The sequence below is a fragment of the Dipteris shenzhenensis genome, chromosome 14 (assembly GCF_047967505.1).
Source record: "Dipteris shenzhenensis isolate YYH24624 ecotype China chromosome 14, Dip_SZ_1.0, whole genome shotgun sequence".
In the NCBI taxonomy this organism is placed as follows: Eukaryota; Viridiplantae; Streptophyta; class Polypodiopsida; order Gleicheniales; family Dipteridaceae; genus Dipteris; species Dipteris shenzhenensis.
The window spans coordinates 11,343,809-11,487,987 of NC_141609.1; the positions used below are offsets into that span (position 1 = coordinate 11,343,809).

Sequence of the window (144,179 nt, forward strand, 5' to 3'; positions counted from 1 at the left end):
GCTATTGAAAATCCAGGAGTCCTTGGTTGGGCTTACATGGTATAGGTCTCCACATAGGAGAACATCGACGCCCCCGAAAGGTTGGTCATGGTTGTGCTTGATTTCACTCATGCAGGGGTCTGTGGTAATGAAGGTATTGATGCCAACCAGGGAAATTTCATCAATGACCAACATTTCCTAGACTATTTCATGGCCGCGCACGTTCTTACAAACTCCCTGAACATACAAGCTACCAAAGGATCGCGAAGTAGGAGTTGACAAACCAGGACAGACGCCTTGCAACCTGCGTAGAAGTCAGGTTCTATCGTCCACATGGGTTCGAATGCAAAAAGGGCAACTTAGAGGGAGAACTATACAAGCTAGGGACGCGCTCACTGATACGAACATCCACTTTCTTCATCACTTTATCGACAGCGGTACGGTTGTGGAGCCCTCTCCTGCAATGTCTTGCTGACTTGCAACAACTTATCCTTCAAGACCTATTTAAGAATGGCATACGCAACATGAGACAACCCCATCACTACAGCTAGGTACTACGTTCACAAATTCAAGGCCCTCAAGAATTTACTCAAGTAAGGCTTGCAGGTTCAGTGTCCCGAAGCCGCCCATGATTGAAACAATGATTTTGTACCCTCTTCCAGAGGACAGTGGAATGAAAGCAGCGAAAGCTAACATGAAGAAGATTAACAACCTAATGCTGGAGGAGGGCTCGCTATTGGAAGTCCACTACCTGTTGTGCTCTGTATATGCCATGCATGAGCGTGTCTGTCGCGACATTGTTCTCTTGGTAGGTTTGTTCTCCCGTGGTTGTTGTGCTTTCAGAAGCCTTTGCGTCACTTTGCATGTTCTCTATATGCTCTCTCCAAACAAGATTTATATGTAGTCCACTCTCTCTGTATATAGCGGTGTCTGTATGAGTTCGTGCATTGCTTGCATGGGTTTGGTAGGCCGCACAACACCACTCATGTAGTTGTGCGTGTATTCCAACTTGCGCTTAATCGCAACCAGGACTATCGCATTGTCTGCTAGGAACTCGGTGATACTTGTTGTGCCCTATCCACATATAGGCCCTTGTAGGCACATATAGGTTGTCCCACATATAGGCACGTACAGGACTATCGCGTGTAGGCCCTTTTCCCCCAGTCCACATATAGTGGGGCAATGAAAGGGGGGCAAGCCCAGTCATTCATTAATATGTTGTTGTGATTTGCAGCTACATGGCCACTGCCGATTGCAACCTGATGAATGATTGATTCACCGTCATGCAACACAAGAGTGAAAGATGTACTAATCGCCTCAGACAAGTGTAGCAAGCAATCGTGGACAAGAGACCTGGATGTGGAGGACCCTTGCAAAAGGTACATAACCTCAGGATAACCTCCTCCTTTGTTGGTGCAACAATTTCCTCGTACTGTGGCATAGGCCTCAGCTAGCACCAAGGGGATGTGGCTTTGCAAGTTGTTGTGGAGATGTGACCGTGTAAGATGCCCAGGAAATATTTGTACAAATGTTTCCCATTAAGCGCTATGACATAGTCCAGTATGTCTGATTTTTTTTGCTTGCAAACAATAAGGGTTCCATCGCATATGATACTATCGGATGTTGTCCTGATGCCACCATGTATCATTTCCTTGCAAACACTTTCCATGGGCCTAGCTAAAAATTTAATCGAATTCTAGGTGCATGGCGTGGAAATACAAGACAAACATATTATTGTTGGAAGCATCTAGAGCTTATTGGTGTGCTCGGATTTGTATGTAACATAAAAATAGGGGTTTTTTCTTTTATGCCAAGGAGGTGGTAAGGGGGGGACTATATGTCTTGTAAAAAAAAAGTCGCAGAAGCAGGGTGAAGTTTTGAAAGTAATGGCATAACCATGTGGCACAAGACATTTTATTTCCTCCCCAACGTATTTACAAGATTGTACCAGCTCAACAACAACTATGTACAAAGATTGAACGCATGTTTATGTAGAGCAAGGACATGTCGAGCACCGAGACTGCCTATGCATCCCGCACAAACGCAGTGACAAACCCAAAGCTGTTGATTGTGAATTGGCCTGAAGGATGACGGTCCATTAGCAAATTTCATGTCGGGACCATGCTTCGGCTATGGTACTCCATGAATGATCGACACAGGCTTGAAACGTCTTCTATAGTGGAGCCACAAAGCTTTACATCAACCTCGAAACCATCGCGTAGCACAATTCAGCCCTTCAACGAGGCAAGTGTGAAGATGTCCTGTGTGCCCGCGCAAGAGTAGCAAAATGGTTTGGCTGGGTCATGACTTACACAGGATCCTGAGCACTTGCCACATTGGAATTCAACGAGAGGTCCATTCAGCTCAGTGAATTGCAAAACTCCATTGACCTGTCCACATGTAGTGACCACAATTAGAGACTATAGTTGTGCATGTACATACATGAGAATAGATACGTGCAATCAAACTCAGAACAGTTTCACCTGCTGATTGTAGCCAAGGTTAGACACTTGATGTGCAAATGCCTCTTGTAAGGTGTATCAAAGCCTTCCTTTCGGCACATCTGCAAGAATGGTAAAGTCAAATACAGCCAATGAATGATAGCCACGCATGTATGAAATGTTTTGTGTGATGTACATGACAATAGATTCCTCGTTGAACTCTTGGATGATATGCATTAAAGTTGGCATCTGATCATTAACGAATGACAACAGTGTGAATGTGGAAAAAGCATGTTAGCAATTGATTGCAAAAAAAGGGGCGGTGGGACTGCATTCATAGACAATTAAAGACGTACTATTGCATGGTCTTTCAGGTTTGGTCCATCTACAATAATAATCTGGTTAGAGTGAAGGCCCTCAAGGTCAACCTTCACCACCACGAAAGCAATCATCTTCATTATAGTTGTGAAGGGAACCTTTCTTGTTTGCATTTTCTACGAAACCCATGGGACATAGGAACTGATTGTGGTGTCCGAAACAAATGAGGAAGTACCATCAAAAGGCTCCCCTTTAATGACAGTGGTAGTTGCATCAATGTGTAGGGAGACCAAGGATGTCCCGCCTTCATCTAGTGACTTTGCAACTATAGCTGGGCCCTCTATTCTGTAGAAGCCATCTACCTCTAGAACATCCTTCAATTGGGACACATATATGTGTGGAACATGAAGGGTTACCATTTGCCAGCAGTCATCACGATCGGTTAGATCAACTCACATATATGTTTCATAGGGAGCGTCTTGGGCCTTGAACGTGCCATACTTCGATAGCACTCTTCCCTCGAATGTGAACCGGTAATCGATGTACTCAGAAAGGGCGTTGACCTTCACTATGGGCAATGCATTTGAATTTGATGGCTTGGCAACATTGGGAATGAGGGCATTGCACGGTGCATGGATGCTAGGGGGGAGTCTTGAGACACTAGATTGTCGTGCACAGTAATCTGCTCCTTCTTCATGATTGCGTTGCCTACAACTATGACCAAGAGAAAGGGGCTTCAGGGAGCTTCCAAGGCACTATTATTAAGGGGAGGTCAACAAGAAAATTTTTCATACCTTGACATAGGTGCACGGGTTACATGTGATGCTCATAATTAGTGCTGGACACGTTGCATTGCCTATGGAATTCAAATTTGGTGGCTAAGGTTTTAATTCCTCATCTGATTGTTTTTATGGCTTCCATAAAGAGAATATTTTTCAAAGACATACCTGACTATTGCTTTTGAAAATATGAGGGAATGTTTAGTAAGTGGGTATCTAAGAAACTACCTCTTACTAAAAGACTAATAGTTGCCAAACATACTATGCCGTTATTTCTAGTGTATGTGCTATCATTCCTTCCTTTCGTAGGTAGTGCACTTAAGGTAATTCCTCATGTGATTGTTTTTGTGGCTTCTATAAAGGGAATCTTTTTCAAAGACATACCTTACTACTGCTTTTGAAAATATGAGGGAATGTTTAGTAAGTGGGCATCTAAGAAGCTATCTCTTGCTAAAAGACTAATAGTTGCCAAACATAGTATCCCATTATTTCAAGTGCATGTGCGATCATTCCTTGCATTTGGAATTGTCAAGAACGCAGAGTTTTAGTAGATTACATATATCTGGAAAATCGTCTTGTATGGTGAGTGGTGCACATGGAAATTTCCCTTGAATGTGGCAATTTGTCAGCAAACATTCAGGTGCAGTGATTGAGACCTTTATAAGCTTTAACACTTGAATATTGTTAACGGAGCATGAATTCAAAACATGAAAGGGAAGCGGACTAACTTTGGCAATGTGTTTTATAACAAGCAAACTCCCTCGTTTATTTTTTTGGTTGGAAATATGCACATCAACGATACAATGATGGTATCCTTGATCCAGCGAAGGGAGGGAGTGTTTATTAAATTGCAAGGATGACGGAGTTATATGCAAGTAACCCTCGTTCAGTCTCTACACGATGACACTTGAGTTAGACATAGTTGTGGGTGGTTTCTTCTTTAGACACCTAATATAAATATTCATAGCGCACTTCATCATGCCTTTTATGTGCTCGTCCTTAGTAGCTTCCGAACTGCAAAAAAAAGGGCCGCTATGATCATTCAAGTCTCTTTCTAAAATGAAACTAAATAGATTGCTACACCTTACCCTCAGTGTATGCCTTCTTAGCCATAGCCTCGAAGCCTCTCCTCAGCGATGACTTCTTCTTCTTTTTCATGCCAACCAATTTGTTGAAAGAAGCACCCTTCTCAGAAACAGTCTTCACGTCGAGCAAGTCCACTCGCACATCTATGGTAGTGCATGGCAAAGAAGAAGTAATCATGCATGTAGCAGCGCAATTGACTAGAACTCCTGCTTCGCAACGATCAAGGTTAGGAAGAGTGACTTCAATGAAACGAACTGCTATTGCAATGGAGACAGACTCATCAGTACCTATGTCTACTTCAGTGCCCATGCTAGCCTTGTGAACCTCTGATGAATTGCCATTGTTAATGTAGCAGGACCCTCCGTTCGTGTCGTATTTCTTCAGCTCTAGACATGCAAAGGAAAAATAGAGTGTCTCAATGGAACTTGAATTGAGAATTGTGAATCACTAATTTATTCGTGGAACAGAGCCTGCTTATACACAACGATAGTAAACTATACAGGAGCTACCTTGGAGATGACGTATATCTGCGACTGCTTCTTTTATGTCGATAGAAAAGAAAGCGTATGCTTCCTTATCATGTTACACCTAAGATTTATTATTACTCCTCATGGTATGAGTCCGGGGTGTACGCATGCTCTTGCTGCAAAGAGCTAATCTCAGACACGTTGAAAGGATTTCAACAATAGTGTGGAAATTGCTCGAAAACATTGGACGGGTCACATCTGTATTTGATAGGTTTTGCTATTTCTCAACGTCAGTCAAAGATGACGCGTTATCCCCTTGTTAGACTCGTATGCGTACTACAAGAGATCTTAGATAGGCGCCATTGTTCCAAAGGTGAGTTTTCCATTTTCCCCATGATGTGCTGATCCGTTTTCCACTCTATGCTAATTCTACCAAATGAATTCAAACCAAGACAGTCTTTGCCAAGTCACGACGAAGATCGAGTGTTGTCAATTCTAGGATTGCTAGAAGTGGACATGCCTCAATTGAGAGTCAACAAATTGCTAAATGAGCAGCTTTAACTTCAACGTTAGCGCACACACATGAAAAGAGAAGGTCGCATCGCCTTTAACCATGATGGTATACGCATGCAGACAAAGTCTATGAAAAGAGAACGACCAACTTTGCTATTCGCTAGTTTGACAGAACAAATAACATTATGAGTAGTTTAGGTACCTCTACCAAACATTCCACTCTCGGTATCCATAAACTCCACGGCTCCCTCCGCTCTAGACATTCGCAAGGTCAAAGATACGCACCACAGAATCAAAGACTGAACAAAATTTGCAACTACAAATGGAGAGGATGGATGACAGCTATATACCTCTACCCACCTCCACGCATGGCTATATACCTCTACCCGCCTCCATGTACGCATAGTCCAACTAACAGTTCCCCAAAATGGACCGACAGTCCACTGTGCCACAATGGATGCTCTCAAAAAAGGACACTCACTTCTCGTAGACACGTGGCTTGGTCTTTCGCCCCCTGCTAATACCACAATGCCACTTAATAAACCCTCAATAAAATAATGCGGTCCGTGAATTTCAATTCTTAGGCTTACTATGACCTACCCCCTACCAAGGCTAAACATTCACGATAGAGAATCCAAAGAGGCATTGGAGGTTCCAAGTTGCTATGTAAAAGAATAATCTCGAGCAAGACAACGATTTGTCTTTGATATAAATCGATCGTTTGGAATTTTAGTCATGCCTGCCCTTTTTCCTTACTTTTGCTAGTCAAGATGCTTAAATCCAAAGACTACAGGATAGAAGACTTGCCAACATGTACAAAGTTCATAGAAAAGTAAACAATTTGGATGTTGATAGATCACAACACAAAGCTTTAGTGGATAATCCCTTCCATAATCTTAAATTCTGTCCCTTTGAACTTGGAGAGATCAGAGGAAAGATCCCTGCACCAGTCCATGTAATGTCAATTTTGCCTCATCATCAACATAGATCTCCATGGGCTATAAATGGAAACAATGCTGGGTTTTGCAAATTTCTCTCGGCATCGATTGGCCCAACAATGTAGTGATATATCTTGCTTGTTCGCTAGCATGATTAACTTTGTCTCTTGAGCGCTTAATGTTGTTGCAACCCTTGATTGACATGAGTAGTCAGAATCTAGCTTCCATCATCCCCATCTCTTCTCCCACTAGGTCATGTACGCTCCTGGCAGCCCTACGTGCAAACCTGCCTGCACTGAATGATATCCTTTGAGGCTGCATTTTTAAAGCATAAAATACACAACGTCACAATAAATTTGGAGGTGATTCCACTTGTCTTCTCGTTTTCCACCTAGTTCAAAGATTTGACATACGACCTACTTCTGTAGGATGAGCAAAATGCCTACCACCACCGCTGTTTGAGCAAAACATTTGACATACTAAGAACGATATCTAGCAGTTTGCACAGCTGGGCTTGTTATTTTGTGAATGATTACAAATTCGTGAGATGACTGCCTTTTGTGTTGAAAAGTCAAAAGTGTCAGGCAGCATGCGTTGTTTCTCTCCTGAAGCTTTTGAGTTGTCAAAAACATTGTCTTCATCTATCGATAATTTTGTGGAATCACCCTCCTCCTTCACACTTACATAGCCGAAATTTTGACTCAAAAACTCCCCAACTCTAGCAGGCATCATTTCCACTTGTAAATCCATCTGCGCTTCAGCTCGTGCTTTATCCCCATCTTTCAGACAAGTCCAGTATAGAAGAGAATATATTAGGTAACAAAAGACGTAATGAATTTTGAATGCCGTGTACACAGCCCTTGCTAAAGCTGTTGCATTATTCCTGTTTGCAGCCATTGCTGCTACCTAGGAGTATGGAGAAACATAGCCATAGACATGTTCAAAGTCGAATGAGGTATCTATAAACAAACAAAGGACGGGTCATTGTTTGCTTGGGTATAATCATTTTTGGTGAGGTTCAGGGACTTTTTTGTATATAGGTATCTTGCATGACCCATAATTTATGCATTGCTCAATGAAATTTGGCAAACTTTGTCTTCAAGTTGTAGTGCATATTCCAAACTTGAACATGAGAGCAAAAAATTATCGAATAAGGATTTGGAACGAGACCGTTAAAGCATTACAAGTGCTATGTTGCATGTGAAGCATGCATCCTGAAGACTATAGGATATAGCAATTTATTCAAAAACATCAAAATTTTATTCTATACATACATACAACCATGTAATCATTCAAAAGTACACTATGTGAGCTTCTCCTCAACCCAAGGACATACCTAAATGAGAACATTAGGCATGGGTTAACGGGCCTCCAATGTTGTGCTAAAGTGATGCATACCCATTTGAGGGCACGCTCTATAACTTTTTTTGTATTTGTTTAAAACCAAAAGGGATTGAAAAATTGGAATCCAAACTAGTGGGACTGCTGGTGGTCTTAAAACATTGGTAGTTGTTGGTATTGGTATCTAGATTCACCCTAAATGGAAGAAGTTGAAAAAGTGCAATTTGTGCATGTGCAAATATCTTTTAATAAATCCAACACTATCTATAATTTTGAATTGTTTCTTTTTCCATACACTTGCTTGCTATATGGCTCGGGTATGGCTCATAAGCATGCCAAAGGTCATTGTATTTCATAAGACATAGCATCAAACCTGATAGCAGTCCCTTTGGCCTATTTGAGTTTTGAAGCATTTTAGGCCACATTGCACTTGTTTGGGATATCCAATTATGCTGACATGTATCACTGAAGGGGGAAAAACCGGCGGCTGAAAATTTCACTACTCTTGCGAATTTTGAATTTTGACACCTCCCTCCCATCAAATCTTGGAAAATTAAGCACAACTTGCTCCCGCCTCCTGCAACCCGCACACACCTCGACGTGACCTTGCACAAACTTTGGTTTGCCATTGTCTTCTTTCGGGTAAGTTGTCTTCTATTCTTTGCTTGCCTCACCAGCTAGGTTCTCTAGGTCTATTCTAGACTAATCGTGGCCATGGTGTCAATGGCAACATGCAGCTCGCCATGGCTTGCAAGAGAAGCAAATAGAGGCTATGAGATAGGAAAGCTGAAAAGTCAGGTCAAGGTACAAGGAACAGATTGTGGGTCGAGGAAAGTGCTGGCACAGTATTGAAATGGCAATGGAAGACACTTTTGCAACATCTGCAAAGGGAGAAACAATGAGAAGAAAGAAGACTCCTTGCAGAGTAGCAGCAAGAAGCAGTTGCAGATGCACGCATTCTATCATTGCCATCGGAGCCAACAACACGAGCTGTGGTGTCACAATTGGTGGGAGCATTCGAGGTAGCAACATCAGGCCATTCAGATGATTACCACTCTCGAGTCTTCACAAGATTCAGCTTGCACCCTAAACTTTGTAGAGTAACAACCCTACCAACACCTCAGGAATGCATGCCCAAGAGGTAATGCTCTCTAACCTGAGAAATGGCCTACAAAAAGCGAAAGGGGTACACAACTTAGATCAACTAGCTACAAAGAGGGCGACATTAGCTATGTTGGTGTCCTCTAAAATAAAGGAGAAATGGCTTGGGCGCACAATGTCGAAGATGTTTTCAATCAAAAGGACCAACGTGGCTCCGATTCTTGAACATAGAGCAGAAGCAATGCACAATCATCCCGATCCGAGAAGTCTATGGGCTTCAACAAAACGCAAGAGGGATCTAAGAGAAACCTATGAAAGATAATTAAATAGGTTTGAGGTACTGCCTTGAGTTGTTGATGTACAATTTATAGCTAAAAGACAAGTGGTTAGGGCTACATGCTTTCATCCACTTTTGTATACGAATTAGTATCATGTTTTATGAAAAGTTTTTTGTGGGTTGGCAATTTGGCCTCTTCATTGTCTTGTAGTAACTAAATTATTTTAAAACTTTGCGTTCTCTATTTCAAAATTTAATTGATTGCCTCGGGTTTTCTGTGGCTCGCTTACCACGGCTCACTTTTTGGTAATCCTCGTCAAACGCCCAACATCATGCCTCACACACTTGTAACCTAACCACTGGGCCCTCTCACAACTTGGTGACCCTACTTGTAGATATCATATATATCGTTAACCCCAAGGTCCTTTCCATGCAAAAGGAGCTTAGCCACATCACCATGCCATCATTTATGTCACACTCATGCAAAGCTTCACATTAACAGAAAGCCGACCTACACAAACAATTGGAGGGAAGAGAGAGTCGTCCGATTAAACTATGGACAAGTCATCCACAGAGTACATGTGCTTGTAGCACAATGCACACACAATGTCAACTCCTCCTCTTGCACCAACAGATTCACGGATTGCCATGGAGTCAAGAAAAAGCCATCCTTCTTCTCTCCCTATGGGTGCATCGGTTGAAAGCCACGTCCCATCGCTTGGCTTTCATCGCCTCACGTCTTTTAGACGTCTAGTAGTCTCTGTGCATTGAAGTGCCGGTGGTATCATTTCCTCATTGAAATGCTCTGCCAATAGATCAGCTTGCCACCATCTGCCTTCGTCTCATGGTCATATATCCTCTGCTGTCAAGCCTGGTTGTCCTTGGTCAGACTTGGCACGCTCCCTTGCTCCATGTGGCGTTGTTTGATTCGTCAATCCACCGGTCCACGTAGGTTGTCAAGGAGCCATTGGATGTGAATGAGACATCCATGATCTCCTTTGGCTCTAGCCATTGATCTCCACATTTCAATCATGATGCAAATCCGCCCCATGGTCTCGAGGCGCCAAGCGTCGCCCAACGAACTGGTCCAGGATCTCCCTTGGAGGCTGCACGCTCCACCCACGAGGTCCTTCATTATTGCACCATGGCCCTTGCATGTTGTGCCTGCCGTCAAAGGTTGTCGATGGCTCTGCTCAGACCACGTGGCATCGACACCATAGGTGTGGATCTTTTCGCATCCCCCTAAGTCTCCACAAGACTCTATGTCCCCTGCTGGCTGCGTCGTATAAATCGCTAGGTGGTAACACTTGCGCCACATGTCTGATTGCAGTTGGGATCCAAGACCCTGTGTGCCTGTCAGAGGTGGCGAATATGTCACATGGAATCCATATGGCTTGATGAGCTAGTGTGGATGCTGCTGAGTTGGTCGAGAAAGAGAGGGTGAGGTGGATCCTGAGGCTATGGAAACCCTTTTCAATGATTGGACACCGTTACACCCCCCACTCCCCCTTCCTCCATGTAACGGTTGACAAGGGATCCTCTAGCCTCAACATCCGCATCACCCTCTCCTTCTCGTCTAACTCAGTAGCCTCACCTGCTCATCGTGCCATGTGGAGGCCACGTGGCATATCTAACACCTCTGACTAGCACACAGGGTCCCAGGCCAATCAAACATGTGGCACAAGTGATGTCACATGGCGGTCCAAACAAAGCAATAGCAAGGGACAGGCCCAAAAGTCTATAGGAGACCTAGGGGGACATGCAGACATCCACACATATGACATCGACACTACATGGTTTGAGCAAAGTTGCCAACAACCTCTGACGACAGGCACATCATGGAAGGGCCACAATGCAATAATGAAGCACCTCGTGGGTGGAGCATGCGGCCTCCGAGAGAGATCTTGCACCAGTTCATTGGGCAATGCGTGGTGCCTTAGGACCATGTGGCAGATCCGCATTATTGCAATTTGAATGTGGAAATTGGCGGCTAGAGCTAGAGGAGATTGTGGATGTCTCGTTCACATCTAACGACTCCTCGAAGGTCTATGCAGACCGGTGGATCGACAAATTAAAGAATGCCACATGGAGCGGGGGAGTGCGCCAAGTTTGACCAAGGCCAATAGGGCTTGACCGTAGAGGATGGCAGAGAATTTTGACAAGGAAACGATACCAATGGCACTTCGGTGCATAGAGACTACTAGTCTAACCGGACCTAAGGTGAGGAAATCCAAGCAAGGGGGTGTGACATTTGATTGATGCACCCACCATAGGGAGAGATGACAAATAACTTCTTCTCAACTCCATGGCGACCCGTGAGTCTATGGGTGCAGGAGGAGGAGTCGACAGTGTGTGTGTGTTGTGTTGTGAGCACATGTACTCGGTGGACAACTTGTCCACGGTTTAATCGGGTTACTCTCTCTTCCCTCCAATTGTCTTTATGGTCGGCTTTATATTAATGTGAAGCTTTACATGAGTGTAGTGTAAATGATGGCGGGGTGATGTGTGTTAATGTGACAAAGCAAAACGAGTGTTGTCTGTCTTCTATGTGATGGGGTTGGATGAGCACGAGTTAGTTCGGTTAAAAAGAGGACGGGTTAGGTTAGTTGAGGACGCTTTGGTTGGATTAAGCATATGTGGCTCTGAAACCGACCAAATCGTGTGTTAGAGTAGTTATAGTTAGTCTGCTACAGACTACACCAAACTAGGTTAGCCTCTAAGACGAGAGCGCCGGCCTTACTGGTTGGTCGTTTGCCCTTAGTTCTTCATTTAACCGGACCAAGACCCTTAGGGTAGTCACAGTTGGACCAGCTGGTTAGTCTAACGTGCATACGCAAATGAGGCCAGAAGTAGTTATAAGATTCAACAAATCGAGCCGAGCCATGCACTGAGGTTGAGTGGGATGACCCATAGGGATGCCTACAAAAGTGGTTATCGATAATCAAATAAGCTATTCACTCGGCTGACGTGGGTTCGACTCTCATCGAGAACACAATATTCAAAAATTTTGGACTTTTTCTCTTGTTTTGGACTTTTTTCCCAAATCAATCACCTCCACTTGATATTGACCTACTAGACTCAAAAAAGGGTGTTTTTACAACACTATATATATCTATCTCTACAAATTATGATATGTGGAAGCAAAGCTGCAGGTATAATGAGTGGGAAAGTGAATGTGAGGGGGCCACATGTGACACACCCTTAATATGTGGCCACATAGGGCTTGATCCTTACATGTCCACCTAATGCTTGAGCCTTCTATTACTAGCTAATTTTTAGTTATTTTTTAAATTCATAATTAATTCTTTAATTATTAATTTCTATTATTTTTTATTATTTTATTAATTATTAATTAATTTTTATTACTAATCCTTATCTATTACTAAATAATTTTTTATTAATTGTAAACTTATTCATTTTTATTACTTTTTGTTAATTCTTTAATTATTAATTACTTTTATTACTAACTAGTTTTTTGATTAATTAATAATTAATTTCTTAATTTAAACTTAATTATTAATAGATATAATTCAAGAGTTGTTCATATCAACATAGAGGTGGTGTAAAGATACACCGTTTTGGAAAATGATGTATAAGATCACCGAGAGGGGACCCCACATAGGGACATATATGCTCTTATGCTTCGGAATCTCTTTCTAAGTCATCAGACTCTGTTATCGTATCTTTAATTGGATCAAGTCTACCCAAACACTGTTTAATATGTGCGAGGCTGCTGTCAGGGATCATGATATTTTTTTCCACATCATACCCATGCTTCTTTTTAAGATTTCGAGTCATTGATTTGCAACAATGGATGATGCTACTCACCTCCACTTCAGCCAAGCCCTCTTTATTTGGAACCCATTCCCGTTTCTTTTCCAAACAACCCTCATAAAGCTGTTTCATGGTATACCTCTTTGGGAGATTTTTTAATGGTTTGGGTTCATACCATAATGCTGTGAATGTGCTAAGGATTCCCATTTCATCCCTTGCTATCCGAGCAAACTTTGCAACCCAAATTGGTCCCCCTTGATCATCCAACTCTGATTCTGGATTTGGATTTGCTACACAAACGGCAACAAAAAGTCCCTCTTGGATTGCATCGGATGGTACAAACTCTGGAAATGGCTTATCACCCTTCCTACCACAAAATTTACGAGGCAAAAGGCATTGTTCAGCTTCTTCCATATCTTCGGCTATAGTGGACTCTCTAGCAAATGCTAAATATTCTCTTGACTCAATTTGTTGCAGCCAAAATAGATCTGAGTATTCTATGCTCGGTAAATTTTCTTGTTCTTTTAGATATTTAAGAAGACATTCATTTTCCGTGATTATCTCCATATTTTTCTCAAACTGCTCTAGGTATTTTTGCATCATCCTCCTAACGTGAGAAATGAATGCTTGCAAGCCTGTAATTTCATCCATGTCAAGTGCTTTGTTTTTTGTCAGAACTAATGTAGTCTCCTCCAAGAAGATTATTTGTTCTAGTAATGCGTATGGCGCACTCCATAAATGATCTGTGTCCACTGAGTAGTACTTCCACTGCATCACTGGAGTGTTGTCATGCATGCTAAACCGGAAGTAGTGTGGATTTGTGTGTCCACATAGTGCATCATCTCCTCGTTTTAAATGAGGCTCTATGAATGCTCTCCACTCTACCATCCTCTCCAAGATAGCCAATTCTGACTCTTCCTTTCGAGAACCTTTGATTTTCTCCCCAATTCAATGTTTCATGTCATCCATTGTCAAAACATCCCTGGACTTCAACTCTCCAGAGATAACGCTTAATTTTTTATCTATGTCTTCGTGTGTATGGCTGACAAGAAGAAAATTGACTTCCACTTGTTCAAATATTTTCAAACCAACTAGCATAGAGCAAAAAGCAAAAATGTATCTATTCTTATTTTCTCTCCAGCAATTATTAGCCTATATACCCAAGACGCGAGGTAAACGTCCACGTGCATCCTTGACCTTTTGTATTCCTTTCATGATGGATGTTGCTACTTGGTTACTATCATGTTCATGCAAGCAATCAATCCATAGATCACAAAAGAGTCGGAATCCGTGTACTAATACTCCACACAAGTGTGTTTTAAATCCGCATTTACCCTCCAATGGAGGTGGGGTGTGTCTGAATGTAGGCAAAGTTGTTGTATTCTGATCCATTCCATCAATGGTGATGCACATAGACTTCCTGATATCTGAAATAGCTTTCTCTATCCAAGAAGCATACACCATTCTAGCATCTTGCACATGACACAAATGGATTTCTCTCCATCTTATATATTTTCCTCGACATTTCTCGCATTTACTATGCTCAATGGCATTTTTCAATTCATCTTATGTTTTGCATTTTGACATTCTCTGCTTTGATGGAGTCTTCACATTGCAATATTGCCCACACCAAATTTTATAAAAAGTAGCTCTAGAAATTTCTCTCTCTTCTCAGTCTTGTAATGTTCTATTAACAAACTTTAGCACAACCTTCTTTGTCATTTCTAGAGGAAGATGACGTTGGCACATGATACTTCCATCTGGCATTGTTTGTGGAAGATGAGGTTGTGGCAATGCATTGTCTTCAAGGATTTGCTTTAAAGTTGCGGCTGCATTCAAGGTGTTTCTTTGTCCTTTTAACTTGCACACATTTCCATGAACTCTATGAATCACCTTATCTTTGACCTCTGCCCATATGCCCCAGTAGGTACCATGTGATAATCCACTTAACAACTGGTATCCTTGGTTACATATGACTAGTCCATTAACCATCGACATCATTTGAGATTTGCATAGCATTGTCTTTAAGACGTCATCATGTTGTCGAAGGAAGCAAGAAAACTCTTAGAGAAGATGATTATGTCTATTTGGCCTTGTCTTGCTCCAAATACCTACACGTATAGCCTCACAATCTTCCTTTGTAACTCTTCTAAGGCAAAGTTTCTTGTATATTCTGTTCGGATAGCATTAAATGCCTCTTGGGTCCTGGAATTGGTGCCATGATTCGTCGCCTCTTAACACTTACATACTTTCTTTTTGAGCCTAGCAGCTTTCTTTTCCTATTCGACATGACATTGTTGTCCATTTCAGATTGCATATCTCTTGCATCTTCATTCGTATGTGACAATATTGTAGAGACTATAATGAGGATCAGTTATCAGCTCTTATGAGCGTCGCCTTATTCATGAATTTGTTAGGCTTCAACTCCCAAAACGCACAAACAATATGGGCATCGCTAAGTCAATAATAAATCACCACCCCTGACATTTGCAAGGAGGATCGGGTCCCAATGGACGTTGTGTCGTGTCGCATGTCCACATTTTTACTCATTCACTTGTTTCCTTTAAAAAGTTGATAAAATCCTGGGATTCAGGTTCAATTTTAAGTTCATAGTAATGTGCTCCTACGATGGAAAGGCTCCCTGCCGCGCAACCTAGTTCTTTAGGTTCGGGCGTGTGGTGTGAACAGCCGTGAGTCGACAAGTGTCTGTGGGAGTTTTTGAAAGTTTGAATGACCACCTGGATGATTGGGAGTTTCCCGCCAAAAGACACCGCATCACTGCAGATTTGAGCTCTACTCGATGCAATCAATCTCTTGATCAATTGCTTGATGCAATCGATCGATTTCTTGTTGGATTCATAGCGACGGATTGCCTTCTCCCCATCCTGCAATCTAACTGCATCAAAGCAGATTTCTTCAAACATGGTGCGAGGCAAGAAAGATGTGGAAGTCGCAAAGGCTGGATTTAAGGATGCTGTCGACAGAGGAGACCGCGACGAGCAGGCCCGATGGGCGAATCAGGTCGGCCATGCATGTAAAGAGAGAGGGCAGTACGTCGAAGCTTTGAAATGGTTTCGGAAGGACTACGAAATCTCTACACGGCGAATGAACGTTGACGCTTCCCCGCCGAGTAATCTCATGCCCACTTGCCAATCGATTGGAGAAATCTATTTGCGGCTCTTGGATTTCGAACAGGCCCTTATCTATCAGGTGAAAGAATCTCTAAGAGGATTCAACCCATTCCAATCTCGTATATGTGTTTGTAGCGCACGACTTGACGCCTCCATTTTTAAAAAAAATGCAGAGAAAGCACTTGCAGCTAGCTGAAGAAACCGATAACCTCGTCGAGCAACAAAGAGCGAGCACGCAGCTTGGTCGTACTTATGTTGAGATGTATGAGCAAAAAGACGACTTTTCTGCCCTCCGTCATGCTAAGGAGTATTTAAAATTATCGATAGACCTTGCCAGGACGCTGAAGGAGAACCCTCCAAGCAGGGATTCTCCATCTTTTGTGAAAGAACTCGTTGATTCTTACAACAACATGGGCTTGTTGATGATGGTGACCGACGATCCTAGGCAAGCTATCGATCTATTTCAACAGGGTTTAAAAATTTGCAATGAAGAGGAGCTTCGTGAAGACGATGACGCTCGCTCGAGAATACATCACAACCTTGGACGCTTATACTGCGAACAAAGACAGTGGGAAAAAGCCAAGTACCACACACAGACAGACATAACTATCTGCCAGAAGATACCACATCCGCAGGGTGAGGCAAAAGGTTTCATTAATTTGGGGGAGATACATTTTAAATGCCAAAAGTACGAAGAAGCTACTCGTTTCTTTGAACGGGCTCTGCAGGTAGCTCAGCCATTGGAAGATGAAGACAATCTCATATCAACAGCACAAAAAAATCTGGACGTTGTCTGCCAGGCACAAGAACAGATGAGTAAGCTAACAGCTGGGGAGCAACAGCTTAGGAAATTGCAAAGGAAGAAATTAAATGAAAAAGGTGTTAGGGCCTGCAATCAAAGTGAAGAGTATAAGCTTCTCAATGAGCTTATAGAGCTGGCAGGATACCTCCAAGCATGGGAGAAGGTAATCAATCCAAAGTTCCCCTGCCTGTCATGCAGATCTCTTTTTGTTTTGGTCAAGTCTTTTTCTTGTATAGCAAATTCTTTCTCTACAAAGTATAATTTAAATGCTTGATGTGATAAGTTTGTTTGGTTGAGGAGAGTGAAAGCAGCCAAGTGGCATAGAAGAACAGCCAGCATGGCAGTAAACATAAAACATTACAACACCTAAGATGAGAACGCTCTAGGACCTGATGTTTGGACACGTACTTCAGATAGAGTTTTGAACCTAGAGTGTGCTGGACTAGCCTGATGTAGCCCGTCATGCGGACAAAAAGGAGGTGGGTTTTCCTAGAACTGAGGGGATGTAAGGACACCCAACTTGAGCAACTGCATCTCAATAAAGGACTTGGTCAGGGGTCCGTAAATGGAGATCTTGAATAGGAATAGAGCGCTTGAATAGAAATACCAATTGCTATCATACTGACATTTGCACACTGAATGGAAACACCTCATAGGCTATGGCAAGAGAATTCAGAAGTATACAATAGAGCTCTTGCAAAACTAAATTGTCACACACACATGCATCCTTTCCATGATGATGTGGCATGCTACCTTAGGCTTCACAAGGGGCAATGGCTAGATACCAGCACATTTTGGGGACAACTACCGTACATGTTGGGATGAGGAACAAACACTTGACGCGGAGGCCGGTCAAGGGCATGCATGCAATAGAAGTAGGCATCGTCTTAGTTGGATTACAATAGATAATTGAAGTAGGTGATGCCGGGGAGTCCCTGAAGCCAGTGTGTACGGATCAAGATGTAAATGGGCTATTACAACATGAGATAGAGTGTGTTGTTTTATACTCAAGTGACATAGAAAGTGTTAACGCTCATTTTTCCTTTTATTTTCTGTGTAGATTTTTGGTCTCTAGTGTTGGAATATGAAGCCAAAGTGAGTAAAAAATGTCTGTTCTAGGTGGTGTTTTATAGTCTAGTGAGTCCTAGACGTGCCACGTGTCATATTGGGAGATATCCCATAGACATTGTGACTTTCTAGAGTCTAGTGTCACACTAAATAGTGTTGTACTTGTCTATTGTCTATTACAACAGTCAACATCAAGCTATCAATACATTGTGAGTATTTTGGTTATTGCCTTGCACTTGTACTTTCTTTCCTTTCCATTTTGCCTTTCATTATGCTTTTGATATTTCCATTCCGTTCCTAGCTAGCTTCCATGTCTCTTCATATGGTATCAGAGCCTTCCTTCCTAGCTCTTTTCTTCCTCCTTGCTTCTCCATGAGGTAGAGGGTGGCCGAAAAGAGAAGCTGCCCTCTCTTCTCTTGGAGGAGCTTCCCTTTCCTACTTCTCTCCATTGAAAAGCTCAAGTTGGAGAAGACAACGTTGAAGGAGAATCCCAATGTTGATGAAGCCTTCAATGGAGAGGAGTAGGGAAGGGGAGCTCCTCCAAGAGAAGAGAGGGCAGCTTCTCTTTCTTTCAGCTATAAAGACGTCTTAGAGTGGTGCTGTTTTTGTTGCTCTCTCTATGACCTGCGGATGATGTGACGCTTCTATTTGGATCTGGAAGCAGAATCATGATTTTGTGTCTTTAGGAAAGTTGTAGAGGACCTTGAGTACTACAATTTTTATTTTTACATCATTGCAATCCGGGTTTTCTATGAAAAGATATAGCTCTTGTAAAAAGTGATGAAAATTATTCTTGCATGCGGATTTTGTTCGAGTTTATGGGATGATAGTTTTCAGTCTATTGTCACTATCTTAATCTCCACCTCCATCTTTTGCTGCTTCAGTTGGTGCCCACGAAGCTAATCTGTAGCTGTCCACGCAGCTTCTCCTGTTGTCTATGTAGCTATCCTTTTTGCTTGCCATTTAGCTGCCCACGTTGCTTCTAGCTGCCCACGCAATTGCTCCTGCTCACACTTCTCTTGTTGCCCACGAAGCTCTATCTTCTTGCCATTCGAGCTGTCACATTGCACACCTCATCCGCCTTCTATAACGGTGTGTAGACTCCACACTAATTTGCAGCAAGAAGATAAAGAAAAATGATCTTGATATGAGGTACGGTTACTTCTCGGCTTCCCCGATTACTTCTTTGATTGCCCGTGGTGCTAGGCTTGCACAATGAGTGACTCTACTAGTCCTTGTGGCACCTTCGGCCTCTACATCGATTTTTAGGTGACTCTCCATCTTCTATCTTGAGTCATGCCATGACCGCTCCATGTAGCTACCCCATGGACTTCACCTACGCATATTTTGGGACATCCATGCCTAGTGCTTCATCGACATTGTCATCGACTCGCAGGATGTGCACACGTGCAGTGGCTACTTGGAGGACATCTCTTACTCCTAAGAGATCTATTTTTATTATTCCTACAGCTTGATGTATTTTGGGGTCCTCTGCTTTGGGTAGTTCCCCTAAAATGATATGTAACTGAGTGTTTGGTTGTCATTGAGTCTAAAGGTCCTCTGCCTTGGATAGTCCTTCTAAAAAGATGTATTGGTTTTCCTATTTTGGTGGGTGGCTTCCTAACATGTCTTGCTATGAAGCCAAGGGGGGAATGTACTGTGGGAGCCATGTATTGGCATTGATAGGTCTATTTGTTTATCAGGCCTGGCTTGAGAGTTCCAGGATGTTGGTGCATTGGTCTTCTAGACCTTTGAGTTGATCATGCATCCATGCATGATGAGCCTTTGAGCCATGCTAGATGAGCTTTCTATGTTATGCTCACTAGCCTTTGAGCCATGCTCACTTGCCTCTGAGATTATGTGGGAGCCATGTCAAGTTCTAGATCGGCATGCACAGTTTTGATGACCGTCATTGTCATGTTCTATTATTGGTTCTATTCAAGTAGTCTCTCACCTTGCCTTCATGGAGGGGTGTTGGAATATGAAGCCAAAGTGAGTCAAAAATGTCTGTTCTAGGTGGTCTAGGTGGTGTTTTATAGTCTAGTTAGTCCTAGACGTGCCACATGTCATATTGGGAGATATCCCATAGACATTGTGACTTTCTAGAGTCTAGTGTCGCACTATATAGTGTTGTACTTGTCTATTGTCTATTACAACAGTCAACATCAAGCTATCAATACATTGTGAGTATTTTGGTTATTGCCTTGTACTTGTACTTTCTTTTCCTTCCATTTTGCCTTTCATTATGCTTTCCATACTTTCATTCCGTAGCTTCCATGTCTCTCTTCATTTAGAACAACAAAAAATCTAAATTTGTATGATTGGACTTATTCTAGTCTTACAAAGGCATATACACTTATCCACCCAAGTCAATTGAGTGCTGTAAGTAACACAATTGTTTTGTAGTCACTCTAGTAAGCCAATATCAATTTCTATTTCCATCATCTTATGTTGGAAAATGGCGGTGAACACACAAAGATGGTATCAACTCTATTCCAAAAGTGTGTGTTGCTCGGAGAAAACCCAAAATGAGGATGTGTATCTTCTACATACGTACTCTGGCTCTAATACTAACCCTAGGGAAAAACCTCTAACTAGTTGGAAAAATTGCCCAACATATAGGTTCATACCACAATACTCATAATTTTTGCAAATCCCCTTGTGGTGATATTGTGAACATGGATCAATCACCAAATGGACTTTAGCTCAAAGCTTGCTGCAAGCTTTAAACTTTTCCTTGAGCAGTGCCTTAGGTGAAAGTTTTGCCATCCTCTGATGTGTAGGACAATAGATCAAGCTAACCTCTCCTACATGCAATCTCTGTCCAACAGCCATTTGGAAGACACGAGTCAGTACCATCTATTGACTATAGAATAATATTTTCATCTTCTTTCATAGGATCAGTGGAATTGTTGGCACAGGATATAGTTTTGCCAATAGGAAATAAAAAAATTGGTGTTTCTTGGAAGTGATGTGCCTTGATGCACCACTGTTAAAATATCAAACTGTATTTGCAGTATCGCTCACACTGCGTGACTTGTCCTCTCAACAACTCTTCAACCATTGCCAGAATTTGAAGCATTAGAAATCAAAACTAACATTCTAGTTTCCTTCTTACTCTCTTTTCATAAATCTTTTCCTGCATTCATGGATATAATGACTTGGCTCCTTACAATAGTGGCATCTTCCTTTCTTCTTTGCTTTGCTTGCTTCATCCTTTTGCTTGTTATATAATTGTTCAAAAGCAGCTTTAAACTGCGCACTACCTTTAGGCTCGCCTTTACTCCTCTTGCAGATTGCAAGTGCTTGAGCACTGGCACGAGATGAGGAAGATTTATTCTTCCTTGTTTGCTCCTCTTGCAATAACAAACCCACAAGCTCCTCAAAATTGAAGAGGCTGAGCATTGCCTCTCAAAGACAGCGAGAGAGAAGTATGGAAGCTCAAGTAGGACTCAGACAGTGATTGCAATGTCTTGGAGGTCAAGTCTTTTTCATCTCGTGGCTTGTCAATATTGAGAAGTTATTCTGTAAGATTCTAGATCGTAGTCAGATGCTTTGACATACTGTCTCCCTATCATACATATTCAAGCTCTCAAGCTCCTTGGGAAATGATATCCTTGTCTCATTCTTATCTTGCGACATTGCTTGCAAAAAATGCCATGCACATAAAGAAGTCTTGCACGACTTCGTGTGAGGAATAATAAACCTCTTGATTGACAAAGAAATCAAGGCTAGAGCTTGTGCATCACAAGCATCCCATCTTCTTTGTTTAGCTGTAGCAGGCTACGCAATTGCCATTGCTGCAGGTGTAGGTCCAGTCGTTGTGTAGCTTGGTTTTTACGAGGTGTGATTGGGGCATTGAGAGCAGGATTTGTGGGACGGGGTTTACCCTCTTTTACAAGGCCCCATAAGCCTTTGGCAAGTTTTTAACCATGAAACTCCATAAGGAGTAATTGATCCTATCCAACTTGTCTTTTGAGACAAAGCTCCACCAAATAAGTTGTCATTTTGAGCCATTGCTACACAATTATTCGCAAAATTCACTTATTTTGAATGGTTTCCGCACCAACAAAATACAATGACCCCACAAGCCAATGCTTGGCTAAATAGGTGCGAATTGAATGTGTAAAGAATTATCTCCTTGATATGAGAGCAAACAAAACTAGAAAAGGAGAGCAAAAGTTCCAAAGAGAATGCAACTTCTGTATCACAACCTGCTCCTAACTAAGCATAAAGGGCGTATACTTAAAAATCATTGCGTAGATTTTGGTCATCAGCAGTCAACCATTGCAAATCATCAGGAACCGCCGTGTAACCATTGGGCAACCGCTATGGAATCACTGTGAATCATTGGAGTTGTTCGAGTCAATGGACAACCGCTGTGCTGGTCAATGGTCAACCACCTTGAAACCACTAGACAACCATCAAGAAACCATTATGAACCTATTATGTGCCCACAATCGTTAAAAAATAATAATTGGACCATTTTTTCAAAAATTTAGGTTACCCCAAAGTGAAACGACTTCACATAGAAGTCTCAAAACTGCATAGACACTAATGCACAGTTATAGAATAGGTCGTGCCCTTCAATTTGAGTGGTGGAATGAACTCGGTTTGATTTTTTGATCAAAAGTTACAGCACTTTGAAGTTTGTGGCTGTGATATTCTATGCATATGTGATTTAGTCTGTTGAAGTAGAGACTTCGGGAATGATTTACTCCAGCTTATACAAGGGAAAACGGCCTCAAAAGGCCGGGCCTATGTAGAGAAGCAAATGATCTCTGAAGGGCTAGAAACTCTCTAAAAAATGCCCATACTAATAGCAAAGATGAGTAGAGTTTGAAGATGACCTAATTGGAAATAAGTCTAGTCATTCAAACTGAAATGTCTTCTTGCAACCAAGTGTTGGCAAGCATGTAGACCCAAGCACAAGACTGTAGACTTCGAAGCAAAAAGTTGGGACCTAATGCTTTGATACCAAATGTTAGAAAATAGTGGTGAACATAGAGAGAGAGAGATTGTATCAACTCTATTCCAAAAGTGTGTTGCTTTAAAAGACCAAAATGAGGATATATATCCTCTACATAGGTACTCTAATTATAATAACCCTAGGGGGAAGAACCTCGTAATGGGAGGGGAAGAGTGATCCAAGGGTAGGTTCACATCACGCTACTCATAATTCAACACTTTTCCCCCCAAAAAAAAGATTCATATTAAGTATGAATGAAACTTCAAAAGCAAGGCTCAAGAGAGAAGTACATCATGCAATGAATGAAAGAACAAAATACAAATCAAGCTCTTGTAGTGAAAGAGTTGGAAAATAACCAAGGTTGAGATTGATAGTGACACCTCAACCTTGTGGGAGTTTTCGAGAAGGAAGGGGAGCCGCTCCACTCCCTCAAGAAAACTTTCCTCCTAGTAGAGGTTGCTCATGAAGGTCCCTGTATAGTCCCCCAAATGGCTGTCAAAGTGTGTACTGTGTTCTGTCCAGATACTAGCTCAATGTATGAGCTGGGCGCACCTGGAAACCATCCAAAGCCTCTGTACACCTAGATCTCCAAATATGCCACGTTGCTATGCTTGCTAGAATCTCCCACAAAGTATTCACAAAAGCATGTGTAGGTATGTGCAAAGAGCTAGGAACATTGTCCAAAGAGCATGACTCAACAACATGTCATTCAATCAGAAGAGCCTAAGAAGAGTCATATCTCTTGTAAAATACTTGAGGCTTTGAAAGAGAGAGCCATGCTATCGAGCTCCAAATCGAAAGAAGGGGAGGCTCTTCTCTTGGTGCCCTACATCGATCCATTCCCACTCCTTGGGGTCCCATTGCAAATACTTTATGAGCACACCTTCATAAAGCCAAAGTCTCCATGATTCCAAGGGAATGTGACATGGGTCAGGGTCTAAGTAGCATCTTGGCTCCAAAAAACACCGTTCCACATGATCTGCGACCTTGATAGACTGAAAAGCAATATGCAAAAGAATATCATCTATCCACCAAGAAAGCCTGTCCCCAGAGTGAACATCAAAGACCAAGGCATCCCCGTCTAGTCCTTGTAATCCCACAACTTGAAGTGGAACCCCTAATCTGGAAAAGGCTCGTAGCCATGTGTCAGCCTATTTGTACTCCTAGAGGCATCGTTGAATAGATTGATCAAATGATAAGCATCATGGACAAGAGGGATTAGCTTCAAAAATACTCCTCCATTGATTTATTACAAAAATACTCCTCCATGGACAAGAGGGATTAGCTTCAAAAATACTCCTCCATTGATTTATTACAATCCCTTCATGAATAGAAAGTTGGAAGAAGAGAGTAGCTTTTCTATTCGTGAGGGATTTCGAGAGCCTCCTTCAAAACGATCTTTGTATCTTCAAGTTGATTTGATAGCTCTTCCAATAGTGAGCTCTAGAAGGCCTCCAATCTTTGGCAATAATTTGGCATTATTGATGATGAATTGAAAGAAGGGAACCCTTTGAGTGGTTGTCTGTTCTACGGTGCACTTTGACTCACTTGGATCCCATTGAAAATATTTTATAGAAACAACCCCCGTAAGCCAAAGAATCCAAGTGCCAAGTGGGATATCCTCTGGGCTAGGGTCTACATAGCGGCTAGAAGCAAAATAACACTACTTAATAAATACCCACTACTTTGACTAGCCCCAAGTCCACATCATAATCAAAAGACTCGACAAATTTGCCTCTAGATTGCACATTGAAGATCATAGTGTCGTCATCTTTGTGCCACAAGAGAATTGAAGAGGGATGTTGAGAAAGCACCCATCCCACTTGATAAATCTATGTTGTCTCCCACTTGAGCAATCCTCCTAGCACTTCCCATGAATTGATTAGTCAAATGATGTTCGTGTTCTTCAAGAAGGTCCTTGGAACCTTTCAGAGCCTCTCTTTCATCTGGACAATGCATATATCTTAAGGCACCACGAGGCCTATCAAGCTCATCCAAGATAGAATTATTTCACATAGTTGATTGCGTATCAATCTCATCATAATGGGGGGAATTATTTATAATGAGTTTTTAAAGCTTTGCCAAGCTTTGACAATAGTAGCCATAACTAGTGTGGAAGGCATCATGATGTTTGTAGAAGTAAAGACCCATCTAATGCTGTCCATCCAATCACCGGTGGAATAGGGATTGCAAGACCCAATGAATTCAAAGGAAAAATCTTTTTGATATGAGGATCAATTTTGTTTGGCCCCCTCTCTTGGGTCGCAAGAATCAAGATCTCCCGAGCCTTTGTACTCTCACATGTGTGGGCCCATCAAAGTCACTCCAAAGAAAGTTCATGATTAGCCTCTTAAGTTGTGAAATGCAGTCCCCTAGAGCGGTACCAACAAGAGCAAACAAATCGAGTAGTGGCCAGCAATATCTAGTTGATAGCTATCGCTCTAAAGGTGAGATCTAGCTTTGTTGAAATCCAAAAAAATGAGTTTGCTATTGATACTCTTCAACAGGGCAGCCTAGCAGCAGCCCAAAGGGGCTTGGCTAGGGCCCTTATATAGGGCTGGTTGAGCCAGCCAACCAGGCTGACCAGCAGGTCGGCCGGTTAGGGTTGGGCCAACCAACCAAGTCGGCCAGAGGAGATAGGTTCATCCCCCTGTTGGGTCGGCCATTTCTCAGGGCCCTTTGGGCCTATAAAAGGTGGCACTTGGGCCTCCGTTACCCATCACTTGGAGCAGCAGAAAAGCCCCATCAGAAAGGAGCAGCAGGGACCTTGCCTTGGGCCTCATCACTAGAGTAGAAGAGAGCATACAATAGCTGCAGACTTAGCTGAGGGTGCTGCCCACCTAGGTTGGTGCAAAGGCAGCAAGGTGGAAGGGATCTGGATGGAAAGTCTACTTACGCTCGAGGTGGAGCACGCGGGCTCGAGTCTAGAGATAGCCGGCAAATAGCAGAAGGACCTTGTGGTAAGATCAGAGGACCACACCATTGGTGTGACTTTGGATCTCTCTCTTTTGTATTGTGCCCATAGCTTTGGACGGAAATATATTATTTTGGTGTCTTCTATATCTAGCTGGTTCATTGTCTATTGATGAGTTTGCACACCTATGCTATGCACATAAGTTTAAGAAGTTTGTGAGCTCCTAGGCTATTCTATCAGTCTTCCGCTGTGCGTACCCTCTGTTGGGTCATTTCTAACAAAAAAGCCTATACCACCTTGACAGCTTAAATATCTAATGGTGAGATCTCTTTGAACCCTAAAAGCCAAAATCCAAACCCTAGCCAAGAGAGTCCTCATCATTGACCAAAAGCCATTGGATTCATGCAAATTGATGTGTGCCTCTGTTGCAAGGCAAAACAAATCCAAAGCTGTCTTGAATGTTGTGAGGGTGTGAGGAGAGACATCCAATCAAATTGCTGTGTGTCATCTGCAAGCTCATTGTTTAATAGCTCCTTGTCTCATTTGAGGGGGAGTCTCAAAGCAAGGATTTTTGCCTAAGATCTAGCTAAAGCCTTTACCAGAAATAAATATAATAGGGGAGGAAGAGGACATCCTTGTCAGACTGATCTGGTGATCTTAAATCTCTCTTCTTTGGCACCCTTGATAAGAATCTGATTGCGGGCTAATCTGTAAAGTGAGGACACATTCTTTGAACCAGGAATCATACAAATCAGAAATCAGAAATCAGAATGCAGCAGTGTATTCTCCAAGTATCCCCAATCTACTTTGTCATAAGCTTTCTCCAATTCCAATTTTGTGTTGTGCATATCTTCCAAAAGACGATGATGTTCCGCCCTAGGCGATTGTGTTCCCAAAAATCAAAGATGAATATGTTCTTATTCTTTCTTGCATTTTGTACTGTCAACAACATGAGACACGGCATCGGCTTTGCACTGAGTTTCTCGTTGAGTGGCATGATCTTGACGATTCTTAAGCTACTTGGAAGCCGTATGAGAACATGTAGTATTGTCTTGACATCTTTCTACACCAGTTCATCTTTTCCACTAGGGTCTTCTTTTGAGTGGTAGGGGATGTCACGATCTGTGATGTATACCTTTCCTAACGTGTTAATTACTTTTTACAGCATCTTAAACTTGCGAAAAGCTTAAAATCTCTCGTCAAAGAGATGGGAGACATGGAAAAGTTGGGTGATGCCTTGGAGACTGTTGGTGAATCCTATTACAACCTAAGAGAATACTCAAAGGCAAAGAAATGGAATTTGAAGAGCTTGGATCTTTGTAAGCGGATAGGGCACCTTGAAGTAAGCAGTCACCTGTGTGAGTGGAAATTCTGGTGACTTTTGTATTTGGCTAATTTGACATATTTTCTAACTCTCGTTTAAGGATTTAAGTTGATCTATTGGGTCTATACTCCTTTTTGGGTTGGATTGAATTCAGGGTCAGTCTGTGGCAAATATCAATTATGGAAATGCACTTGATTGTACTGGAGATTGGGAAGAGGCTCTAAAGGCATATAAAGATGCCTATGAGTAAGTTTCATTTGTTTGCCTTACTCTTCTGCATTACTGATATTCTCTCAGAGAAACAGAGGGAAGTCATCATATATATAGACAGAAGTGCGTACGTGCCTGTTGCTTTGTTTGTCTTTGTGTTGTGACCGAGGATAGCAAACAATAAATCAAGGAACTTACGTTCTGCCCTCAATAGGATTGCAGGTTTCTTGGATATGATTGTTTAGCATCAGTTCACTCTTTTCTCATAGTCTTTTTGCTATCGTGGACTAAATATATTTGATGCTCTGCCCTGTCTTGGGATGGAACTTTATAGTGTTAAAAATCTCGGTTCTTTTCCTGCATTTCTAGTCTGCAATCAGAAAATGGCTAAGTAATCCACTTTGTAGATCTTTTAATTTTTAATCTATGACAGGATAGCAAAGTCTCAGGGAAAGACAAGGATGCTATCACAACAAATCAGTGCCTTGGAGAACATGCAGTATTGCTATTTCGTACGACTAGAACGTATAACTGATGCCAAGTAATAATTTCTGATTCATCAGCACTCCTTTGAATTGAAAGTGGAGTAAAGATGAAGGAGCACGTCAATTAAGGATGCCCTTTATCTTATTCTAGGCTGATTTAAAACAGAATTGAGACTTGTATTCATGGTCAAAATTTGATGCAATGGCTATAGAGATTCAGATTCATTGAATTATTTTCTTCAAATACTGTGTGTTTCTTTTTGCAAAACAATGCTTGCCTGTTGAACATTATTTGATTGGTATTGTTTTTGGACTTCTCACAGGATTATCCAGTCTAAGATCAAATCCTTAAAGGAGTTGAGAGAGATGCAAGACACAGGTTCTGCGGAAGACGAACACTGCTCTGAAACAGATGATGAGTCAAACATCCTCTTGACTACCTCAAAGAGTGACACAGACGTATATTGCTCAGCTCAGCAGTATCCAAGGCTTGATGGGTATATGGACACTGAGTTGAGTGATGGTGATACTCCCCTCGCTTCTGTTCTTCCACCTAGGTGCAAGCAAATTTATGAAGCAAATAAAATGAGAAAGAAATTTCAAAACCAAAAGGGAGTACAAAAGAAAGACAGCATAACAGAAACAGTTATTGGAAGTCAAGATTGTAGCCAGTCGAAGCTATGTCGCAAACGTCCACGTGTTGTGGTCTTGGACGAGGAAGAGATTCAAGATCCTCTTGAACCCACAGATATCGAATTGTGCCAAAATAATCAATCACGTATTGTAATAAATCATGAAGTGGGTATAATGGAGGGCTTAGTGCAGTGTGAGCAGGAACTGATTAAAGAAAGGACAGACGTTCACCATTCAACAGAAGCCATTTCTGCTTCCAACTTAGTGTCTCTAAACAATACAGGGAACATATCTGTTGTGCTAACTGACTGTCCCTCTGACTACCAAATGGAGGAAAATATGGCTTTGAGATGCACAATAAAGACTTCTAGAGGTGAAAATAAAGATCCTCAGGTCCCTTTTTCCAAATTAGAGATTGAGCAAGGAAACTTGGGAACGTCATCACTTGGTGGTGCTCCAATATCATGTATCAGGTATCCGGGGGCTGCAGTTCAATCCCAAGCTGCGTTCTCAAAAGAAACTGCACTTTCCCTATCTCCCGGCACTCAATTCAGAGAATCCTGCAGTGACATTCAAGAGCAGAAGGGAGCCTGTAGTGGGGTGCAAGATTGTTTCCATGACACTCCAACTTCTGAGGTGGCAGGAAGGTCGGGCGATCTTTGCAAAAAGGCTGTGAATGGTGATATTCATGACAAAGAAAGGCCTGCAGATTCAAAATATGGTTTGGATGATCTGGGAATATCCTGCAAACAAAATCCAAGCACACCACAACTGAACATGCTCTCTCACAGCAACGCGACTCTTGATAGAACTCTCAATCCAAAAGTAAGTTTTCTTTTCAATGGTTATCACCATGCTGGATGAAACTTTGAGCACAAATAAGATGAGAATTTATCTTAGTATGCTGGGGGAATGACCCCTAGTAGGCTTGTCCCCAACATTATATAGAAGACATTGGCCCTAATTTTTATCCATCCTTTGTAGCCTGCATTCTGGTTTCATTAAACAACAGGGATGAGAATAACAGGACAAATGAATGAATAGGCTTTGGAGAGAGATCCCTGTATTTGTTCAGCTTACATATTGTTAACACCTGAGGGGCATAACTTAGAAGCCCTGTGGGGCATATTGTTAACACCTGAGGGGATAACTTAGGCTTTCCTCATCCTCTAGAAGCCCTGCATAGTCCCCACTGTCCCTCTCGCTCTGCTCTCCCAAAACGTAATTAGCTGATGCCAGCCTGTAATGCACTTTCTTATTTCTTCCTGTTCCTCCTGTTCTTTACCATGCATTCTATCTGTTAAGCTCTGTAACAGAAGTAGTTTCTATTCTGTATATCTGCATAGGATCTCTACAGTCACTTCTCTGATATCAAACTCCCAAATCACATAGCCCCTTCTTCCAGTACCTTGGCCTTTATTTCAATCTTTTTGATCTTCTTTGTCTGCTACCTGAGAATTTATAAGCAGCCCACACATCTTATCTGCCAAAAATTAGTTACATATCAAGTGTAAAAGCTACCTAATTCTTCCCGGCCAGAAGTCGGTGAATACATCGAAGTGTGCTGATTTTAAGGTTCTTTTTCATACACAGACACACACACACACACACTCTTTTCTTTGTGTATGTTTATATTACAAGAAGCAGAGTGCATGCACACACTTTTTTTGTGGAATCTGAGTCATTATATTACAAAGAAGCTATCCCAGAAAGGGAGAGCTATAATACATCAAGAGAAAATCTCGTTGTAGGACAAATATACATCATGATCAAAGACACTTAAAAAAAAAAAAAAGTAATTCCATGGGCTTGTATCATAAGATTAATATTGTACAAAGAGACTCTCCTAAAAGTGGAGAGCCCAAATTAAAAACACAAATAAACTATCTCCTTGCAGGGCCTGTCTAGATCTCCTTCCTTACAGGCATCATAAACAGATTGCCTTAAGGAAGCTTTGAAGAATTCATAGGGTTGATGGAAGTGTTTGTGCAAGTATGCCATATTATGTTCAGTCCAGAAGGTCCATAGAGCCCAAAATCTAATCCAGTGAAGCAGTAGAGAATAAGGTCGCAATGGAGTAGGACGTTTGCCAAAAAGCCAAAAAAATTTCCCAAATCTGGTATTCGGGAATCTAAGACATAAGAACCTTGAAATCTTTGCAGTCAAAAGCCTGGAGCATTGACAAAACCATAATAAGTGTGGTACTGTCTCTGCATGCGCTTGGCATCGTAAACAGGTAGCTGTGGCAGTAGCTATCTTCCTCTTAACCAAAGTAGTTCCAACTGGCAATGTTCCAGTAATGCATCGCCAAAGAAATAGTCTTTGTTTGAGAGGCAGCTTGGTCTTCCATAAAATACTCAAGTTCCTTGACCACCAAGAGAGGGGTTTTTGCATATGCCATAAATAATTTGCATGAGTGTGTATCCACGGCATGGGCTGCAGAAGTCTGTATGTTGTCATAGAGGTGAGTTTTCTTATAGGCACAGGGCGCATATTCAGCCCTTTGGGACATAACTTCCAGTCAGCTAACTTGTTATCATATGAGAACTGGGGAATAGGCAATAAAGGCTGCAGAAGATCTTTTATTTTCTTCCAGATAGGCCTGTGGTGCATTCCAAGATTGTATTTGGCCATGATCTGAGGAAAAGTAAGAAGTTGCCCTTGATCATCTCACACATCTGCAATGCATCACACCCATTTTGCTCAAATTATATGATTTGGCAGGCTCCTGACAAGCAAGGGGAGGATAAAAAACTGCACTCCAATATATGCTCTCACTCCTCAAAGAGTTGTTATGGGGGTTTGTAGGATTCCATTTGATATTAGATAGGACCTCTTTCCAATCACGAATGAGTGCCGAGGCAAAGGGGCAGTTTGGGATTTTCCCCATAAATTTTCCTAGTAAAAGCTCCCAGGCATCCACTTCCCATTTACCATAAAAAATTGTCTGCATAGTCTGACACATATAGGAAAGCATTCTTGTCCATGGTTGTTCTTGCTTAAAGAAGGTGAGCAGCATTGATACCTTTCGTGAGAGTGCATGATAGCAAATATTACGCACATTCAAACCGCCACATTTCCGAGGAGAACAGATAAAGTCCATTTTCAACAAACGGAATGCCTTCTTGGAGGCCTTATTCTTCCATAGCATGTCCATGGCTTTTGACATATAGGCTGCAATTTCTTGATCTGTCCAATGTAAGAGTGGCAAAAAGAATTGTATGTATGCCATAACAATGGACTGCACAATCTTGAGGTGGACATGAAGTGGCCAAGTGGCAGTTTTCCAATAATTTAGCTTTGCATTTAGCTTGCCTAATATCCAATTAAGCTGCTGTTTTCTAGTGACCAGCCAGCCAATAGGATATCCCAGGTGCTTGATCAGAACATGAGGATCTTGACATGGGGCTTAGTGGCTTGGCTTTCTCTTACAGGGCCTCAGGTATTCTATGAGAGATTTGACTCCTCTCGGGTCATTTCGGTTCGACGTCATCGGACTGAGTCCTGTTCGTTGGATGTGGTACCACACCTTCCTTTACAGTTGTACATGCCTCTTTGGATACTTCTTGGGAGATTCTAGCGAGCATAGCATCCTGGCATATCTGGAGAGCCAGATGCATAGAGGCTTTGGAGGGTACTTCGGTTCATCCCTCGCACACATTGGCTAGTATCTGGACAGACACCGTACTTACTTTGATGGCCGTATGGACGGGTATGTAGGGAGACTCCCGTGCAGCCTCAGCTAGGAGGGCTTCTTTCTTCAGGGAATGGAAGGATTCTCCTTTCTTCTCTGAGACTACTACAGGGTTGAGGTGGCACTTTCAGCTTCAGCCTTGGTTGTTTTCCACCTCACTCTGAGGGGGTTTTTATTTATCCTCATGATTTCATGATGTATTCCGCTTTGAGCTTGCTCTCGCGGGTTTTTTCTCTTACTTAATAGAAGTCTCTTTCTTGAAAAAAAAACATGAGGATCTAAAATCTCTCTTGGCCAAAGTATGGCATGCCAATCTCGACTCTTTAAGGGTATTAGTTTGGATTTCTCAAAATTAACATGCAGTCCCGCTGCCAGTCCAAACAAAGATAAAGCATCCATTAAAGTGTTCAGTTCTTGCTGGGTATTTTGAGGCATAAAAAAGGAGTCATCTGCATATGCTTGGGCCACAAAGCTAGATACTCTTGGCAACTGTAAACCTTTTAATTTCCCCTGTGAGGTAAGATGATCCATATAGATTAGCAGGGGGTGAGTGGCAATGGCATAAAGTAGAGTACTGAGAGGGCAACCTTGCCTCACTGACCTACCCAATGTCCAAGATGTAGACAAATGATTGGCCAAAATACATTGGGCTGAAGAGTCTTTATATAGCCAATAGATAACCTGCACCATTTTTGGCCCAAATCCCATCTTGTGCATTGTTTGTGCAATGAATCCCACTGAACAGTGTCGAAAGCTTTAGCTATGTCCACCTGTAAGATTAAAACATCTTGTTCAGTGTATTTGGCATACTCAATGGCAGTCATGGCATTGGCAATGTTATCATATATCTGCCTTCTAGGCACAAATCCATAATGTAGTCCATCATGCTAAAAGGTATGCACTCTATGCACCAGCATTTTGGTGATGAGCTTATATTACACTGGCATGAGAGTAATGGGCCTGCAGTTTGATAAAGTTTCAGAAAGATTTTTCTTCGGAATAAGCTTGACCAGCCCATGTTTCCATGAATACAATTGTTGTTCCAGGCATCATTAATCATTTGTAGCATGACATCTTTAAGGTCATCCCAGAATGCCAAATAGAATTCCACTATCAGACCATCCCATCCTGGAGATTTCCCTTTGCCAAGATGGAGCAAGGCATTATGTAATTCTTCTGCTGTGAATGATTGATCCAGGGATAAGGCATCCTGCTGAAGCATGATTGATTGGACATGTCTCAGAAGAGCTTGCCGTGCATCTATCATTGGTTGAGTGGGAGCTGAGGGGGTTGCAAATAGCTTCTGAAAGTGATCATAACATTCATGATCAAGAACAGAGAGAGAATGAGTCCAGGTGCCATCAATCTTCCTTACTCTTAGACAAGAGCTCTTCCGCCAATGAGAATGTAACCCCTGGAAAAAAGATTTGGAAGAGCATCCTTTATCCATGAATGGTGTCATCCGTGCACGGACTTGCCACTTGTTGAGTTTCCTTTGATTGTTTTCTTATAACAATGATCGATAATGCAATAAACTCTCTTGTTGGCTGGAGATAAATTCTGAACCTGTGATAACTCTGTGAGGGACTGCACTTTTGATATTTGGCATCTATTATTTTTTTCCTCCAATCAGCCATATATGATCTGCCATATATCGTAATAACATGCTGAATACGGTGCACAAAGGAATCCCATGTATAATTCAAGTCATAATTGGCATGTGCCTGCAATGGGCCAATGGCATCTTGTATCATGTTTCTGAAAGAGGCATGCTGAAAATATGCTGCATTTACATGTTTGAGCCGGATAGTATGAGCAGGCAAATCATGAGTAGGCATACCAAAATCCAATGTCAACCAAACAGGAGCATGATCTGATAGAGATAGAGAATGATCCACCGTGATTTGAATGGTGAAATCAGTAAATTGCTGTGTATGTAGCAAGTACCATCTATCTAGCCCAAAAGCAGAAAACATCTAAAATCAAAGTAAAAAACAGCCAACATGGCTATGTCTCAGCCATGGCATCTGTATCACCTAAAGTTGCAAAAGCATTGGCATCTTCATAAACAAGAATGTTCCTTTGGATGACTATTCCAAGGCTCCTCAATAGATGTCTGTGAGGAGGAGGCTGCATTTGTCTGTCCTGGTAAAGCAGAATCCGCATTCCAATGCCTAGATTGCAAAGGTCTATTCCGTAGGTTAATCTTTTTCCTTTGAGTCTGCCACTCTAGTTGAGAGTTTGAGCGAGAATCAACTACTTTGGCCTTTCCTTTGTCTTTAGCCTGTGACTTCCTGCATGCAAAGAAACGTTATTTCCAATTTGTGTCACAGGTTTAGCATTCTTCTCACCAGGCTTGTTAATAACTTTTTTCCCCTCCTTAGGCTGAATAGGAGCAGTGTCCCTTGATATGGCAGTAGGAGGTGGCTGATGTAATACAGAGGGACACTCAGAAGCCAGGTGTCCAAACTTATGACATGAGAAGCAAGCACAAGCAAAAACACCCCATTTCAATTTGAAATATTTCTCCCCTAGATTGATACCATCAATCTCAACTGCTATAGAGGATGGTGTTTCTCTATCTGTGTCCCATAGTATGCAAAACGTGTTCTTGTTGCCAACATTGCGAGGCTTGCATATAACTTGTCCAAGTGTAGATGCAATGGTAGCTAACTGAGGACGCATGTAGTGAGGAAAATCGACCACCTCTACCCAAACTGGACAATTATGCTTAATAAGACTCTGATAGTCTTTGTTGGGCAACTAGGGCATAACATGAACCATCTGTCTGCCATAGAACAAAGGTGACATCTCTAGCATGCGCTGCTTTTGAAGGGCATCCAACAAGTGAACTTCATAAAAGCCTCTTGAAGCAAAGTACACCCCCTTCACAAAAGAGCCCTCAAGCAGGGAATTAATCCACTGTCCAACATCACTTGCAGAAGGCAATTTTCCAGGGAAGAAGATGATTATTGCTGTTTGTGAAAGTGTTTTCAAGGTGTTTCAGGTGGTTCCCTTGACATTCTTTTTCTTCAGGAACACAAACTGGATGTCAAAGATTGCTCCAAGTGAGGTAAGCTGCTCTCAGGCCGGACTTTTTGGCTTCTTGCCTTGGGAACCAGAGGAGGTACATGCATTTCAGTTTCAGATTCTATTCTCCCTTTGGTCATTGGACATGGTACCATAACCCCCTCCAGGGCCCAGTGGGTTTTACTTTTGATTGACGGACGTAAGGTTGGTTTCCTCAACCTCTATGCTCCGAACAACAGAGGGCACCATGTTCTGTTTTGGAAAGAGTTGCTCTCGTGGGCTGACGTTGGGGATTCGTGGATTATTGGAGGTGACTTCAACATGGTTGAGGCACCTTCTGATAAGAAAGGGGGCAGAGAAGGTGGTATCCACTCCCTCGAGAGAGCGACCTGGGATGCCTTCTTGTTCAGGTTCAGTGGCAGAGATGTTTGGTCAGATGATGCATTTCATATTCAGTCTCAAGTCACTTTTGTTTTCCTAGTCGAACCATAGGGTGCAGATGCCTATCCATGCTCGGATTAATAGATTCTATGTGGGTGACTGGGCTCTTGATAGAGGGGGGATTGTTTGCATTGCACCTGGTGTTTCCACTTCAGACCATTTTCGGTAGTTTTGTCCATCTCAGAGCCTCATCTGAGAGGACGGTCTCACAGTATCAGGATCCCCGATGCCTTATACACGGATGAGACTCTCACAGAGGTAGTGTTGGAGATCTGGGTTTCTCACATGCAGGGGAGGTGGCTGGTCCTTCACATGTGGCCACAGCACTTACCAGTATCAGCGACTTTTATCACTCCGTTGCTAGTGCTCGGCGAGGTGAGGTACTCAGGCGGGAGATTGGTATCCGTCTGCAGTTGGCAGCCTTACAGAGGGAGGAGCAGAGACGACCATCAAATGCTTGGATACAGGAGCGCCTTGTTGCGGCAAGGGCTCACTTGCAGACTTTGCTTGATCAGAGAGCAGAGTATGCCTTCCATGCACGGGAGTCCTTTTGGATATAGATGGGAGGGAGAGTCAATAAACACTTTTTCTCTACACTTGGTCCCAGACATAGTAGAGAGAGTGTCAGGCAGCTTATTGACTCTGACGGCGTTTTGCAGTCCCATCCGGAGACCGTCAATCACTTAGCGACAGCTTTCTATGCCTCCCTACTTTCCGCAGATCCTAACACATAGGCCAGAGATGTGGCTAGAGATGAAGTTTGGCAGAGTTTACCTGTGTTGGTCACCCCAGAGATGTTATGCTCACTTGATGCACGCTTTACCAACACAGAATTCAAGACTTTTCTCTCCGCCCTTCATAAGGGCAAATGCCTTGGTTCCGATGGTCTTACTCCTTTTTTTATAGCCTTTTGGGATATGATAGGTGATCATATTACTTCAGCCCTGCAGGGCATTTGGGACTCGGGTGAGATGCCTGACTCACTGACCGAGGGACTCATTCACCTTATCCCGAAAGGTGGCAACATGAATTTTGTATCCCATTGGAGACCCATCACTCTTTTGGGCACTCTTTACAAAATCCTTGCCAAGGCGATCAGCATCCGATTACAGCCCCTTCTTCCAGACCTCATCCATGATACTCAGACAGGCTTTGTGCATGGCAGGAGCATTTTTGATAATATCTTTTCCTTTTGGGAAGCCACAGAGTGGGCTATGCAGAGCGGGCAAAGGCTGGCAGTTCTACTCTTGGACTTCGAGAAAGCTTATGATAGAGTAGATTGGGGTTTTCTTGAGGGCACTCTTCTACGGTTTGGATTTTCAGATGCTTGGATTAGAGGGGTGGCCTCCCTTTACAGATCAGCCCACAGCCAGGTTTTGATTGGAGGGGTAAGGGGTGATAGGTTTCAGATTTCCAGATCAGTTCGTCAGGGATGCCCTTTAGCCCCCTTCCTCTTTCTTTTTGTGGCAGAAGCTATGAGTATCTTCCTTAGATCTCAGGTTGAGCTTGAAAGTATAAGGAAAAAGCTTCTTTTCTAGAGCTCTGTCAAACTCGACCTTGCATCTAGAGTTTTGATAGTGAACCAGGTTCTCTTGGCCACCGCTTGGTTTGTGTGTTCTTGTTGGTGCCGGTCTAGGGATTGCATCACTCAACTTATTGTGTTCTAGGGATTGCATCACTCAACTTATTAGACCAGTCAAGAATTTTTTATGGAGTGGACTTGATGGCACAGCAGATGTTGCAGCGAGGGTGGCATGGGAGACCATTATTCTCCCTACATGTGAAGGGGGCCTTAATATCATTGACCCGGACTTGCAGTGCAGGGCATTGCTTTGTTAAGGTGGTGGTGAGGGGACTCATGCTTGGGTAGGAACCTTGGAAGGATTTCTTTTTTGGACGCATTCAGGCTTGCACACCAACCTTGGGAGATGATTGGGTGGACAGCCCTCGCTAGATTTTTACTTCCGCCCCTCTCACATCTCCTGCCTCTCCTCTCATGATTGCCATCCTGAAAGCTTGGGGGAGCTTTAGGAGCACTCTTCGAAGGATTCCACCTTTTATCCATCGAAGAGATTGATAGGCAGTCGATCATTTGGAATGATAGTATACTTGACGAGCATGCATGTCTATAAAGTCCATAGTGCCCAGTAGCAAACCCAAATGAAGAAAAGATGAAACTCCGATTTGGATGGATGAAACCCAAATAGCCAGAAGAACTTCCCAAACGAAACAGATGGGAATCTCGCTCGCAAGCGTTGTGGAAGCAGATCAAAAAGTTACCGAGAGCACGGACAATGCCAAAACAAGTGAGACACAGTCTTCGATGAAGCAGAACATCTATGGCAAAGTGCAAGAGTAATGTGTCGATGAGCTAATAGTTGTCCAGATGGAAACACTCCCAAAAGAACTCGCCAAAAGAAAACCTGTTGCCGAAGCGGTACTTTATAGGCCCAAAGTTGCTGTAATCTTTTTTCTCCACCACTTGGCTAAATGATGCATTCGCCAAACAGAATCACCTCTCTCTGAAACCCAAGGTTGAGGCAAAAGGATTTTATACAATGCAGATACAGTAATCTGAGATAGCCTCAAAGGACGAGAAGAGGACCTTGGAGAAGTCAAAATCCAATCTTCTAGCCGGTTTTGGAGTTCCAAAGGAGGAATCGGAACAAAAGGCAAAAGATAGAAGTAATTTGTCGCCACAAAGGACGATAATGAGAGCCCAATCCATATGTAGTGGTTGCTAGAGAAAAGGGGAACACAGTACCAGCATCATCTATAACATCAGCAACCGAGGTGATGACTTTAAACGTGTCAAGAGCAAAACTGTTAACGTCTAAATTTTCATATCAATCACGGGCATAGACATACGGATTATCCTCCCAGCCAACCTCGTTGGTAGCAAGTTCTCAACAAAAATTCTCACATGAAAGCTCCTGCTTTCCAAAATCCCAACGAGCCCCAATTTCCTAGATGGATCTAGTATGCCACATGTCTTCATTCTAAGGTACCTTCTAAATGCATCATTTATCCCTCTCTTGGGATATCATTGAAATCACTTGCCCCTTGGTACATTTAATGCATTTAGACCCCTTAGCCTTAGATCCACCTAGTCTAGTGCCATATCACCCTCACCAAGGATCTTGACTTTGATTCCTTTCTGATCATTTACGTAAAGCCCAAACAAATATAATACAAACATTTAAAAGAAAAGGTCTATTGACCCTTCCGAGGTCATGTCACCTCAACTTGAGCGTAACATTCCTTCCCTCTTCAGGCATCAGTGTCCTCGATGATAAAGTTTGGGAATACTCTCCGTAATTGGTATACGGATTTCCAGGTAGCTTTTGATAGAGGTAAACCATGCCATGCAACCAACACCGTGGGTATCTTCTGATTGCATATTTGCATTGCTCCTCGGTCCAGGATTCTTGTTGGTTCTTGCATTATCCTCTATCTCTTGAAACAAAACAATACCCTCGATTAGTGAGTCACTTGTATGCAAAAATTTCTTTAAACAAGAAACATGAAACATTGGGTGCACCTTACAACCCTGTGGTAATTCCAATTTATAGGTTACCTTGCCTATTCTTTTTAGAATTAACCACGGTCCACAATATCGAGGTGATAACTTAGCACACTCTCTTGCAGCCAAAGACTTAGAGTGCGAAGGAACTCTGCGAAAAACTTTTTCTCCCTTCTTAAATTCTCTAACGGATCTGTTTTCATCTGCATACGTCTTAGCTCTATCCATAGCTTGGCGAATGTTAGCTCTTGTAAGTGCTAGCATCTCCCGCATCTGAACCACAAAGTTCACGGCACTAGGCACTTTCTGAGGTACTCCAACTGTAGTTGGATTTGTTCGTCTATAACCATAGTTTAGCTTAAACGGACTGAACCCTGTAGAGGAATGTTTTCTATCATTGTAGGCAAATTCTAACAATGGCAACCAGTTGTCCAATGTATGTTGCCTCAATGACACATGCTCTAAGCATATCCTCTAAAATTTGGTTGATTCTTTCCGTTTGACCATCCGTTTCTGGATGATCTCCACTACTCATTTCCAACTCAGTTTTTAGTGTCTCAAACACCGTAGTCCAAAAATGATTGGTAAATTTGACATCCCTGTCTGATATTATGGATTTGGGTAATCCATGCAAACGATATATATGTTTAATAAACAAATCCGCCACTTGCGGGACACTAACAGGCTCTCTAGTTGAAATGAAGTGAGCCATGTTGGTAAGACGATCAACTACCACAAGGATAGAATCATATCCACCTTGTGATTCTATGAAAGTACATGGAAATGCAATAAAGCCTTGTGTCGTAGACAGACCTACAATAAAGTCCATGGAAATGCTCTCCCACTTACCTAGTGGTATTTTCAAAGGTTGTAAAAGTTCGGGTGGCTTCACTTGCTCTGCCTTACTTACCTGACACGAAAAATAGCGTGTCACATATTCATGAATATGCTTTTTCATCTTTGGCCAAAAGAAATCTTGCTTCACGAGATTATATGTCTTCTCGACTCCTGGATGTCTCGCACATGGGCTATCATGGCATTGTTGAATGACTCTCTGCTTGAGATCATTCTGATTAGGTACTACTACCTTGCCATTTCTTTTCAGCATACCATCCCTTATGGTATATCTTGCATAAGTTTGGCCTTTTCTGGATGCCAGGTCACCTTTTCCTCGGGTTTAAATACGTGAGCCTTAGGCCAAAGGCTCTGGACGGAACTCGTCCACCTTTTGAGTTTCTCTAATCTCGGTCATTAGAGCACTCTCTAATACCGTGAAACTCATTATGCACAGTGTGTGACAACTGTGTGACAACGCATCGGCAACTTTGTTATCCTTTCTCTTCGGTACCGAATCGTCAAGTCAAACTCTTGCATGAGTTCTGCTCACCTAGCTTGGCGACCTCTCAAGTCAGGTTGCTTACAAAAATGTTTCAGAGTATCATGATCAACATCAACATAAAACTCTGACCCATATAAATAATGTCTCCATGTTTTCAGAGCATGGACAACAACATCCAACTCTAATTCATGAGTTGGCCAATTTCGTTGAGAGGGAGAAAGCTTCTTGCTTTCAAAGGCTATTGGCCTTCCCTCTTAGAGGAGAACTGCTCCTACCGCAATACCACTTGCATCGGTTTCAAGGAAAAACGGTTTCTGGGGATCAACTATGGTCTTGAGACTACAACTTGTTTTATGGTATTAAAACTCTCATGTTGATTCTGTTTCCATATAAAAGGTACTTTATTTGAGATCAGATCAGTCAATGGCAATACTATTTTGGAATATCCTTTGATATGCTTTCGATAAAATTGGACAAATCCCAAGAATGATCGCAAAAAGCGGTCAAACTATGAGGGATTGGCCAAGTCAGTATCGCAGCCACTTTCTTTGGATCCATTTCTACCCCCTTAGGAGTAATAATGAATCCTAAATATTCAAGTCTTACCATACACAGTACAGTTTTCTTTTTATTTACATAAAGACTGAGTATTGAACACTATTCTTAAGTGTTCGTGATGCTCAGCAATAATTTTGCTGAACACAAGAATATCGTCAATAAAATGTACTACAAACTTCTCGATATACGGGCGTAGTAAATCGTTCATAAGCATGACGAATGTAGCTAGAGCATTGGTAAGTCCAAACGGCATTATCAAAAACTCATAATGTCCAAACTTGCTTCCAGAAGCGGTTTTATACACATCCTCGGCTCTAATACGGATCTGATGGTAGCCACATTTAAGATCTATCTTATTGAAAATTACGGCCCAATGTAACGCATCTAGCAAATCATCGATCCGAGCCATCGGATACTTGTGCCTAATAGTGATATTATTCAATGCTCTATAATCTATACAGAGGCGAAAAGTATCATCTTTCTTCTTCTTTAATATCACTGGCGAAGCAAAAGGTGAGAAACTGGGATGAATCTGCCCCAACTTGAGGTATTCTTCCAGTTGTCTTCGTACCTCTGCTTCTTCGGTAAAACTTAACCTATAGGGAGGTCTATTTACAGGTTCTATCCTCGGAATTATTCAATCTTATGCTGAACATTCCGCTCTGGAGGTCCCATAAGGTAACTCATCCCTAAAACAATCAGAGAACTCCTCTGCTATTTCATCAGCCAGCTTGGCCATCTCTCCATTTTAGGCAACATCAGTGCTAGTCGAAGGACCATCAATCGGCTCTACCGATGCTGTACAAAGAAACAAAAACTCTTCTTGAGCTTTTCGAATTTCCATTATGGAAACCAATGGTCCTTGAGGTATATCTTTTTCACCTCGTAAGACATACATCACATCATTTATCTTGAATTGATAAATGTGCTTTTTCCAATCTATGGTTGGATTCTTCCTAGAATGCCAAGCCTTACCCAGGGCTATGTTTGCATGAGCAAGCTTTGTCATTTCAAAATCAAGCTTCTCAGCATAGTCTTGAATTCGAAGTTCCAACTGGGTAACCCTTGGTTCCATACTTCAGTTGAACTTCCATCTGTCATTCTGATTGTATATGCATAGTCAGATGGGCTTGTCTTTAATTTCAGCCTCTTTACAAGCTTGGAGTTAATTACATTGTGCGAAACACAATGACATCATGATTGGCTACTTGTCCCTTCATCTTAATTAACTCCGTATCGTTAAAGGTTGTATACCTTGTTGTTGTGGGCTTTGATAGGACATTATCAAGTGCACTAGTTACTAGCTTAGCAACAAACACACATAACAAAATAGGTACTGACCTTTGAGAAGATCCCGCTAGCTGAATCTGCATCTGTTCTGCTCTGGGACTTCCCTCCATTTCCACGTCGCATTCTGAGATCACCATCTCAGCCATCCGACAATCCTTATTTCGTGGACAATCTTTACACTGATGAGGCTGAAGACGTCCAAAACACAAGCCTTCTCTTCTCGTTTTTTCTCTTTGCTCTGGGTTCAAAGAAGACTTCGACCAAAAGCCCGGGCTGCCATTGGTGTTACTTTTCATTTCATTCCAATGGTGGTACTTGATTTAGGAGTCTCAATTGGCTTCGCCTGCTTGGCTTGACCACTAGGCTGTGAGGCACTCCCTTTGCTAATCCACTTCTTCTTAAACCCAATTTTCTTCGGATACTCATACCGAGTCCCAACTTGCACAAACCCACTTGGTCTGTTCCCTTTTGCATCCTCATAGTTCAGGGTTATGGCAATTGCTTCATCTAGCGTGTTTGCATACTTAGCTCGAACTTCCATCTTGATCCGATCATTCAATCCAAGGATAAAATCTTTTATCTGGATTCACTGAGGTAGGGATTCATAAACTTTCATTATACTTTCTGTGAATTTATCAGTGTATTCCGTCACTGATAAATTTCTCTGACAAAGGTTTCGATACTGATCCCAAGCTCGGGATGCTTCGTCAGGAGATAAGAAGTGTTTTCTAAATTCTTTTTTAAACCCCTCCCAAGTAGTGGATGCCAATCCATCTTTCTGCTGTTTTATCCACCACCTATCCGCTGCCTCATTAAACATATGGGTGGCCTTGCGGATTTTCTTCATATCATTCCTGATTTCACAAATGGCGAAAGCCTCGTCCCATTTGTGTAACCAGGTCTCTATGATATCGGAACTACGGTCAGACATCCGACCAGAATACTTTTCTGGCCTATAATTGGCAATAATAGGCACCTTAGCCCTCCCAGGCTCGACTGTATGAACACTGGATTCAGGCTCTATTGGAGCTTTACCTTTCTCTTCACGAGATGGTCTGGTAGACATACTATGTACCATTTTCTTGAGCTTGGATTGCCCTATATTTGCTTGTAACTATTGCGCTAAAACCTGTTACAAGGCATCCTCCAATAAGGCAATTCTACGAGACAGTGTATGGCTTGCTGGGTGCGACACCTACGGGGTCGGCCGGACTCTCAATTCGACGAGATCCACCCTAGAAGCTTCTCCTTCAACTTCCATTTAGGTCGATGTCTAAATTTACAAATGCTTTCAATCTCCTAATCCCAAAAGATGTCTAACCAAGCGTAACCATCAACTGAAAATAGTTGAGAACCAAACCGAAATCTTTTCCCTATACTAGGGAAATATCTGCAATCAGAAATAGCTCAAACACTGAGGCAAATAAACGAGCATATATTCCAACAAAACTTGGAAGGCATAGAAAGCTCCTTGGTCATTCATGTAGCATGGAGAGATCTATTTGTTCCTATTTAGGTTGTTCCAAGTATTTGAACCAGATGAATATTCCTGTTGTGGCTCAACTACACCCTCGTTGGAGACCCAAAACACCCCGGCTCTCACTGCTAATTTGCAACGCTGTGATTAATTGTATGCCACCATTCTAGAACGCTCTAAAGCTTCCTGCAAACCTTAAGCTTGCTACATGCGTTCACAATACCAATAACTAAACATTCAATAGTTATCGTTTGCTATCTGCATAGTACTCGTTGATAACCGAAATCTCCAGATAACAAATATCACAAGTAAGTCCCATGACCACACAGTACCTCTCTGCAGGTAGTCGTAACTCCAGTAACCTCGCTTGTGAAAAGAGTTACTACCAAGTTTGAGTTATTGTGAAAGCAGCTCTCGTCGTGCGCTGCTCATTAACGCTACCCAAACTGACGAACTACCAAAATATCACAACAGCTTGCCAAGGAGTCCTGAAGGTAATAAGCCGTGACCAGCGCGTGCGCCACCCTGATATCTTGCGAATTGATTGTTCGAGCTTGGAGGGTAACAACGTTCAAATCATTCAAGGAAGCATCAACTTTCAGGTTGGTATGATCCTCTCTCTCTGGTTCTTTGACTCTCGACGGTCTGAACTCGCTTCAGATTATTGTTCGACGAAAATTCGACACCAAGTTGTAAACTTGCGACTGCGCGATCCGTTCACACGCAGCTCCAACGTTGATGAAGTACTGGATATAACATGAACCGGACGATGCAAACAGCTCGACGCTCCGTCACGCCAATCGTTCTATAACTCCCATACCATTATTTGCATGCTGAATATCAAAGCCCAAAACCTCTCTCGATCCCCCTTTTCCCAATCGCCTGCCGCTCTGATACCAAATGTTAAGAACAAAACTGTTAATGCCTAAATTTTCATATCAACCACGGGCATAGGTACACGGATTATCCTCCCAGCCAACCTCATTGGTAGTAAGTTCTCAAAAAAAATTCTCACGTGAAAGCTCCTGCTTGCCAAAATCCCAACGAGTCCCAATTTCCTAGATGGATCTAGTATGCCACATGTCTTCATTCTAAGGTACCTCCTAAATGCATCATTTACCCTCTCTTGGGATATCATTGAAATCACTTGCCCCTTGGCACATTTAATGCATTTAGACCCCTTAGCCTTAGATCCACCTAGTCTAGTGCCATAATAGCCTCACCAAGGACCTTGACTTTGATTCCTTTCTGATCATTTACGTAAAGCCCAAACAAATATAATACAAACACTGATCCTTGAAAAGAAAAGGTCTACTGACCCTTCCGAGGTCACGTCACCTCAACTTGAGCGTAACAAAACGAGACAAAGTAGGAACGTCGAGGCTTCTGTAAAGCCAGGGGAGGCTGAAATACTTTCGACCAGTGAATGCTTTCAGCTCTCAAAGAATTCCCAATCAAAGATTGCCGTCCATTCCATTCCAGATGAGAAAGAACATGCTTCCAATCAAGAAGCAAGCGGGAGACAAAAGGGTAGCCAGGCAAAGTGCCATCAGTGCAACTAAAAAAGAAATCCCAGTGATCAAGTTGCCTATGACCAAACGCAGAAATATTGATATGAGTGATGGGAGTCCTAATCATAAGAGCCCAAGGCTGATCACCTTCTTGCAGAAATTGCAGCAACATTTTCCCCCTGTCGGCAAGAATATGCACATGAATATCCGTGATGTTCAATCCAACATGCATCTTGGGAGAACAAATATGATGCATCGAAAGTAGCCTGAGACTTTTTTTGCCATGTTTGGATCGCCAGAAGATTTCCATGAAGACAGACATGAAAGATAAAAGATCTGCCTTAGTGAACATGATCAATGACAAGTAAAATTGAATATATGCCACAAGGATGGACTGCACTATTTGAAGACGAACGTGTAAAGGCCAGGTTGCCAGTTTCCAATACTCAAGCTTTTTCCGAAGCTTAGCCAAAACCCAGTCAGTTTGTTGTCGGCGAGTGAGTTCCCACCCCAAAGGGTAACTAAGATGATGAACAAACTGAGTGGGTGGAATAATTTCCTCGGGCCATAATAGACTATGTCAGTCTTTGGAATGCAAAGGGAGCAGCTTCTGAAAATTAACATGAAGATCAGCTGCCAAACCATAAACAAAGAGGGCCTACATCAAGGCACCAAGATCACACACACACACACACACACACACACACATATTTTTTTGGTGAAAGCACATTACTATATTAACATAAAATCAATGTACATGACATTAGACTCCAAAGGAGAGCCCAATGGAAGAACTCAAAAACAGTTAGAAAACACTTCAAGGCTAGTAGCATCCAAGTCCCTTGTAGCGAAACTATCATATAAGGATTGCCTGAGGGACATTCTGAAGAAAATATATGCCTGAGGAAACTGTTGACCCATCCTAGAATGCAGTCTCTGTGTCCAAATGGTCCATAGTACCCAAAAGCGAGTCCAGTGAAAGAAGAGGAGGAATGGAGACATCTGAGATGAGAGGCATCCAAACATCTAGAAGAGTTTCCCAAATCTGATAGAGGGAAACCCAAGCCGCAGCGAATGAGAAACATGAGTGATCAATATGCGAGAGTGTGGGCAAGACCATAATAGGTGAGGAACTGTCTCGCGGTGATTAGAGCAACGGGGGCAAGAAGGGGAAGCAATGCGGCGTGCTGCCAATTTCACCCCAATGGGAAAAGCTCCATTATACATCTCCAAAAGAAAAGCCTCTGTTTCAATGGCAATTTGGCTTTCCAGATTTTCATGAGTCGTGATTGCCACCAAGATAAAGGCCTATCCAAATTCCAAAGAGTGTTGGCATGCTTGTCAATCCATGGCGGTGGAAGAAGAAATCTGTAGACCTTCGAGGAGGCCAGATTATGCATTGAAAGCGTATGGGTAGCAGGAGGTAAGGAAGTCAAATTCCAGTCCAGTAATGTGTCCTGTACAAACAGTGGAGGAACCGGAACAAATGGCTGCAACATAGTTGAAAGTATTCTCCAAATGGACCTATGATGCAGACCCAAGGAGAATGTCCTGCAAGCTTGTGGAAATGAAAGCATACAACCTTGTTGATCCACAACATCGCCAACAAATCTTATGCCCAATTTCATGAGATTGTATGCTTTAATAGGTGCCTGTAAAGCGAGAGGCGATTCAAACACCTTGTTCCAATGGATGCTTTCCAAGCGAAAAGAATTACCATGATGAGAGAAAGCACCTGTCCATTTAGCATATGAGAGAATTCTCTTCCAATCATGAATAAAAGCAGTAGAAACAGGGCAACCATGAATTTTCCCCTGAAATGTGGTCATGACTGCTTCCCAGTGATCTGTAATCCAATGCCCATATGCATGGGACGTCATGTTTCCACACATAGCTGCTAACATAATAGCCCATGGCTGTTTTTGCTGAAAAAAATCAGCAATCATAGTGCTCTTTCTTGCCAACATATGAACCTGGAGATTGAGAATATTCAGCCCCCCATGAGTCTTGGGTGAACAAATAGACTGCGTAGGTAGTAGTCGCAAAGCCTTTTTATGAGATTTGCTTTTCCAAAATATCTCCATAGCCTGAGACATATAGGAAGCCAAATTGCTTAAAGACCAGGGAAGAATAGGCAAATAAAATTGCACATATGCCATAATGATGGACTGTACTATCCGAAGTCGAACATGTAGAGGCCAAGTGGACCAATGCCAGTATTCCAACTTCTTGTTGATCTTTTGAAGCACCCATTTGAGCTGTTGTTGCGGGGTAATATTCCAGCCAATGGGGCAGCCTAGATGCCTCACAATAGTATGGGAAGAGATAATGTGGCCTGCCAGAGAAGTGCATGCCAATCAGTTATTTCAAAGCTAGAAGTTTTGATTTCTGAAAATTGATATGCAGTCCAGCAGCTATGCCAAAGTCATTCAGTGTATGCATCAAATGAGAAAGGTCACTTTGAGAATTCCTGGGTATAAAGTATGAATCATCAGCATATGCCTGTGCAAGAAATGACTGTGCCCCTGGAATTTGCAAGCCATGAAGCTGTCCTGTATTTGCAAGATAGTCCATATGCAACAGTAACGGATGGGTAGCAATGGCATACAGTAAGGATTTAAGAGGGCAACCCTGTCTCACTGAGCGGGTCATAGTCCAGGTTCTTGACAGCCCACCATCAAGCAAGCACTGCGCCGTGGCATGAGAATAGAGCCTGTAGATGATATGGACCACCAAATCCCAATTTATGCGTAGTCTGAGACATAAAATCCCAATGGACAGTATCAAATGCTTTCGCAATGTCTACTTGCAGAATGAGAACATCTTGTTTAGAATATTTGGCATACTCAATCGCAAGCAAGGCATTGGAGATATTGTCAGTGATCTGCCTTCTGGGGACAAACCCATACTGCCTAGGATGAAGTCCTGCTTGCAAAAAGAAGCGAACCCCGAGGACAATCATTTTAGCAATGAGTTTGTAAATAACAGGCATGAGAGATATAGGCCGCCAATCAGCCATCGTCTCACACAACCTTTTTTTGGGAATCAATTTGACTAGGCCATGTTTCCAGGATGGAGGAAGAGATTGTTCTGCCCAAGCATGATTGATCATTAGAAGAAGAGTGTTCTTGAGATCACCCCAAAATGCATGGAAAAATTCGACAGTCAATCCATCCCAACCAGGAGAGCTGCTTTTGCGTAGATGACTCAAAGCATCATCCAGTTCACTAAGCATAAAAGGCTGCTCCAATGCATGAGCCTGTTCCCGAGACAATATGGGCTGGACATGCATAAGAAATTGAGACCTAGCTGCATTCACTTGCATCAAATGATTAGGCTGAAGAGAAAGGAGATGCTGGAAATGACTAGAACATTGCGATTCCAATTCTGATTTGGAAGTGGTCCAGGTGCCATCATCTTTCTTGATCCTGCAAATATCCTCCTTTCGCCTATCCGCATGGAGACTTTTAAAAAAGGCTTTGGAGGAGCAGCCCTTATCCAAAAGGGGTTTCATGCGATGCCACTTCTTTAATCTGCGAAGATCATTTTGGTGGATGATATGAACCGCATAAGCACAAGAATCCTGTTTAGAAGAGGTAAGCTGCCTATGAGAACTGATTGCATCCATTTGCTGCTTATGAGATTGAGCCCATTTCAGCTTGAGCCTGAGGTTTCCCATGTAACTCCGTCCATAATCTTGAATAACAGCCTGCAAGCGATGAGCAAGACTGATCCAAGCAAAATCCATATCCTCCTGAGCATGTAAGAGGAGGGGACGGACAACCACTCTCACCATGTTCTGAAATTGTTGATGAAGCAAATAAGCACTATTAACATGGAGCAGGCGACGACCAAAAAAAGGAATATCATCTGTCAGACGTGCTATAGATAGTGTCAAGCATACTGGAAAATGATCAAATATCAAGAGGGAATGATCAACCCATAGTGTACATGTAAAATCAGCATACTGCTAAGCATGCAGCAAATACCATCTGTCAAGTTGAGCCCAGTAAATGAGTAAAGGCATTGTGATGATATGTATAACCCATATCTCTGTCCCTTGTTGAGAGCCATAGATCTTGTGCATGCAGGGATGAGAGCATATCTTCCCAATGTCGAAGCTCAGTGGGGATCATGTGAGAACAATGAGTGGTATTGTCTTGAGTGGCAGGCGAGTTGTTAAAGTCTCCACACAAAAAAGCATTGGACAGCCATGGATATTGTTTGAGGGAGGCCCACATTTGAGCTCTAGTCGCAGAAGTTTGTGAGGCATAAACAGATGCTATTTCATAGAGATCAGCCTGCCAGATGCACTTGATCACCATCCATCGACCCTGAGGGTCATTGTAAGCAACCGTGGGCTGCATATCATGTTTTACCAGCATGCAGACCCCCGAAAAGTGCATTGTACCAGCATAAAAGATATCATAACCAGCATAGTGGCCTTGTTGGCCAGCCAAGAAGTGTTGGTTGTGTTCCTGTAAAGAGATCACATCGGGGTGCATTCTATGTACATAATGCCAGAAAAGTCTCCACTTATTGACATTGCAAAGACCCTGAACATTGTATGTAATGCAAGTAATTGAAGTAGACATAGAAGATATGTACAGTCAAACCAAAAAGCAGAGTAAAGTATAAGCTGTCAGGCCTCAGCCATGACATCAACATCCACCTGGTATCTTGGATCATTAGCTCTATGATCCTCATCATTGTCGCATACAGGGATGCCCCTTTTTAACACATCAACCCACAGTTGAGAAGTGAGGCTGTCAGCGGGGGTAGAGGTCTGACCAGGGGTAGAAGTTGAAGCATCCCAATGGCGAGATTGTAACGGACGTGGTTTGAGTGCGAATACCTTTTTGGGTTGCTGCCAGGAAACCTAGGGAAAGGCATGAGATTCTGAAATTTTGCCCTTCCCCTTATCCTTTTGCTTGGCTGAAACCTGAACCACATTTTCTTTGGGAGGGACAGATTTAGATGCCACATCACCCAGTTTGGTAGGCATAGCCTTAGGCCCCGGGCCATAAGTTGGGGGGGGAGTATTTTCTGGAGCAATAGCTCTAGGTGGGAGCTGATGCAGGACTGCAGGACACTGTGAGGCTAAGTGGCCAAACTTATGGCATGTAAAACAAGCACTTGCAAAAACTCCCCATTTCAAATCAAAATATTTTTCACCGAGGGGAACATCCTCCACTTCTACCGCAATGGAAGGAGGGGTTGGGTGATCTGTATCCCAAAGAACACAAAAGCGATTGCGATTACCCGAAGGACGGAGTGGGCATACAACTTGCCCCAAAGTAGCTGCCAAACTTGGTAACTCAGCCCTCATATAGTCCGGAAAATCCACTACCTCAACCCATACGGGGCAGTGATGTCGAATGAGGCTGTGGTAATCCTTGTTTGGTGACCATGGCATGACATGCACCATTTGTCTGCCATAGAATAGAGGCGACATCTCCAATATCTGATGACGATATGAGGCATCCAAAAAATGCACTTCATAAAAACCTATGGAAGCAAAGTATACTCCTTCAACAAAGCAGCCTCCCAACAATGCCTGAACCCACTGGGCCACATCATTTGCTGAAGGTAACTTTCCTGGGAAGAAAATGATAACTGCTTGCTGAGAGAACTTTCGAAGAGGAGCGACCAATGAAGGCAGCTTCAACTTATATTTGATGGCCGGAGGAGGTTTGGCCCACTCCTTCCGGTTGTGATGAAATTCATCTTTAAGCATGTCAAAAACATAGTGAGCGTCTACAGAATCTGCAGTAGAGAAATCAACTTGCTGTCTTTTGGAGTCCCGGGTCAATTCCTTGTGGGAATAACTTTTGAACTGGTCCTCCATGGAGTTAAGCAGGGCGGGATTGATGAAATTACAGAAGCGGAGCATAACTGTACGGACGAGGTACATGGTGGAAGTACAAACTGTACGGACTGTACGGAATGTACAAACCGTACGGGTGTACGGAAGAGAATCTATGAGGGGGGTTGAGTCGTACGGAAAGGTGACAGGATGCGCAGAGGCTGTACGGAAAGCAGAGGTGGATGGGGATGTTGACGCAAAACGGCGAATCAGGCTGTACGGAAAAGGACGGGGAGTACGGATATACAGCGGGGGTGAAGATTGAAGGACGAGCAGACACGGCCGGGGCTGCACAGCGAGGAAGCGCGCTGTCTGTACGGCGTCCGTACAGTTGTATGGGCAGGGCGCGGGCCTGTATGGAAGCTTGGCGCAGATCTGTACGGGGGCTTGGGGAGGTTGAGCAGCAACCCTCACCGACCTCTCACCTTCACTCCTCTCTCACTCTCCACACCACCACGCACACACGCACACACACCACACACCACACACACACACACACACACATATACACACACACACTTTTTTTTTTTTGGGGGTAAAATCCAGTGCATTGTATTTATATTCTCATAAATTTACAACATGGGAAGTCTCCAAAATCGAGAGTATCCCAAAGATCAGAAGCATAAAAAGAAAAGCTCTATGCAAGAAGCATGTATATCACCCTCATGGTAGGCATCATATAAGAATTGCCGCAATGAGGCTCTGAAAGATTCATATGACTTGTGAATCTGGCGGCCCAAGTATGCCAAATTATGCTCATTCGAGAGTGTCCAAAGAGCCCAATATCTCACCCATGAGAGAAATAGGGAATATTGAGACAAAGACCTCATAAATCTGCCAAATAACCAAAAATGTTTCCCAAATCTGTGACTCGGGAAACGGAGCCGAAGATGATCTGAAATTCTCCCAAGGAGATTCCGAGAAGACTGGCAGTGCCAAAGCAAATGAGGGACAGTCTCGGAAGGAGCAAGACACCGTAGACATGTGGATGGTGCAATGTGACGTTTGGCAAGTGTGATTCCCACTGACAATGTGCCGGTCATGCATCTCCAAAGAAAAAGTCTTTGTTTCAAAGGCATTTTACACCTCCATAATATCCGGAGATTCTTCCACCACCATGAGAGGGGCTGCCTGATATGCCACAGAGTATTAGCATATTGCTGAATCCATGGAGCAGGCTGAAGAAGCTTGTAGGCTTTGATGGAGGTCAAAGCAGGGAGAGGAACAGGATGAGAACATCTAGCAGAAGGGTGCAATTGCCAATCCATAAGCCTGTCTGTGTCAGCCACAGGAGGAACAGGTAGAAAAGGATGTAAGAGATCAGCAATTTTCTTCCATATCGACCTATGATGCATTCCCAATGCATAGGAGGCAATGGCCTGAGGAAAAGATAAGACAACATCATTGATGTATCGAATTCCCAATTTCATGAGATTATATGCCTGAACACGTTCCTGTAAAGCAAGTGGAATGTCAAAGATGGCACTCCAATGAATACTTTCTTTCCTCATTGAGTTTGTCCCCGAGCGATTATCAGGAGCCCATTTGACCTTGGAAAGTACTTGTTTCCAGTCAAGTATCAGAGCAGTAGAGAAAGGGCAGCCAGGAATCTTCCCTATAAATCTCCCAATGGCAACCTCCCAATGATCAGATCTGACATATGGTCACACAGATGTTTTTTGGGCACAAGTTTGATTATGCCATGGTTCCAAAGATACGGCAAGTGATTTTCTTGCCAGGCAGCATTGATCATTTGTAAGAGAACATCTTTCAAATCATCCCAAAAGGAAATATAAAATTCCACTGTAAGACCATCCCAGCCAAGAGACTTGTATTTGCCAAGGTGGGACAATGCATTATCAAGTTCTGTGTTAGTAAAAGGTCTCTCGAATGTAAGAGCATCATCATCCATTTCCACTTTCTGAGAAACATATTGAAGAAATTCAGTCCTCGCATCAGTCATTTGATTTGATGGGGAGCCAGGGGTAGAGAACAATTTCTGGAAGTAATTTTGGCATTCATCTTGGAGATCAGAGAAAGAGTGCGTCCAAGAGCCATCTAACTTCCTCACGCTTAGACATGAGTGTTTCTTTCGAGTAGCATGCAGTCCCTGGAAGAAGGCTTTTGATGAGCAGCCCTTATCCATGAGGGGCTTCATTCTTGCTCTAATCTGCCATTTGTGCAATTTCCTCTGATCATTATCAGTCAGTTTGATCCGAGCATGTGAGAGGGAATCATTTTCTGATTCAGAGAGAGGCCTTAAATGTGAAAATTCAGTCAATTGTTGTGCTGTCCTTTTTGCCCATTTGACCTCATTCCTCCATGTAGCCATGTGCCAGTTTCCATACTCCCTAATGACATTCTGTATACGAGAGACAAAACTGTCCCAAGCATAATTCATGTCCTCTTGGGCATGCAAAGGCAAGGGATGAATTGCAAGTCTGATCATTTGCTGGAAATATTGATGTCGGAGATAGTCCTGATTAACATGCAGTAATCTGCTGGAAAGAGTTGGCAAATCATCCAGTGGCATACCAAGTTGCAGATTTATCCGTAATGGGGCATGATTTGACAAGCCCAATGAGAAATCTATGAGGAGATGATGGCTAAAATCTGCATATTGTTGTGGATAAAACAAATACCATCTGTCAAGCCTTGCCCAGTATGTAGTAAATGCATTATGATGAAAAGTATATCCAGGCACTGACCCTTGGAGAAGCAGCCATAAATCTTCAGCCTGCACAGAAAGAAGCATGTTATCCCATTTCTGTCTTTCCGATGATAGCATATGAGATCTTGAAGTGGTGTTATCTCTTGGCACAGGGGAATTATTAAAATCTCCACAGATAAATGCATTGGATCTCCATGGATATTTGCTTAAAGAATCCCATAAAAAAGCCCTCATGGCAGAGGTCTGGGAGGCATAGACTGATGCAAACTCAAGAATATCACCATTGACATTACATTGTATGAGCATCCATCAGCCACTGTTGTCATTGAATGCTAGCTGAGGCTCCAGCTCATGTCTAACCATTATGCATACACCTGAGTAGGTAGTGGTACCAACATAATATATATCATAGCCGCCAAAGTAATCATGATGACCAGCCTTAGAGTGTTGATTATGCTCTTGCAAACAAACAATATCTGGCTGCATTTTATGTACATAATTCTAGAAAAGCCTCCACTTTGAGACATTGCAGAGGCTCTGTACATTGTATGTAAAGCACTTAAGTGTTTGATGCATGAAAGAGATATATACAGAAAAGTAACAACAAGATATCAGAGAGTGAAAGGCTCTGCCTGAATGGGCTGCATGCCTTCATGATCCATGAAAGATATAGCATTCTGGGATTCCCTTCTTCAAAACCCCCACCCAATTTTGAAGGACAGGAACTGAAGTGGAAGCCTGTCCTGGTGAGGCAGAATACGATCTGTCCCCACAGATTCCTTCATCTTCTCTTTTTCTTTTTCTTTTTCTTTTCCAACAAGTGATTGCACCTGATTAATTGGTTTAGCACTCTTTGCTCCATTTCGATTTGCTGCCTTAGCTTGCAAATTCTCATTCTTTTCCCGTGTCTGCGGCGGCAAGGCATTAGGAGGGGGTTGATGCAGAACCATTGGGCATTCAGAGGCTAGATGCCCAAACTTGTGGCAGGCAAAGCAAGCTCCTGCAAACACACCCCATTTCAAGTCAAAATACTTTTTCCCCAATTGCACACCCTCAACTTCCACTGCAATAGAAGGAGGGGTAGGTGTGTCAGTGTCCTAGAGGATGTAGAACCTGTTACGATTTCCCATGGGGCGTGGAGGACAAATGACCTGTCCTAATGAAGCAGCAAGGCCAGGCAATTCTTCATGCATATAATCCGGGAAGTTAACAACCTCAACCCATACAGGACAATGATGTCGTAGAAGACTTTGATAATCCTTGTTTGGGGACCAAGGCATAGCATGTACCATCTGCTTCTCGTAGAAGAGGGGAGAAAGCTCAAGTAGCCTCTGCTTGCATAAGGCATCTGATAAGTGCACCTCATAAAAGCCTCTAGATGCAAAATAGACACCTTCTACAGAACATCCTTCAAGGATAGACTTGATCCACTGCGCAACATCACTGGTTGCTGGGATTCTTCCTGGAAAGAAAATTATTACCGCGGTTTGAGATAGCTTCCTGAGAGGATTCACGAGGGAAGGCAATTTCAATTTGTATGTGACCTCTGGAACTGGTTTGCCCCATTCCTGTCGTGAGTGCTGAAAGTCATCCTTAAGTGTATCAAACACATATTGAGCTTCCATAGTAAGCTCATCATCTTGCGATGCAGGCTGAGAAGGGCGGGGCTTGGCATTTGCAGGTCTTTCTTTTCTAGCATATGTACAGACATCGGAACCTGAAGCCATGATTGAAATTTGCAAAGCAAGAAAGAACTGTACGGAAAGAAATAGAGTGAAAGCAGAGAAACTGTACGGAAAGACACAGGGAAAAAAACTCAAGATTGTACGGCAGAGGCTGTACGGATTAAACTGTACGGAAGAGTTTGTATGGGATAGATTGTACGGAATAGCAAGGAGACTGTACGGAAAGTCCTGCACGGACAAAGAGGAGTTACATGGAAATCAACGGAAATGTACGGAAAAGGCAAGGTTGTACGGGAAAGATGACGGCGCTGAAAGGACTACGTTGTACGGAGGGAGTTGTACGGAGGGACTGGCAGGAACCGTACGTACGTACGGAAAGAAACGAGGTCAGAGAGCTGCAGGGGCCTGCGCGTAGATCTGCGCAGGGATGTCGACCCTGTCGTAGCAGTTGGTACGGCCGTCCGGAAGACCGTACGGCCATTGTACGGGCGCACGGACAGAGGGGGAGGGGCCTGCAAGGATATCTTCGCGAGGCTCTCAGCTAGCACCTTCTCTCATGACCTTATCACACCACCGCTCACACACACACACACACACACAACATACACACTTTTTTTTTTTTTAAAAGACACACAACATACACACACTTGCTACACACACACACACACACACACACACACACACACACTTTTTTTTTTTGGGGTAAATTCTAGTGCATTGTATTTATATTGTCATAACTTTACAAGAGGGAAAGTCTCCAAGATGGAGAGTATCCCACAGATCAGAAGCATAAAAACTAAAGCTCAATGCAAGATGCATGTATATCACCCTCATGGCAAGCATCATATAAAGATTGCCGCAATGAGGCTCTAAAAGATTCATATGACTTTTGAAACTGACGGCCCAAGTATGCCAGATTATGCTCTTCCCAGATTGTCCAAAGAGCCCAATATCTCACCTATGAAAAAAAGAGTGAGTATTGAGATAAAGGCATCCTAAATCTGCCAAATAACCAAAAATGTTTCCCAAATATGTGACTCGGGAAACGGAGGCGAAGATGATCTGAAATTTTCCCAAGGAGGTTCCGAGTAGACGGGCAATGCCAAAACAAATGAGGGACAGTCTCTGAAGGAGCGTGACACCGTAAGCAGGTGGGTGAAGCAATGTGATGTTTGGCAAGTGTGATTCCCACTGATAGTGTGCCGGTCATGCATCTCCAAAGAAAAAGTCTTTGTTTCAAAGGCATTTTACACCTCCATAATAGTCGGAGATTCTTCTGCCACCATGAAAGGGGCTGCTTGATATGCCACAGATTATTAGCATATTGATGAATCCAAGGGGCAGGCTGAAGAAGCTTGTAGACTTTGATAGAGATCAAAACAGGCAGAGGAATAGGACGAGAGCATGTAGCAGAGGGGTACAATTGCCAATCCATAAGCTTGTCTGTGTCAGCCACAGGGGGAATAGGTAGAAAAGGATGCAAGAGATCAGTAGTTTCCTTCCATATCAATCTGTGATGCATTCCCAATGCATAAGAGGCTGTGGCCTGAGGAAAAGATAAGATATGGCCATGATCATCTACCACGTCATTGATGTATCTAATTCCCAATTTCATGAGATTATATGCCCTAACCGGTTCCTGTAAAGCAAGTGGAGTGTCAAAGATGGCTCTCCAACTTTCCTCATTGAGTTTGTCCCCGAAAGATTATCAGGAGCCCATTTGACTTTAGAAAGCACTTGTTTCCAGTCCAGTATCAGAGCAGTAGAGAAAGGGCATCCAGGAATCTTCCCTACAAATCTCCCAATGACAAGCTCCCAATGATCAGTAGTCCAATGGCACACACACACACACACACACACACGCACGCACGCACGCACGCACGCACGCACGCATACACACACACTTGCTACACACACACACACACTTTTTTTGGTAAAATCCAGTGCATTGTATTTATATTGTCATAACTTTACAAGAGGGAAAGTCTCCAAGAATGGAGAGTATTCCACAGATCAGAAACATAAAAAGAAAAGCTCAATGCAAGATGCATGTATATCACCCTCATGGCAAGCATCATATAAAGATTGCCGCAATGAGGCTCTAAAAGATTCATATGACTTTTGAAACTGGCGGCCCAAGTATGCCAAATTGTGCTCTTCCCAAATTGTCCAAAGAGCCCAATATCTCACCCATGAGAGAAAGAGTGAGTATTGAGATAAAGGCCTGCTAAATCTGCCAAATAACCAAAAATGTTTCCCAAATATGTGACTCGGGAAACGGAGGCGAAGATGATCTGAAATTTTCCCAAGGAGGTTCCGAGTAGACGGGCAATGCCAAAGCAAATGAGGGACAGTCTCTGAAGGAGCGTGACACCGTAAACAGGTGGGTGATGCAATGTGACGTTTGGCAAGTGTGATTCCCACTGACAATGTGTCGGTCATGCATCTCCAAAGAAAAAGTCTTTGTTTCAAAGGCATTTTACACTTCCATAATAGTCGGAGATTCCGAGTAGACGGGCAATGCCAAAGCAAATGAGGGACAGTCTTTGAAGGAGCGTGACACCGTAAGCAGGTGGGTGATGCAATGTGACGTTTGGCAAGTGTGATTCCCATTGACAATGTGCCGGTCATGCATCTCCAAAGAAAAAGTCTTTGTTTCAAAGGCATTTTACACCTCCATAATAGTCGGAGATTCTTCCGCCACCATGAAAGGGGCTGCTTGATATGCCATAGAGTATTAGCATATTGATGAATCCAAGGGGCAGGCTGAAGAAGCTTGTAGACTTTGATGGAGGTCAAAACAGGCAGAGGAATGGGACGAGAGCATGTAGCAGAGGGGTACAATTGCCAATCCATAAGCCTGTCTGTGTCAGCCACAGGGGGAATAGGTAGAAAAGGATGCAAGAGTTCAGCAATTTTCTTCCATATCAATCTGTGGTGCATTTCCAAAGCATAAGAGGCAGTGGCCTGAGGAAAAGATAAGACATGGCCGTGATCATCTACCACATCATTGATGTATCTAATTCCCAATTTCATGAGATTATATGCCTGAACCGGTTCCTGTAAAGCAAGTGGAATGTCAAAGAGGGCACTCCAATGAATACTTTCTTTCCTCATTGAGTTTGTCCCCGAATGATTATCAGGAGCCCATTTGACTTTAGAAAGCACTTGTTTCCAATCCAATATCAGAGCAGTAGAGAAAGGGCATCCAGGAATCTTCCCTACAAATCTCCCAATGATCAGTAGTCCAATGGCCATAAGCAATTGTCCTCATGTGGACACACATGGATGCTATCATACAAGTCCATGGCTGTTTTTGACGGAAAAAAGTATGGAGCGTAGTCGCCTTCCTTGCAAGTACATGATATCCGATATTTAGAACATTAAGTCCTCCATGCATCCTAGGGGAGCATACCATTTCCATCTTCAGCAGTCTCAATGCTTTCACAACAGTTTTTGTCTTCCATAACAGCTCCATAGCTTGAGACATAAAGGCTGAGATATCTCTAGAGGACCAATGTAGCAAAGGCAAAAAGAATTGAACATAAGACATTAGAATAGACTGTACTATTCTGAGCCTGACATGAAGTGGCTAAGTAGAAATTTTCCAATATTCCAATTTATGTTGAAGTCTTTGGAAGATCCATTTTAGCTGCTGCTTCTTGGTGATATGCCATTCTATAGGATATCCCAAATGCCTGACTACATCTTTGGAATGCACTATCTGACCAGGCCAGAGAATAGAATGCCAGTCACATTGTTTCAGGGGAAGCAATTTGGATTTGTCAAAGTTGACATGCAATCCCGCTGCTAATCCATACAATGATAATGTGGTCATAAGCATGCGGACATCTCGGGGAGAGTTCTGTGGCATAAAGAAGGAATCATCAGCATATGCCTGTGCCAAAAAAGATGCAGCCCCAGGGATTTTAAGACCAGTCATCTGTCCTGTGCTTGTAAGATGATCAAGATACATCAGTAGGGGATGAGTCACAATGGCATAGAAAAGAGCACTAAGGGGCAGCCCTGTCTGACTGATCTACCCAATATCCATGAGCGAGATAGATGACTTCCGAGAATGCACTAGGAAGTAGATCCAGAATAAAGCCAATAATTTGCATTTGCTATCTTGGGACCAAAGCCCAACTTTGTCATGGTTTGAGAGATAAAATCCCATTGTACAGTGTCAAATGCCTTAGTGATATCTACCTGCAATATGAGCACATCTTGATTCGAGTACTTAGCATATTCAATTGCAGTCAATGCATTGGAGATATTGTCATAGATTTGTCTTCGCGGCACAAACCCATACTGATGAGGATGAAGGCCCGCATTCAGTATCCCATGAAGCCTATACACAATCATTTTGGCAATGAGTTTGTAAACTACAGGCATCAAAGTAATAGGACTCCAATCTGACATATGATCACATAGATTTTTTTTTGGCACAAGTTTGATTATGCCATGTTTCCAAAGGTGTGGCAATTGATTTTCTTGCCAGGCAACATTGATCATTTGTAAGAGAACATCTTTCAAATCATCCCAAAAAGAAATATAAAATTCCACCGTAAGACCATCTCAGCCAGGGGACTTGTATTTGGCGAGATGGGACAATGCATTATCAAGTTCCGTGTCAGTAAAAGGTCTCTCAAGTAAAAGCGGATCATCCATTTCCACTATCCCAGAAACATATTGAAGAAATTCAGTCCTCGCATCAGTCATTTGATTTGATGGGGAGCCAGGGGTAGAGAACAGTGTCTGAAAATAATTTTGGCATTCATCTTGGAGATCAGAGAAGGAGTGCGTCCAAGAGCCATGTAGCTTCCTTACCCTTAGACATGAGTTTTTCTTTCGAGTGGCATGCAGGCCCTGGAAGAAGGCTTTGGATGAGCAGCCCTTATCCATAAGGGGCTTCATTCTTGCTCTAATATGCCATTTGTGCAATTTCCGCTGATCATTATCAGTCAGTTTGATCCGGGCTTGTGAGAGGGAATCATTTTTTGATTCAGAGAGAGGCCTTAAATGTGAAAATTCAGTCAACTGTTGTGCTGTCCTTTTTGCCCATTTGACCTCATTCCTCCATGTAGCCATGTGCCAGTTTCCATACTCCCTAATGACATTCTGTATACGAGAGACAAAGCTGTCCCAAGCATAATTCATGTCCTCCTGAGCATGCAAAAGCAAGGGATGAATTGCAAATCTGATCATTTGCTGGAAATATTGATGTCGAAGGTAAGCCTGATTAACATGCAATAATCTGTTGGAGAGAGTCGGCAAATCATCCAGTGGCATACCAAATTGCAGATTTAACCATAATGGGGCATGATCTGACAAGCCCAATGAGAAATCTATGTGGAGATGAAGGCTAAAATCTGCATATTGTTGTGGATAGAACAAATACCATCTGTCAAGCCTTGCCCAGTATGTGGTAAATGCATTATGATGAAAAGTATATCCGGGCACTTACCCTTGTAGAAGCAGCCATAAATCTTCACCCTGCACAGAAAGAAGCATGCTATCCCATTTCTGTCTTTCCGATGAAAGCATATGAGATCTTGAAGTGGTGTTATCTCTCAGCAGAGGAGAATTGTTAAAATCTCCACAGATAAATGCATTGGATCTCCATGGATATTTGCTTAAAGAATCCCATAAAAAAGCCCTCATGGCAGAGGTCTGGGAGGCATAAACTGATGCCAGCTCAAAAATGTCACCATTGACATTACATTGTATGACTATCCATCGGCCACTGCTGTCATTGAATGCTAACTGGGGCTCCAGTTCATGTCTGACCATTATGCATACACCTGAGTAGGTAGTGGTACCAGCATAATATATATCATAGCCGCCAAAGTGATCATGATGACCAGCCTTAGAGTGTTGATTATGCTCTTGCAAACAAACAATATCTGGCTGCATTTTATGTACATAATTCCAGAAAAGCCTCCACTTTGAGACATTGCAGAGGCTCTGTACATTGTATGTAAAGCACTTAAGTGTTTGATGCATGAAAGAGATATATACAGGAAAGTATAAGTATGAAACAAGATATCAGAGAGGCAAAGCCTCTGCCTGCATGGGTTGGAGGCTTTCATGATCCAGAAAAGATATGGCCTTCTCCCCTTCTTCAGAATCACATATGGGAATACGCTTCTTCAAACCCCCACCCAATTTTGAAGGACAGGAGCTGAAGTGGAAGCCTGTCCTGGTAAGGGAGAGGAAGCATCCCATTGCCGAGATTGAAAGGGGCGTTGCTTCAATACAACCACCTTCTTAGGCTGTTGAAAACCATCCTGATCTGTCCCCACAGATTCCTTCATCTTCTCTTTTTCTTTTTCTTTCCGTTTTCCAACAAGTGATTGCACCTGATTAACTGGTTTTGCATTCTTTGCTCCATTTCGATTTGCTGCCTTGGCTTGCAAATTCTCATTCTTTTCCCTTGTCTGAGGCGGCAAGGCATTAGGAGGGGGTTGATGCAGTACCATTGGGCATTCAGAGGCTAGATGCCCAAACTTGTGGCAGGCAAAGCAAGCGCCTGCAAATACACCCCATTTCAAATCAAAAAACTTTTTTCCCAATTGCACACCCTCAACTTCCACTGCAATAGAAGGAGGGGTAGGTGTGTCAGTGTCCCAGAGGATGCAAAATCTGTTACGATTTCCCATGGGGCGTGGAGGACAAATGACTTGTCCCAATGAAGCAGCCAGCAGGCCAGGCAATTCTTCATGCATATAATCCGGGAAGTTAACAACCTCAACCCATACAGGACAATGATGGCGTATAAGACTTTGGTAGTCCTTGTTTGGGGACCAAGGCATGGCATGTACCATCTGCTTCTCGTAGAAGAGGGGAGAAAACTCAAGGAGGCTCTGCTTGCACAAAGCATCTGATAAATGCACCTCATAAAATCCTCTGGAGGCAAAATAGACACCCTCTACAAAACATCCTCCAAGGATAGACTTGATCCATTGCGCAACATCACTGGCGGCTGGGATTCTTCCTGGAAATAAAATAATTACCGCGGTTTGAGATAGCTTTCTGAGAGGATTCACAAGGGAGGGCAATTTCAATTTGTATGTGACCTCCGGAACTGGTTTGCCCCATTCCTGTCGTGACTGCTGAAAGTCATCCTTAAGTGTATCAAACACATATTGAGCTTCGATAGTAAGCTCATCATCCTGTGATGCAGGCTGAGAAGCACGACGCTTGGCATCTGTAGATCTTTCTTTTCTAGCATATGTACAGACATCGGAACCTGAAGCCATGATTGAGATATGGCAAAGCAAGGAAGAAATAGAGCGAAAGACAAAGCAAACAGAGAAAACGTACGGAAAGGGACAGGGAGAAGATGCAGAACAGTACGGCAGAGGCTGTACGGAAGGGATAAGCTGTACGGAACGTCAGGAAGAAGTGTACGGAAAGTACTGTACCGACTGTACGGAAAGACCTGTACGAAAAGACCTGGTACAGAACAATACGGCATAGGCTGTACGGAAAAGCTATACGGAAGGGATAGGCTGTACGGAACAGTAGGAAGAACTGTACGGAAAGTACTGTACGGACGAGGGGTTGCTGTACGGGAAAAGCTGTACGGAGGATCCTGTACGGAACATCGAGAAAGATATACAGGGATTCTGTAACAGGGATTCTGTACGAACAAAGGAGTGCTCACGAAAAAGTACGAAATTGTACGGGAAGGAGCAGGGTGGTACGGGGAGGCTGGGTGCACTGAAGGACACACACCTATACACACACACACACACACACACACACACACGCACAGCTACACACACACGTCAGTACGGACAGCCCGTACGACCAGCTGCTCCCCCTGCGTAACTTGTGTGATCTCGTTTCAACCCTGCGTGTGTGTGCGTCGATATCGTTTTTCCTTTCCAAAGCTTTATTCTGTGCATCCGTACACTTCTGCCACCCTCCGTACATTTCAGTTTCGTTTGCCCTCCGTCAGCATCTCGTTTTTTCGCTAGCAACCTTGCACGCTCCTCATCCGTACATCTGTACGGCCGCCGTACGGCGCCCGTACGTCTGTACTTTTCCGTACAAGCCCAGCCTTTCGGTACAGTCAGAATAGTTTTGGGGTTTCCCTCCGGTGTCTTCCCTAGCTGTGTCTTCCGCCAAATCCTACCTATCCCTTTGCTCTCTCCTTACCAGTTATACACTTCCTCTTCTCTCTTGTGGGCTTCCTCTGATATTCCTTTGGGACTGGTTTTTTTGGCTTTCACCACCCTTTTACAGGTACTTTATTCTCAAGCTCCTTTTCTTACCAAGTCATGGCAGAGTATTCATATGAAAAAACATTTCAAAAGGAGCGCTCGGCTCCCTGCAAGAAGCAAAAGTAGGTTGAGGGTCAGCATGACCCGATGCATGACACGCTTGAGGCTCAACTAGTATATGATGTAATGCATGAAGGATTTGCAGATACGAGAAAAGAGTGGAAAGACTCGGTTCCTTCAGTTGGCCTCATGGTTGAGGTCGATGAAATTGTGGATCCAGTCAGAGAGTATGCCAAGAATAATGCAGTCATATTATTCTTTCCAGGCCGGATGCCGCTTGCTGCAGAGATAGGCAACTGGCTGACACCTGGCTCTTTTGTTCGTAAAGTACACTATGCAGCCAGGGGCTTTTTCGAGGTTATCATGGTGGATGAGATCCACACACAAATGCTTTTGGAACATTCACCTCTCTTTTTTGGGCATCAAATGGTGCATGTCTTGCCATGGTCTCCCACAAGGGACTTTCAGGCTTTAATCCGCCACAGATGCCCAGTCTGGGTTGAAGTTGTTGATTTCCCCCAATGCATGGCCTCACTTTTGTCTAAAATTGCAGCCTCTTTAGGTAAAGTGGTCTGCCCACCACGGCCAAATGGCAACTCAAACAGATTTTGCATTCTCTGGGATACTGATAATCCCACACCGGACTCTTATTCAGTCACGGTGAATAATGTGAACATGGGAAGTGCATTTTATAAACTCAAATGGGGTTTATTTGCAGAGGCTTGTTTTAAATGCAAAAAGTTTGGACACATGGCTTCACAGTGTCCACTGAATCAACATAAAATGCCTCATGTCACCTTGCCAGTCCACATGCCTACTAAAGATGCTCCTACTCCAGTTGCCAACAAAAATAAAAGTAGTAGACAGCATTCTGGGAGTCAGGATAAAGGCAAAGATCCAGTAGCTACCAATGCGAATCTCACTTCACATTCACCTCCTGCTACTCAATCCTTGCCCAAAGGAAAGCAACCTTCAACTGATGGCTGGCAGAGCCCAAGAAAAGTTATTTCTGCTCGAAGAATTCCACCCCCCTGCACTTGGAATGGTGCATCTTCTAGCGGAAACACCCCAGAGATCAATACAGGAATTGGGATTACATGGGCTGCAGTAACAGCCAGCAGAACACTCTTCCCTGAAGAAGAGGTTGCTGCTTTGCTGTCTACTTCTCAGGCGACTCTCAGGCGACTACTTCTTCTCAGGGGCGAGGCCTCGACCCTGAGATAGAAATGCAAGGCTGACCTCATACATTTTGCTGCTGTACATAGTTGTTACATTACTATAAATATCTGTATATATGACTGCTCACATCACATGTTTTACACTCAATGTCCAGGGCATGTGTGACAGTAGGAAATGGAAATCTGTGTGGCTGTACATCAACAGATTTCAGCCTGACATAGTGGCATTACAAGAGCACAACCAACATATTTATGCAGGCAAGACAGGACACTACTGTGGATATGACATTTTCTATGTTGGGGAGCACTCTTTCTCAGGGGTTGTCCTTCTGATCAAACATGAGCTTCAACCAGTCATTGCATTAAATGACAACAAAGGCAGATGGCTTGTTCTCCAATGCATTATTAGAGGAGAGGTGTTTGAATTTGCTTCAGTTTATGCACCTCAATCATCTCGAGACAGAACTGCAATTTGGGATGCTATGCAACAATACCTGTGGAGATATCATGCCTACATATGTGGGGATTTCAATAATGCTCCACAACAGGGAGACAACACTTCCAGCCATGATCATATGTTATCTCCTGAAAGGCATGCATGGTCTCAACTACTTTTGCATTTGGATCTGGTTGACCTTTGGAAGGAATTGCAACCTTTGTCACCGGGCTACACTTTTCAACATAATGCTCTTTCCGCTTATCAGGCACGACTGGATCATTGGTATAGTGTCGCTCCCCAACAAAATGGGGATTTCGCATGCAAAATGTGGATTGACTATGCCTTTGTGCATTCAGACCATGCACCACTATGGCTGCGGTTATCTTTTCATAAGATGCTCGATGATAGATTGCCACAAAGGAGACATCTAATCATAAACAATAGTTATTTGCAACATGCTGAATTCAAGGCAATGGTTACTGAAGCAGCTCATTGTCTTTTCTCTAGCAGCCATCTTCATGTTGATGATGCCTGGGCTTCTTTTATTTCTAAAATGCAAATGGTGATAGAGCTTATGGCAAGTCTTACATGAAGACTCTGAGGGAAACCATTGCTCAGGCCAAGTCTACTTGTCAAGACCTCACTGAACTCAGTCATCATCGTTCGTTGTCCATGCATGAGCAAACCACACTATGTCAGGCCAGACATTGTCTTAAACTAAATGATCACAGGAAAGTGGCAAAATGGGAGACTAGAGCAAGACAAAGAGCCTTTACAGATAAAGGTTGCTCTTCCAAAGAATTTTTCAAGAGTTTGCATCAGAGGAGAATCAAAACAGAAATTTGCAGAGTGCTTATGCCCGATGGATCATGGACTACTTCACGGTCACAGCTTGCCTCTATTTGTGTGCATCACTTCTCTCAGCAATTTTGCTCTGCAGCTCCTCCCTCGCAACAGGTTTTGCTTGCACGAAATTTACTGTTGCAAAATGTTTCTCCAATCATTTCCCCTACTCAAGCTTTGGAATTGGAGGAACCCTTTACCTAGAGGGAACTTTCAGATGCGATCAAATCATGTGGCAGATGGAAATCCTCCGGATGGGATGGTTTAACAGTCGAGTTTTTTCTAGCATACTGGCCTATTTTGAAGCATCCATTACTATATATGGTGAATGCTGCGTGGCAAAATCAAAAAATGCCAGACACATGGAAGAGAGGTCTTGTTAAACTCCTTCCTAAAAAACAAATTTGTGAGTCTTTGGCAGACTGGAGACCTATCACTCTTATGCCAGTAATTTACAAAGTCACTACCAAAATGATTGTTGATCGGCTAAAGGGGTTTTTACATGATGGGTTGCATCCTGCGCAATATGGCTTTGTCCCGCGTAGGCATATCACAGATAACATCGCTAATGCCTACATTGGAATTGAATATGCCAAATACACACAGCAGGATGTTTTGTTATTGCAAGTTGATATTGCCAAAGCTTTTGATACAGTTCAGTGGGATTTTATTTCATCGACTATGCAGGCTTTGGGTTTTGGCACAAAAATGCAGCAACTCATTAATTGGCTATATCAAGATAGTGAACCTGCTTGCATACTTTCAGGAGATATTTCTCCATCCTGGACTCTTGCTTGCTCTGTCAGACAAGGATGTCCATTGAGTGCTTTACTTTTTGCCATAGCCGCTCATCCACTGCTTCAATATCTGGATCACCTCTTGGACACTGACCAGCTACACGGTTTGGAGATTCTTGGTAGTCGCAGCATGATTGCTCAGGCATATGCTGATGATTCATTCTTTACTCCAAAAAATACTCGGGCTGATTTGTCCATGATTATGCATGCTCTTTCTACATATGGATTGGCCGCTGGCCTTTGGGTAAATTTTTAGAAATCAAAATGCTGCCATTACATGCACAGGAATGGCACAACCTTCTGTGGCTTGGGGAAATTGCCCCCGCTTCTCAATTCATTCGACATCTTGGTTATCCTCTAGGCTAGGGACTCACCCGTTCACAACAAACTGATTGGGTGCTAGTAAAGTTAAGGGCAAAACTTGAATATTGGAAGCTTGCAACTTGGCCATTACATGTTCGTCTGCGAATTATAGAATCCATTTTGATAGCATACATACAATTTTATCTGCCTCTCACTATGTTCACTAAGGCAGATCTGGTTTCATTTATGTCAGCTATCATGGAAATTTTTTGGCGTTTAAAACATGGCAAGAAAAGTCTCAGATTACTCTCCATGCATCGTCTTTGTTCTCTGAAGATGCACGGGGGTCTGAACATTCTCAATATTCAAATGCATTTACTTGCTCACAGATGGAAAATGATGCTGCAGTTTATACAAGGAGATCAGCCTTGGGCTTTCATGATCCACTCTCTCTTATTACATCTTCATACATCTGCTTTTGGGAATTGGCAGCCTACTCAGTGGGATTTTTTATTTGGCTCTATCCAAGGCAAGATCAGAGGATGCCCTTTTGTCTCTTCTTTGCTTCTTGATTGGAAACACATTCTATCCCACTTGGAATGGCAAGGCAGGGACTCTCTCCCGGGCAACTCTTTGAGGGTAGAGAATATCTTTTGGTCTAAAGTATTCCACCCTCCTTTGGCCATACAAGAACCCCGACGTTCTTATTTTCTCTCCTTCAAAGGCATTTCATCTGTGGCGGATGTACTTCAGGATGATGGCACAATTCTATCTTTTTCTATGGCTGCTCGCAAATATGGCTTGGGAGCTCATTATCGTCCTTTATGGCATAAAATTTCAGCAATGCTCCAACTGTACTTGCCGGTACCTCATTTGGAAATTCAGCATCGGCTTGAGGATTGGATTTTACGTTCTCCTTCCTCATATGTCCGTCCTTGGAAGCTTTCACATATCACAGTGTCATCACTATATAAAGTGTTATTACCTCCTTCTTGGATTTCCAACAGAGCAAATACTGTTTGGCATATGGATCGTCCAATGAAGTGGTGGAGAAAAAGGCTGCGTCTCCTTTGGCATTACAAAGTCCCTCTTCGACAACAGCTTTTCCTATGGCGAGTTCTCCTTGGCATTTCTCCATCTGGACAGTTACTCGCACACAGACATATTGCTTCAGCTGTTTGTGACAGATGCCCGCACTCTACTGAATCAGTGTTCCACATCTTTTGGTCCTGTCCTAATACTTCTGATCTCATTGCTCTCATCAGACAGAGGCTTCGATAGCGATTTCCTACTGTTACTTTTGGCAGATTTTTCCCCGAGTTTGTCCCCGAGCGATTATCAGGAGCCCATTTGACCTTAGAAAGTACTTGTTTCCAGTCCACTATCAGAGCAGTAGAGAAAGGGCAGCCATGAATCTTTCCTACAAATCTCCCAATGATCAGTAGTCCAATGGCCATAAGCAGCTGTCCTCATGTTGACACACATGGATGCTATCATACAAGTCCATGGCTGTTGTTGACGGAAAAAAGTGTGGAGCATAGTCGCCTTCCTTGCAAGTACATGATATCTGATATTGAGAACATTAAGACCTCCATGCATCCTAGGAGAGCACACCATTTCCATCTTCAGCAGTCTCAATGCTTTCACAGCAGTTTTTGTCCTTCATAACAGCTCCATAGCTTGAGACATAAAGGCTGAAATATCCCTAGAGGACCAATGTAGCAAAGGCAGAAAGAACTGAACATAAGACATTAGAATAGACTGTACTATTCTGAGCCTGACATGAAGTGGCCAAGTAGAAATTTTCCAATATTCCAATTTATGTTGAAGTCTTTGGAAGATCCATTTTAGCTGTTGCTTCCTGGTGATATGCCATCCTATAGGATATCCCAAATGCCTGACTACATCTTTAGAATGGACTACCTGACCTGGCCAGAGAATAGAATGCGAGTCACATTGTTTCAGGGGAAGCAATTTGGATTTCTCAAAGTTGACATGCAATCCCCACACACACACACACACACACACACACGCACATATTTTTTTGGGGGTAAAATCCAGTGCATTGTATTTATATTGTCATAACTTTACACGAGGGAAAGTCTCCAAGATGGAGAGTATCCCAAAGATCAGAAGCATAAAAAGAAAAGCTCAATGCAAGAAGCATGTATATCACCCTCATGGCAGGCATCATATAAAGATTGCCGCAATGAGGCTCTAAAAGATTCATATGACTTTTGAAACTGGCGGCCCAAGTATGCCAAATTATGCTCTTCCTAGATTGTCCAAAGAGTCCAATATCTCACCCACGAGAGAAAGAGTGAGTATTGAGATAAAGATCTCCTAAATCTGCCAAATAACAAAAAATGTTTCCCAAATATGTGACTCGGGAAACGGAGGAGAATATGATCTGAAATTTTTCCCAAGGAGGTTCCGAGTAGACGGGCAGTGCCAAAGCAAATGAGGGACAGTCTCTGAAGGAGCGTGACACCGTAAGCAGGTGGGTGGTGCAATGTGACGTTTGGCAACTGTGATTCCCATTGACAATGTGCCGGTCATGCATCTTCAAAGAAAAAGTCTTTGTTTCAAAGGCATATTACACCTTCATAATAGTCGGAGATTCTTCCGCCACCATGAAAGGGGTTGCCTGATATGCCACAGAGTATTAGCATATTGATGAATCCAAGGGGCAGGCTGAAGAAGCTTGTAGACTTTGATGGAGGTCAAAACAGGCAGAGGAATAGGATGAGAGCATGTAGCAGAGGGGTACAATTGCCAATCCATAAGCCTGTCTGTGTCAGCCACATGAGGAATAGGTAGAAAAGGATGCAAGAGATCAGCAATTTTCTTCCATATCAACCTATGATGCATTCCCAATGCATAAGAGGCAGTGGCCTGAGGAAAAGATAAGATGTGGCCTTGATCATCTAGCACATCATTGATGTATCTAATTTCCATTTCATGAGATTATATGCCCGAACAGGTTCCTGTAAAGCAAGTGGAATGTCAAAGATGGCACTCCAATGAATACTTTCTTTCCTCATTGAGTTTGTACCCGAGCGATTATCAGGAGCCCATTTGACTTTATAAAGTACTTGTTTCCAGTCCAGTATCAGAGAAGTAGAGAAAGGGCAGCCAGGAATCTTCCCTACAAATCTGCCAATGACAACCTCCCAATGTCCTGATGTTGACACACATGGATGCTATCATACAAGTCCATGGCTGTTTTTGACGGAAAAAGGTATGGAGCATAGTCGCCTTCCTTGCAAGTACATGATATCTGATATTTAGAACATTAAGTCCTCCATGCATCCTAGGAGAGCACACCATTTCCATCTTCAGCAGTCTCTATGCTTTCACAGCAGTTTTTGTCCTCCATAACAGCTCCATCGCTTGAGACATAAAGGCTGAGATATCTCTAGAGGACCAATGTAGCAAAGGCAAAAAGAACTGAACATAAGACATTACAATAGACTGTACTATTCTGAGCCTGACATGAAGTGGCCAAGTAGAAATTTTCCAATATTCCAATTTATGTTGAAGTCTTTGGAAGATCCATCTTAGCTGCTGCTTCCTGGTGATATGCCATCCTATAGGATATCCCAAATGCCTGACTACATCTTTGGAATGCACTATGTGACCTGGCCAGAGAATAGAATGCGAGTCACATTGTTTCAGGGGAAGCAATTTGGATTTGTCAAAGTTGACATGCAATCCCGCTGCTAATCCATACAATGATAATGTGGTCATAAGCATGCGGACTTCCCGGGGAGAGTTCTGTGGCATAAAGAAGGAATCATCAGCATATGCCTGTGCCAAAAAAGATGCAGCCCCAGGGATTTTAAGACCTCTAAACACGCTCAGACTTTAGCCTTTGAGTTACATAGGGTGCACAGTTTAATGACCATCATTGTCATGTTCTATTCTTGGTTCCATTCCAATAGTCCCTCACCTTAGACCGTCATTGTCACGTTCTGTTTTTGGTTCCATTTTAGTAGTCTCTAACCTTGCCTTCAGGGAGGGGTGTTGGAATATGAAGCCAAAGTGAGTCTAAAATGAGTGTTCTAGGTGTGTTTTATAGTCTAGTGAGAGTCTCAGACATGCCACGTGTCATATTGGGAGTTATCCCATATACACTATGGCTTTCTAGAGTCTAGTGTCACACTATATAGTGTTGTACTTGTCTATTGTCTATGACATCAATCAACATCAAGCTCTTTGGTATCATGTGAGTACTTGCCCATTGCTTTCATTTTCTTTCCATTTCATTTCCATTATGCTTGTTATCTTTCCTTTCCATTCCTAGTGTTAGCTTGCTTCTCTCCCTACCACTATGATCTTTCAGCAAGTGTAGAGTATTGAGTCTTGATGGATGTTGAAGGAGTTGAGGGGGACTTGGAGGAGAGGGTAGGCCAGTCCATAGTTGATTGTATGTTGAACCCCCTAGCTTAACTTAACCCTCGGGTTGGGTTGGGAGTTTAGCCCAACTCGGGGTTAGGGAGGACTAGGACTAGGTGCGGATGGGATGAACGTATGGATGGGCTGTATGGTATGGGGAGAGGTTGAGCGACTATATGGGGAGTGGTTGTACGAAGAGGTTGAGTTGTTGGTTGTATGGAGGTACGGACGGAGAGGTTGAGGGGTTGTACGGAGGTACACACGGAGAGGTTGAGCGATATGGTGGTACGAAGGTACGGACGGAGAAGCTTAAGCGTACGGGGGGGGAGAGAGAGAGAGAGAGAGAGAGAGAGAGAGAGAGAGCGCATCACTAGGGGCTAGAAATAAGTGTCTCCCCTCCCCCCAAAAACACTCCTTAGAAAGAGGTGGAAAGCAACCAAGGTTGAGGCTGAAAGGGCCATCTCAAGCTTGCAGTTGACTCAGAGAACTCAGAGAAGAAGGGGGAGCCCCTCCATTCTCTACAAAAGCATAGCTCTCCTAGCAGGGGCTGCCCGAGAGTATCCTTGCATGCTCGCCTAGATGGCCATCAGTGTATGTATATTGTTTGTCCATATGTTGGCCAAAGTGTGAGAAGGGTGAACTTGGGATCCATCCCATGCCTTTGTGCATTTGGCTCTTCAAATATGCCACGTTGCAATACTTGCGAGTATCTCCCAAGAAGAACAGGTCTCAAGATATTGAGGTCTGATGACAAGACCGTGGTCTGAGATCCTCAAGAAGTGATCATGGTAGAAGTGGATCTTGGTGGAGAACTCCTACTCCCCCAAGCCCTAGATGTATGGAGTTGAAGGAGGTTCAATCGTATGATACGGTTGGTCTCATCTCGTGGGATCATCTCAGGTGGTGTGTCCAGATTGTACTGAAAGGGGGGAAATTTGTCCATCTAAATGCCATAACTACCAAACCACGTGGATATCCATGCGTACCATGCTGTATCAACACCACTCTTTGCTAGTCTCCTGGAGGACTCTAATGCTAACCTCGGTAGTCTCCATTGGGGTAAGGCCCAAACTCTGTGGAAGAATGTCATTGTCTGACAGATGGCATCAACCTGGAGAGGGGTCATGAAGAACTCTGCCTGTATAATCTGATGGGGGACTGAGGGTTTACTCTGAATCATTCTGGTTCCCATGGGGACCTGTAGCCTCTCAAATCTCTTCCACTCAGTCGTTGAAATATCACTCCCCCAGAAAGGTGATGCCCCTTCGTCGGGAGGTGTTGGAAGTGTGCTTGGAAGCATCGCCTCTCTAGTCGGACCAGAGCACCCAGTCCTCGTGTGAGTCGCGCCGTACCCGCATGGATCATCGTGAAACTTGGTCTAGTGAACACTATCTCCAAATATGTGTAAGATTGCACAATCGCCACAGGCTCACCATGGTATGTGAAACTATGGTGACGGGACACTACTCGCGTGGTGTTGAAGATTATAACCTTGGTCTTTCCAAGGTTAACTATCAAGTCTCTCTCCCTGTAGAACATCTCCAGAGCCTCTAGATGTTTTTGCAGTCCCTCTACTGAGGATGATATGAGGACTATGCCATCGACGTACATCAATATCTGCACCATCAGGTCAGCCAGGAGCGAACCCTCTCCACCTAGTCGATCGACAAAAGAAGTAATCTCGTCGATATAGAGCCCGAAACGAGTCGGTGATAGGGGGGTGGTACCTGACTTGGGATATCATATAGAGAGCAAGCATGTGTGCCAGACTGCAGGGTTTGTGATGGGAATGGGTGACTTTCCTTTAGACAAGAGCCCCCATTCTGTAGTAGAATCTCCTCCGCGAAAGGAATTGATCACCTCATCCATCTTGTGCATGAGGAAAGCCCGCTTCTTACGCTGTGTCACTCGGCGTGAAATCCGTTGTGCCTCTGGTGAAGTCAAATGTCCTAGTGCTTGCTCACGCGTAAGGTGGGCTATCATCTCTCTATACTCATCGTCAAACCATGGATTTTGGGGCATTTTCCCACTTGGAACACGTGCAGATTGTGTCGTGGGAAAGAATCTGGTGGCAACATCCTATATCGCCGATATAAGGGTGTATGATGCAAGTGCAAGGTCCATCCTATCTCCAAGTAGTACTGGAAGCTCAGAAGCTAGGTGGCTCACGTACATCGTTTCAAGAGCATGGTCAAAATGGATTTGAACGCGAGTGTGGTGGGGGGGTCCCTCCTCATGGCTGGCGTGGTGACCGATATACAGAAGGTAAGATATGAGTGGTTGGCTCTGAGTGGAGGAGGCGGCACAATAAAATCATGTATTCGTGGGGCAAATGCTAGTGGACCGAGCAGGTAGTCTAGCGACTACTCCCCCCCCCATGTGGGAAATAGGTGAGCCCACTAGATGATGGCTATCTTCGGAGACCGCTATATATGATCAAGTCATGTATAGCCCCTAGCTCGAGTAAATGTCTTCCATATGCTGTCACTGGTGCATTTGCCGACTGTCAACTGCCTCACAATCCCTAGCTCTGTTGCATCCATCTCCGGTACTATGAGGGAATCCTCATCGAAATCTAACAGGACCACTTGTTTGTTCCCAGTACATGCATTGAAGTCACCAAGGAGGAGAGTGTTCCTGTGTCTGGAGAACTCTTTGATATCATCATGAATAGTCTCATATGGGCTGTGCCCGTCAGTGGTGACCTCTCGCGCATAAGATGATGTATCTGGGTGAAAGTAACATACTGCAATGAAGGTCGGCTGTGTGTGTGGTAACTGAACATGAATCCACATGTGCCGTGCATGTTCCTCCCTTTGTATCACAAAAAGGACTGGCCTCATATGTAATTTGAAGAGAACAGCCACACCTTTGGATCCTCGTACCCCACTGCGCCTCCTCATCTCCCTCCTATGGGTAGACTCCCATGTGTATCTTGTCACTGTGGGTAGCCCTCTCTTTGGGCTCTCATGTGTCTCGGTTTAGAAGATCACATCTTTGTTATGGTATGTTTTCAAGAACCCCCCTGGGTCGGACCATAGGGTGCCATTACAATTCCACACTGCCATCCTCATCTCATGCTTCTTTTCCCCTTCTTGCATCTCGTGCTTCTTTTTTGCCCTCTCTCAAATGATCACCCTACCATCTTTGTAAACTGCCCATTTCCTCTCTTGTCTTGCAGCCATCACCTGCGTCATTCCTTCCCTTCTATGCTCTTGTTGTAGGAGTGTGAGATCTTCATCTAGAAAGATCTTGGTCCCCTTCACCGCTTCCCGTGTACTCATAAGGGTGGATCTATGTGTGGCTGTTCGTAACTTTACAACCAAAGGCCTCGTCGGTCCATGTGCTTTACCCACTCTCCAGGCTGATTCACAAGTGAGGTTTACTCCCATCTTGTCAAAAACGATTTTGACATCTGACATGGGGCTATCACCTACTGTTAGGCCTCTCACGAGCACATTCAAAATCTTACTGCCCCGTCGTTTTTCTTCCTCAAGTGTTTAAAAAATGAGCTCCCTTTTCGTTGTGTTGTGTCTTTCTTTAGTATATCTTTCCATGCAAGCATATTTGCTTTCCCCTTCGTGATATGTTGTATGAACTCAGCATGTTTCCCTTGTACCGTTGTTTGCAAAGCTGCCATTTCCTTTTTGAGCTGTTCATTCTCTGATTTCAGCACATCAATGATCTTGCACCCTTCCTCTAAAGTCCCCTTTGCATTTTTGAGCTGTTGCATTTGTTCTTTAATGGTGTTCAGCTCCTCGTTTAAAGGTGGCTGAAACTCCACTTGGGAATAATCCAATATAATATCCATCTCCACCTATTTTATATTACTTCTCCCATGGTCCTTGGGCCATATCTCACTAAATCCCAATGTGCACTTGCCTTCAGTTTGTCATTCTCATCTTGAAGAGCAGTAACATGGGCTCCCGATGTCTCAATTTTAGAGGTCAAATTACTGGTTTTTTCACCTAGAACACGAGTCATGTCTTGCAGCATTTTGCCTTTTTCACATGTCCATTTGGTTTGTATCTCCTCTTGCTATTGTAGGAACAAAGTGGAGACAGGTTGTGAACACAAGTGAGCAAGAGTGCACACACAAGAAAACTCCAATAGAAATGTTTAAATGAAACAATACAAGTACTTGGTATATATAGTACCCAAGTACTATTGGTCAACCATAGGGTTGAATTTATGCCTACAACACCATATCTTTGTAATCTCTTACAAATCCCCCCTCAAAGATATGGCTGAAAGTACCCTGGAAACGTCTCAGGTGTACCTTGCAGTTCCTAAAGTACCATGGTTGCACAAATTCATTCAAATGGATATGCAACCTATGGGAGTACATGAAAACAGTGTCATTGTGAATCACTTTATAAACCCCCTTGCCATTGTGAGAATGTCTCTGATCCCCAAGCCATGTCGATGTCGTAAGAAAAGATGTGTTGATAGGGCTTTGGTGAAGATATCGGCCACATTGTCCTCAGATGGACAATAGATGAGATCAGTGAAGCCATCAGAAATACAATCCCGTACATAATGATAATAATTTTCAATGTGTTTCATGCGAGCATGAAAGACAGAATTGTTGGCTATGGCAATGCAACTCTGGTTGTCATAGAAGATAGAGTTTGCTTCGCCATCCTGTGCATGATGCAAGTCATGCAAAAGCTTCCTTAACCACATTAACTCCGTAGTGGCTGAATTTGCAGCTTTGTACTCTACTTCACTGGAGGAAAGAGAGACTCGCTCTTGCTTCTTACTGAGCCATGAGATACAGGTTGAACCCAATGAGAAGCAATAGCCAGTAGTGGACCATTTGTTGTCAATGTCCCCTGACCAATCTGAGTCGGTGAAACCACTCAGCTCTAGATTACAATCTGAAGCATAATGCAAGCCAAGAGACAGAGTGCCATGGACATATGTGAGAACCCTCTTTGTTGCATTCTAATGTGTGATTGTGGGACAATGCATGAACTAGCTCAAAAGCCCTATGGCGTAGGCAATATCAGGCCGTGTGGAGCATAGATATATCAAACTGCTTGTACAAAGTGCCATCAAACTTTTCAGCAGTATCATGCTTACTCAGCTTGAGTCCCTTTTCCAATGGAGTAGCCACAGGCTTATAGTTCTCCATTTTAAATTTCTGCAACAACTTCTTTGAATACTTTGTCTGTGATCCTATCATGGGTCTGCCAAAGCTCAATGCCAAGACAATAATGCAATAGGCTCAAATTTGTCATGTCAAAGTTGTGACATAAAGCGGATTGCACTACTGTAATTTGCTGCAAATCACTACGAGTGAGTATGATGTCATCCACATATAGTACCAACATGACCAATTCTGATTTTTGCTGCAGAACATACAGATTTGGCTTTGTATGAGTGTTTACGAAGTCTTGTGACAGCAAAAACTGATGTATCTTCTAATACCACGCACGAGGTGCTTGCTTCAGTCCATATAGAGCCTTCCTGAGCTTGCATACCTTGTGCTCTTGTCCCTTCACCTCAAAACCTTGGGGCTGATGTATATAGACCTCCTCTTTAAGATCTCCATTGAGGAAAGCGGTCTTGACATCTTTCTGGTACACTGACTAACCATAAAACACAGCAAGAGAGATGACAGAACGAATGGTGGTTATCTTGGCCACTGGAGCAAAAGTCTCCTCATAATCTATCCTCTTCTCTTGTGCATACCCCTTGGCAACCAAACGGGCTTTGTATTTCTCAACTGTGCCATCTGAATGGTATTTCACCTTATAAATCCATTTTGTGTCAACCACATTTTTCCCAATGGGCACATCAACCAAGTCCCATGTGGCATTCTTTTCAATGGATTTAATCTCAGCTTCCATAGCTTTCTGCCATGCCGGATTATGCTGAGCATCCTTGAAGCTCTGAGGCTCATTTTCAGCTTTCATCATTGAGGTCATCAAAGCAAAATTGACATTTTTTTAAATTTTTTGAGTGTTGGCCCAGGTTTTTCCCAAAGTAGGCTGATCCTTAGCATCTTGAATGGTCAACCTTACCCAACATGGAATAGATTTCTCTGTTGTACCACTCAGGGCTGCATCAACATCTTTAGTGGCCTCACGACGTTGATAATGCCTCCAAACATGAGGCTATCTATTCTCATTAATTGGCTGCAAATCTGAAACATTTGAGGGAGAGCCATCCTCAACATGTGGCAAGCCATCTGAACTATGAGAAGTAGAAGGAGAAGCATCAAGAGACTCCATCTCATCATCCTTAAATTGGATGATGTCCAAAGGGGTGTCATCGTATGGTGGAAAGTCTGCACTAGCGGGCTGCATGCACTCATTCTCAGCAAAGAGAACATCTTTGTTGATTATTACCATCTTGGTAGCGGGATTATAAAGCCTAAATCCCTTGCTTTCAGTGCTATACCCCACGAAAATGCATTTGACACTCTTGTCATCAAGCTTTGTCCGATGTGCATCTGAAACCAAAGCAAATGCCACGAGCCAAAAACTCTGAAACGATTAACCGTTGGCTTAAAGCCATACAAAGTCTTAAATGGAGTCACATTAACCAAAGCTTTGATAGGGCATCTGTTTTGAATGTTAGTGGCTGTCACAATTGTTTCTCCCCAAAAAGCCTTTGAGACTCTCTTGAATTTCAACATGCATCTCGTCATCTCCATGAGAGATCGATTCTTCCTCTCAAAGAGTGGATTATGTTGTGGTGTGTAAGGGAATGTCAAGTGATGTTTAATCCCATGCTGCTTCAAAAATCCCTGGAATGCATGTGACATATACTCTCCTCCTCTATGTGAGTTGAGTGTTCCAATTCTAGAATTGGTTTGGTTCTCAGCCATAGCTTTGAACTCTTGAAACCAATAGAACACCTCAGATTTTTCCTTCATGAGAAAAAGCCATGTGAACCTGGAAGCCATGTGAACCTGGAGAAGTCATCTATATAGGCCACAAAGTACCTTGCTTCTCTATGCGTGGAAATAGTCATGGGGCCACATACATCACTGTGCACTATCTACAACACTCTGGTTGCCTTGACTCAATTCTTGCTTTGTTTATTGAATGGCAAGCGATGCAATTTGCCAAGTGCACACCTCTCGCACACTTCATTTGCTGGTTGCTACAATTTTGGCATTCCTTGAGTCATATTATTGTTGTACAAGTAGGACAATGCCTTGTGATGGACATGTCCAAACTTGGGATGCCATAAATCAGCCTGGGAAGTGTGTGCTACAACCAATATCTTCTGATCATAAGGCTGAGCATCAAGCTTGTATAAGCCTTTGTCATATGTGCCTGTTGCTACAACCTCATATCCTTTCTGTGGATCCTTGATCCTGCATTGGTTTCCTGAAATTCCACCAACATATGTTGATCATGGGCAATGTTTGAAACTGAAATCTGATTTTGCCTCAAATCTGGAACATACCAAACATCTCGGATATACTTAACTTTCCCATTATCAAGCTGAATGGGAATGTGTCCAACTCCAATGATGTCTTGAGAAGCATCATTGGCACATGTAATCTGTCTGCCATGAATAGGTGTGATGCTCTCAAACCACTCCTAGTGAGGAGTCATGTGCTTAGTAGCACCATTATCGATATATCATATATCACTTGCAACAAGGGAAGCATCCATTGATTGATTTTCAGCATTCAAATCCCCTCTGGCATCCATCTTCTCATTAAATGCAGCAAACACAAAATCTCTATCACCTTGGGCAAGATGAGCTTCACCATGTGCATCTGAAGCAAGAGTTTGAGTAGGGGCAACAAAATTACTGCTGGAGCTGTCCCTTTGCCTTTTCTTTTCATTGGCAATCCTTTTCTGACACTCTACGATGTAATGTCTTGGCTTCTTGAAATAGTTGCATTTGTCCTTTTTCTGATTTTTGCTTGAACTGCTTGCATTCCCCTCCTTGGGTTGAGTTATATGGTTGTGTTTTGGCTCAAACTTATTTTGAAATTTGCCCTTTCCACCCATGGCAAGCGCTTGCTCACCCTGATGAGAGGCTTGGGAAAAATTTGAGCATCTCTCCTCTTCTTGCAACAAAAGCCCAACTAACTCATCGAACGAGAGTGGGGTTGCCCTGAGAACAATAGTCAATGAAGTGATGAATGTGCTAAGCTATTGAGAGTAATAGAGACGAGCTTCTTGTCTTCTATTTCCTCATCAATACTTGCGAGCTGATCTCGTAGATCAGTGATCTTGGCAATATGATCAGTGATGGCATGGCCTTCCTGCATGTTGAGATCCTTGAGCTGATTTATCAAGGCAATGGCCCTTGCCTCATTCTTAACACGATACATGTTTGCCAATCTTTCCCATGTTGCATTTGCATCCTTGCACGACTTGATAGTCGTCATAATGTGCCTGTTCACATTTGTGGCAATCAAAAACATCGCTTGGGCACTGCGGCGGTCAAGCTTCTTCTGCTCCTCTGTCGATGCTATGGGACTAGCAGGAGGGGTTGTAGCAGACTGTTGTTTGTCTATAGTTTGATCCGAAGAAGCTGTGTTGGATGTAGATGAGCCTACTGGCCTCACTTCATCCCCACTGACAATATCCCACAAGCTTTTACCAACCAAGATGTTCTTAAGCATGAATGATCACAAGGCATAGTTTGGTCCATCTAGCTTGTCACCCTCGGACAAATTGCCAAAACTATCTGAAAGAGTCAACATGATGCAAAATGGGATACCCACAAGCTGCAAATGTACTTGCAAAAAGAACTACAATTCCCAAAAGTGCAACTGGCTACAAATGTGCTTGCAAATCCCAAACTAATACTGGTTGCAAATGCAAAGTACAACTGGCTGCTCTGAAATGCCAGTGACTGCACAATCCAATCATTGCAAAAATGGCATCAACCAATCATTGAACTTTGCTACAATCTAAAGTGCAATCCCAAACTGAAAATGCACAACCCTAATCTGAAATAGCCCATCCACGAGTGCTCAAATGCATCCAACGGAGCTCAAAGGCATCCACAACTATAAAGTAACTGCAAATGCACCCAACAATGTAGAGTATCTGCAAATGCACCTGAGAGTGCAAGAGTATGGGCTGCAAAAACAGTTCCGCAGCGAAATACACAGCTCGAAATACTTACTGAAAGCGCACCTTGGCCGAAACCACCTGCAAAACAATCCACTGACTGTGTGGGCAAGCTGGAGATGACAAAGGAGCTGAAGTGAGTTGCTTGGAGTTGAATGAAGATGTCGGGAGTACTTCTGAACACAATACACATGTAGGGAAGAGCTTGGAGAAGTATGGAGACGCCTGGAGCTGTTGGAACACACTCGGGAGAGGTTGGAGTTGAAAAGAGTCTAGATTTGAGCAAAAACGCCGAAAAATAGCCGAAAACTACTCAAAATCACCTTTCGACAAGTCGTACGACTCCCAGCACTGTCGTGCAACCGTACAAACAGATCCGTACGGACATCCGTACAACTTTACGGACAAAGATGAAAAAATATTTTTTTTTCCTCGCTTGAAATGGTGCGGGACAGGTTTGTTTATATGCGGGTAGCTCAGAAATTTTGAAAAAACGTCGAAATCGGACCTCAAAAGGTCAAAAAACAGCCATTGGACCATAGTTGCCAGGGAACGCCGTTCCATAGCTATGGAACGGCGTTCTCTTCACTCAGCTTGAAGAGAACGTCTGGCCTCTGGAACGGCTATGCAACGTTCCAATTCCTTGTGGAACGTCTAGGGAACGTTCCCTAAGCCGTTCCCTTCATGCAGGTAAAGATTTGGGGCAGATTATCTAATCCTAATCTAATCGGCGCAATTCGTTGCTCTGTGTGTTCCCCGCTTGCAGTTGACCTCCATGCTTTACGTGTTCCCCGCTTGCAAGCTTGCTTCGACCTGCAAGGCTGCATGCAACGCCTAGCCTATGCCTAGCAGCTTGCTAACGCTATAGCCTATCAAGCTACGCTAGCCTACGCTACCATCGCGCAGCCTATGCTACAACCTATGCTACAGCTAGCCTATGCATAGCTAGCCTATTGCATGCAAGCGTTCCTTTGGGCGTTCCCGTTCCCCAGGGGGTCGACGTTCCGTTGCTGTTCATGTTCCCTAGTAACTATGCATTGGACTGTTTTTTTTTCCCCTGCTTAAAACAAGTTTTTGGCGACGAAACGAGGCACCGGACTGAACTAGAGGAGCTGAATGTTGGAGCTACCTCAAACGAAAGCTAGAGAGCTGAATGTGAGAACCAGAAATGCGCACTGGAGCACCAAGCTTGCAGGTATTCGGAAGCAAGCGCGGGAATGGGCTCTAGAGATGGAAGTGCTCTGATACCAAATGTAGGAACAAAGCGGAGATAGGTTGTGAACACAAGTGAGCAAGAGTGCACACACAATAAAACTCCAATAGAAATGTTCAAATGAAACAATACAAGTACTTGGTATGTATAGTACCTGAGTACTATTGGTCAACCATAGGCTTGACTTTATGTCTTCAACACCAGTTATTTCTTCATTTCATCTTGCATTTGGATTGGAGGTTTGAGAGCTCATCTTCCCTAGTCTCTTTTAGCTTCTTGCGTAGGCATTCAATTTTTGTGTCTTGCATCTTACATATTTTATCGAGTGTTGATATGTAAGCCTTGGTACTTGGGTCTTCTATTTTCTCCGCCTTCATCCAGATGAGGCTATACTTCCAGTCCTTCTCACCCCTTATTTTTTGGTCTGGTGAGCACTCTTTTGTCCCCATAATGGCAGCCTTTCTTGATCCTTTCTTGAGTTGTCTGATAGTCTTCTTGCAGGTAGAGGTTCGGTGTATATTGCGATGGATGAGGAGGTGGTAAGCGGGCCTTGAGGTCTTCAGGGGGATGGCCACCAAGGTCAACCTTGATGTCTAGCAGCCCAAGGTTGCTTCACAAGCAGCGCACAGTTGCTAGGGGCCTTGGGACCCCTTATGGCGTAGCTGAATAGCCCGTGGGGCTGCTATGAAGCCTCGGGGCTCACTCAAGTGCCCCTGGCACCTCGATAGCAGGCGCCTCAGTTCTGTGACAGAGGAGAGGGGTCCCACGACAGCTTGGAGGGCTCTTGTGTTGGCAGAGGGCTCCCGTGACGCTTTGGATAGGAAGCAACAGCTTGGATAGCTCCCACAACAACAGCTTGCAAGCGTGGGGGGGTGGGGACAGAGCAGCAAGCAACAAGTGTGGCGGGGAGCGGGAGATGAGCAGACGACAGCACGGGGAGATGAGCAAGCAGCAATGGTGGGAGGAGGTGTGAGCAAGCAAGGTGGAGCTAAGCGAAACTAGCGTGGAGGGGAGCGGGAGCATGGCAGGGAGCAGCCGGAGCAGTGTGGTGTGGGAGAGAGAGAGAGAGAGAGAGAGAGAGAGAGAGAGAGAGAGAGAGAGAGAGAGAGAGAGAGAGAGAGAGAGATGGCGGGTTTATTAAGTGTATGAAAGACCAAAGGGTCTATGAGATTGAAACAAAACCAGATACAATGAAACCTAAGGGCGGGGCCCACTAAAATGGCATCCCTACCCAATGAGAAATAAAAGCAGTACCTTGCGCTATCGTTGCTGCGAGAGAAACCCACAATGGGGAAAGCAGACACCAAGGAGAATCCCTTGCTTGTCTACCAATCAGTCACCTAGCCCTGAGTGGTTGGACCTTAAATGGGGACCAACACAACTGGACTTAGGAAAGACAAGAGGAGTGAGTTTGACAGTTGCTTAGGATCTAGTGAGGGTTGGTGCTGAGAGACAAAATTAGTGATAGAACGTTGCTATCACTTGGCCTATTTGGGTCCATCCCTTTTCCTTTGTAATCTCCATGATGTGGTTTGTTGTTTGACAAGTGCTATCATCACTCTAATGGGTCTCTCTCCCCACATTGAAGAGAGGATATATCTGCAGCCCTAGTGTGAATGTCCACTCACGGTCGGATTTGGCGAGTCATGTCCTCTAGCTCTCTCCAGTGTCGAATCCCATGGACTCTTTGAGTAGGGCGAAATCGGTATCGAAAAGACAGTGGTGCCATCCATAGATCTCATAGTATACAGGGCATCTGGAAGCATAGTGATTCTTTGTCTCGATCTCTTGCATATCACATAAAGTGCAGATTCATCTCTTGCATGGGGAACCCTCTGCTCATCTTGTTTCAACCCGTAGTCTACGTGAAGATATATGAAACTCATTCATTGAGATTCTCAATGCATGTGGGAGATCAATCTAGGTATAGTCCAGTAGTTCGATGAAGCCCTCCCTTGAGATCCGTAAGCAGTGATCTCTGTAGAAGTTGAGTTTCTTTGAAAGCTCAGTAGTGCTAACCAAGTCCTAAACATGTAAAGCTGCAAGAGATCCTCTTTGATGACTTGGTTAACCTCCTCATAGACATGCTGAATGAATGGAGCCTCAAGGCTTACTGAAATGGTGGCAACTTGTCCATTTGTAGCCCCATGCCTGTGAACCATCTGCGTGTTTGAGGATACTAGCTCCTTTGATCCCCCTCCACCTCCAATGCCATAGATGAAGGCAAGGCTAGCCAAGGCAGTCTACGTCGTCTAGCTATATCGTCCAGCTATATCATGGTACCAAGTTCCCTGGCCCTATGGAGATAAGTGACCACTTGGATGATTGCATCAAGCTGTAGAGGGATGGCCCCAAACTCTGCAAGTATGATCTGATGTGGGACCGATCACTCAGTGCGGATCAAGCGATCGAGAAGCAGAATTTCAAGTTTCTCTATCTCCCAAAAGGGACTACCATACATCCCTTTTGGGTGGACCAATAAGTCAAAAAGAAGAGAGTGGGTTTTGGGGTCTTTAAAATGTGAGTGGAAGCACTTGCGCTTGAGTCTGGCTAGTGCGGCATGCCCCTTGCTCAAATGGGCCTCCATAGCTAGTTGCATCAGATAATCGCACATGAAATGAGGACACCTAGGTATGTGTAGGATGCAACAATCTCTACATGAGCTTTGTTGAAAGTAGAATTGCTCTATATGGGGTTGCTTGAGTTGTTGGAGATCATAACCTTGGTTTTACCCAAGTTGACCTTCAGATCTTGTGTATCGTAGAAAGATTGGAGTGCATCCAAATGTCGCTGGAGACCCTTAGCTGAGAAGGAGAGTAGATCCATGTCTTTTACATATAGTAGCATCAAAATCAAGAGGCTAGCTAATGAAGAACTTGCACCTCTTAGAGTCGTGATGAAGGACTTGAGCTCATTGATATACAAGCCAAACAAGGTGGGTGGTAATAGACAACCTTGTTTGACTACGATTGTGTTCATGATCTCCTTTGTCCACCTTGTCAAAGTCATGTCTCTACCTGATACCTACTAATATAGGGCCCAGACTGTCTAGATAATGCTGTGACTAGACCAAAGCCCTTCATGATCTTTGGCTCGGGCTTTATTTAGCTTGAGGGTAGCATGCTTGATATCACCGGTACTAAAGAGTGCATAGGGCATGGGGCGTGGGGAATGGTAGATGTGGGAGGTCTGGTGAGGGCTGTCATAAAGTGTGCACACGTAGGTGTGCCATATGATCGGGTCAGTGATAGGAGATGTGGATCTCTGCTCGAGTAACTTCTGCCAAAAATCCTTGGAGTTTTTACTACACAAAATGTTCAGTAGTTCTTCCTCATTCTGATGGACAAAGTCTCCAAGCTATGATATTCTTGTGGTCTTTGTCGCATTCAGAAGATGATGCTTGGTCTCGAATTGGAGCAGACGTGCAAGGCCTTACACTCATCATTGTACCAGCTATTGCAGGGGCCAATCCAACAGGTGGTGGACGGGTGGATCTAGTGGTGTACAGGAAACACTGGATGGCAGCATCATGTAGGGAACGGGTATAAGTGTGGCTTTCCTTTAGAAGTGGGATACATTCAAGGTCCAATGGGAGAGTCGGGCGGCATAGGTAGGGGCAAGTATATGGTCAAAATGAATCTCTTGGAAAGTAGTATAAGTGAGACGTGGATGAGAGAGAGAGAGAGAGAGAGAGAGAGAGAGAGAGAGAGAGACTTGACACGAGCTAATTTAAGCCATGTATCTTCTCTCACAGGTTCCAGAATATGTTTCAGTAGGTATCGCAGGTGAAATTATCAAGGTGGACCTTTTGAAACACAGCGAGGATCATTTGATTTTTAGAACAGTTGACTGGCTAAAGCAGGAGATCGGACGTGCCTATATTTGCAGCAATCCTTCAGGTTTCCTGGATCTGTATTTTGTTGCTGAATGCATAGGCATGCATAAGATTATTGGAACCCACAAAATGGCATAATGGTCTATGCTGTTGAGCCATTTGTGATAAATTTTGCTGGGTAGCGCACCTGTTATATTTTATTTAGCTCAGAAACAGGCATGCAATGGTTGCATAAAGACAAGGCATAAGCATTGGAAGTGTGGCAGCAACTGTGTTTGTTTTCTCTCGGTGCAATTGGTCTGTAACTGGTCTTATATCTAGGCTTTGCAGGTTTTTGATCTGAGCCAAGATTCAAGTTTATGTAACATTGAGCATGGTTGCTTTTGTTTTTGGTATATCTGACATTTATGACTTGCAGGATTAAAGCCCCTGCTAAGGCATCTGGTTCTAAAAGGCAGGATCCTTCAACCTTCTGAGACAATTGATAGCATTTTGAGCAATCTCCATATTTCAGACATCTTGGAAGCTGTAGCTGATTGTAAGTCATGATCTTGTTTGGGTGTTCTCACAGCTAGTAGAGTTGCCATTTATTCCTTTTTAGTATTGCCATTTATTCCTTTTGAGTAATGAAAAGTACAACAGCAAAGCAACTGGTGAAATCCTGTTCGAAGACAGAGACATCATGAAATTATTGTACTCTTGTTGGACTGCCCTTGAACAAGATAGATTTTTTGGCCATTGTTAATAGACTGTGTGTATATTCTTGAGCAAGCTTGGTACAATGGTCCATTTATGTTAATCCTGATGAAACTCTTTTTGCAGGCTGGGTTCCGGTGCCCTTGGTTGAGCGGTATCAATTGTTCTGTGAACTCTACCAACAGAATATAAACCCAAAACTTTTAAGCAGGCTAAGCAATAGCGAGGTATATTTAATCAACTGATGTGCATGTTATTTCCACTGTGGTTGTTTCACATATTACTTTCTGTAACATCATTTCGGCTTGAAAAGTTATTCCTGACTTGCAGGCCCTAGAAGACAAGATTTCTGCTTCTGGGTGTAATCTGGATGATTGGTCTGCCTGGCCTTTATTGATGGCATTGAATGGAAATGGGTCCTTCTCGCATCTTGATTTTTCACACAATTCACTAGGTTTGTCCTGATCCTAACAAGCATTGGGCTTACATATCTTGTACAGGCTGACTGTATAAAAACCCCGTTTCTTTTTTATTCCTGCTTTTTCCAGGAAATCAATCCATGCAGAAGATTCAACAGATGATTGCAACTAGCAATCAGCTCAATCTTGGTCTCATGCTGGACCTTCATAACAACCAATTTGGAGCAGCATCTCTTGGGCATGTCAGTGTGCATACTTTGTGCAACTCTGCCCAGATAGTTGGCTCTCAGATCTTGTGGATATCTAGATAAATCTAGTCCTATCCGTCTCTGAAAAAATAGGAATTTGATATGGAAGTTGATGTGTTTAACTCTTTATTTTCAGAACCTCGATTGCCTCTGAGTTGCTTCTGATTTCCTCTTGAACAACCCATGAATGCAAAGAGAAAAACAGCAGTTGGAGTACGAGTCTGACATCCTGATAACCTTGCAGATCTGTGAATGCCCAAACACTTTATCAAGGCTTGAGGTTCTAAACCTATCAGGTAACAGACTCACAGATGCAGCAGCACGATATCTGACAGGATTGCTTAAAAATTCCCAAGGTAGATAGGTGGGATTCTGGAGTCTTTATATTAATACATGTGTTATTGCTGTTGGTATTATTTGCACTGCTGGTTTTAAATTGGTGCATATTTTGGTTCTTCATTGGTTGGCACCTGATCTTTTGTAACATAACACATCTTATTGATGTGCAGCTTTGGAGGTCTTAAAACTCGAGGATTGCAATCTCACAACTCGCACTGTCTTGAAAATTTCAAGTGCCATTCAGGGTGATTGCCCCTTAGTCAAATTATCCATTGGTAAGGATGCCTTGCTAGTAATTAAATTTAGTACCAAACTCCTTTGAGACCAAACAGAACAGGCATGTCAAACTCTCTTACAAAATCTAGGTCTTGTTTTGGATTATCCAGGGAAGAACAATCCAATTTCAAGCTTGGCCATAGTAGGATTACTTGAGAAGCTCTCAAGTTTAAAGAGGTTATGAATGCACCATCTCCATACCATTTTGATCGCCTTTCTTCATCTATTGTGTGATCTAATACAGGTTTTGTGACGCAGTTTCTCAGAGCTTGATTTGACAGGCATCTGCCTTGACAAGCCTGGAGTGGAGGGTGTTAGTTCCCTCCTTGAGTCTTCTCGGAGTATTTCTGCTCTTATGCTGGGAGAGACTTGCATTCAAAACGTAATTTTCAATTTAATAGGAATTTTGCTGGTTTTTCATAAGCTTCTGATGTATGCTGCTCAGTTGGATGGACTTGGTTATTAGTTATGCTATACAATGTTAATGCAGGAAGGTGTCCTTGATCTGAGCAATGCAATCAGTAGGCACCCTAGAATGATCATTAAGCTTGATCTCTCTTTTTCCGGGCTCACTATGGACGTTGCTGAGAAATTTTGCTCACAAATCCACTTCTTCAAAAGCCTCACTTATCTGAACCTTAGTGGGAACAAGCTTGGCGAGAAGGTAGATCTCTATTACATCTTGTGTGTTTGTTTTCAATTTTCTTAAGACAAGATAAGAAGGCTCATGTTTAGAGGACATTTGGGCAATGTTGAGTCCAATTTGAATGCTTTAGTTCGAGTAAGCTTTAACTAAGGGTCCAAATCTCATGTTTTGATTGGTGAGAATGGACTTTGAGATCTTTTCAATGATTGAGAGAGGAAGTTATACTGACAATCACTAGAAGGAGCACGAGACCAAGTAATCCTTCTGCAAAGCTAGGAAAGAATGTCATCCCTTGTCTGGGAGAGCAGAGGACTTGTTTCTCTATAAGTGCCTCCTATGCTGACGTAGCCAATTAGTTGGCGACCCTTTGATTTGTTTCTAGAGCCGTGGCTTGCTTGGTGAAAGCTAATGATCTGTGCCATGAATTTGGGGGAATAAAGTTACAAGGATTTATAAATACTCTGAACTTTACAGAGACGGTGTGGACAACTGGACACAGTCATAGATGGGAGTTGATTAGCAAGCATCATTGCCTGATATATATGGGCAGCTAGGTGCAGGCAGGCAATAGAGCAGCAGACCACATCAGCCAGACATTGGGAAACATTTGTCTAGATATTCTTGTGGAACTGCTATGGAACGGCTCTGGAACGTCTAGGGAACATTTCCTATGCTGTTCCCCAACCTGCAAGTTGCATTTGATTAGTTTTTTTGGGGCAAAGTACAATCTGATCTCGCATGCTTGAACCTTGTCACTCATGGGCTTTCCTTCTGTATGCTAGTTGGAAAGCTATAATCCTTTATCAATGATCATTCATGATTCATCTATCATCAGGATTTCGTTTATGTTCTAAGTCTTGATTCCCAATCTGATCCAAAGGCAGCTGTAACTTGTTTTAAGTTATGCATTCAGTAACCGGTTTTATTGAATTCTAAGTTTAATATATATTCAGATGAATCCAGGAACATGCGCAAACTCATCCTCTAAAAACACAACACAGTGTGCAGACTCCATCTCATAATAATCACTCATAGGGTTGAAACCATAAACTCCATCACACATAGCTACTATGACATCCCCACTGATGTCATTCTAAGTTTAAGGTTTTTAGTGTATAGAGTAGTGTGTTTGTTTATGGGTATGGTGATGTGGCGTTCCTTTCCCGTTCTCATTCCCTAGGATTTTGGCGTTCCTTTCCTTTCCCATTCTCGTTCCTAGAATTTTGGCGTTCTTGTTCCCTAGGGGCTCGGCGTTCTTTTGGCGTGCACATTCCTTAGTAACTATGTCTCAGATTGATCTAGGGTGTAGGAGGGAGGCTTTTATCAGTATATGTGGGCTAGGCTGTTTCCTTCATTTCATAGATGGTGGTATAATATGGCATTATAAACCACCGGTGTGGCTGTTTGTTCAGCCCTTTGTACGAGGTAATCCCCAATAGAGTGACCAGCCAAGGGGATATCCTTGTAATTTTTATATTGTACTCTTCATTGGGTAGTTGCATTTCTTTGGTGTATGTGCCACTAAGGAGTTTATTGTACCCTTCATTGGGGGTTGTATTATTCTCGTGTTTGTGTCACTAAGGAGTTTATTTATAGAAGAATGTTCTTTTCTCTAAAAAATGTACATACTATTTTGAGTTTCACCGCACATTTGTTGTGTTTTGAAAAAACATGTAAGGTTTACACATGTGCAACATGTATGGTTTTACACATGTGCAACATGTTGAAACCTTAGAGCAGAAGTTATCAACTATTTTGATTGTTTAAACATTGAACATCAAATGTGCTACCAAGCATCGAAGTATTGAACATCAAGCATTCAAACATGAATGATGAAGCTTGAAATATGAAACTTGTGAAACATGTTGATAGTTGTCCTAAGCATGCCAATAAATACTTTCTAATGTGAAGGTATATTACATATAAAAATATAGTATGATTAGGAGAGTTAGCAAGGGCCAATGCCAATCTTGCAAGGAGCCAACAAATATGGTTTCCCTTTTTGAGTTAATTCCAATGTGGAGGTGTGTAATGCTAACTCTTGCCATACTACATGATTAAGTTTGTGTTGTGATAGCGTAGTCTGAGAATGCTTCTTGCACACAATCTCTAGCAACTCAGGAGTTGCCAAGCAACACCACTCTGATAAGGTATGTATGACCTTCACAAAATCTATGACATGATGTCTTCATCCGTATCTTCACCTACATCTTTGTAATGTGCAGCCCTCTAGAGGGTAATTCTTGAAATAAGCATCACAATAAATCTTTGTTAGAGGAATTATGGGTGGTTTGAGCTTTTATCAGTATGTAAGGATGAAGACAGACTATAAGGACGTTTTTTGGCTGTTTTGTGTCTCCTAGCAAGGTCGAATTTGTGAAATTTCCTTTGTAGAATATATAAGCAATAGTGGATCCCCAATGGTAGAATATCTAACCAATAATGGATCCCCAAATGAGCACTTCCCCAAGTAATAGTGATGAAACATTAGTAAATTATTAGAATCGACTTGCATATCGTCTCTTAGTAGTTCTAGGCTGAATGCAAGTTTATAACGATTGCTTTGCATTCTTTGCTTTTCAAAAACATCAACAAAGCTACATGATAGATGCCTTTAACAATGCCCTTATAATATGTACTAGAGAAGGAATGCGATCGTCCTTTCTCTAAATAGTTGCTAATGAAGCTGCCAATCAGCATTAAGTCAGTCTAGAGGTGTGCCATGATGGATGTCTAGTAGTTTGATGTCTATTGGCTTTGTCGAACGTCATGTACTTGTTCTTGATTGTAAGTTGGGACATTTAAGGGTTAAATGCCTTCTTCCATCTCAACTTTTGGTAAAGGATGATCTTCAAAAAAGCTACTGCTTTCAACTATTTATTTGTGAGTTTTGGCTAAAGAGTTGTGATTTTGCAAGGCTTGTCCAATTAACCAGTTGTAACAAAGGGTAGATACTTTGTTTGGTTGGAGGTTTATTGAATAGGCTAGGATTGATAATGTAGCACTCGGAGGTGATTTGGAGGAGTTATTAAGCTTTTAAATCTAGATCTTTCTACGATGCCATATGACTAGAGTTGAAGAGATCTAATGGCTAGCTAGGAACGGAATGGAAATGTGAAAAGCATAATGAAAAGCAAAATGGAAAGGAAAATGAAAGAACAAGTGCTAGGCAATGATAACCAAAATATTCACATGTAGATAGCTTGATGTTGACTGATATCTAAAGACTCATGACAAGTACAACACTATATAGTGTGACACTAGACTCTAGAAAGCCATAGTGTATATAAGATAACTCCCAATATGACACGTGGCATGTCTAGGACTCACTAGACTATAAAACACCCCCTAGACACCTAGTATACTCATTTTGGCTTCATATTCCAACACCCTCCCATGAAGGCAAGGTGAGAGACTACTAGAATGGAACCAAGAACAAAACATGACAATGACGGGGTCATCAGAACTGTGCATGCCGGTCTAGAACTAGACATGGTTCCCACACAATCTCAGAGGCAAGTGAGCATGGCTCAGAGGCTAGTGAGCATAACATAGAAATCTCATCAAGCATGGCTCAGAGGCTCATCATGCATGGATGCATGACCAACTTAGAGGTCTAAGAGACCAATGCACCAACATCTTGGAACTCTCAAGCCAGGCCTGATAAACAAATAGACCTATCAAAGCCAATACATATGGCTCCCACAGAACATCCCCCTTTGGCTTTATAACAGGACATGTTAGGAAGCCACACACCAAAAAATTAGGAAAACCAATACATCTTTTTAGGAGGACTATCCAAGAAAGAGGACCATCAAGCGTGTAGTAATAAATAAAAAAATCTCTTTGTGAAAGAGATGTCATTCAAGTAGCTAATGCACATGTGTGTACATCCTTGCGAGTCGATGACGATGTCAATGAAGCGCTAGGCAAGAATGCCCCAAAATATGTGTCGGTGAAGTCCATGGGTAGCTACATGGAGCAATTACATGATAACTCTCAAAATGCAGGAAGGAGAGTCACCAATGTCGAAGTAGAAGCCTCATGTACCACGACCAATCAGAAAGTCAATCAATGCGAAGTACCTTAGGCACCAATCGAATAAGTAATGTTGAAGAAATCACTTGTTGATGCTACATCAAGCTCGATGCAATACACTAATCAGAGAGATCACTGTAGTGGAGTGTGTCGGAGTAGTATCGAAGAACTCACATTTAGCTCAGAAAGTCTTCACCAAAGTTAGGAGTAGTCACGTGAAGGAGTCACCGCAATGTAATGTCAAGAGCTCACATTAAGTGACGGGCAAAGAAGATAGAGGCAACGTGGATAGCAGCTCCAAGAGAATGACAGGCAGAATGCGAGCACGAACTTGCGGGTAGCAGCTCCAAGAGAATGTCGGGTAGAAGGAGCAAATGGCGGGCTGAAGCAGAGGTCAACGATGAAGAGGATAGACAATTCCATGTTGAGCTGGTTGCATCATGCTTGGGTTGTCAAATCATTGAGCTCCAGAATAAAATTTGCGCGCAAAAACAAATTTCGTCACTCCTTGCAAGGGCTGTAACTTTTCACAGAAAACTCGGATTGCAATGATGTAAAAACGAAATTTGTAGTACTCAAGGTCCTCTACAACTTTGCTGAAGACACAAAGCTGTGATTATGCTTCTAGCTCCGGATAGAAGCATCACATCATTCGCAGATCACAGAAAGATGTAGCTGAAGGAAGGAGAAGAGAGGTGGCAGATCATGCCGTGGAGAAGAGAGCTCAAGGCAGGAGAGAAGAGTGCAGCCTTCCAAGGAGGAGGAGTTAGAGTAGCTTCATCGGCCTCCCTCACCTCAATCTCTTGGAAAGGAAAGGGAAAGGAAAAGAGAGAGCAGGGCTAGGAACATGGCTCTAATACCATATGAAGAGATCTAGTAGCTAGCTAGGAACATAATGGAAATGTGGAAAGCATAATGAAAAGCAAAATGGAAAGGAGAAAGAACAAGTACTAGGCAATGATAACCAAAATACTCACATGTAAATAGCTTGATGTTGACTCAAGACAAGTACATCACTATATAGTGTGACACTAGACTCTAGAAAGCCATAGTGTATATGAGATAACTCCCAATATGACACGTGGCATGTCTAGGACTCACTAGACTATAAAACACCCCCTAGACACCTAGTACACTCTTTTTTGACTTACTTTGGCTTCATATTCCAACAAGAGTAACATGGACTATAGTGCACTAGTGAATATATGAGAGTAAATTGTCAAGTGGATCCATCTTACATCATGTGCAGCAAGGTTGTCTTTGAGACAATCTTAAATCTCTTTGCTTGATGCTCATTAAATGATATTTCTAGGAGTGCCTAGTCCTCCTTATGGAATGCTTGAGAATCGAAATTCTTTGCATCAAGATATTCCTAGTGGTCTTCGGGGATAAGGGTTGTTTGTCTCAACCTTCAAGCTAGATATTGCTTGGTGATGCTGTGATATTAATGTTTGCTGGGATGATGATTGCACTAAATCGATACTATAAGTAACCAAACAATTTTCACATCGATACTGGAAGTAACCAAGCAAGTTTCAAACATTTTTAAAAATATTTTTTGAGATACTTCTTTTGATGTCTAGAACCCATGGGTAAAGATTGCATTGAACTTTGCTTTAAAAAATTGTCAACTTAGTTTCAAAATGATTCCAAAAGCTTGCTCTTTTGATGATTCAACTTGGTTTAATTTGAGTTTTGCCTTGAAATGACCTTGTCACAAATTTTGGAAATGAGGCAAATTTAGGTTGTAAAAAAGCATATGGCTCTTAAATTTGAGATATAGAGGCAATTGTGACTAGAAAAGAAAGAAAGAAATATGTATTAACGTTTGTAGGAGGTCAAAATGACCTATGAAACCAAGAAACAAATATATCATGACATCACCACCGATACATCTAGGAGCTAGAGGTACCAAAATCCTATCTCTATTGCACATATGGCGTGGCAAAACAACAAATTTGCTAGGATTGCATTTTGCATATATTAGGTTAGACTCAGTGCTTGTAACTAAAATATGTTTAACGTAGAAGTCTTTGATAATTGCTTATCGAGTTCATGGTCAGATGAAATGAACCACCAGGAGATCGTATGAGAGTCTGCTCAACTGCTCTGAGAATGACTGAATATTCTCGTGATGTCAACAAGCAAGATGTCCTTTTATCAATCGTCATCACATTTCGTTTTGTCCAAGCAGGATCATAACTTTTTGCTTATCGGGTAGAATGCCTTCCATCGTGGGTCATCGACCAACTCCAAGTAGGGATACAGGGTCCCCACAAGAAAAGGAACATGTCATCACGTGGGTGATTTCGTCCGGTACACCTGCCTCGCATAGGGGGGAAGGGCTTGGCTTTAAACCAAGCATGCTTCTCCGGGTGTTGAAGCATTGAATTTCTCTTTGGTAAAGAAGCTTCCTTTGTTGTACCAATCGTCTACATGGAGGCTTTCCATCTTGACATCGAGTGCCTTCTGCTCTCGGCTTCTTCTTTAACTTTGTGTATCATTCTAGTCTTACAAAGGTAAATATCTTCATGTCCATTTCCTTGTGAGTAGGACTCAACCATCTTTCCATGAACTGCATCTTCTACATTTTTTTTGGATTGGAGTAACCTGTGTGTCGACTAGGTCGACTTCAACTGGGGTGTTGTAGAGGGAATGCACTCTTGAACCACCTCATGGAATCCTTGTTTGCTAGCTCAATATTTGTTCGCTCCTTTCTTTTCTCCGTTTGTTGCAGACATGATTTAGGTTCTACAGTTTCTCTCCCTGTCCGAGTGCCCTACATGAGAGAGCAAGAACCACTCGGGGTTCCACTCAATCTCCCCAAGAGGTCGGCCCTCCCATAACCAAAGTCACCACCGTGCACCCTCCTATTGTGTTGAGAATGGAATGGGGTGAATAGTCCACTAATTGCTCAAATGGCCCACAACCCTGACCCTTTGCCACTTTAGCATATCCAAAGCCTCATCATCTAGCATATCCAAAGCCTCATCATCTTCGAGGTCACTTGTCTCTGGTTGGAGGAGGTCCCAAGACTCCACTTTGAAGAACCTGCAACGATAGGAGCCAAGTGACTGCCATAATAATAGAATCCCGAGAGGAACCCTGTCCTGAAAAAATGTCCATACCAATGATGAGGAGACAAGGAGCTATGCAACCCCTCCCACTATGAACCAGGGATCTGCGCCTCAATTTTTGTCCTTTGTATACCTGTCCTCTCAAACTTGCAAGTGTCTACATTCGTGTCTCTGACTTCAAGGGAAGTTGTCTCTAGGTCCCAAATGACTTGGATGGACCATTGTCCCAATGCGCCCAGTTAATGTGTGTCCATTGCCCCAATATGAGGCCCTCTTGATCCCGAACCTCTAGACGCGAAATGTGCGATCCCGAACCTCTAGACGCGAAATGTGCGGCTATTGCTCAAACTCATTGGAGCATGTGCGGTGGGATCAAATAAGTACCCCAGACAAGCGTTGCCAAACCTTGTGAAGACTCCTCATCAGGGGGAGCCGTTCCTTGTGAAAGGAGCCTCTGAAAAAATCCACTTGTAGGTTTACTACCATTGTTCTCCTGTACGGGGTTTGTTCTGAAGAAGCTCTTGCCGAAGCAGGAGCTTCCAGGGCTCTAAGCTTGGGGTGAGACCTCGTACCACTAACTTGCCCAATGAGGCTTTGCTCTGCATCTCGGGATCAATGATGCCTAACCCTTCCCTTGTTTGTGACGGGATCACTGTCTACGAGGCTACCCTAGATCTAGTGTTTTGCGTACCATCAGACTCTTGTCCACTGCCCCTTGCATCTCTTATGAAAACACTAGCAAGAGGCCATGTACCAAGGTCGTGGCAAGTAGGACTTGGTTGGTCACGAAGGCCTTGCTTGCTAGGGAGAGTTTGGTCGAGCTCCAATAGAGAAGCTTACACCACACGCTCTCTAGTATTGAGGCAATTTGTTGCTTTGCTGATATGTCAGTGCCCACCTGGCAATCAAGATATCTCACTGCTAGCCCATGCGGAATCCACTAAAAACCAAGGGCAGCCCCTAGTTCGGATCTCTTGGATCTCTTTTGTCCCTATAAGGAAGTCGACTGATTTGGTCCAGTTGATCCTAGCCGTAGAGGCCTCTCAATCAATATCTAGGGCTCCTTGATTGCCTCTTGGCTCTTTGCCGAACCTTGTACATAGCGGGCCGTATCATTTGCAAACTCTGAGTTCAATAGGGCCTCCTCTTGTCATCCTGTGAGGCCTGTTGTCTCGGAGCACCAAAAATAATCCAACGCTTCAATCATGAGAATAAAAGAAAGAGAGTGAGGTGGCAGCCTTGCTGAATCGTGCGAGAAAGAGAAGGCTTCGCTTGCATGGCCATCAATAAACATCTGACGGAACTCCTTGTATACAATGCTATGACTCCTGATCCATTTGTCTGTCAATCCTAGTCTTTGCATGGTGCTCTCCAAGAAGGATCACTCCACCTATCCTAAGCCTTCTCAAAATGCAAGAGATGGCCGAATCTAGTGCCTCCTGAAAGGTAAAGATGTCCAAGATGTTGTGTTCTTGAATAACATATGTTTGCGTATCATGAATGATATCCACTAGATGGGGCTACAACCTCAAACTCAAGATCTTGGCCAAGAACTCGTATGCGGTGTCTAGCAAAGTAGTTGGTTTTTTTGCAAAAAAAAAACGCAGAGTAATTGGTCTCCATTGACGAAGATTAGACTTGTCCCCCCCTTCGGTATCAAACAAATCGAACCATGACTCAGATTGCAAAAGAGGACTTGAGTCAAAAGTCTTTTGAAAGGCCAAACAAAGGGGGGTTGCAGATGAGCTCCCAGAAGCACCTAAGGAGGCTTGTCCTCTCTAGGGGACTTTTGTGGAGGGAGGACCTTCCAAAGCTCCTCATTGGTAGAAGGCTCCTCCACTTGCCAGCTCATACTTGGAGAACCATTGCTGGGATATGGGCCCCAACTACCTCTCGAGCTACATAAATCTAGGGAGACTCCTCCTCGGACTGGAACAAACGTCGATATAGCTCAGCCATGCTTCCACCTAGGATGCATTAAATGAGGTGTGGGCAAGGTCAGTGGAAGCTAGAATATAAAATTTGTGAGGAGACTTATAGTCATCCTATCACCTTCCTGTACCCACTGTGCCTTGGAGGAGTGATAAGAGAACTTGCTTGATGGATTTCTGTGTTCAGAGATCAAGTTGTGCGCACTTGGACCGATCCACAAGTTGTTGGGAACTTGAGTCCTACTCCTTGAAACGCTCTATTGAAGCTAGGTTCCATCTCAATGTTCTCTCGTGCTCTTGGAGGAGGTGCCACCGGCAAAAAGCTTGAGAGTACAAGTCCTTGTTGGTCCTCTGAATCACATCCGTTGCCCACAAAGCCTAGCCTCCCTTTGGTGGGATCTCGGGCTCTTCCCAAATCTCTCTAATAGCTTGCTACCTAGATGCCAACCAGGTCTTGTACATTCTAGTTGTACGAGATCCTTCCAAATGACCTTGTTTGCCGCAAGTGAGTCAAACAGACAAGGCCTTGACACTATATTGAAAAGGTGGCAGTCTGTGTATGTGAAGTCTACATGTTTGAGCACACCGCTTTGTTGATGTCATGGATTTGGATAGAGCCAGTCACGAAAAATTGCGTCTACCTGAGGTCGTGGACCCACAATCTTTGACTCAATGGAGTATGTGATCACTTTCTCAAGGGCAGCGATTTTGAACTCAGCTAGGAGGAATTTAATGTGGGGCTAAAGGCTCACTACGGATCATCCTTGCAAGTAGTGATAGGTCGAGGTCTCAGTAGGGACTGTCATACATACCAGTTGGGCAGACTAGAGAATCGAAGAGAAGAGGCTTGGTCTTGAGATCTTGAGAAGAGGCCTATACCTATAGAAGGGGGCCCTGTTGTACCTTGTACTCATTGATCATTCCATCACTTTGAGTCCGGGTCCAAACCAGTGAACAAAGCACCAACCGGCTATCAAGAACGGGTCCTTCAGGATGTGTATTGACTACAGAGACCTCAACAAAATGACCATAACGAAAACAGATTTCCTATACTTGATCTCTTGGATGAATTAAAGTGAGCCAAGTAAGATAGACCTCAGATCAGGCTATCGCCAGATTAGAATGAGGGAGGAGGATGAGCCAAAGACAAGGGGGTTGTACCATTTTAGGGTGATGGCATTTGGCCTCACCCAATGCCCCATTCACTGTCCAAGCCCTAATGAATAAAATTATGCAGCCCTACCTTTACAAGTTTGCTTTGGTATCCTTTGATTATATACTCATCTGTAGCAAGACTAAGGAGGATCATCTCTCTGTGAAGCAGATTTTGGAAGTCTTAAGAACTCACTAGCTCTATGCCAAGCCAAGTAAGTCTACTTTCATGGCAAGAGAAATGGAGTATTTGGGACACATTTGGGCAGCAATGGAATCAGGGTGGATCCCAACAAAGTGAGATGTATCATGGAATGGCCACGACCTACCAAAGTTACTCAGCTAAGAGGCTTTCTTGGCCTTGCTTCTTTCTATAGAAGATTCATAAGGCACTGTGCCAAGACTGATTTGCTAGAGAAAGACTCTTTGGGTGGACAAGCAATGTTGGAGCAGCTTGCGGAGCGCCTTGGAGCAGTCACACGACAAGGCAGTCACACTACAAGAAAGGCGGGCTCGTACAGCCTGTGAAGACCTTGTCGGGGCCTAGCAGAGACCTAGTCAGGGGAGAACAGGCTGAGGAGAGGCAGAGACCTGGTCAGGGGAGGGAAGAAGGTAAACGGGGAGCATGCTAGGCTGGGAGCAGGGTGCTAGGCGTGCGCGCGAGAGAGAGAGAGAGAGAGAGAGAAAGAAAGAAAGAAAGTGTATTATTGTCCACTAAAGGCCAAAATGGGCCCATGGGACATCAAGAACTCTGCATACAAGAGAGAGAGAGAGAGAGAGAGAGAGAGAGAGAGAGAGTATTCAATGCAAACAGGGACATGCATACAATACATGTAAGAGACTTAATTTAGGCATGCTTAAAGAAGAGGTGGAATTACAGTGCATTGCTATGCTATCATTCTGTTAGAATGAGACTTAGTGCTAAGTTTAAGGACTTTGAACAGGGTGCAGTACAGGTGGCTTCTGTGCTTTCAGTATCAGAATGCAGATTAAAATTTTTAATATTGACAAGGTGTGATCTTGGATGGACGGGCATATTGATCATAATGAAATGTCTCCAAGGTATGTATATGGCAGTTTCCTTGTGAGTGGCGATTCCATATCTCCTGCTCTTTGAAGAATCATTGACTAGTCACTTTGTCTGTAATCACTAAAACCAACACGTGCAGGAAATAGGATATTACAGCAGTTAATTCTCAGTGGGAACAGCCTGTCTGACAGGAAAATCTTATGCACAAAGATCAGCAACCTAGCTTATCCTTTACCTACAAACGATCAGTGTATTCCCATAGAACATAAACTGGAGTGTGAGACCCCAAATACTCCCACGAACTGCAGTGGTGCTGGGACCCAGAAGCAAGCAACTGATCATCATGATGCTGCTAGGAATGACCAAAACACAGTTGGAAAGGTCTGTGTCTCAGAAGCCAATGTGGAAGGTGGGTACCGTAGTCCAGATAACTACCTCAAGAATTCTCATCTGAGTTCTAAACCAATAGAGATTGGTCTTGAGGCTATTTCAAGCTCCGAGTTTAATATGAGGGCGCACATAAGTAATGTGATAGCTGACAGTGAAGATGGCGGAGAGTTGGAGCAATCCTCAAACAAGTACTTGGATGAAGACTGTGTAAGTTCCTCTAAACGTCTTGAGAGGATTGCAGTGGCTGCTGAAGCTGATGGTGAAGCAGATGATACAGAATTGCTCACTATTATTGATTGCAATGTTGAAAGCCTCATCGTTGAAGTTGCAACTGTGCTTACTCTTAATCAAGGTCTCCTATTTCTTGATCTCAGTGACAATGGATTGAATTTGACATGTATACAGAAGCTGTCTTTGGCATGGCTAGCCCCCACAAGATGGGTGAGTCAGCCTGCAAGGCATGTTGCTGATAAATTAGTTCACTTCACTGCTGACAATGTGAAGTGCTGTGGCAACAAGATTTGCTGTGAGATCAGCTGAAATATATTTGAAAGTCATTGTCTGATGTCTTGCTTCTGACATTGATCATTTTGCACGTCTTTCCCCATTTGTATTCATTATCTTGATTCTGGCTCTGTCATTCAAGTTTTGTCTCTTGAGATTGAGATTTGAAGCTTGTAGAGTGTCACTAAAATCGATGTATTCATGGCTTAACAGAGCACGACAAACATGTTGCGATCTCATGTGATCATACATGGGGAAAATCTTGCCTCTTAGGACTCCACTTCTTTCAATTAAGCTTTCACACCTTCCATTTGAGTGATCCAGCTCTCTTGCACATCCTGCTTGAAGAAACACCGTATGCAAGTGTTGTGTTTGTCTGTACCTATTTGGAGTGGCCTTTGCATCATGTGCTTTAATAGTTTCATCCTCCATATCCTAGATATGCATTATGGGTTGATCTGTATTACCAAAAATTTTGAGTCATGCCATCGAGCTTTACTTCCAAGTAGATTTTTACTAGACTTGACATAGTGACGTTATTGATGGTTTATTACAAATGATTTTAGAATTTGGCGAAACCAGTGCCAATAGACAAAGTGACCTTGAATTGAGTTGACGAGTGCATTGTAGTGGAATCTGCTCAATCATGAACGAGAGAGAGAGAGAGAGAGAGAGAGAGAGAGAGAGATTTCTACTCAACAAAAGTCTTACCCAGGGATGGAGGAGGATGTGTTGTTGGTGATGTAATTCAGCTCTCTTATCAAAAACTATTCTTTAAAGGGATTCAGAGTTTCTTGTGAAGCTAGATTTCCACACACAAGCTTTCTCTCTTCACAGTTTGGTACATTGGCATTGCTTTGATACTAAGATTAGGTCCCCTACTCCAAGGTTTACTGCTAACAGGGTGTAAGATTCAAGCTAACCAAGATGCCACACTACACATGACGTCGAAATCAAACTGCAAGCTGATATAAATTGTCATATCCTTTGCGAGCTCAGCCCTCATCTTACAACAAGGCTCTTCCAATCTCCACCAATGAGCCAGCGTTAAATCGTAGATCTATCTTCAGTGCATGTAGTCATGGATTCATTATATAAAAGTGTATGCTCTATCATAGTTAGAGCTTTCTTGCAATCATCATCGTTATTATGATCAAATGCTAGAATGTTGGCCTCCTCATTTGTCCACCTGGTGAATACTTGAAATTACAAACCCGATAATGATTATGAGGATACTCAAAAGTACAATTGCTCTTCACTTCGGTTGAATAAGAGCCACCAAGCAAACAATATTTATAAAGACGACGTCAGACTAAACACAACCGTAGAGTCAATAACCTTGCAGTTGGGTATTTAAGGTCCCTTTGGAGTTGATCGTAGAAGCCTTGGTATCTTGTACCAACAAGGCACACCCCTTAGGGGTACTTGCATCCACAATCCCTAAGGCTATAGAGTGTCCTAGTTAAGCTCAATGATAATTAGCTCCAATTGAGTGCCACACCTAACTTGTATAGCTTCAATCCCTTGCTATAATATTTTAGGGGAATCTCTTATTTGATGTCTAGTTAATACCTAGCCCATCCATAGATCCCTCACTTTGATTAGGTCTATATTAACCCTTGGTTAGTAGCTAGCTAGGGACATAACAAATTGACAGGCTTCTTTTCCAACTTTGTACATAATCTTATAAGGGCCATAAGGCTTGTGACGCAATTCGGTATATTGTTGCCCTTCAAGGAGACATCTATTTCTCATATAAGAGAATGAAATTCCCTTCTTTAAATTAGAGATACCTCTTACATTCATTGGAATACGTTTTGTTTCTTTGTTAGAGCATCTCCCATGTGCTTTTTTACCAATTCCCAAAAAAAAACCCATGGATGTCCCATCTCTTGTTTGTAGAAGATAGCTTAGGAATAAAATCCACAATTATGCATGTCCAATTGCCTTCTGGGATGAGCAATGGTTGCAACAAACCCATTGATAGCTTGTTTTCCATTTTATTCTATCGACAAGTCTTATCAAGCTCACTTTCGTTTGGTGGTATTCTCACTTCAGATCTATCTCCCCCATGAGAAAGTCAACACCCTTGATTCATCCAATTGTTGTTAATAGTGGCCTTGTTGAGATCTTTCTAATCAATGTAGATGCAAGAAAGGTCTTTTTAACCAGAAGCAATGTTGAGGCAAGAGGAGAATCGATATGAGAAATTAGGAAAATGAGCAACCCCTTTACTTTGTGTTGCTCCCTCTAGAAAGACAATATGGAGCCTTGTTGATGGGATTGTTGCAAAATCCAAGACTATGGTATAGTCTACATCTCTTAAAATGTGATAGGGATTGATTTTGAGAGAAATTGCTACATATTAACATCCTTCACAAGTGTGGTTTCCTTGTGTGTGGCTTGGCACTTACTATAGCTAGTCATCTCATTGATATCATCTATATTTTGGGAGATGTCAAACCTTGCAATATTGCTAGTTTGCCTTTATGTGCAAAAATAGATACTATACTCCCAAGAGATATTGCCTTTGTGTGCAAAAATAGATATTGTACTCATTCATCCAATCAACCCATAGAATAAAGTAATGCCAATGGTATCCATATTAGTGGTAGATGGGACTTATACAAAATTGTAATTACGTGAGGGTCGATGCATTCTGGGAACACAACTATTTAACAATGTGGTGTCTATCGGGTGCCTTTACTATTAAGTCATCCATTCCATCAAATGAAAACTTGTTATTCTAGAGTTTTGTAACTAACCTTATCGAATAATAAATAAAGGAAAGCATGACTATACATGCATGTGAAATGAGATCATTGTCAAGACACTTACAATCTATGAACTTTCACAATTTTGTATATGAGCACATGCAAAGAGAAAAAAATTCAATGCAATAGCTACAAAACAAGCGAATGCAAGTGAATTTCAGTGTGAGCAGCTTGAAAATATGGGCAACAAAGGATTTGGAGCCAACTTTTCCATTGATACTTGGCTATATGAAGTAGCTATCGTTCATACTAACTTCAATATGTATTCATCACGAATCTAGTATTCAAAGTTATCCTCTCAAAAGTTATTGAGATTGATCCCATGTAGTTTGAGAAAGAAACATTTCAAGTTTGATTATTTATTTTGACCCAAATTGTGAGTCTTAAAAATACGGGGACTTAGCTATTTCCACTTTTCTTAATATGGTCTTAGTACAAACATCATTAAATGATAATATGCATGGAAAGCTATGAGTAATTACCACCAAAGTTGCAAATGCTATTACTAAAAGAAATGCCGTGGATCACGAGATACAAAATTTGGAGCAAAGCCTTATGTTGTGCCCAAAAGAAAAAGAAGCAATCTAGGACCAACAACAATGGATGAATGATATTTACAATACACAGCGCTATGAATTATGCCTCAATATCCTATCTAATGAACAATCACATCCTAGAGCTACAATTTGTGTTGTAGTTGCTACAATGCATCCCATGTCATCCACGCTAAACCTAATAGTATAATGTCTTTTTTCCATGGTGGCAAGATACAATATTTAAAACCATTCATGTAACCAACTACTTTAGAAATTTCAACATCTTCTATAATCATCAACCTCAATCTTGAGTTCTACTTTGTGATCCTCGCATTGCACCAAAGCTTTCCATGTGCAAAAATAAAATCATGTTCCACAGTAACAAGTCTCGAAGGTTCCAAAAGAAATGTTTAACTATTAAGTTTTGAGTGGTTTGAATAGTCTCGTTGCAATAGCACTTTTTAAGGATTTGCAATGGATCAAAGTTCTAAAAAAGGATGTTATCCTATCTCCAAAGATGTACAAGTCAGCCTGTCTAAGCCTAGATCTCTAAAAAATTTAATGAAAACCATGAATGAGCATATTACTTGACATTATTTGGCTCCATCTCTCATATGGTATTGATCTTGGATTTTTTAGTCATGATGCCTCCATCAGAGATTTTATGCCCTATCAACACCCTACAGACACATAGATTAAGCACTTGTATGGATTGAGGGAAATCCATGTCTCCATATTGAAGCCTCTTCATTGCTACATCTGACCCTAGCACTTTAAAAGTACCAAGAAAAGAAATGATTTGTTGTAATGGATAGTGTAGCATAGATTAGCATACATCTAGATAGATCAAACTCCACCAAGCCAATTGAAGTCTCTACCCAAAGTCACTTGACCAGTTCCTATCGGAGCCAATCCTTTCGCTCACATGTAGTTTCATACTCATCACATATCTTGAAACTTAAGCATCTACAAGGTAGTGAGCTAACTTCTAGGTAGACAAAGGTTTTAGTAGAGTATCAGTGGGGGTAGGTTGCATTTTGTTCATCTTACACTACACATGCCCTTATTGTAAAGCCTTGTTGACCATTTTTCGGGAATATTGAGCACATTTTCAGTCTTCTAAATCCTTTTAGCCTATTCCTAGCATCTTTTTCCATATGAGTGCAAATAAGCAGTTAGAGTTCTTGATGATATAAGGAAGTCCAAAAATGAGATTTGAATGCTCGCACAAAGGTACGCTACCCACCAATGAGACGAGCACCTGAGATGAGGCAAGATGGAATGGAAACCAACCCACAAAAGTGATTGAGAGTGAACTAGTCCAAAGTCAATATATCCATTGTTCAAGAGTGGTATGCAAGGCTAGGCAACTAAAGACATTTTGGAGTCAAGCTTCACATTTGATCAACAGCAAAGTGAAAGGTTGGGGAGACAAATCTTGGAGTTTAGATGCATGTGTCATGAAGAGCAATCTACTAGATCAAGCAACCAAAGATGAAATGTGGAGTTGAGACACACACCTGCATGAGAAGTGCAAGGGTGCTAAGAAACAATGGAGAGAAAACAACAAACACTCATAGAGAAAAACTAAAAACAAGAGGGCCAAGAGAGACTTGCACAAGGATCTCAGCGAAAACTCCTCAACTGTTGGAGAAAACATATGCTAAACTGAGGGGATTGGTGACTATTGAGATGGAGAAAATGGGGGGAAAGGAGCCGTATATATAGCCCCCCCTAGCCCTAGACAATCGAATAGGCTACAAGTACAACTGACTAGGAGGTAGGGGGTAATCGACTAGGTTGGTAGGGACAGCCAGCTTTTGGCTTGGTAGGGGTAGCCGTCTAGGGCTACAAGGTATAAAAGGCCCCTAGCGCCATGATGGTAGCCTAGTGGAAGCACTAGGTAGGCCCTAGCACAAGCCCAAAACAGGCCCAAGCCTACCCCATGCCTCCTCCATGTTGTCGTGGGCTGGGCAACATCCATCTCACTCTCTGTCTGCCTCTCTCGAGCAAGCAAACCCAAAACCATGGCCCTCACTCTACTCGCATAGGCATGTAGACCCACAAGCAAGTCCCTCACTCAATGAACCTAGAGATGACACCTCTAACACACCCTCTCACCTCCAGGGTCATGGATCATCTTGAATGAGCTGGAATGATTACCAAGCAGTTGTTGTACCAGGTTCAAGGATCATCCTGCTCATGGATCATCCTGAGTGAGCTGGAATGATCGCCAAGTAGTTGTGCCTGGGGCTTGGTGAAAAGGTCCCTTCTTGTCCTCCATATTGTAGTATGTAAGCTCGATCATGTCATCGAACACCTTTTTTTGGGCATAGTGATATTGGATCTCAATATGCTAGGTACGAGCATTGGAACACAGGGTTTTCAGCAATGGAAATACAACTCTAATTGTCATTGTGGATGACTGTCGGAGATGTTTATGGGAACCCGATCTCTTCAAGTAACTGACAAAGCCAAATTGCTTCATAAGTAGCAGAACACGCACCACAATACTCAGCCTCGATCGAAGACAAGACTACCATGGGTTGCCTTTTACTGCTCCAAGTGATGGCTGCTGAGCTAAGAATAAAATAGTACCCAGTGGTGGAACGGTGAGTGTTTGAATCTCCTCCCCAGTCAAAATCACTTCATCCTAAAAGTTGGATCCTGGAATGCTACCCTGACTGATAGGACAACCCTTGATTGTGAGACCCCTAAAGATATAGAAGGATCCACATACCAGCATCCCAATGAGTCTAAGTTAGGTGTCTACATGAAGGAGATTAGTAGACCAACAGAGTAACATAGGTTCAGTCTGATATTGAGTAGCCAAATTAGGGTTGTTACAAGTGTTCAACTACCACATTTTATGTAAGCTAAGGAAGTCCTATGTTGGAGCAGATTCCCTCTCAATACTATCGACAATAGAAGAAGTGTGCAATGTTTGCACTGAGCTACCAATATGTTTGTAGTTGGCATACTTGAGAATGAGAATAAAGACATGCTCTAGTACATGTCATTGGAATTCTTCCCTGAAAACATGCCTCGACGCAAATTGAAGCAACTAGCTTTGAAGGCCTAGTAGTACAATCTAATAAGGGGCAACTCTATAGGCAAGGCACAGATGGAGTTCTATGAATATGGGTACTGCCATGTGAATGAGCTATAGTGGTGAGATAAAGGGACATAGAAGACTTGCAGGAGTCCAGTTTACCAAAGAACTAATGATAAGAAGATTCCTTCAAGTAGGGTTATGGCGGTCGAGCACAATATTCAACGATGCCACAAGCTATGTGTAGAGTGTGACATATGCCTTAACATGATATGTCTCCACAACCGAGCTCACTCAACACAATATGCCTCCACAAGCGATCTTAGCACGATATGCCTCCACAATCAAGATCATTATGGGAAGCCTTTTAGAGATGGGCCTAGACTTCATTGAATTTTCCTAGATCGGCGTCTCTGGAATCTACATCTCTTGTAGTCTCCAGATCATGCAGGACGTGAAACTGTGTCAAAGGCCTTCTGAAAGTCTACGAAACATGTGTAGACTTTTTGGTGTCTGGACCTCGCATTGTCAATGATCCCTACACCACAAAACATGTACATCATTGTAGACACAAAATACACAATTATGTGGGTAGAGGCCGAGGACTTGGGAGACAACTTTGACTTGAAGCACGCCTGAATGAAAATGCCATTTGCTACCAATATGGGTGCACGACCGGATTTTCCATTGACTTGCTTTATGGCACGCTCATGAATGAGCAAAGTCCCATGTGCAAGGACTACAAATCAAAGATGCCACATTGCATAATCATGAAGCGGAACCATCAATAATCCAAGGTGGTGCAATGCATGTAGACGAAAGAACGATGGAGGTTACTCTAACAAATGCCTATTCCACATGTAGAACATAATTTTAACTATTTAGCTTTGTATTGGTGAGATTTATGAGAAATTGTTGAGGGCACAATGCTGCACTGTGATGTCACCAAGACACTCTTTCTCTGATGAAGTGCTCTCTGAAATCAATGTGCTTTGTCATGGAGTGATATACTGGATTCTTGGCCAATGCTTGAGCCGATTGATTATCACAGTATATTGTTGTTGGCTTCTGCTTCAGTCGAAGACAAAGTTGGCTGTTTGTTTGACAGCCAGGATATAGCACCTTGACCAAGGAAAAATGCATATCCCTATGTCGATCTCCTAGTGTCATGATCTCCGACATAGTCACTATCACAGTATCCATGCAACCGTGGATGACTTTCTTGTTGGCGGCTGTTTGAAGAAGGCATTGGTTGACTGTAGAGTCTTGCTTGCTGTGTTGTTGGAGCTCATCGGAGGTGGTGTGTTGGCTGAGCACATTGGCTGGCTACGTTTGGAGGGCTGGAGAGGCTACAGGTGATGCTTTGAGGCAACCGTGAGGCAGCTGAAACGAGGGCGTCGAGCGGCTTAGTTGTAGAGTAGCTTTGTTGAAGGAGGCTCTTATAGGCTGTAGGTGAGGCCGATCGCTATTGTGGAGCGGTAGATGGAGCTTTGGAGCTAAAGGCTTAGAGCCTTAGAAGGGCTAGGGCCTCACTGGAGAGCCTTGGGAGCTACAGCCCATGTGTTGTCGATGCTAGAGCCATCATTGCATGGACCTCATAGCACAGGATTTCGCAAATCTGCCCAAAACATATAGACAATTATCGACATCTTGTTGAAGGGCTATGCAATGGCTGCTGTAGAAGTCTCTCGTTCATCGAGAGTTCGTGCAGGAGCCGTTTGAGGGTTGTTGCAGAAGATTATCTGTCAGGTCGCTAGGAGTGCGAAGCTTGGAGATTAGTTGAAGCTAGAGCGCGTGAAACTAAAGGAGCAGCCCACTGCTGCTATTCATTGTGGAGCAGCTACGACGTGCTATAGAGTTTGATGGTAGTCAGGGCCACCTTTTTGTTGCTATTGAAGGAGATGGTCTTACTTGACAGGAGCTGAGCAGTTGAGATTTCCACAAGCCTTTTTCTTGCCTTAGCTAGGAGGTTGGAAGTCCCTATGCTTCCGAGTCTCATAAAGAAAACTCAAGAACTCTCTTCCTCTTTCTCACACAAAAGGAACCTTTCTGTCTCATAAATGAATCTCTCAGCAGAAATCTTTCTTTCTCACGGAATTTTCTAAGAACCTCCAAAGATATCTCTCTCTCTCCATTGCTTTCAATGGACAACTCTCAATCTATCTCACAATGGAAATCCTCACAAAGAACTCAAGCAATGAACGAAAAACTCTCTCTCTTTCAATAGATCTCTTGCAAACTCTCGAAAGAGATGAACAGAAATCCTATGGATGGAAAGTTCTCACAAAGGATGGATGAAGATCTCTCACTGGAAGTGGACTCTCACGGAGAACACTCAAGAGAACTCTCAATCACGCAATCTCTCTTGCACTCTCAAGAATCGCAATGCCTCAGCGGAAGGCAAGGGAGCTTTGATACCATGACAAAATATGAAGAGGGGAAAGGAGAAGAGTGGAGAGGAGGAGAGAGGGCAGAACTAGAGAGCACACCACAAATGACTAACTGTACACTAGATTTAGTTGAAAATGTAGAATATATACAAACCCATTTAGGGTTAGGATTAGGGAATCTAACCCTTTCCTTTATACCACTCTATTAGGTTGGTGCTATGCACATATGATCACATGATGTTGAGCATGATCTCTCAACACATAATTAGTACACAAATGAAACCTAACCAAACAAAGTCTTCATATAGGTTTGTTGGCATCCTATGTGCCACAATAACAGATCCATTGAGATTTTATGTATTTGTAGGTAGCTCTAGGACAACTTTACTGTATTGGGTGTGTCCATGGGTGTCATGAGAAAGCTGCCATTAAGCGACAACTGGGGTCATTTTTTCAAGGGGGGGAGAGAGAGAGAGAAAGAGAGAGAGAGAGAGAGAGAGAGAGAGAGAGAGAGAGAGAGAGAGAGAGAGAGAGAGAGAGAGAGAGAGAGAGAGAGAGAGAGAGAGAGAGAGGTTTATTAACATCTATGAAAGGCCAAAAAGGCATCTGAGACCAAGAGACTGAAGTCAACATCCAATTACACCTCTCATGGGAGCTAAATACAACTCTCGTGTGGGAAGAAAGTAGACCTCCTAAGGAGGGATTGGAGGTGCACACCCTAAAAAACAAAAAATAAAATAAAGTACTATTGAAACCTAGGAATGATAAGATAGAAAGATGAAATGGTTCGTATCTGCCCAAAAAGAAATCTTTTCGCTCATTTTTATCACATTCAATGACCACAAATTTACTCAAATTAAAGTAGACGCATGAAAGACAAAAAAAAATCTTTTATGTCAACCCAAACTATGGCTGACCTATAGTAAGTTTTTTGCCATTACATGTTTCACGATGTTAGACACTACTAAGTACAATCAAGCTACAAGATGTTGGTCATTGCTAAGGACAATCAGCCTTACAAGACACCATAGAAGTCATTGGCTGCTAAGTTCTAAGACCCGCCATAGAAGCATGATGGATAACAGGCCATCAAACAAGCTTCACCACTCAACTATCATAGGAGGACTGCTCTAATAGATGCCACTCAACTGGGAGATCTTGAAAGGAATATCTAGGCATTGCCAAGCCTCCCTGAAATACCAAAACCACTCGTTGCTCATTGCTCAAGCTACTCTTGATCGTATGCACCACATGTTGATAGTGAAATCCCATGCAATAGCCATGTTGAAACACCAACAGTTGATAGTCATGGGTCTTGTCTACCCTCTTCAAATCATATTCGACAATTGTGATTATTCTTAAGAAAACCCCCTTAATCAGAGGCAGGGACAAAATGAAAAATAGCTGCTAACAAAGACATATATCCAATTGACATGGAGAAATTACCCATATAAGGCTCAGTTAATACAGAAGAGAATTAGGGCAAAATGTAGGTCATCCAAATAGGACAACAAAGAAAAGAAGGTCACCCACATAGGGCAAGTCCTGGAGAAAAAAATCAAAATTTTAAATGCCCATACATCATTCGAATCATCATCTACAACTGTAAGTCTTGCAACCTCTCCAGTAAGTTGGATTGTCTTCAACCACACAAGCGACCTTCTTTTAGTTTCATTGGACATCGAATTCCTTCTTATAACATAATGTCGTGACATGCCCACCTTTGCCATCATAGTCACACTTCAGCTCAACTTTGCTTGTCGTTCTTATTCTTTTGTTTGTTGATAACATAAGCCATTTCTCCATTCGGTTTGATTTTAACTTCTATGTTCTACACTCAAAAGCATGGAGGCATCATTATTGAATTCTAAATCATCAAAACCAATGCCTTCTTTGTCTTCTTGTCATTCTGCTTTTTTCGTTTGTTGATAACATAAGCCATTTCTCCATTTGGTTTGATTTTAACTTCTATGTTCTACACTCAAAAGCATGGAGGCATCATTATTGAATTCTTAATCATCAAAACCAACTCTTAGAATAGTATTCAGTTATGCATACCTCGACAGGAGACAACAATAAAATTGCCTCCACATCGTTGTCATCAACTTCTACTCAAAGCAACTGTACTAGCTGCCTCATAATCGATTGCATTTTATTCAAAGACTTTGGCATTGTCCAATTCTCAGCTACTACTGTTTGTCACACCTATATGGTGAAAATAGTGGATGCCTAGTGCTGTTTCAAGCATATCGACAACTTTCTCATTTTTTCAGTCCCATGCAAGGTTGGTTTTTCTTTGAACTGGATACTTTACCCCACAATTGCTTTCTATATGAAGAACAATTTGATAGTGAGTTGCCATGAAGGGAAGTTTTGGCCATTAAACTTAGGTATTTATGACTCAACGATTATGGCCTTGTCAACTTTGGGGCAACAATCCATGTTTGACGTTGTTTCAAGATGTCGGTTGCAATCAGATCCTTGTAAAGAATCACAATGATATTCTTAACATAACTCTCATAGATCCTCACACATTGTTGCTTTGATACAACTGTTGGTGTCTACCCTAAATGAAAACTTTCCCTCACTTTTATCATATTCAATAATCACAAATTTATTCAAATGAAAGACCATAAAGAATCTTTGTCTGTACTCTACTTGTGGCTCACATCTACTGAATTTTTGCTAGTACAAGGCTCAAGATGCTGGACACTATTGAGGACACAATCAACCTACAGGACATTGGACACTACTAAGGGCAATCTCCCTACAAGGTACCATAAAAGACACTGGCTACTATAATCTGAAAGTTGCCATAAATGCATGATAGACACCTAGCCATCAACCAAGTTCCACCAGTTAGGTTTCATCAGAGAACTTTTCCAAGTATGTGTACTTGGCTGTTGCAAGGTCTAGAAAGGAATCTTCAAGCACAACCGAGCCTCCCTGAAATACCCGTGTAGTAGCTACATTGAAGTAGCAACCACCACATTAGATAACACGGGTCTTTTGCACCCCCCTCAAACCATAGTCCATGACTTTGATTATTCCTAATGGCTTGGTTTTTGTGGGGGGGGCGGGGGGGGGGCAGAGAGAGAGAGAGAGATGTGCGGTGGGCCAAGATTTCCATGGAGCACATCATCTTTTTATGATTGTTTACGTGTTTGCCAAATGGATTCCACTATTTACTTGCCTATATTGAGATCTTCAGATGTTGTAATTACATGTTCCCTCTTTGGGAACTGCCACTTGTAACCTAGGAGAAAAACAAGGCCTTCCTTGTAGGGAGATGAAGGTTTGTTGGTTGATGAATCAATTGTGAGATTTTTTTTTGTTCCGATGACGGACCAGCTTAAGGGGAAGGGAAGCACCTTCATATGGGATGTTAAAAAGTGAGATTACAAGTGAGAGTAGACTTATACTATGCGAGCAACCACCTCAGCCCAATCGACCGTCACTCCCATTGCCTCTTGCTCAATAAATCACGGCTTTGTTCCTATGCGAAACGCGCATCGTGTCTCTAGATTTGTAGGAAGGTGACCCATTGCAACTTGCTGTGGACCCAATTTACGAGAGTTAGATAAAGTGCATGTAATATGTAGTAAAACAAAATAGAACAATACATTAAATGAGAAGAAGTAGACTTACCACAGTTGCCTCGAATGCCAACCGTCCGCCTGCACCAAAGTGCGAAGTACCTATGGCGTCCAACCATCTCCTCGCAGCCCTCCTCTGACCCTTGAACATTTCGGGATGGTCCTTGTTCTACTTCTTGAAAAACTTCCAATCAGCTTATCTGCCCAGCTGGGTAGCCCTCCCCTTTGAGATGGAAGTATGCAAGGTTGATCTACGATGCTTCAAGACCAAACCCATGCGCTCTCGCATGCAATTCTCATTGAACTCTCAATTTGGGTGGTTAGGGTATTTTGCTTTCAATTCATTGATGACCGCTTGCTTCTTTTGGTCATCTTGATACCGTCAATCAGTAGCAATGCCGCTCTTGAAGTGGTGGCTCATCAACCACCTCATGGTGGCCATCACTACTTTACCCTTTTTATCTTCTATTATCTCTCCAGCAGCCATGATTTGATAGGACAGGTCCTCGACTAGGTAAGGAGGACTCATAGTGGCAGAGTCAGTGCAAGTGGTGTTTGTGTGAGCGCTTCCGGAGCAAGGAGTAGCAATGGGAGTAGGAGAGGGCAAGGGACCTGACTGGTACTGGGTCTCGAGACCAAGTGGAGACTTGTAGGGATGTGAGTGTGCTGACTCATCTAAATCTTCCGAGTTAGCACAACATAAGTGACCCCTCCTACCCTTCCTTTCCTTATGATGGGCACGCCCAGGTGATGACCCCTCAGTCAAAGGTGCATGAGGGGATGGCTGGGCAGTAGGTTCAGCCATTGGTGTAGGAGAGGGAATTGCTGAGGTCCTGTGGGATAGCAGAGATAAGAATCTCATTTCCTCCTCATTGGTCATCTATGCCACAAACTTGTCGGGACTCCCGACAAAGCCATGGGCTACTAGCAGAGGAGTTCTCCAAGGGGTAGTCATAGTGCTACATCTAAGAGGAGTTGGGCCAGGGGTAGTAGTTACAGGGGTAGGCCCGTGAGGTGTCGCTTGAGGGGAATCAAAGTCCTCTGGAGAATAGAGTGTTGAGAGTTCATGCTCAACATCATGTGATCATGTGTGCATAGCACCATCACGTGATCATATGTGCATAGCACTACCTTTATAGAGTGCTATAAAGGAAAGGGTTAGATCCCCTAACCCTAACCCTAAAAGGGTTTGTATATATTCTATTTTTTCAACTAAATCTAGTGTACAGTTAGTCATTTGTGGTGTACTCTCTAGCTGTGCCCTCTCTCCTCATCTCCACTCTTCTCCTCTCCCCTCTTCATATTTTGTCATGGTATCAGAGCTCCCTTGCCTTCCGCTGAGGCATTGTGATTCTTGAGTGTGAGAAAGATTGTGAGATTGAGAGTTCTCTTGAGTGATTGTGAGTTTCTTCCGTTGAGAGAATTTTTGTCGATTCATGTGATTGAGAGAGAAAGCTTCCATCCACTATTCTTCATTTGAGAGAGAGAAGTTGAGGGAAAAAGAGAGTCCTCCAACTGTTCTATAGCAAGCTTGTGGAAGAACTCCAGCCAGAGAGATCAAGCTTCCAAGGCAACCTCAACAGCAAGCTTCTACGATCTTAGTACTCTTTCGAGGCGCACCATCAAGCTCCAATGACCTTATCTTGGTAGCTCACGGCCTCCTAAAGCTCATACAGTCGGCTGAGTTCTTCTCAGAAACCGGAATGGAGATGAGATCAAGGGATGAGATTGAAGCGTATATTGGACGGCCCAGATTTCAGCGCCTTTTGCATCCATCTCCTCCACTAGATCTTGATGGAATCAAGGGCCTGGATTCTAGCGCCTTTTTCTTGCATCTCCACCCTTGGATCTATCTCTGGCTGAATGGGTAAAAATGACCCCTCAGTGCAGCAACCAGGAGCCACGGAACCAGAAGAAGAAGAGGAGCAAGACAGTGATACTCTCTCATCCTCGGTGTCTGAATCAATGGAAGAATCAGACGGGGGGGAGGAGTTCTCAGAGGAGGAAGTTTACATGATGGGGGTGTCTCCGACCCCGCCACATTCAGAAAAGGTAACAGCTAGTCCTCAATAGCTTGAATCTATGCTTTCCCCTGACCTCACTTTGAGTGAGAAAGATGAGTTCCTAGAAATGTTCAAAGATTTCCCTGATCTCTTCGCAACTAGCTACCATCGCCTTCGCCATGTGACTGCCATAGAACACAAGATAGAGCTGAAGCTGGATGCTAAGCTAGTGGCTCAGAAGTATCAGAGATTAGGGCCCCTACAGACCCTGACGCTTTGCACTCAGAGTTGTAGAAGCTTATAGAAACTGGGTTTATTGTTTCAGTTCACAATACTGAATGGGTTTCACCAGTGGTAGTCACCCCAAAGAAAAACAACAAGTGGCGGGTATGCATCAATTATAAGAAACTTAATGCAGCCACCAAGAGGGACCATCACCCTCTGCCCTTTCAAGACCTCATTTTTGAGAAGGTAAGTGGTCGTGAGATGTATGCTTTTTGTGATGGTTACTCCGGGTTTTATCAAATCAGAATTACTGAGGAGGATGTGCTTAAAACCACATTTGCCACACCTTGGGGGACATTTAGGATAGGCCCATGTGGGGGGGGGTATAGAAAGTCCAAGAATGCAAGTTAAATAATGGGAAAGCAGGATGAGGTGGCAAGATTCCCTATGCCAACCCTCCACTTGTCCTCCTAGATGTTTGAACGTATTATAAAATTGGGAAGAGACCAAGGGAGTATCTTAGACTTGGGATATGGGGGTTGATTTATGTGGAAAAATGAGGCAAAGGGTTGTCGCACACAATTGAGAGTGCGTAACCGCCTAGCCCACATGGCATAGGATCTGAGGGAATTAGATGGCTTGCTTCCATATTTGGGTTTGAATGTTGCTTCTATGTTGTTCTTGGGTTTAACTTTTGAAGGCAATCCATTAATGGTTGCCACAATTTTTTAGCAACAGCAAAAGGATGGGGGCCCCAATTGTCTTAACATTGCAAAGAGGTTTTTCTTGAGATGGTAATTGGAGTCAGCAAACGTTTGAAGGTGTGAAGTCTCGATAGCCTATGCTCGATTGAAGAAGTTTTTCAATCTTTGTATCCAAAAGAGTATCTTTCACTTGTAGTGTCTGCCCTTTTGTTTGTTCTTTATGCATTCTAACCCAAGATGATGAAAGTACTTGTCGAACTAAAATTTTCATTGTTTTGAAGAAAAGGTTGTCTATGGAAAGTGCAAATCACTGGTCCACATTGGTTAGTTCCCAAGATATAATGTTTTGGTATGAAGTACATTCGAGAATGTTGTAATTGCCCTGAGTTCCAAAGAATAGCTTGGGGAATGCTAGTTCTTCACAAAATTTATCTTTGAAAATGCTCAAACAAGAAAATCTTTCTGAAGGAGCAATGGCGATTGTTTGATTTTCAAGTCAACAACTTGTTGGCTTGTATATATTCCATGAACTAAAGTGCCAGTCTCAAGCTCTTCTTCCAGAGTTTGTTCATACGCATTTTCTGTGTTTTGTTGTACTTTTTCTTGTGCTTGTATGAGTTTTATATGTTCTTCCCAAAGAGGATTTACATTTACGTTGTATTCTTTGTGTCCAACAACTCAATTAGTGCGAGCATTGTAGAAGTTGGTGGTACCACACCACTCATGTAGCTATGTTTGTACGAGAGTTTATGTTTAATTGCAACAGCAACTATGTCATGTTCGTTCATGAACCTTTGCAAGACACTTTGAACTCTATCAATGTGAGCAAATACATTGATAACACTTCCATGTATACCATATTGACCTTCATATGTTAGTTAGTTCTCGAATTTGAGCAATGGAATTCTGATGGAGGATAGGTGTGCATCAATGTCATTAAGATTGCTTTTACATGCTTTTTGGGAACCATTATCATATTAATTGAAGGTAGTAATGGCACTTTTTCATCTTGACATCTTTATAGCAAAGAGAACATAAGAACTTCCTTTCTGAATGGGTTGTCGATATATTTATCCCATTTGCTTGGACAAATATTGCAATGGTTGCCTTTAATTTCCTTAGCTTTGAAAGAATTTCAATTAACCACAACAAATACATGGAAAACTCGGTGTATCCAAAATCCTTTTTGTGTATTGTTGTTCGTATGAAATGTGGCTTCTTTTTCTTTTGCGACCAAAGGCTTCATTGGTAAATGCTGGTGTTCAGTTGGTGACTTTGACTCGCTAAAAGCACCAATCGATGCAAGAACAATTCTTCTCATCTTGTATATTTTGTTCAAAGTAGCTTGCATTGTATATTGACTGTCCAAAGAACACCTATGAAATAAGGATGCAATGTCTTTTGTAGGCAACTTTGGGTTTTGCAACACCAATTCTTCTAGTAGAACTTCATCTTGTTCAGTCCAGACTTTGTAAGCACGTTTCCCATGTAAATGAATCAATGGAGTGATTATGAAAACATGATTTGATTCATCTAACAACAAAGTGTTTGTAAGTTTTTGTTTACTTTTGCCTATTGTAGTTTGTTTGGAAAGCTTTTTTCCATCGTAGCATAACAAAGCGAATGACATTCCAAAGATGGAATTAAGATGTTGAAGGATGTCTACAATCAATGCACGAGGTCTTGAAGAATTTTGAGCTAAGTTTTGCACATTCTCAATTTTCAACAGTGCATCATTAGGCATTGTAGTCAACATGTGCCATGGAGTATTAGATGTATTACAAGTGAACATAATGTTCTCAAATATGGTACTTAGCAATTTTAGACCTAAGAAAAAGTTTAGAAGACACAAGAGAGCATTTTTGTTCATAGGATTCTTAACAATAAAAGAAGAATTTTTGGCTAATTGTTTTTTTTCAAGAAGTTGTTCTATATCCATAGTTTGTTGATGAAACTTAAGAAAAGCAAACAAAAATGAAGCTAACCTACTCCAGCTCTCTCCTCATCTCGTGGTCCGCCGTCTGCAACAATAATTTGGTATGCCATGCCCAGCTTGCTACTTTAATTATCACAATTGCAAGTGTTCCCATGACATTGGATATTGACAATTTGCCAAAGTTAATCATCTCAGCAGCCCAAGGAACATATGTGCAAATTGAGTGATCAGGTAACAAGCGTAGATTTCCTTTAAATGGTTCTCCTCTGATGATGCATGTAGTAGCATCAACCAGTAGCAAAAGCTTTGAAGTTCCACCCTTGCAGTTGTCCCTCTAAGCACAACACAATCCCCCTCTATTCTATAGAGCTCTCCAATTTGCAAGAAATTAACAAATTGGTGAATGTAAGTAGAGAAGGTATGAGCAATGTGACAATGTGAGAAGAAAACTTGTCTGTAAAGTCTCCTTGCAAAAATGTGGGGTATTTTGGATTTGTTTGTACAAGCCGTATTTGCAAAGTATTTTCCCTAAAAAACAAATCTATGTGGTGCACAATCTAATAGTTGAGTTATGCTTAGCAATACCAATGAATTCCCACCTCCTACAAAGTTTTCTTTGGATGGAATAATTGCTTTTGCAGTGGTTGGGAAATTATGGGGTGATGGTTGCAAGTTGTTAGGATCATTAGGCCCATTGTAAGATTAACTTCGTCATTTTCTTCCTTGCACATAACCTGGTTGCTTCTGCAAATACAAATATGAGCAGAAGTAAGGTTCTAGATTACTAAGACAAAAAGTTTAAATCTATTAGAAAGTGAAAGTTTCAAGAAGATTCTGAGCTACTAATTGTCTTCATTTATGCCAGGAAAACTTATTCTATTAATCAATTTTCAAGGTCCATCCCATCTACATCCCGACAAATAAATTTACATTGCGAAGAAATAAACATATATCTTATGCTATTAATCTACATTGCATATGCAAAGAAATATTTTCAAACTACCAATGAAAATCAAACTCCAATTTTATCTACGAATTAGAGAATTTGGGAACATCCTAATACTTTGGGATTTTAATTTTCCATATAATTTTTGTTGTATCTTGCATATAAAACTCCATGTTATTGACAAATGTAGATTTAGATTCTACTTTTCAAGATCTTTCCAATGATATGTCATGCAAAAAGTTTTGGAAAAAGCTTGAAAGGATTTATTGTGTTCCCATTTTAAAATGGGAATTGGGAAATTCTCGAATTTCCTAATATGGTGTTTTTTACTTATATTCTTGAACCTTCTCTATGTTTGCAATAATGGAACAAATTTCCAAACAAAGACAATTTTATGGAATTGCATCAAGGGAACATTAAAAAATTATATTATAATGGTTTCCAAGTTCGATCAATTCCAAGTTCAACAAGCAACTTAGTCAGACTCCATTTCAATAACATCAAATTCACCTCTTTTAGGTGGGGTTGACTTTTTGTCTGCATGGCTCAAATGCTTAGATTTACTTGCGCACTGCACATGGAAAGTAATCATGGACTTAAAATTAACCTACTCTAGATTTTCCCGTATAAGCTTCTTCAATGAATGGAAAAAAACAAGAAAACTAATCAATTATTATTGTTTTCAAGAAAAGAAAAGACAAACACAAAGTAATATAATTACGTTGAGTGTAGGCCTCTTGCACCACTTCTTGGAAAGAATTCTTCAAGGAACACCCCACCTTCCTAATCGGAGAGTTTTTCAACAAATTCTCTTTCGGAGGTGTCTACTTGGGGAAGAAATCACGAATGGACTTGACTTCGGACTAAGTGGAGATGCATTTTTGTCTCTGTAAGAACAAGCAGAGACAACAGGGACACCTACACAACGGTCTATGTTGTCAGCCAATCAGGGTAGAGAAAACTCATATAGTTGCAATGAAGGGCTCAACTAGAGAGAGCAGATTTATGAACAATCAGGCAATCCAAATGGACAATGAACAATCCAAATGAGGTATGTAGCAGGACACGCAGTACAAAAGGAAATCGTTCAACACAGTAAGGTGTATTTGTAATTACAGCAAAAGGAAGCTATTCAACTCAAATGGAATAGCACAACATTCTCGTTCAACAAAACAAACAGCACACATTAAACGTGCAAAAGAAAACTGATTGGGTCGACTGTCTATTCGTAATCATAGGAAAACGAAATCGTTCAACTCAAACCGAATAGCACAGCATTCGTTCAAAAGAACAAACAACATACATTAAACATGATGAAAGAACTTCGTGTACCATCGCCACAAAACAACATATATTTAACATGACCAAACAACTTTGTGTACCATCTCCAGCCTTTAATTGATCATGACCATCGCCTATTAAAACAATTGTAATGATAACGAAGTGAATTCGTTGAAACTCAAATCGAACTGCAAAGCTCTCATTGGAAAAATAGAACACCAGAAATAAAAAATGACAAAAAGCCTTGCTTGGACCTTTGGCATCATCACTTCCTTTAAGAACATTCTCCATTCCAAAGTAGTCGATTTCGCGGAAACAACAGTGACGGGAGACTAGATTGTGCCTCAAGACATACTTTAGCGAGACCTAAAAACAGACAAAGACATCAGAAAAAATTGAAGTCAGTCACAAAAGAAATAAGGATGAATTCGTAACAGCAAAGACAAGTGAAGCAAATCGCAAATCATGCTTCAAAACCTTTGAAAAACGTGCAACTGTTAGTATCCATGTAGTCTGTTGAACCTTCCATAATGGCTTTTCTGAGAATGCGGAAGAAAGATATATAGAAGCTATTAACTACTTTGTTGCTTGCTTCATATTGTTTTGACTACTTTGTTGCTCCCTTCTTACTGTTTATATAGCGTAACCAACACATGCGAGGCAAAACATGAAATCCGTGATACCTGCTGCTCCCACATGCATCGTCTGCAATGTTCCGGAATTAATATACACAAAGAATTCAATCGCAACACGATGAAAGATAGTCGAACTCCATATCTTCAAGTGCGCTGTGGAATACCGTGCAATGAATATGCAAACCCAAATGATCTGGAAGACGACGAAATGCTGCCGTAACGCATCCTTGAATCCTTGAATCGTCATAAACATTGAGCACAGATGAATCAAATCATTAAACCCTCCATTAACAGCACCGCCTCCACTGTGAATTGACTCCAAAGAAGAAGAATGAATGCACATGCAAAGACAAAGTCCACCTACTCAGTTAATACACAAGTGGGCCAATAAGAAAAAAGGTGGTTTTAAATGAAAAAAAAAGTTATTTTCTGCTTTCCCTAATTCCAAGGGTTGCTAAGAGCCAGTCCCCATGCATCGGAAATGCTGGGGCTTGTGGCTCAACATCATCGGGTGCAAAAAGAATGGTGGCGGGCTGTGAGGCACGGCTGTGAAGCCCCATGGTCAGATGGAAGGAGGTGCTGAACATTAATGAAATCCCAAATAAAGAAGGTCGACTCTTTGTAGCGACATTCATGAAGCGCAAAAAAGGAAGGAAACTCCCCGAGTTAGAATTTTCGGGCGCCAGGGGGTGCCCCCTAGGCGGTTGAGTGCCCAGTGGCGGCTGGCTGCCTGCGAGAATGGTGGGGAGGAGGGTTGGCGACGACGATGAATGACGTGGGGACTGAAGTGTTCAAAAGAGAGTCTCTTTCGAAAAAGTGTGTGGGTGGCGAATGTGAAAAACTTGAGGGTGTGAATGAAATGCCAAATGTGAAGGAAATTAATTAAGAGGGAAGAAGAGATTAGGGTTAGGGCAAAGGGGGGGGGGGGGGCGGGGACGCAAAAGGGGAAATGCTATCCAGTGTAAGTAACAGCCTTGTTTCTTTCTTTCTTTCTTTGTTTCTCTTGTGTTGTCTCCGCCATAGCCAATCTCTTCAAACCTCATCTTCTTCATTTTCTTGCTCAGTTCTTCTCCCTCTCCATTCCAATCATGGACGGCTACTACGCTTCTTTTTCCGGTAAGCGTTCCTCTCCTTACTACAGTGATGATGAGCCTGACCGTGACGGTCGTCGCAGTAAACGTCGCCGTGACTCCGATTCCGACCAGCCTCCCCCCCCTCCCCCCCCTGACACCGAGTACCGCATCCTCTGCCCCAGCTCCAAGATCGGGGGCGTCATTGGCAAAGGAGGAAGCATTATCAAGTCGCTCAGGATCGACACGCGAGCCAAGATCAAAGTCGAAGATACAGTGCATGGTTCTGAGGAGAGAGTTATCTACGTTTCCTCCTCGCCGGAGAAAGACAGGGATAGGGACCGGGACAGGGACCGGGACAGGGACAGGGACCGGGATAGGGATAGGGATAGAACTAGGGAGAGAGAGAGGGATCGCGACCGAGACCGAGACCGGGATAGAGAAAGGGACAGAGACAGAGATAGGGATAGAGATAGAGATAGAGATAGAGATAGGGATAGGGATAGGGATAGGGATAGAGACAGAGACCGAGACCGAGATAGGAACAGGGACCGAGACAGAGATGGCAGGTACAGAGAGAGATACGAAATGCTATGCCCTGCTCAGGATGCCTTGTTCCGAATCTTCGCTAGAATCACTGATGGAGACGGTTCGGCTTCCGACGAGGATGACGATGAACCCCCTCGCCAGGTGACTATTAGGCTTTTGGTTCCGGACAACCAGATTGGCTGTGTGATCGGGAAGGGTGGTAGGATAATTGAGCAAATGAGGAAAGACATTGCAGCTCAGATACGTGTGCTACCGAAAGAAAATCTTCCGCTCTGTGCATCACCCAACGACGAGCTTGTTCAGGTAAGAGTTGGAAGTTACTAAATATTAGTTCTTTTGCTCGTGAAATCTGTAAGATCCTCCTTTTGCACGCAGCATTTGATGGATTGTTTGCTCTTTACATTCCTTCTTTCCCCTCTAGTAGCTAGGTCAAGGTTTCATCCGTTGGACTTATCCTTTGCTGAGGGTTTCCGATTTTCCTCTCCGTGCAGCTGGCCGGTGATCCTACTCTCGTCAGGAAGGCCCTTTATGCCATCTCGTCCAAACTCCATGAGAATCCTCCGCGTGAAAGATCTCATGGATCCTCATTGTACTCCCAAAGTGGTGCTCTTCCAGCTGCTGGCGGTCTGTACTCTTCTATGATCGCTCCATATTCTACGGCAGGCTCTATGATGGGTCTTGGTTATGGTGGGGGTGCTGGGAGTGGTTGGGCGGTACGTAGCAGGTCAGATGGTGCTTCTGAAGATGAGCTCATGATTCGATTACTCTGCCCCAATGAAAAGATAGGGCACTTGATTGGTAAGGCTGGCAATGCTATCCGCAAGCTCCGTGAGATGTCTGGTGCTAAGATTAAAGTTAGTGATCCCGTTACAGACTCAGATGAGCGAGTAATCCAAATATCCGCAGCCGAGGTATCACTTTAAACCTTGAGAATCCCTGTATTCACCTTCCTCCTGCCCCATCCTGTTCCTCTGCCTAGATTATAATACTTCATTTCCGTCAGTTGGGACTTCTTAACCTATGAATGTGGTTTTCACTTGCTGAGTTGCAATTTGCCTCTCCTATGGGCGAGTGTCGAGCCGCAGGCATTTATCCTGAATTGTCTATTTCCTGAAACCTTTGTGGCTTGCCCTGCAGTACATTGATAGCATTGTCTCTCCTGCTATCGATGCCGCCTTGCAAGTTCAAAGGCGACTTGCAGACCTTTCAGCTGAAAAGGATCCAAGAAGCAGCACTGTAATTGTCAGATTACTCGTCCTTTCTAATCAAATTGGGTGCTTGCTGGGCAAAGGTGGTCAAATTATAACAGAAATGAGGAAGACAAGCAGAGCAAACATAAGGATTCCTTCTAAAGATGAGCTACCCCGCTGTGCTGTTGAGGGAGATGAACTTGTGCAGGTATAAAGTCCTGGATTATGTATGTATCCTTGGGGACATAGCTACCTTTCTTGATTAGTCGGTACGTTTTCCATTTAGCTTGTGGCAAACTCTGCTCTTCAGTGTTTGTTTTTCAATGTTGCTTTTGTGTCAATTGACAGATTTCAGGGGAGCAACCCATGGTGGAGGCTGCACTTGTCCAGGTCTTGACAAGGCTTCGGAACAACCTGTTCAAAGGTCGTGATTTTGGGTCTGTCTTGCCCATGTCCGGAATGTCATATCAAGGAGGTGCTGCCATCATGTCAAGCTATGGAGGTGGGCAAGATCCTGGTTCTCCTGGAAGAATGTACTCTTATGCAAGTCCTGATGCGCCGGGCTCAAATTATGATAACTACAGCCAATCTCCTGGTGGAACTAGTCTACCAGCATCATCAGGGCGGAGTTCCAAAGACTCTCGTCGGAGACAAAGATAAAACCCTCATGCAGGTTCTTGCTTATGCTGCCCTGGCTGCAGATTTTCCAGTGCTTGAGGTAAGTGCAGGATGATTGTGAATGAGATCCTGGAAGGATCACCTCCCAGTTTTGTAGGCTACCCCCTTGTGGAAATAGGTTTGCCTGAGAGGCAGTGTCTCTTGGGAGCTGCTGTTGTATTTGTTTATTGAAAAGCTTTCTGTAGGGAATTTGTACTTCAATATTGGGAGTGAAATAACGTTAACATTAAGGTGTGGTGGCAAACAATTGAGCTGGATGTTTCTCATGGGTCCTTCCAGTCTCTTTTTCCCTCAGATCATAATCTATGTATAGACAGGTATGCATGTGTGCACTGTCTGAAGCTTGTCCAAAGGTTTTCAAATGGTTGTGGAATGGAACTTGGATGCTTATGAGAGGGCATTTTGTTTACCCCTCTTTATTTCTTTAATGAGTTGTGAGCAAGGTCTGTTGGAATGGATTTTGGATCCTTATGTGATGGCATTTTGTTTACCCTGCTTTCATATTTATTTAATGAGCTTGGCAGCTTATGTTTTTTCCTTGAAGGTCTGCTTACTTTATAAACATTTCGCGATAAAAGGGCCAAAATGAGAGGCATAAGGACTGCATCCATTATCTTTGCATGTGAGGGTCAACCTTGGTCACAGAGGGCATACAAATTTGTATTTTGACTCCTGAAGGATTTATACGGGGACAGCTCATGTCTGCGAAAAATGCAAAGATAGGTAGTGGCTGTAAAATATGTATGTAGGCAAAAATAATGCTGTAAAATTTCAATATGTGATTTCTATTCAGAGAAGGGGTGGGAAAATAACAAGTTTGCCATGAACTTCTGTTTCTTGAAAGGAGCAGCAGTGTAACTTTCTAAGAATAGGTAGTGGAAATTTTGTATCCAGTTTAGCTGGTTGCAAAAAGAAATAACCCATGCATGTGGGATTGCTTGGACTTTGTACTTGAAAATTGCATTGATCGAATGATCAATTTCTGGGGTGATGGTCTGGTAAGTCTTCGTGATTGTAAAACACTTCACTTAATTGGGAATATTCTAGAAATGGATTGGAAAGTTTTATCTTCTTTGTTTACATTGGCAATGAGATGTTTCATCGTCTTCAGTGTTCATTGGGTGAGACGGCAGCCACAGTAACAAGCATATGTGAAAATATAGTTTTTTCTTGCTTCCACTGGCTCTGTTCCTCTGTGCCCCCAAGGTCTCTTGTTCTCACTGGTTAACAATTTTGAAATTCTTGAATCTGCTGTGATGTGCATGTCCTGGAAAAGAATTTAGAAAGGCTCCCATTGTCATGTTTTAATAGTCTGAGGCATGTAGGATGTGCAGATAGCGAGAACTTGAGAAACAAGCACCAAAGTTTTGTAGACAGTTTGTGGAGAAGGGATAAAAGTATTGCTGTGTATGGTGTTTTTTAAGTCAAATCTGTTTGGGCCATCATTGATGAAAGCATTGCTTTGCATATTTGCCAGACCAATGGAACAACGATGTCAGACCAATGGAATAACGATGATTTGTTTAAGATGTAGTTGTACCAAGTGGTGCTGCTACTCTTCAAAGCCTTCAAACAAGCCTTGCCTTTGTTATGAGTTATGTTTCCTTCTCTGATGGATGCTCTTGTGTGTATTCCTAAACGCTCTTGTGCCTGAAATCTAATAATTAGTTTGAGTATTCGTCTCCACTCAATCGGATTAGGCTAAGGTATATTCCCATTAATCATCCTTAATTCACACTAAGCTAAGACTCGCCCCACCCTCACCTCTTCCAAGCCTCTGGGGAGCTCTGCCCCCCCCCCCCCCCCTTTTCTGCCTCCTTGTGCTGCTGCTCTTACTCCTCACCCTCAGCCCCCTTCCCTCTCACTCCTCGTCTCCTCCCTTGCTTTCCCTGCTCTGACAACTCTCCTCTACTGCCTCAGCCTCCCCTGCCTCATTCCTTTCCCCGTCTCTCACTATGCTCCCTCTCCTTTCCCTCACCCCCACCCTCCCTCCCTCTTCTCCTCTCCCTGTCCCTCTCCTTCCCCTCATATACTGACTGAGGGCGGCGATATCGAACTTTCAGGAAGCGAACATTCTAGATTGATTCTACTCTTTTACTTAGTTTGTGCCTTGCCTTACATTAAGTCGCCGCACCTTATGTTAATTTTGCACCCCCCCGCCACGAATTAATTAATTAAAAACTACATACTATCGACGTGGGGCCCCATTGAGGATGTATCTTCTACGAAGGATCATTAATTTCTTGCAATTAGCACAAAGCATAGCATTTCCAGCTAATGTTGGGGTGATTGGGTGTGGCATGGGATGAAATTCTGCCATCTTGCCTTTCTGTTTTTGAGTAGAACTTTTCCCATTCTCTAGAACAACGCCACACATGCATCTGCTGAAGTCATTGTCTCAATGCAGCCCATGCACCTGCATACAAATGAAGAGCCAATGGCTACACATGCTGCAGTTGCATCCTGAAGTCATTGCCTCGGTCCAGCCTATGCACCTGCATACAAAAGAAGAGCCAATGGCTACATGCTGCAGTTGCATCCTCTTTCCTCATCTTGGCAAAATTTCCCTGCAAAACTGTGGTGAACATAATGGCAAGATTCTCCGAAGTTAGTCTTTACAGATGTTGAAATCCAGTTTGGATGTTCAGCTTGGGCATCCAATCCACTTGCAAAGCTACGGCCTTACTGCGAACAAGCACCACCATCAGTCTTGTGGGTTGGGGCTTTGGTTTGATGAACATGGAAGGGAGGTCCCCTAATGTGATTTGTGCCTTAGTGCGCTAGCGAGTGTAACACATCTCTAGCTTTGGCTTGCATCCTCGTGGTCTTTGCATCTGTGGGTCTTGCTGGCTTGTGTCGTCTAGTTGGAAAAACTTACCAATCAACTCTTGAGTGGGGTTTGTTTGTTTGTGTCTCGAGCATCCCTATGTGCTCTAAGCAACTGTTGGTTGTGTCAAATCGCCTAATGGATGAAGGCCACCAAGAATATTTGGTTTAGGTAGGATAGGAAATTGGATAGGGATCCAAAGACCATCTCTAAAAACGCAGGAAGAGCAACTTTTGATCTCGTAGTACATAGGGCATCTGAAAGCGAAATGCTCCTCCGGCTTAGTGTTCGGAGACTCACACAAAGTCAAGAGAGAGAGAGAAAGAAAGAGAGAGTCTCTCCTATCAAAAGACCGAAGGGCCTATGAGATTGAAAGAACCTGATACAATAAGCTGGAAGGGTGGAGCTTGCGAGCTGGTGTTGCAAACCCATAATATTAAGATACCAATACACAGAGAAAATTTTGAGCTCATGCAAGAGATGGGGGCAACAACATTGTGATGATGATTTGCAAGCTGTCGGAGAGGTCAAGCCTAAAAGAGTGCTGACAATGTACGGGGTTGTGATGGCGTAAAGCCTGTGATAGATCTCTTGCAACTATCAATAAGTGTCGTCCACTATGGCCTCTTAACTATGGCCTTGTCGACGGACGATTGCCATTGTCACTCTCGTGGGCCGTACCTTTGATTTGGTGAGCATAGAAGGGAGGTCCCCTAGTTTGAACTATGCCTCAATTTGTCGACGAGTACCGTGTCTCTCGTAGAAGTCCTTAGATCCTTCGTCTCCTTGAGCCCTACTAGTTAGTGCTGTCTGGTTGAAAAAACTCAGTAATCATGCTTTGAGTGGAGTTTGGTTGTAAACCTAATCTCATTTATGTGTCGTCAATAAAAGCTCCTTGTATTGGATGGCCTCATGGATGAAAGTTGCAAGGCATCTGAGGAACTTGAAGCTTTTCTAGCCTTTCCCACCACAGCTTTTTACATGGAACCGTGTCAAATGCTTTCTTGAAATCCACAAAGCAGCAATAGATGGCCTCTTTCTTATGCTTGGCTCCCTCTGATGAAGCCCTTACATCAACCAAGATCTATGGTTGAGTGTTTGGGGTCAAATCTTGCTTGGGATGGTCCTGGGACTCCTTGTTCCTCCGCCCATTTGTTGATTTTTTGCTCAAGGTTAGTGTGATACAAATTGTCCATTAGAGTCCACGAGGTCTTTAGAAACCCAGTATAGCTGCTTATGCTTGATTATTGATGACGACATAAGCATTACTTTGCTTGCTAAGTCTTTCTTCCTTTCATTTTTTCAACTTTTTTTTTTGTTACCTCATTTTTCTTCTTTTTTGTTTTCTCTTTTATTTTCTTTGTAGAATTTTGGACTTTAGAACAACAAAAGTCTGAATTTGTACAATTGGATATGTTCTAGTCTTACAAAGGTATAATATAGATAGGGGTTTGAAGCTGTCCTTGAAGAGACAGTGATAACGGTTTTGGATCTCATAGTATACGGGTGTCTAAAAGCAAAGTGCTCCGTCGACTCCATCTTTTGTTGATAACATAAAGTGTAGGTGTAGCCCTCTCTCAGTATGCCCTCAGCCTGTCCAGTCTCAATGTGAAGTCAGTGTAATGAAACACGGAATCGCCCAATCAATATCCTCATGGAGTAGGGAATATGGATCAATTCTTGTACCGTGGTGGATCAAGGAAGCCCTCTGCTGCAAGGCACATGTAGTGGTCTCTGTAGAGAGAGAGAGAGAGAGAGAGAGAGAGAGAGAGAGAGAGAGAGAGAGAGAGAGAAAGAGAGAGAGAGAGAGGGTATGATATGCCATTTTAATGTCCACAACAAGATTCATGGGATACGTGGAATAAATCTATATCCTTAAGAAATACCATCATAGTTGAAGTCGATATTTGAGTGGTCTCTTAGAAGTGATAAAGTGCCCCAAACCAAAGTCAATATTGGGTGGCATATGGCCCTGGGCGATTAGTCAATGAAAAACCATGCAGCATGTGTGAGCAAGCACATATTTAAAATACATGTATATTTGAAATTTACATTTTTTTGGGGTATAATCGTTTTACCCTCTCCTGTACATATTCATAAAATTTTGAATTTAAAAGTACCCTCCATACACATACATGATTATATTAGATAAGTATTTTTTTGATCCCCCTATCCCCTCCTATTTGCAAATGGCTTATAAGATCTAAAAAATCCCCTTCCATTAACGAACCTACTATGTTACATGTTATATAGAGTGATTGCCTTGAGCATATGGCAAGACACTTGAAAAATTTGAAGTGCATGTTTAAAATTTAGGCAAGTGCAAATGCAACATAGCCATGCAATTTCGAAATACATGTTTTTAAGTGAGTCAATTGCAAATGCTTAATATAACAAAAATCTTTCTGTGTACACTTGCAACATGAGCACCAAGGACATGAAAAGGGGTAATGAAATGCAAGGAGAAGAAAATATAGACATATGTGGCTTACGTAGCTACATATCAAAGTATGGTTGGGGATGTTAAAATGTGCAATCATGAGTGCACGAATATGTAGGAGGCAGACGTGTAATAGAACCTCACCCACGAATGATAAGTGGCAAATATGTCAAGGGCATAATCCCTTACACAAAATGAAGCCTTGGTGATATGGACCTCTAATACCCAAGATCCATTTCAAGGGCTGAGGTATTTGGAGGGGCTAGGTGGTTGAGGGCTTGGTATCCTTAGAACACAACTCCACCATGTGGATTTTCCACATCTCAAATTCTTGACATGGTATCAGAGCCTACCTTTGAGTGAATGGAAAAAGGGTCGATGGGACTCTACCATGTGACAACAGAGAAGATTGGGTAGAAAAACACAAAAAGCCACAAGATTGTGGCTCACTTGGTGTATAGATTGAGAATTGTATAGGAATATTGCGAGGAATTCATTGATGTACTCTCCACCATAAAGCATTGAAATTGGTACATTATTCAACCCAAATGGCATCACTTTTCTTGAATATGCTTTTCATTTGATGGTAAAGATCATCCTCTTTTGCCCGAAAAAAAAAGTAAAGGTCATCTTCTCTTGGTCCTTTCTAGCTAGCATGATTTGGTTGTACCCATTGTACCCATCCATGAATGCACCTCAATTCACTTACACTCTAGTAGTTTCTCTAGCATGCAAGCTTCACACTCCCCAACAGGATAGCCAAATGTTAATGCCAAATTACGATGATGGGGACACTGGTTCATCAATTGTCTTGTGTCCCTTCTTTTGACCGGGTATGCAAGACAATTACCTTCCCAAAAAACCAAACTAGTATCGCCCTCATCAAGCAAATGTGAATTGAGGTGAAGCATATGTGTAGCATGGGGAGTAGGGGGGACAGGAACAAGTCAAAGAAAATGAATACTAAAAGAGAGATAGAAGGGAAGTTTGCAATGTTTGAAGGCAAACTTGTGTATTTCTACTATTATTTAGCCAAATTGGCTCTAATATAAATAGGTCTTGGTTTCACTCCACACACATGAGTTGCCTATGTTGAAGGAACCACCCTAACTTTTAGGAGGAGTTGCCTATACTGTAGGGTTGCACTCCACACACGTGAGTTGCCTATGCCATAGGAACCACCCTAACTTTTAGGACTCCATAACCTTATATTCAAGACTTCTCATCAACATTTGTAGTGGGTATACACACCGCATTTACACATACTTGGACCTCCCTTGTTAGAAGGGCAGGTTCCATTAATTTGCATCTAATTGGGTTGATAGACATCACTTGGATGAATCCTTCATGCATAGCCTTTGATGGAATCCTTGGTCCCATTGGTTGATTTAAAATTTAGGTCATTTAGTACTCATCGTGAACTTTTGATAGTTGGGCTCTTTGTCGCCTTGATTTGTGATTGGGCATTCTCCATATAATGCTGATGGGTGGGTTCTAGTTACTCCTCGCTTTGCCAAGTCCTTCAGCTAGTAGCTCCATTTTTAATTCATTCGAGAGCTCCATTTTCTTGGTTCCTCCATCGGTCAATGAGATTTCCCTTAGCAAAAGTTGAGTCCCTTAAATTTTAGTTCCAAAACTCAGTCTAGACTCATGGACTTGCACACCAAAACTACTCAATTACAACAAACTCAACAAACTACATATAGCCTTATGCCTAGTGCCATGCATGTACTATGCCATGGCACTAGAAGTCTAGAGAGCAAGTGGCTTCAATGTGAGACTTCCTTGGCTTATATACAATGTAAAGGTTAATTCTTGCAATAACAACATCCAGTGCACCAGTCTCCCGTCTCTGTCTATTTTATTGATTAAGTAGAGAAGGGATTAGTGATCAACATGTAATATAACCGGGTTCTCAAGCAAATAATGCCTAAACTTTTGCATGCTCTAGACTATCTTGATGGCTTCACACTCAATGGTGATGTAATTGCATTCTAGGAGGGTGATCATGCAACTTGCATAGTCGACCATTGGGTTGTGCTAGGATAATGCCTATGGAATAGACTGAGACAATGACATACACATGGAAACAGTTTGACATAGAATGGGTGTTGTCATCTCTCTCCTTTTGAGGTCTTGGAATGCATTTGACATATTTTCATTCCACTGGTACTTTACCTCTTTCTTAGTAAGTTTGTATAGCAGTATTACCACCCTAGCAGAGTTCTTAATGAACCTATGATAAAAACTAATGAAGCTAATGAAGGAGTATAGTTGGGCTAGATTATTAGGATCTAGTATTTTCTATGTGGATTCTATCTTGAATTGCTCGATTCTAATTCCCTTAGACAAAACATGCCTATGCAAAAGGTGAGCTGTGTAGTCCGGCGGTGATTCACATGTTGTGGGGATCTTGCAAGAACACCGATGGAGTACTCCAAGCTACTCTGGGTTGAGAGCAATGCATGCAAATGCCATCCACTAGTGTCAATATAGTGACTCCAAGATTGTTGCAATCATGAATCCATAAGGAGAAGAAGAGGGAGGGGACAGGGAAGTGAAGAAGGGAGAGGAGGAGAAGACGAAGCAACGAGAACAACAAAACATGGCATTCACGAAAGGCACTATGAGGGAACAAGAGACAACCCCAAACAGAAGGGGAGAGCTTGTTTTCCAATGTGTGCAACCAACAAGTGAAGACCAAATTCAACCATTTGTCCTCTTATACATGCCACCTTTTGAAGGGAGGGCCAACCCGATTCCCTTTATACCACTCTCTTTCCTCGTTCTATACAATCATCTTGGGCCTATTTGGCTCCAAGCCACAATCCTAGCTCTAGGGACTTGCCACTATCCATCAAATGACATTGCCAACTAATGTAGTTAACATGCCCCCCTTTCTGTTCTTGATGCAGTCCCTTGGATTGTGCAAAGGTCATGGCTGTTGAAGCATTGTCGAGATGAAGATCATTCCTTGTGTGTACATGTGTGTAATTTTCCTGTTCCCAGTGCTTCATAGGTCTTCACAAGATCCTTTGTTGTGGAATTACTACTGGAAGGATGGATATTGCGTCTTGTACCATTGGTTTCCACTGGTATTGGCATGGCATGTCTTGAGTGATTGTAATGGGTAGACATTGGGTGGATGGATTGGAGTGAAATACTTATGACCTTTCAAACAAAGAGGAAGAAAAAAGAAAAATCTAAGGTGTAAGTTAGTAGGAAGAAGGTGTCAGTAGGGGTTGATGTAAGATCCTAGTGCTGTTAATGTTAGCAGAGCAATGCTGTGTATTCTCATGCTTCTCCTTAAGTCTCATATTTGATTTGAGTGGGACGTTTAGATTCTCATCAGACTATATCCTTGAGATACCATGTTGTAAGTCCAAAGTTTGGCATGAAATTTTGTCTTGCTTCTCTGCATAGAGCTTCCTTGTAAATCCATTGAGGGATTACATTACATTGATGACTTTGCTTAGTAGTTTCTTTTATCCCAATAAGTTTGCAGTGATCTAGACTCTGGAGCTTTATTTGTCCAAGTCATCAAATTGAGAGGAGTCTGATAATACACCATACAAATGAGGACTATGGGTGAAGAGGTTTAGAGCATATTGGGTTCTAGGGAATTTCTCTAAATTAAAACTAATATTACATTGGGAGGATCAAGTGGTTGTATAGGTACTAGTATTGAGCAAAAAAAAGAAGAAGAATAAGAAGAGGAGGGAGAGTTAAAGTTAGCTAATGAAGGGTGGGGTTAGTAAATGAAAGTGAAAAAAAAATCTTTGAGGAAACTCATCCAGTCCCATTTTGATGTCATCAGATTCACCCTACAATCAAACTCATCCTATAGAGCTATTGGTGTAGTATCACTTGTGGTTTTTTATGTGGAGGAGTGCCTTGGGATACCGATTGTTGATGTGTCTTTGATTGGACCTAGACCTTAATAAAGTAATTAGGGATGCGTACCCATTGTTGGTGAGGATTTTCTTTCCATGGTAGCAACATTTCGTTATGGTCTTTAGTATCTTCTGTTGTAGTAGGTTCTTGTGGATCTACTCCATTTTTAGGAGTAGCCTTCTTGTGGGTTGATTGCTATGGACTTGGATTGAATGCCAGACTGAAGGAGTGGTTTTGTATTTCGTCATGGGAAATTCGATCAAGGCCTTGAACTAATGTATACAGCCAATGGATGTATCTATTTAATGATGGAAGTTTGGTATATCTCTGGGAGGGTAAGCATCCTGATACCTAAATGGATTGACAGTTTGATTTCAGATTCGGTCAATTTGTTGAATCTTCTAACTCTGGTAAAGGATCACACCAAGAGTCTACAACACTCTTTCCATTGTCCTCTTCTTGATGAGCATTGAATACATTTACCCTGTTTACCTATTAGTGGTGTTAGATTTGACTACGAATAGATTCCTAGACATAGGCGAGCCTTCCAAGTTTGGAGATCCATCCTTATGACTTGCTCATCCTTATGTCAATGTATTCTATTTGAGCTCTAGTCGCGGACTAATCCTGCAATTCTCATAAAAGGTCTACACCATATATATTGGCATCCTCGATCAACACCTATAGGCATAAGCGACTTGCCCTTCAGAGTCAGTCCTTTTGAATTATTGCAGGTAGCTTGTATCAGCTAGGGCATGACAAAGTACTCTACTGATGTGTGGTCCCGCATGAGAAATCCCCAATGGCATTGCTGCTAGATTGAGCCTGCTTATTTTCTTGGATATAGTATATTGTGGACATTTTGTCAACAATCGTATGTCTTTTAGTCATTTTGGACATTGTCATCATTAATGAAATGATCTCCCTGATCACATTGACAATCTCATGTGGGAACTCGGAAGGGTCATGATCTATTCGTAAACAAATTTGGCTATTGAAGCCACTGAATTATCATGCATGGCCCCTGCTTCAACCCACTTGGTACAATAGTCTATCATCGGCACCACATACTGGTGGTTACTCCTCAAATGGGCCAACAAAGTCAAGCCCCACTTCTAGAAGGGTTTGAGGGGTAGTATTGGCGTATGAGACATGAGATGTTTGATGTTAGGTTGGCCCCCAACCATTGACACATGCCGCACTTGGGTGAACATCATTGCATCTTCAATGATCTTGGGCCACCATAAGCCCTCTTGAAGGATCTTCCAATCGGTCATATAATTGACAAAGTGTCCTCCGACTATTCCTGGGCTTCACACAAGATCTTGGTCCCTTCATATTGCATTTGAAGGGAATTAGGGTGCAATGTGCAATTAGCATCCATAAAAGCTAAAATAAAAGAAGAGGATGCAATTGCTATTCTCCTAAAAGTTGTGGCTAAGTCCTATGCTACCTTAGTCAATCATGACGTTGAAAAGTGTTCCTACTCCTACACTTGAGGGAGTCATTTCTTCTCTTCTCAATGAGGAGAAATGGCTCAAATCAAATGGTACTTCTACATCAATAGTAGCAGTATTGTACCTCAAATCCAATGTCATCAAATGTTGTTTTTACAAAAAGAAGGGACATACTGAGGCAAAGTGCTACATCAAAGATACCAAGAAGAAGCAATGCAGCGAATGTGGAGGATTGGTTCACTTATCATGGAAATGTAATGGTAAGAAGGAGGAAAAAAATATGGTGGCAACATTACCATCATATTAAAATCTTTTGTAGGCCACATTTGTAATAATCCTACCTAGTATAGACCTAAGTTACAAAGCCCCTAATCTAGAAAAGCATGATTCTTTGTAGCAAATGTAACTCTCTCCAATGTTACATTGAGGGAAGGTGTTAAGAATCATGGGATTTGTGACACTCACTAGAATGGCAGAAGTGGTAAGTTGATGGCACATGGTTCTCACGTTAAGAGACACATGGGCACATGGGTCTCATGGAAAGGTTCACAACAATCCTTTGTACTTATGGTCTTGAATAGGAACAAGCGTGTTGATGTTGTACAACCGGTGACTTATCTCAACTTGGTGGAACTCTTGGATCTATTTAATGGAGCCCAAGAGAGTCTTTCTTAAGGCTAAAATACAAGTATTTTGATCCATGCCATTAATGGTGATGCACATAGAATTCTTGATCTCTGAAATAGCTTCCTCCCTCCAAGAAGCATACAACATTCTAGCATCTTGCATATGACGTAAATGGATTGCTCTCCATCTTATATATTTTCCTCAAAGTTGCTCACATTTACTATGTTCAATGGCACTTTTCAATTCATCACATGTCTTGCATTTTGACATTATTTGCTCTGATGGTGTTTTCACATTGCAAAATTGTCCATGCCAAATTTTGTAAAAACTCTCTAGAAATTTCTCTCTCTTCTCTGTCTTGTAATGTTTTATTAATGGACTCTAGCACAATGTTCTTTGTCATTCCTAGATGAAGATGACGTGGGCACATGATAGTTCCATCTGACATTATTTGTTGAAGATGAGGTTATGGTGGCAATGCATTGTCTTCAAAGATTTTCTTTAAAGTTTCGGTTGGATTAAAGGTGCTCCTTGGTCCTTTTAACTTGCATACGCTTCCATGAACTATCTGAATCACTTTATATTTAACCTCTACTTGTATGCCCCAGTGAGTATCATGTGATAATCCATTTAAAAATCGATATCCTCAGTTAAATGACTATTCCATTAAATCGAGGTCTGTTTAGCATTGTCTTTAAGTTGTTTTCAGATTGTCAAAGGAAGCAATAATTTTTTTAAAGGAGATGATTACATCTATTTGGACCGTTCTTGCTCCAAATACCTACGCATATAGTGTCACAATCTTCCTTTGTAACTCTTCTAAGGCAAAATCTCTTACAACAAACTTTCATTAGAGTTTCTTCTATATTCTTTTTAGATAGCATTACATGCCCTTTAAATTTTGGAATTGGTACCATGATTCTCACCTTAACACTTACATACTTTCTTTTTTAGCCTAGCATATTTCTTTTCCTATTGGACCTGACATCATTGTCCATTTCAAATTGCATTTCTCTTGCACCTTCATTTGTAAAGTCAAATATTGGATGACCTTGAGAGCTATTTGATGATTTGCAATACCTTAGAAATGATAATATTTTAGACAAGACCTTGGAAATGGTAATCTTTTAGACAAGTTCATTGAAGCCAATAATTTAAATCCGAAAGAATTTCATTGATTATGTCATTGAATCAGTTCCATTTCAATGCAAACATCAAGTCCACCTCTATCACAAATTGGTGTTGGTCTATTATTTATACCCTCATGAGCAATGCCACTAATGTCTGAATCAATCCACGTCCCACAAATGGCATCTTTATCCTCCACCCTAGTAATAACTTCATGGACAATATCATTTATATCATCAATCCGAGTTATTGCATTACTTATCCCACAAACGGCCTAAATATCCTCTATCCGTATACTTACTTCATGACAAGTATCACTAAATTTATCATTGACCCCTGTTATTGCATTGCTTGTCCCACAAATAGCATCAATACCCTCAATCCTAGTAAGTACTTCATGACCAATATCACTATATTTATTATCAATCTCTATGATTGCATCACTTATTCCACAAACATCATTGACATCGTGAATTCTAGTAGTACTTCATGACCAATATCGTTAGATTTATCATTTCTCCTTGTTGGACTTGCATTACTTATTCCACCAACCCCTTGCCCTTGCGATTGTGAATTTTTAGATTGGGTGCCCTTTAAATGTCGTCTTCCATTATTTTGGTAGTACATTAGACTTGTGTTGTCCATCACATTGAAGATAATTGTTTAAGCACATGGGATTTCATGAATGCTACCCCCCAAATGATAGCGTTCTGCACTTGTAAATGTGATTCACAACAATCCATTGCACTTGATTAATTCCTTCACTTGTCAACTTAATAATATTGATCATGCAAATTATATTGTGAATATAGCCAATAAATGTGCCAACTCCTAGTACTTCTCCTGGCCAAGAGAACATATCCACCTTTTCTCCCTCAAGAAAGATTTGCAATGTAATATAATTAGGAAGAAGAGACTTTGGAATGATCTCATGTCGATCCCAAAGGATCTTTGTGCTTGTATGTCAATAATTTTACATTGTAATAATCACTAAGTGTTTCAAAGTCTCCTTGTAGAACATTTAATCTACTTAAGGGCAAATCACCTTGGTGATTATTATCACACGCCTTCTCTCATTACAATGTTAAAAGTGACATAAGCTCAAGAGATTAAGGTTGAGTATTTCCCCAAAAGAAACCACTTCATTTTTGCTAAACAATACCACATTTAAACAAAGATAATTTAATATAGTAATGGAAATGAAAAATATGATTTAGTTGCTTCTAAAATAATTTAAGTGGTTAAGAACTAGACCCTAACTTTATGGTATAAAATGAGAAAAAAATTTAAATTCTACAAACTATTTTTGAAAAACCCTCATTAGTTGGTATTAATTTGATTAAAAAATCAAAATAAGAAGACATGTTTAAAAAACCTCTAACTTTTTGGATAAAATTTAAAGAAATCAAAGAAACAAAATTTTCATAACCCTCATATTGTGACTTTAATTTGCTAAAAAAAATAAAAATGTGAAGACATATTTTGAAAGCTCTAAATGTGAAGATGTCCAACATAAGGCTTGACCCTTTTATGTAGGCACATAAGGCATGCACCTTATTTATAGGGGAATGGGTCAAAGAGGCCTATCTTGGGAGAAAAAGGGCATTCCCCCCATGGAGGGTCATGGGAGAGGCGGCCAAACTTACTTTGGTTGGTGGAAAGTGGGCTATGTGGCATGGGTTGGCAAGTGTCCAGTTATGGAATGAGTTTGGAGTGGAAGGATCGGGCATTTTCCCTTTCTAAAAATGTTGCGATTGTATGGCTCAGATTGAATCTGATCCGACCACGACCCTTTACATGTCCACACAAGGCCCTTTGAGCCCCTTTTGAGCCTTATATGCCCACATAAGACTCAAGCCTTATGTGAGGCTTGAGGCTTATGTGCCTACCTATGCTCACATGAGCATGCCTTATGTGAGATTTGTGTGTCTACTTATGCTGACATAAGGATAGATATAAAAATAATTTTTAAAAACTCTCATTTAAATTAAGATTTAAATATATTTATTTAGTATTAAATTATAATTTAAATATAAAATTTATTACATTATTTTAAAATATACTAATATTTTAATATATTAGAATATATTAAGATCTAAAATATGTATTACAACTTTTACAAACCTTTCATATAAATTAAGGTTTAAATAAATAAATGAATAAATAAATAAATTTAGTATTAAATTAGGAAATTAGAATATATTAAAAATTAAAGCATCCATTTGAAATAAGAAAAAATAAAATAAAATAAATAAATATGTAAAATTAAGATGAATAGACTGTTGGGAATTGTGTGATCAAGGGTTTGTCCTATGATCATGTGTGTGTGTGTAGCACACCAAGTGCTATGATGTGTCTAGACTATGACATAAGTGATGATGTAATGCAAAGGCCCCCCCATGGGGAGGTGCCTTTGATTTAGGAGTCCCTTTGATGTAGGGATTGATTTCCTTTGATGTAGGAGAGGTGTCTATGATATAGGCCACCCTCTCTCCCATTCTATGAAAGAGAGGATTTCCTCTCAATTCAATGGAACATTTTTCCATTTGGTTCCCACACTCTTCTCCATGATGTCCATCTTCTCTCCCACTCTCCAAGATGTGGTATCAGAGCCTCCTTGAGCCCCTAGTCCATTCTAGCTTCAATATGCCACCTCATCACCTTCATCTCCACCCTCCACGTTCTTCTTCATTTCTACCATCTTTTCCATCATATTTTGCTTAGCTAAGTTCTTCTCTGTCCTCACACAACCATTTCCATATCCCTTAGAACGGAAGTTTCCTCGCTTTGGGGCGCACCTTTGGCTCAAAGCGTTTCGTGACATTTTTCCTCTATCGCCCGTGCCAACAAGAAAATAGTTCGTCGACCTTTTGCATAATTCTACCCATAGCCTCAACTATACTCTAATTCCTCTGAGTCATAGGTGGGCGACACTACATGACACCTTGTAACCATGTTTCAGGACCAATACTTGCTCCAGCAAGGAGAATTTACACAACTACCAGTCAAAGAAGGTGCACTTTTCCCAGATAGAATATCGCATAATTTTGCCTAAGCTCTATGCTGGACTTACTTTGGTATTCAAGCTTTACTTTTGCATGGAAAGCCCTTTTAATATCTTCTCTAGTTGTGTGAATTCATCCCTCCAAGTTGTGCTAGTGCTCTGCAAGGCATTTTGATAGTTTTTTGGATGTTTGATGGGTGAAGCAATTGATAATCTGTTTTGAGGATTCTAAAGTGACAATACACTTCCATAGTTGGTCACTTATCTCTCAATTGATGTTGGTAGTTTGGTTCAAATACTCTCTTTTAGTATTTTTTCCATTGTGATTATCTTCCTTGATTTGAAGATGATACACATGCACTATGATTTTTGATGAGTACTTGAGTTATAATCACGACTAGCTCTTCTACTTCTTCAAATGAGAACTATGTGAAGAAGTCCAAGTCAATAAGAAGGGAAAAGATCAGGGTAAGGAAAACTCCTTCCAAGAGACTTTGGGAAAATCCTACGAGATATTTCTACGCCAGGAATTTGGGATTTTCTGAGTACATAGCAAATAACTTTGCATTTGTATGGTGAGGGAGACTTCTTTGTTCAGAAAGATTAACCATTTGTAAGAGAGTAGACACTGCCTGATTATACCCTCTCAATGGCCACTTTTAAGATCTAGATAAGTTCAATGGCCAAGGTTTTCACACTTGGCAATGAAAATCGAATTTGCACTTATGAAAGAGAATTGGTAGGACTTGGTCATGCCACGGAATCAATCATCTCAAGAAGGAGAATAAACCACAACCAAAGGTAAAGGGAAGGCAAGTGACTCTTCTTCAACTACACCTATAGATGCCAAAAGGCTAGAGAAGGCTTATGCACTCATTACTTTAGGATTGGGAGATAATTTTGTACATCATATTTCTGATTTGGAATCCCCCTCTGAGGCCTAGCATAAGTTAGATGTGTCATTTGGTGCTACTTCTCATACTTCCAAGCTGAATTTGAAAATTAAGTTCTTTGAACCTAAGATGGTTGGAGACACTGTTACAGCTCATGTTAATACTTTGAGGAGTCTTATGACACAATTGGCCTCAAACAACTCTCCATTTACTAAAGATGATGCTATGGCTATGCTCTTGAAGAGTATGCCTCAAGACTAAGATTATGTTCAAATGACTACCTTGAAGAATCTTCCCCAACCCATAGTAGAGGGCATCATCAGTGCTCTACAAGAGGAAGAGACAAAGAAGACTTCAAGAAAGGGTGAAGAGCACACACAAGCACTTGCAGTCAAGTTTACATCAAAGAGCAAGTACAAGGCATGCAAGCATTGTGGAAAGACCAATCATCTTGAAAAATATTGCCACACGATCAATCCTTGCACTTATTGTGGTAAGAACAATCATTCAGAGAAGTTTTGCAATGAGAAGAAGAAAGGCATGGCAAATCTGGTTGAAGAGAGAACTCCATCAACAAACGAAGTCACAAACTTTGTGGTATAAGAAAATAAAGACTTTATATTTTGAAGCTTTTTATCATCACTTGGTCAATTTTGAGGTTCCCTGCCTAGAGTACTACTCCAAAAACAAGGTTATGTGTTTTGTGTTTTGCCTTTTGTTGTGAAACTAAAAAAACTCACTTGATAAACTTTCACCAGGAATTTATATTAATATGTAATTATAGCTTTGATAAAAACATCCATGCTTCTATGTCATCCATATATATATGTGTTTGAGTATCAAGTACATAATCAGGGTTAAGATATAGTGGCCTTTAGCCCCCACAACTGCCATATTAGTACGGCATTGTTTTTGGTACACCTTATTGTGGAAAAGAAGAAAATTCCTATATGCTTCAAGACGAACTACTCCACTTAATTCTATAGATAGATAGATCTTTGGGACTTTTAAACACGCCCAACCACTCCCTCTTGGACAGATCAGCCTCCTTTAAGGTTTTTGGATCACCTCCCATCAAACTAAGGCCATATTCTACATGAAAAGCCTCCTTTGTAAGACACAACCTCCTTTGCTTTGGATACTCAAGTTTGGGAGCTTTCCATCGCCCTGAACACAGAATAAGTGATGTGGAGATAAGACATAGAGAAAAAACAACTTGTAGGTACAGAAAAAGGACAAACCAACAGTAGAAGAGGCTCCTCCTCTTTTGAGGGGTTTTGTCTTTTGCTTCTTGTTCTCTTCACCTCCTTCCTCATCACATTTGGTAGTCTTCTTCGAAGTTCGAGCTGGAGGTGGCTTTGGCTTCTCTTAAACCTGTTCTCTCTTGTGCTTCCTTCCCTCCCTGAAGTTGTGGAGCCCATGCTCGCCACTCCTTCCCTTCCCAGCCATGATGATCAGGTTGTGTAAGGACGTCACCCATTACATAATTTGCACTTTCTGAGCTACTCACTAAGGCTCCCAACTGTCATTCAATTTCACCTGGATTTAGTTGAGAACGAGGCCATGCCTTGTTATGATTATTCACGTACTCTTAAACATTATTTTAGAAAATAAAAATATCAAATGAATATGAATCATTTTCAAATGTGTGTGCTTTCAACTCATGCTATCTTATCAATGCTAAAAAGCACAAAAAGCATAGCGGGTTAACATGCTTCCACCCTTGATCAATGTTTGGAAGAGCCAGGATGGGGATCGCTGCTTACCATCTACTTAAGCTTCTCAAATGCGACTATATGCTTCTCGGTCCACCACCATTTGACATTTTTCCTTGTCAAATGTGTGAGGGGTCTGTGATTTCCGAGAACATGTCTATGAAAGACCTTTAAAACAATGCCATACCATTAAATGCATGGATGTCATGCACTGTCTATAGAATCAGCCATTCTTGGATGGCCCAAATCTTATCTTCATCCATCATTAACTTTCCTTGTGACACCTTAAAACCTAGGAAGGTAACTACATCCTTAGGGAATCTGCATTTGCTTTCTTTTAAATAAAGCTTATTCGCATGCAATTTTTCAAACACAAACCGTAAGTGCTGAAGGTACTTAGATCATATCTTGATTTACTCATGCAGCCTTGATGAGCCATCCAAAGCATCCCAGAAAATTTCCATCATTAAAGTGGGAAAGGTTGCAGGAGTGTTCGTGAGGCCGAAAGTAAGTACAAGCCAGTCATAGGTCCCATATCTCGTACGCATGGTGGTATTCTCCATGTCCTCAGTGGCTATCCGAATCTGATGGTAGCCCGAGCAAAGATCCAGCTTAGTGAAATAGCGGGCATGCACGAGCGAGTCAAAGAATTCCCTCATGTTAGGGAGGGGATATCGATTCTTGACGGCTTCAACGCTCGGTAGTCGATGCATAGTCTGAGGTTCCCTTATTTCTTCTTAACGAACAATAATGGTGCACCGTATGGGGATTTTGACGGACAGATGAAAGTCACCTCCAGGAGCTCTTGGATTTGCCTTTTGAGTTCAAGGTTCTCCTCATGTGATAAGCGATAAGGAGCCTTCATCCTGGGTACAATTCGATGCAATGGTTGAGCTCATGTTTCGGTGGCAGTTCCTTTAGCAAATTATCGGGCATGACGTCTTTAAATTCAACTCCTTTCCGCATGTGCTGAGCCGGTTGTGCCTCCTGAGGACCGAGTTCACCTTCCACTGGCCAGATGAGTGCCATGAACAACTGCTAGCCTTTACGGATGGCTCTCTTGAGCTGTATAGCTGACTTGACAGAGAATGACCTAATCATTACTAGGGTTGATCATGGCCTTACTAGCCCGTAACCATGTCTGACTGAATACTACGTCGAAGTCGTCCATTTTTACGATGGTGAATTCGCACAACGACTATCTCGTCCTCCTACATTCACTTGAACATTCTTGGCTATGCGCGCCACAGATTGCCCGGGTGCATTGACCGTCTTCACGACCTTGCCTTTGGAGTCTTCTACTTGCGTGATGGAGGTTGCCAAAGCGCATCGTGGGATTTCCATTCGATATGCGCTGGCAGGAACTGCTTACAAAGACGCTGCTCTAGATCCTCCCAGGTCTTAATTGTATACGTGTTCCTCTGGAGTCTTTTGTCCTCCTTGTAGTTATGCCACCACTATTTAACATCGTCAACCAGATACATCCATGCATTCAAGACCTGCTCGTCAGCGTTGGTATTCTTTGCTATAGCGCCAGATACTGCATCATGTCATACGTGAAGTTTTCAAGAATTTTAACTTCACGGGCTCCCTTATACGTTTTCGGCTCCTTAGGCTTTACCTTGACCTTGCCAGAGCCACCTTCATCCTTCTTCTCTGCCAAGGGCTCTACTTGAAGCCGGAGGGCCGAGAGCTGCTGCTAGAGCATCTCGTAATCTGCCCTTAGATTGAGCACGATTTCTTCTAGAATGTCGATGCGGTTGCCAAGCTCTTCGAACTTGGCCTTGGTCCTACTACCGTGTCCTTGGTCTCGTACTTGTGCTTCTGATTTGAGGGCAACTTCGTCTACCTCCATGGAGTCCGCCACTGTCATCCCGTTCTACTCGAATGCTCTG

General features: G+C 42.4%; 2 protein-coding genes across 2 annotated transcripts; both read left to right on the forward strand.

Moving 5' to 3' along the window:
* The first annotated feature begins 15,857 nt into the window (after nt 1-15,857).
* TSK (tetratricopeptide repeat (TPR)-containing protein) lies at nt 15,858-100,770 on the forward strand. Its single transcript, XM_087384678.1, has 18 exons — nt 15,858-16,224; nt 16,319-17,110; nt 27,064-27,240; nt 27,377-27,468; nt 27,866-27,973; nt 28,241-29,375; nt 85,908-86,052; nt 86,407-86,526; nt 86,811-86,911; nt 87,015-87,138; nt 87,233-87,345; nt 87,596-87,707; nt 87,861-87,965; nt 88,077-88,143; nt 88,225-88,348; nt 88,457-88,630; nt 99,755-99,872; nt 99,980-100,770. Exons 1-18 carry the CDS (start codon nt 15,937-15,939, stop codon nt 100,768-100,770), a joined length of 4,686 nt encoding a protein of 1,561 aa, XP_087240804.1. The 5' UTR covers nt 15,858-15,936.
* Nucleotides 100,771-121,760: 20,990 nt separating this feature from the next.
* Nucleotides 121,761-124,842, forward strand: LOC147894191 (RNA-binding KH domain-containing protein RCF3-like). Its single transcript, XM_087384544.1, has 4 exons — nt 121,761-122,734; nt 122,923-123,342; nt 123,569-123,829; nt 123,970-124,842. The coding sequence occupies exons 1-4, from the start codon at nt 121,901-121,903 to the stop codon at nt 124,279-124,281; spliced, it is 1,827 nt and encodes a 608-aa protein (XP_087240670.1). The 5' UTR covers nt 121,761-121,900; the 3' UTR covers nt 124,282-124,842.
* The last annotated feature ends 19,337 nt before the right edge of the window (nt 124,843-144,179 follow it).

What these genes read in the sequence shown, in the direction of transcription:
- TSK (XM_087384678.1), top strand. Translation starts at nt 15,937, where the DNA reads ATGGTGCGAGGCAAGAAAGATGTGGAAGTCGCAAAGGCTGGATTTAAG. An exon ending in ACCTCCAAGCATGGGAGAAG is followed by an intron (nt 17,111 to 27,063) that starts GTAATCAATCCA and finishes TACTTTTTACAG; the next exon opens with CATCTTAAACTTGCGAAAAG. An exon ending in GCATATAAAGATGCCTATGA is followed by an intron (nt 27,469 to 27,865) that starts GTAAGTTTCATT and finishes AATCTATGACAG; the next exon opens with GATAGCAAAGTCTCAGGGAA.
- LOC147894191 (XM_087384544.1), top strand. Translation starts at nt 121,901, where the DNA reads ATGGACGGCTACTACGCTTCTTTTTCCGGTAAGCGTTCCTCTCCTTAC. An exon ending in CCAACGACGAGCTTGTTCAG is followed by an intron (nt 122,735 to 122,922) that starts GTAAGAGTTGGA and finishes CTCTCCGTGCAG; the next exon opens with CTGGCCGGTGATCCTACTCT. An exon ending in TCCAAATATCCGCAGCCGAG is followed by an intron (nt 123,343 to 123,568) that starts GTATCACTTTAA and finishes CTTGCCCTGCAG; the next exon opens with TACATTGATAGCATTGTCTC.